This window comes from Oncorhynchus nerka, linkage group LG11 (genome assembly GCF_034236695.1).
Source record: "Oncorhynchus nerka isolate Pitt River linkage group LG11, Oner_Uvic_2.0, whole genome shotgun sequence".
Taxonomy (NCBI): Eukaryota; Metazoa; Chordata; class Actinopteri; order Salmoniformes; family Salmonidae; genus Oncorhynchus; species Oncorhynchus nerka.
The window spans coordinates 52,758,576-52,902,754 of record NC_088406.1 but is presented as its reverse complement, the minus strand read 5'-3'; the positions used below and the strand labels follow the sequence as shown (position 1 = coordinate 52,902,754).

Genomic DNA, 144,179 nt, shown 5'->3' with positions numbered 1-144,179 from the left:
CAGATCTGTGCCTCGACACAATCCTATCTCGGCGCCCGAAGGACAATTCCTTCGACCTCATGGCTTGGTTTTTGCTCTAACATGCACTGTCAACTGTGGGACCTTATATAGACAGGCGTGTGCCTTTCCAAATCATGTCCAATCAATTGAATTAACCACAGGTGGACTCCAATCAGGTTGTAGAAAAGGGTTTGAATACTTATGTAAATATGTTTTTTTCTTTTAAATTCATTTTCAAAAAAAATCTAAAAACTTGGAGTATTGTGTGTAGATTGCTGAAGATTTTTTATTAATTTAATCAATTTTAGAATAAGGCTGTAACATACCAAAATGTGAAAAGTTTTAAATCTGCCAGACTCTAAATATTTCATTAGGAAGTGAAGGTCACCATTTCTCTCAGGATGGTGTTGCATAATGCTTTGCTCCTGCAAGTACTGGAGTCTGGGACTGTGACAAAAACAGACTTTTCCACAGAAGGAGTAGGCAGACAACATTTGATGTTCTAAATGAACCACAGAACCAAGCTCATATGAAGGATGGACCCCGTGACACATTCATCATTGCCTACAGACATGAATCAGAATCTACTGTAGGCCATAAGTCTCTGAGAATTCCAAAGTGACTTTTAGGGGCAATGGCTGCTGTCTAACAGGGGTTGAATTTCACCGATAATATACTGCACTCCATGTTCCATGACTGCAAATAACTAGGTTATTATGATAGGTATTTTCTGAGAAAGCAGATTTTTGTTGTTGTTGTTGTCCCTGTTCTATCCAATGGGATCCGGATCCCATTAGGAATTGAAATGTGCAAGGGGAACAAAAAAATACTGATGAAAACAGCTGAGTGGAACGCAGCCACTGGGAAGATCTCAATTGCATACTCCTCACGTCCTCTCTCGTCTCCTTCTCAAAACCGATTAGATGAGAAAGGGAGGTCCCTCCCCTCTGACCTTTTCCTCTAATGGGGTTTGGCGACGACAGAGGACATGAGGAGTATGCAATTGAGACTCCCACTGTAATGGATTCCTTTGCTGACATAGCAGGAGCTAGCCCTGTCATCAAACGTTAAAAACACAGCGATGCCAAAAGGATCCATGTCTAAACAGCCTGATCCCACAGAGACCCTTCTATAGAGTACATACACTCTATCTCTTTCCCTGGGAGTGAAAAGGTACTGATGCACCTTTCAAGTAACGGGGACATACATAGATCTTACCTGACAGCATAGAAGCAGCACTCTCCTGTTTGGACTCTCAGTTTCTCACGCTTAGAGCACACACAACTTTGATCCTTTCCGTTTTATTTCTCTTGTATTCTATTCCTCAATGACTCATGGATGGTGTTTTGTTAGACTTCAGACAAAAAATATATTTTTGAGGTCATTCACTTGACCCCAAAATGCAGGGAGGGAGTTGTGATACACATTTGCATAATACGTCTGGTTCAGGCACGGGCTCTCCTTGCCCAAGGCCTGGCAGTTGGTATCTTCACACAATTTTCCTTATAACTCCACAGATCTCTAGAATACATGCTGGCAGGCAGCTAATGCAGTGCACAGTGCTTGTGTAACATGTCGCCTTATGGTTAAGATCAAAGCATGGCCTGACAAACCACCACTTTCTCCTTGACTCAGTACTGTTCCTATGTCACTGTTGCGTTGAGTATTGTGTCCCATGTCTCTTCACACATTGGCAGCTCAATGTCGGGAGTCACTGATGTCAGTGTGAGTGATGTCACCGGTGGTGACAGCAGAGGGGAGCTTTCAGTATGACCTCCCATTAGGGTGAAGTTGGCAAGTTGCTTCCTAGCTGTCATCTTCAAGAGCCAGAAAATGAAAAGCAGAAAGCCACTGCAGGATCTAAGGTGACCCTACTCTACTGTAGCTCTGAGGGCTATCTCAGACCCTATAGCTCTCTCCAGCCTGAAAGTCCCCAGCCCTGGCTCAGGCTGGCTTACTACACAGCTGCCTACAGAGCTGGGGGCAAACTCAGTCGGGGGGCGGGAGAGGACCATGAATAATGTGAATCGACACCACTGAGAAAATATCTGAAGTACCCTGCTGTCACCACTCACCATGGGTCAGGAGGGGAAAAAACACCTCTGAATTTCAATCATTAATTTACTCATGGCGTTTACTCAACATTAATCAAATATTTCAAATCACCCAAGTAAATAAGAGCGGAGTCAGTGGTTGTACATTGGCAACAAATTAGTTTTGCTTAACAGAAACTCTGTATATTAGAGCGTATGTGCAGCGAGCCAGGTTCAGTACATACAGTAGATTCTGTTCTCTTTTGAACCTCTCAGTGATGTGGTCTTTAATGTGAAATCTTTAAAGGGGAATTTCACATTGGCTCTGCCACAGCATATAGTCATTACTATATTAACAACATTACGTTTTATTCATTAACATCACAATTATCCAAACCACAAACTAGAACTAGCACATTTTCATTTCACTGGTAGAATCGGGAAGTTTTGACTCCTTGTGTATTCGTCTGCTCATAGTGAACCACAAAGTCCGGCATATATAGCCAATGCTGATACTGCCTGCTTGGTAGAGGGGGCGTGCCAAAAACTTGAATAATGATGTTGTTCACTTGTTCACTAAACTCAGAATTTCTCTAGGCAAGATTTTTTGAAAACGTACGTTTTTACTGTTTGTCATCTTGCCCGTGTGGTGTTCTGTGCCTGGCTGCGCTAATTACAAACAAGTGCGAAAATGAGTTATCTTTCACCCTTCTATCTACCAGAGATTCACCCTGATTCTGCCAATGGCTTGCGGCTATCAAGAATGACGTGGTGACCAAAGATTACCAGATGGATTTTCAAGCAGACCTGATGGGGAATCCATTTCAACAACAGCTGAGAAGTGATGGGATACCATCGATTTGTCTTTCTTCAATACAAAATGGAACATTCACAATTAGTGGTAACCTAATGTTAGCTAGCTTACTAGCCTAGCTGGGTAATTTAGCTAGCTAGCTGGCTAATGTTATTGTCCTGTATTGAACTTTGAATACCATAAGCTAAATCATATAGCTATCTTTTGGTATAGACACTGTCAATAGATTTAGCCTATGCCATGGTAGTCACTGCTAGCTAACTACCTACCTTCAGCAGACTAAACATGTTTGTTTGTTCTATCTTTGGCTGACGTTAGCTAACTAATGTTACCAAATAAGAGTATCTACATTTGGTAGCCATTTATTCCACCCTTGTCTGTAAAACTCAGTTACTAAAAATAGAATTGTCGATATAGCTAACTCACCCTCTGTTTGTGTGTTGGTAGCAATGATGAATGTATTTAAATCCTCTATGGTTCTCAGCCAGTCTCAGCTGGCTAGCAATCTTGTTGCCAATTTAGTGATGCTAGTCAGCTAATAGCAAGCTGACAATATTGAAATGTCTGTTAGGTGCTTAGCTAGTCAGTCTAATAGCAATCAATACAATTAGTGTGGTTAAATGGTGTATTTTGTAGGTGGTACAGAATCTGATTCCACCAACATGCACTTCCCATCCCGAGCTCTGCACAAGGTAAAGGGAAGTTGACCAAAATATTTACAAGTTGATGGCTGAGATGGCTCAATTTACAGTAAGCATGGTATAAACATGAATTGGGTAGTGTTTGTATGGTTTGTGTTATGGGGTTACAGACCATGTAATCAATTTTGTCTACCACTCTTCACTTAAATTTTTGTAAAACTCTGTTGAAAAATACCCCAAAAGCATGGGCATTTTGGGTGCACAGGCATTAGAGAGTGGACACACCTTGCCATTATGGAGCACACCAAGATTATGGGACAGAAACGACCAAGGGAGACTGAAAGGTATACATTCAAGACTACAACAGTAATGACACAACCACCTCATTCTTCTCTGCAGATTCTCAAAACACAATACATGTCTACAATTTTTTTTATTGCTATTGACAAGAATGATCTGTCAAAGTCAATGGGCCGGGGAGGTTTACAGACTATCACGACTCAGGATATGACCCAGATGCAGACACAGGTTTGGTTCTCAGAATATTTGTTTTAACAAAGGAGCAGGCAAAAGGGCAGGTCGAGGGCAGGCAGAGGTTCAAACAGGGACAGAACGGCAGGCAGGCTCAGGGCAGGCAGAAAGCTGGGAACCGTGAAGACTAGAAAACACGCTGGTAAGAAGGGACAAAACAAGATGAACTGGCAACAAACAGACAGATAACACAGGTATGGGGAAAATAGGAGACACCTAATGGGAGGTGGAGACAAGCACAAGACAGGTTAAACAGATCAGGGTGTGACAGTACATCCCCTCAGGGGCGCCACCTGGATTCCTACCCGGGCCCATACCTGGTTTATCGGGATGGTGGTGGCGGAACTCAGCAATGAAGGCTGGGTCCAGGATGTTCCTAGCAGGGACCCAGGATCTCAACTCCTGGCCATATCCCTCTCAGTCAACCAGGTACTGGAATCCCCTGCCCCAAGGAAGCAGGAGACAAAGGGCTGTGAGACAGAGGTGTAATCTTAGACACATGGAAACTGGGATGTATACAGAGGGTACGGGGCAACAGAAGATGTACAGCATTGGGGCCAAGGATTTTAGAGATGGGGAAAGGCCCGATAAAGCAGGGGGAAAGTTTACGGGACTCCACCCTGAGGGGGAGATCACGGATGGAGAGCCATACCCTCTGCCCGAGATGATATCCGCCTGTCCGATACCTGGAGGTGGTCTTAACTTCTTGGATATAGGGGGCGCTCTTTTAATTTATGGATAAAAAACGTTCCCGTTTTAAACAAGATATTTTGTCACGAAAAGATGCTCGAATATGCATATAATTGACAGCTTTGGAAAGAAAACACTCTGACGTTTCCAAAACTGCAAAGATATTGTCTGTGAGTGCCACAAAACTAATGCTACAGGCGAAACCAAGATAAAATTTCATACAGGAAGTGCCCCAGATTTTGAATGCGCTGTGTTCCAATGTCTCCTTATATGGCTGTGTATGGGTCACGAATGAGCTTAGACTTTCTGTCGTTTCCCCAAGGTGTCGACAGCATTGTGACGTATTTGTAGGCAAATCATTGGAAGATTGACCTTAAGAGACTACATCTACCAGGTGGCCGCTTGGTGTCCTCCGTTGCAATTATTGCGTAATCTCCAGCTGCGTGTATTTTTCATTTGCTTCGAGGAGAAACACAGCTGCCACGAATGATTTATCATCGAATAGATATGTGAAAAACACCTTGAGGATTGATTCTAAACAACGTTTGCCATGTTTCTGTCGATATTATGGAGTTAATTTGGTAAAAAGTTCGGCGTTGTAGAGACTGCATTTTCTGATTTTTTTCTTAGGCAAACGTGATGAACAAAACGGAGCGATTACTCCTACACAAATAATCTTTTTGGAAAAAATGAACATTTGCTATCTACCTGAGAGTCTCCTGATTGAAAACATCCGAAGTTCTTCAAAGGTAAATGATTTTATTTGAATGCTTTTCTTGTTTTTGTGAAAATGTTGCCTGCTGAATGCTAGGCTTAATGCTATGCTAGCTATCAATACTCTTACACAAATGCTTGTGTATCTATGGTTGAAAAGCATATTTTGAAAATCTGAGATGACAGTGTTGTTAACAAAAGGCTAAGCTTGTGAGTGAATATATTTCTTTCATTTCATTTGTGATTTTCATGAATAGTTAACGTTGCGTTATGGTAATGAGCTTGAGGCTATAATTGCGCTCTCGGATACGGGATTGCTCGACGCTAGAGGTTAAGAAGAGTGGACCGGGCTCTCTACCAGGTACGGCAAAGCGGCAGATGAACATCTGGGCAGAGGATATGCTAACTTCTCCCTCTTGAACAGGGAGAGAGGAACACTCGAAGGGAGAGAGACCAGCGGCCAAGCAGGGTAGGGGGTTGCAGGCGTACTCCACCCACACAAGTTGCAGGCATACTCCACCCACACAAGTTGCTGGCTCCAGTTGGTGGGTTTGGCAGAGACGAGGCAACGAAGAGTTGCCTCCAGGTACTGATTGGCTTGCTTAAACTGATCACCTAATCAGGGTGCAGAATGTCTTCCAGAACCTGGATGAGAACTGAGGACCACGATTGGAGACCATGTCGACCGGAAGTCCATGGATCCGGAAGACATGCTGCCCCATAAGCTGGGCCATCTCCTCGGCTGAGAGCAACTTGGGAAGGGGAATGAAATGTGCAGCTTGATGGTGGTGTTGCCATTTGATGGGGGGAGACCAGTGACACAGTCCAGGGATACATGGGACCAGGAGCAGTAAGGAACAGTGAGTTGTTGAAGGAGGCCAGCTGGAGCTTGCCCGCTGAGTCTTGTTCTGTGCACACAGTGCAGGCGACGATGAATGTGGAGATGTCAGGAACCATGGTGGACCACCAAAAACGTTGCCGGATGAAAGCCAGGATCCGACGGGAGCCGGGGTGACATGTAAGTTTAGCGGAATGAGCCCATTCCAGGACGAATCAGGGACTAATATCCGGTTAGCCAGGGGCCCCCCGGAGAACACGTTGCCTTGTGGACCAGGCTCTTGATACCCCAGACAAGTGTAGCTGCAAGACAAGAGGTAGGGAGGATGGTCTCTGGGTCAGAGGGTGTAGCCATTGAACTATACAGGCAAGAGAGGCTTAACATTCTTGGACTCAGGGCAGTAGGAACCGAGTGAATAATATCAGAGCCCAATGAGCCTGCCTTGAGGCGTTTGGCGGTGTGAAGATATTCTAGATTCTTATGGTCGGTCCACACTAAGAATGGGTGTTACACCCCTTCAGGCCAGTGCCTCCACTCGTCCAGGGCCATCTTGACCTCGAGAAGTTCCCGATTACCATCACAGTTCCTCTCAGCGGGATTAAGGCGATGGGAAAGGAAAGTGCAGGGATGCAACTTTTGCTCCTGGGCAGAACGTTGGGACAGAATGGCCCCCACTCCAAAATCCGAGGTGTCAACATCCAACATGAACTGTTGGGACGGGTCCAGACGGATTAAGATGGGGGCAGTGGTGAAACGATGCTTAAGATTCAAAAACGCCCGGTCAGCAGCTGGGGACTACGTGAACGGAACCTTGGGAGAGGTGAGTGCAGAGAGGGGCATAGCCAGGGTGCTGTAGCCCCAAATGAAGCAGGAGTAGAAATGTGAAAATCACAGGAAACATTGCAGCTACACTCTGGATGTGGATTGTCAGGAACCATCTGAACGTTCCCTGCAGCGAGGACGTATCCCAAAAAGGAGATAGTGGAGCGATGGAATTCACATTTCTCCGCTTTGACAAACAGCCTGGTTCTCCAGGAGGCGCTGGAGGACTTGTTGGACGTGGAGTACATGCTCTTGAGCCGAACGGGAAAGGCAAGGATGTCGTCGAGGTAGACAAACAAACCGGTTTAACATGTCAAGGAGCGCATCATTGACCAGGGCCTGGAACACCACGGGAGCGTTGGTCAGTCTGACCGGCATACCCATGTACTCGTAGTGTCCGCTAGCCATGTTGAAGGCTGTCTTCCACTTGTCTCCTTCCCATATCCAAACTAGGTGGTAGGTGTTCCGAAGGTCCAACTTTGAAAATATGATTGCCCCTGGAGAGGCTCAAATGCAGAGGACAGGAGTGGTTGAAGGTAATGATTTTTTACCGTGATGTCATTGAGGCCTCGATAGTCGATACACGGGCACAGGGTTTGTCCCTTTTCCCACAAAGAAGAACCCTGCGCCTCGGCAGAGGAGGCAGAAGGATGAATGCTCCCTGCAGCCAGAGAGTCCTCAATGTACTCCTCCATGGCCTTGGTCTCTGGACCAGACAGAGAATAAAGCCGCCTCTGAGGCGGTGTGGTGCCCGGGAGGAGATCAATGGTGCAATCGTAAGGACGACACGGCAGAAGGGATGCGGCGGGAGACCTCCCGGAGGTCCTGGTACTCCGCAGGGACAGAGGAGAGATCCGAGGCTTTTCCCAAGCTCGCAGGAGGACGTCCCAGGACAGGCTGTGCTGCCTAAAGGCAATGTGCATGGCAGAATGAGGATAGAACCAGTGGCCCAGTTGATCAGGGGGTTGTGCCTCTGGAGCCATTAAAATCCCAAAACCACAGGAACTGTAAGGACTGTGTAAGGACTGTGATTGCCAGACACTTGCAGGTTAATGGGAACCGTACTGTGAGTGACCCTGCCAATGCTCTGGCGTCCATGGGAATAGAAAGGGGTTGTGTGGAGATACCCAGCTCGGATACCAGGGTAGCGTCCATGAAGCTCTCGTCAGCCCCAGAGTCAATGAGCACCTGGAGAGATTTAGACCGATCACACCACAGCAGGATAGCATGGAGAGGAGTATGAGTAATCGGAGTTTGGAGACCCCCAGTATAGACCACCAGCGTACCTACTGATGAGCCTGGTATTTTACTGGACAAGTGGATATATAATGTCCTGTAGTATCACAATACAGGCAACATTGGAGCTCAGCCTGCATAAACTTTTATTAGTAGACAATATAGCCCTGCCCAGCTGCATGGGCACTGGGGGAGTCCCCGATGATTCCCAAGGGAGCTCGGGTGACTTCGGATTCTCTTGGGAATGCAGGCGTCGGGGACTTCCGGGTTTTTTGGAAACGAGGGAGAAACCGAGAACAGACCTCCTCTCCTTCCTGCATTCCTGTAGGCGGTCATCAATGCTTATGGTAAAGGCTATGAGGCTGTCAAGGTCCATGGGTAACTCCTGAGCTGTGAGCTCATCTTTCATTTCCTCAGATAATCTATGAAGGAAGGTGTCGACCAGGCACTCTCGGCGGCCAACGTTTGAAAGTCTATCGCGTGGTCTGCCACACTACGGAAGTAGCTTCAGAGCCGCCTCTCTCCCGGACACGGGAGAATCGAACACCTTCCTCACCTCCTCTATGAAATACTCCAGATGAAGGCAAACAGCGGATTGTTGCTCTCTCACCGCCGTAGCCCCGGCGAGCGCCCTTCCAGACATCAGTGTTATGAGATATGCTATCTTCTAACGATCTGAAGGAAACAAAGAGGGCTACATCTCAAAGATGATGGAGCACTGGGAGAGAAACGCCCAGCAGGTCCTAGGAACCCCAACATAGCTCTCCGGAGGTGGCAAGTGGGGTTCTTGGGAAGCCGGGGTAGGCTGGGGAAAAGCACCGTTGGTAGCGGGGTTACTGAGCGTCCGGGAGGTTTCCGTAGTGGATTGCTGTCCTATAGATAGTCTGCAGAATTTCTCCAGTAATGAGTTGAAACCCTGGTCATACCATTCAATTAATCAATCAATCAATCAATCAAATATATTTATAAAGCCCTTCTTACATCAGCTGATGTCACAAAGTGCTGTACAGAAACCCAGCCTAAAACCCTAAACAGCAAACAATGCAGATATGCAAATGCAGATGTAGAATCATGGTGGCTAGGAAAAACTCCCTAGAAAGGCCAGAACCTAGGAAGAAACCTAGAGAGGAACCAGGCTATGAGGGGTGGCCAGTCCTCTTCTGGCTATGCAGGGTGGGGATTATAACAGAACATGGCCATAGATGACCAGCAGGGTCAAATAATAATAATCACAGTGGTTGTCGAGAGTGCAACAGGTCTGCACCTCAGGAGTAAATGTCAGTTGGCTGTCTCTACAGAGTTCAAAACAGCAGGTCTGGGACAGGTAGCATGTCCGGTGAACAGGTCCGGGTTCCTTAGCAGCAGGCAGAACAGTTGAAACTGGAGCAGCAGCATTGCCCGGTGGACTGGGGACAGCAAGGAGTCATCAGGCCAGGTAGTCCTAGTCCTAGGGCTCAGGTCCTCCAAGAAAGAAAGAAAGAAAGAAAGAAAGAAAGAAAGAAAGAAAGAAAGACAGAGAATTAGAGAGAGCATACTTAAATTCACACCGGACACTGGATAAGACAGGAGAAATACTCCAGATATAACAGACTGACCTTAGCCCCCCGACACATAAACTACTGCAGCATAAATACTGGAGGCTGAAACAGGAGGGGTTGGGAGACACTGTGGCCCCGTCCGATGATACCCCCGGACAGGGCCAAACAGGTAGGATATAAACTAGAGGTCGACCGATTAATCGGAATGGCCGATTAATTAGGGCCGATTTCAAGTTTTCATAACAATCGGAAATCTGTATTTTTGGGCGCTGATTTTGTAATTCTTTTTTTATTTTTACACCTTTATTTAATCTTTATTTAACTTGGCAAGTCAGTTAGGAACACATTCTTATTTTCAATGACGGCCTAGAAACGGTGGGTTAACTGCCTCGTTCAGGGGCAGAAAGACAGATTTTCACCTTGTCAGCTCGGGGGATCCAATCTTGCAACATTACAGTTAACTAGTACAATGCAATAACGACCTGCCTCTCTCTCGTTGCACTCCACAAGGAGACTGCCTGTTAAAACCTCTTAGTGTCCCCTGAGACGTCTGCGTCCCACCCAGCCATCTGGAAATGCAAATGCACTACGCTAAATGCTAATAGCACTCGTTAAAACTCAAACGTTCATTAAAACACACATGCAGGGTACTGAATTAAAGCTTCACTCGTTGTGAATCTAGCCAACAAGTCAGATTTCTAAAATGCTTTTCGGCAAAAGCATGAGAAGCTATTATCTGATAGCATGCAACACCCCGAAATACCTGAAGGGGACGTAAACAAAATAATTAGCATAGCCGGCGCTACACAAAACGCAGAAATAAAATATAAAACATTCGTTACCTTTGACGAGCTTCTTTGTTGGCACTCCTATATGTCCCATAAACATCACTATTGGGTCTTTTTTTTCGATTAAATCGGTCCATATATGCTCAAAATATCCATCTATGAAAAGTGTGTGATCCAGAAAAAAACACTGTTTTAAAACGCAACGTCATTTTTTTTAATTAAAAAAGTTGCCTATAAACATTCACAAAACACTTCAAAATGCTTTTGTAATCCAACTTTAGGTATTAGTAAACGTTAATAATCTATCAAATTGATCACGGGGCGATGTGTATTCAATAGCTCCACGTCTTCAAATCATGGTCGGAATTCTCTCTTCCAAAACATCCTGTCGGAGACCGGATGGAATGGGGTCTCTCTTCTTCGTTTGACCAAGAAACAACCCCCAGGCAATTGACAAGACTGGCGACATCGTGTGGAAGCTGTAGGACTTGTAATCTCGGAGCCATGTATTTTGCTGTGCCATAGACAATACATGCAAGTGGCGCATTGATATTTTTTCCACTTTTTGGTGATCAGTTTTCCTTGGGCTTTTCGACTAAACACACGTTCTGTTATAGTCACAGCCGTGATTTAACCAGTTTTAGAAACGTCAGAGTGTTTTCTATCCACACATACTAATCATATGCATATACTATATTCCTGGCATGAGTAGCAGGACGCTGAAATGTTGCGCGATTTTTAACAGAATGTTCGAAAAAGTAAGCCCTAAGCTTAAGTGGTTTTAACCAGTAAGCCAAGGTAAGTTGCTAGCTAGCATTAAACTTTTCTTATAAAAAACAATCAATCATAATCACTAGTTAACTACGCATGGTTGATGATGTTACTAGATATTATCTAGCGTGTCCTGCGTTGCATATAATCTGACTGAGCATACAAGCATACAAGTATCTAAGTATCTGACTGAGCGGTGGTAGGCAGACGCGTAAACATGAATTCAAACAGAACTCTCGTGCGTTTTGCCAGCAGCTCTTCCTTGTGCGTCAAGCATTGCGCTGTTTATGACTTCAAGCCTATCAACTCCCAAGCCTATCAACTCCCGAGATAAGGCTGGTGTAACCGAAGTGAAATGGCTGGCTAGTTACCACGCGCTAATAGCGTTTCAAACTTCACTCGCTCTGAGCCTTGGGGTGGTTGTTTCCCTTGCTCTGCATGGGTAACGCTGCTTCGATGTGGTGGCTGTTGTTGTTGTGTTGCTGGTTCGAGCCCAGGGAGTAGCGAGGAGAGGGACGGAAGCTATACTGTTACACTGGCAATACTAAAGTGACTATAAGAACATACAATAGTCAATGGTTAATTAAATACAAATGGTATCGAGGGAAATAATCCCATAATTCCCATAATAACTACAACCTAAAACTTCTTACCTGGGAATATTGAAGACCCATGTTAAAAGGAACCACCGGCTTTCATATGTTCTCATGTTCTGAGCAAGGAACTGAAACATTAGCTTTCTTACATAGCACATATTGCACTTTTTCTTTCTTCTCTGACACTTTGTTTTTGCATTATTTAAACCAAATTGGGGGGGGGGGGGGGGGGGGGGTGCAACTCAACATTGTGAAGGTGTCCTTAAAGTTTTGTACTCTCGGTATGTGTTCTCCCTGTCAAATAGAATTTCTTGACAGGTGTGTATTATACTGTAATCCTACTTTATTTAGAGGTGCTGAGGGACAGAACTGACAGAAGTCATTATTACTTAGCTGATATGATGGACTGTCACTTAGCTGATTCCTCACAGTCATCACAATTCATTACTGTCTCTTTCAACACGCTGCTACTACAGGACAGTTTGTTTCAAGGACAGAGTCTCTGATATAGGGTTTTGCAGATTGACCGACCAACCTATACACTAAGATGTGGGCAGGATAGATGTCAAGAATGTGGCGTGTAGAGAAAAATGAAATCACGTTATATTCAAATCTAATTTTATTAGTTGCATACACATTTTTAGCAGATGTTATTGTGGGTGTAGCGAAATGCTTGTGCTTGGTAAAGTCTCTGGGATAAGTGGAATTGCCTTGGGGGGTACGAACAAAGGGGCAGATCCATGAAGGTCGTATTTCTGGTCGAAATGCTGGTGAGTTACCGTTGCTCTAATATCGCAAAGTTATTTCCAGCTGTATATAATAGGCAAAGGAGCTAATAATGTGAAAAATAACACAACAATAAAAAACAAAAACACTGCAAAGTTGCTCAAGAGCCATGAACAGGGTGACCATAAACAGGTTTTCTATCCTCTATTCTAAGAGTCAGCCTGGATTCAAAATAACAAAAAGAACAGCTCTCAGATTCACGTAACAGCTATCCTATCCCATCTATTTTTCCCTTTTTTCCCCACAAACATTTGTATAGACTCTGAGAGGCAGGCAAATGGTGCATCTAGAAGGCGCTACCTCCAACTTGAATCTTTTTTTGTTCTGGTTCATAAGGCTACAACTCAGACCGCATGGAATATGCTATCAGAGACAAACCGACCATGCCACACAGGGTAAAGAAATCAACACCTTGTTGTTGCACCACACTGCACTCACTGCACTAACGTCCTGTCCAGAGAGTGTACTTGTACATCAAGATTCCTCACGCTACAGAAACAAGAGATAGGCTGCTGGCCTATGGACCTTTTTAGCATTGGCAAGGCTATTTCCTTACTATACTGCACTTGCCACTTGCTCTCCATCTCTTCAGCATCAGTCTTAGGATGACCATCCCACAAACACCTGAAAACAAGGGGTGCATTTGTTTTACCTCATCTGGTGCACCACAGTTTGCACTTTAGGACCATGAAATATTGAGGGTTAAGTAGGGCTAATGTATAATACATTGAGGTGAGGGAAGGTGATTCAGGAAGTTACACGCAGGTGAAATATGATGAACTGTACGCATACCTCACATATTCAAACCATATGGCCATATGCATTCAAGTCAGAACAGGCTTGCACAGCATGGATATCAACCCAAAGCAGAATGTAAAGAAGAGCTCTCTGTTGTGAAAGTATTTATGCTGTATGAATACAAAGCAGACAAATGCTAAGAGACTCTTGAGTAATTTACACCCAAGGCAGGACCTTTGATATCCATGTGAGCAAAAGATAAGCAGCATTCTCTACGACACAACTTCAATTCACGGTTAACCCCAAATGATTCTCTACTACACAATTGCTATCACGGGCATTTGGGAATATTGAGTGAAAAACCGGCTCCTATGTATTTACATATTCCATTATGTTGATTTTGCTGAAATTCGTACTTAATTCTTATCCTTATTTGAATTTGGTTGTGTACCTTTGAGTCATAACAAGATGGCGTTGAGAAGTATCCATTCGGTATTCAGCTCAAATGAGACATGTCCTTCTGGTGCTTCATTATAGCTTTGAACATGTTAGTTTATCCTTGGGCTTTCTGTGCAGAAGCAAAAGGACACAGTATAATTTGTATTTGTATTTGCATTCATGTGACTGGAAAGAGTAATGGGTTTAGTGCCTGCCAAGTGGAGATAAAAAAAACAAAACAAATGCTCTATGACTCCTACACTCAATACGAAATTAATTCCAAACAAGAAAACACTTTGTCTTTCATCAAGCCAGTATTCAGGAACAATTTGTAAGGAAATGTGTTTTTTCCTCCAATCATTTCAGAACGGAAAAGGTCTATAGAATCACATGATCTGTCTCCATGGACTGGACACACACACACATAGGCATGCATGCACAGACAGACAGAGACACACACACACACACACACACACACAAACACACAAGGAGATAGACATAATCAGCTGGGTTCTGATAAGCTTTCATTTGTTTGGGGGAATAAAACGCTTTGACTGTTTAATTCAATGATCAAATAACAGACATTTGGGTGTTTGCATCCGAAGCCAAGATATTTGAAGATGAATTGGATTATGGCCTCTGTTGAAGTGCAATAATTTGAGTTTAGTCTATCCCATCTATCATTTAGGCAGGCTATCGAAATACACAATATCAAACCAAGAAGAATCTCCAACAAAAAAACTACTTCACTGTTGGGTTGGCTGCTTTGCTCCATAGTGGACTTTGAAGTAATCTTCGAATTCAAGGGCATAGGCAGGTTGTGTTGATAGTGGTGGATGCAACTTCCATGCACCAAAATGTTATCTTAGCTTGTCCTGTATCTTGCCCTAAGCCAAGGCATATAAGGTCAGCTTTTGCCACTGGTATTGCTTCTGCATTCTGAAAGCAATAGTGGCCAGTAGTTCAATGTGTTCATTAGCAGGCTTTCCATATGATCACTTAAAACGAAGGAAAATGGTCTTATATGTCTTTGTCAGATAAGCTTGAGGTGAAGAACAAATCTGAGATACAGTGGCTTGCGAAAGTATTCACCCCCTTGGCATTATTGCCTTACAACCTGTAATTAAAATAGATTTTTGGGAGGTTTGTGTCATTTTATTTACACAACATGCCTGCACTTTGAAGATGCAAAATATTTTTTATTTTGTGAAACAAACAAAAATTAAGACCAAAAAAACAGAACTTGAGCGTGCAGAACTATTCACCCCCCCCCCCCCCCCCCAAAAGTCAATACTTTGTAGAGCCACCTTTTGCAGCAATTACAGCTGCAAGTCTCTTGGGGTATGTCTCTATAAGCTTGGCACATCTAGCCACTGGGATTTTTACCAATTCTTCAGGGAAAACTGCTCCAGCACCTTCAAGTTGGATGGTTTCCGCTGGTGTACAGCAATCTTTAAGTCATACCACAGATTCTCATTCAATTTAGGTCTGGGCTAGGCCATTCCAAGACATTTAAATGTTTCCCCTTAACCCCTTAAACCACTCGAGTGTTGCTTTGCAGTATGCTTAGTGTCATTGTCCAGCTGGAAGGTGAACCTCTGTCCCAGTCTCATATCTCTGGAAGACTGAAACAGGTTTCCTTCAAGAATTTCCCTGTATTTAGCGCCATCCATCATTCCTTCAATTCTGACCAGTTTCCCAGTCCCTGCCAATGAAAAACATTCACACAGCATGATTCTGCCACTACCATGCTTCACTGTGGGGATGGTGTTCTCGGGGTGATGGGAGGTGTTGGGTTTGTGCCAGACATCGCGTTTTCCTTGATGGGATGTTTAACATTTCTGATATATTTTTTTAACCCAACCCTGATCTGTACTTCTCCACAACTTTGTCCCTGACCTGTTTTTTTCAACATGATGAGAATAATGTTAATAATAATTACATTAAGATAATGACCACAATTTTAGTCTTCCACTTTACCTCAAGCAGGTCCTTGTTTATGTTAAGTACATTGTTAAGTGATTGCTTAAACAGTGTTAAAACAAAATTGTTCAAACCTTAAGGGACTAATTAGTTTGGGAAATACATAAAGCTAAACTACAGCCTCTACTAGTCTAGCGCTGCACGGCCAGTCCTTCTACATGTTTGCATTATTCAAATCTTTTCACAGCTGTACAGTACCTTGCAAAAGTATTCATCCCCCTTAACGTGTTTCCTATTTTGTTGCATTTCAACCTGTAATTTAAATGGATTTTTATTTGGATTTCATGTAATGGACATACTGTACACAAAATAGTCCAAATGAAGTGAAATATAAAAAATTACTTGTTTCAAAAAATTCAAAAAGATTGAAAACGAGAAAGTGGTGATTGCATATGTATTCACCCCCTTTGCTATGAAGCCCCTAAATAAGATCTGGTGCAACCAATTACCGTTAGAAGACACATAATTAGTTAAATAAAGTCCACCTGTGTGCAATCTAAGTGTCACATGATCTGTAATATGATCTCAGTATATACACCTGTTCTGAAAGGCCCCAGAGTCTGCAACACCACTAAGCAAGAGGCACCACCAAAGCAAGTGGCACCATGAAGACCAAGGAACTCTCCAAACAGGAAAATACAGATGATCCTTGGGTTTAGATTAATAGAATGTTGATATTCAGTGGTGTGAACTGGGGATAGGCCTACGGGCAGTGTGTCTTTAATGTTGAAGCATTACTTGTTATTTATCGTCATGGGCCCTAAGTCAATTCTGGATTTATGATTTTTTAAAGTTATATTCAAGAGGAAACAGTTAAGAAACTTTTTGAAATGTGGTTACCTGAAGGTAAAATCACATCATTGATTGTGTCTGATAGCGTCTAGCCTCATTTTGGGCAACTGTCCCCACGACTGCTTTATGCAAAAGTGTAAGAGTGAATGAATGAAAGCCTCTAAACTTTGTATTAGGTCTCATAGCCTATACATTAATGCATGTCTCATTAATATTTAATGTATATGCACAACATTATGTATCTTACTATTATTGAATTACTGTATATGTCTGGAAAGAATGATTTGGGCAATTTCATTCATTGCATATTTTAAGTAATTGGTTCATGACAAATTAACATTTTATCTATATACATTCTCTCAAAAACAAATAGTCAGAAGGCCTACAGGAAAGCACCAGCAGATTGAGCACAGTTACAGTTAGTGTAATTCAAGAATGTGGTATCCAGGTGGGGCTAAACATATCCCAGTGATTTAGCAAGTCGCTAACAGCCAGGTGTTCATTTCACTAACAATGGAGCTACGACGTCACTCAGAGCCGACGCCAGCTCGGTTCTCTAATCACGCATGATAAAGCAGCCCCAGCCATTGATTCACTGTGGATTCTGACTTGTTAATGCTCTTTTTATTTAAGGCATCCCTTTGTGCGCATAATCAAAGATGTCTTGTGTTTGAAGTGCAGGTGAATCAAATGGTGGAGAGGGAGAGGGAGAGGGGGCTAGTGCAAAGTAAATATGGGTGGACAGCCTTTTGGTTAATTCATATCTCCAAATTGATTGAGATGATTGAACGTCGGCATAGTATGGTGGCCCTAAGAGGCAAAGCAGATTTTTAAACGACAGGAAGATATCCATCCCTCTTTTGATTATATCTTGTTGGAATGAATCAGTCAAAATATCAGAATGGAGTAAATGTTTAAACTTTCAACTTTCATTTCATGCTCAATCTTGTTCTTTGAAAGAGGAATCGTTTTATCTCCTGTCTTTGCTAAAACTGCTTCATTATTTTCCAATGCAGCTGTTTTTATCTCAATATTAATTCATTTCTGGGTAACAATTAAGTACCTTACTATAAAAAAAAAGCTTCTTAGCAAAGAGCAATTCTCAAGCAATTATTTTGCTAGGGCTGAGTGGTCTGAGAGGGGAGGGAAACCTGAAAACTAGCTGTTATCGGGGAAAGGGGAAAGGGGGGGAGGGTACAACTGAATGCCTTCAACTGAAATGTGTCTCCCGAATTTAACCCAACCCCTCTGAATCAGAGAGGTGCGGGGGGCTGTCTTAATCGACATCCACGGCTTCGGCACCCGGGGAACTGTGGGTTAATATTGGTCTATTAAATAACTGGTGATGTCACAAGACAGGCCAATACTCCATCAAACCAAATCAGTATTTTCAAACAGCTCTTACACTAAAAGGATATTATCATAATTTTCATAATTTCACAGTATTTTTCCAATCTCAGTGTGGAAATATATACAAAACACCTTTTTGACTGCACTGGTCCTTTACAAGTAAAAAATGGATTTCGGCACTTAGTCTTCATTTGGGTTTTTGCTCATTTTTACGAATTGTCCCTCACGTTTGCTTATACAGTACTTGTAGAGTATATTACATTGTGGCTTTGACTCATAATAAATTCATAATGAATCCTGGATATTCAAAAGGTGTCCCAGACCTAATTTATATACTTCATACCTGTCATAACCATGGACGCCCTCGCACTCAGAACTGCTTAAGACGCCCTTGTGACTTATTAGTCAGTCCGTGGCAATGACAAGTTTGATCAAATTACGGCAATGTCAAGTTTGATCAAATTAACTTAAGACCTCACATGACTCACCTCTGAACATGCAATCATTTGCATTCTTTCAAATCAGATTAACTTTGTGTGGATTTGAGAAGAGCTTCTGCGGGTGCTCTGTTGACTACTGAGGCATAATTTAGTGTTGCGCTGCAGACAGTACTTACTTGAACATGCTGCCATTTTGCCTGTGGGTTTCTTTTCTCACGCTGACACTATGAAGATGTCCAGGTCAGGGGAGATGTGACGAGGAAGAACATCAACGTGTCTGTTGTTTATTTTATGGAGTACTGGCAGTCTGGGAGAGTCAAGGAGATTCATGAAAACATTTTCAATTTGAAAGCATTCCTAGTTGAAAGCCCACATGGTTTCTTACTTACTGAAGCAAGATGTAAAAGAGAGACTTAAAACCTAATGTCACCATGACATGACAGGCTGCAAATTCTCAAAAGGCTAAAATGTCCATTTGCTTTCATATTTTACAAAAGTTTTCTCCCGACATCAGGTAATAGTTCATTCACTTTTAGCATTCTGCTGCGCAATGGGTAAAATGTGAATCAATTACTGCTGATCTCTTGCACTCTTGCACTAATTCTAGTTCTCACTAGGCTTCAAACGTCACTCGCTCTGGGACTTGGAGTAGTTGTTTCCCTTGCTCTGCATGGGTAAAGCTGCTTCGAGGGTGGCTGTTGTTGTTGTGTTCCTGGTTCGAGCCCAGGGAGGAGCAAGGAGAGGGATGGAAGCTATACTGTTACACTGGCAATACTAAAGTGCCTATAAGAACATCCAATAATCAAGGGTACCAGTGAAAGGTTTGGACACGCCCACTCATTCAAGGGTTTTTCTTAATTTTTGTACTATTTTCTACATTGTAGAATAATGGTGAAGACATTAAACTATGAAATAACACATATGAAATGATGTAGTAACCAACAATATCTTAAACAAATCAACACATATTTTATATTTGAGATTCTTCAAATTAGCCACCCTTTGCCTTGATGACAGCTTTGCACACTCTGGGCATTCTCTCAACCAGCTTCATGAGGTAGTCACCCTGGAATGCATTTCAATTAAAAGGTGTGCCTTGTTAAAAGTTCATTTGTGGAATTTATTTCCTTCTTAATGCGTTTGAGCCAATCAGTCAATCCAGAAAATGTCAAGAACTTTGAAAGTTTCTTCAAGTACAGTCGCAAAAACCATCAAGCGCTATGATGAAACTGGTTCTCATGAGGACTGCCACAGGAAAGAATGACCCAGAGATACCTCTGCTGCAGAGGATAAGTTAATTAGAGTTAACTGCACTTCAGCAATTGCAGCCCAAATAAATGCGAGTTCAAGTAACAAACACATCTCAACATCAACTGTTCAGAGGAGACTGTGGCAGTTAGCCTAGTGGTTAGCGTGTTGGACTAGAAACCGAAAGGTTGCCAGATTGAATCACCATGTCTCTGTGAGTTGCAGAGTAGTTTATTTTTATTTTTTTTAACCTTTATTTAACCAGGCAAGTCAGTTAAGAACACATTCTTATTTTCAATGACGGCCTGGGAACAGTGGGTTAACTGCCTGTTCAGGGGCAGAACGCCAGATTTGTACCTTGTCAGCTCGGGGGTTTGAACTCGCAACCTTCCGGTTACTAGTCCAACACTCTAACCACTAGACTACGCTGCCATAGTTGAATGGATGATCTCTGCATGTGTGGTTCCCACTGTGAAGCATGGAGGAGGAGGTGTGATGGTGTGGGGTAGAGGTCGACCGATTATGATTTTTTTTATCTCCGCCATTTTTGTGTTTGTAATAGTGACAATTACAACAATACTGAATGAACACTTATTTTAACTTAATACAATACATCAATAAAATCAATTTAGCCTCAAATAAATAATGAAACATGTTCAATTTGGTTTAGATAATGCAAAAACAAAGTGTTGGAGAAGAAAGTAAAAGTGCAATATATGCCATGTAAGAAAGCTAATGTTTCAGTTCCTTGCTCAGAACATGAGAACATACAAAAGCTGGTGGTTCCTTTTAAAATGAGTCTTCAATATTCCCAGGTAAGAAGTTTTAGGTTGTAATTATTATAGGAATTATAGGACTATTTCTCTCTATACCATTTGTATTTCATTAACCTTTGACTATTGGATGTTCTTATAGGCACTTTAGTATTGCCAGTGTAACAGTATAGCTTCCGTCCCTCTCCTTGATCCTCCCTGGGCTCGAACCAGGAACACAACAACAACAGCCACCCTCGAAGCAGCTTTACCCATGCAGAGCAAGGGAAACAACTACTCCAAGTCCCAGAGCGAGTGATGTTTGAAACGCTATTAGCGCGCACCCCGCTAACTAGCTAGCCATTTCACATCGGTTACACAAGCCTAATCTCGGGAGTTGATAGGCTTGAAGTCATAAACAGCTGCTGTCAAACGCACGAAAGTGCTGTTTGAATGAATGCTTACGAGCCTGCTGCTGCCTACCACCACTCAGTCAGACTGCTCTATCAAATCATAGACTTAGTTATAACATGATAACACACAGAAATGCGAGCCTTAGGTCATTAATATGGCCGAATCTGGAAACTATCATCTCGAAAACAAGACGTTTATTCTTTCAGTGAAATACGGAACCGTTCCGTATTTTATCTAACGGGTGGCATCCATAAATCTAAATAGTCCTGTTACATTGCACAACCTTCAATGTTATGTCATAATTAGGTAAAATTCGGGCAAATTAGGCGGCTTTGTTGCATATACACTGACTCTGCGTGCAATGAACGCAAGAGAAGTGACACAATTTCACCTGGTTAATATTGCCTGCTAACCTGGATTTCTTTTAGCTAAATATGCAGGTTTGAAAATATATACTTCTGTGTATTGATTTTAAGAAAGGCATTGATGTTTATGGTTAGGTACACTTTGGAGCAACGATACGCACCGCATCGATTATACGCAACGCAGGACATGCTAGATAAACGAGTAATATCATCAACCATGTGTAGTTAACTAGTGATTATGATTGATTGATTGATTGTTTTTTATAAGATAAGGTTAATGCTAGCTAGCAACTTACCTTGGCTTATTGCATTCACTTAACAGGCAGTCTCCTCGTGGAGTCGTGGAGTGCAATGTAATAGGGTGGTTAGAGCGTTGGACTAGTTAATAACTGTAAGGTTGCAAGATTGAATCCCCCGAGCTGACAAGGTAAAAATCTGACGTTCTGCCCCTGAATGAGGCAGTTAACCCACCGTTCCTAGGCTGTCATTGAAAATAAGAATGTGTTCTTAACTGACTTATCTAGTTAAATAAAGATTAAATTAAGGAGTAAAAAAATAAAATACAAAAAAATCATCTAAATCGGTGTCCAAAAATACCGATTTCCGATTGTTATGAAAACTTGAAACTGGCACTAATTAATCGGCCATTCCGATTAATCGATCGACCTCTACTGTGGAGGTGCTTTGCTAATGACCCTGTCAATGATTTATTTAGAATTCAAAGCACACTTAACCATCTGGTCTGCACTTAGTGGGCCTATCATTTGTTTTTCAAGAGGACAATGACCTAAACACATCTCCAGGCTGTGTAAGGGCTATTTGACCAAGAAAGAGAGTGATGGAGTGCTGCATCAGATGACCTGGCCTCGACAATCAACCGACCTCAAAACTGAGATGGTTTGGGATGAGTTGGACCGCAGAGTGAAGGAAAAGCAGCCAACAAGTGCTCAGCATATGTGGAAACTCCTTTGAGACTGTTGGAAAAGACTGTTGGAAAAGTGTTCCTCATGCAGCTGGTTGAGAGTGCAAACCTGCCATCATGGCAAAGGGTGGCTACTTTGAAGAATCTCAAATCTCAAATCTATTTTGATTTGTTTAACACTTTTTTTTGGTTACTACATGATTCCATATGTGTTATTTCATAGTTTTGATGTCTTCACTATTATTCTACAATGTAGAAAATAGTCTAAATAAATAAATAAAAACCCTTAGAGTCCAGGCTCTGTCGCAGCTGGCCGCGACCGGAAGACCCATTGTAAAGGCGCACAATTGGCCCAGCGTCATCCGGGTTAGGGAAGGGTTTGGCCGGCAGGGATTTCCTTGTCCCATCGCGCACTAGCGACTCCTGTGGCGGGCCGGGCGCAGTGTACGCTGACACGGTGGCCAGGTGCATGGTGTTTCCTTTGACACATTGGTGCGGCTGGCTTCCGGGTTAAGTGGCCATTGTGTCAAGGAAGCAGTGCGGCTTGGTTTGGTTGTGTTTCGGAAGACGCACGGCTCTCGACCTTTGCCTCTCCCGAGTCCGTACGGGAGTTGCAGCGATGAGACAAGAATGTAACTACCAATTGGATACCACGAAATTGGGGTGAAAACGGGGTAAAAATGTTTATATATATAAAGAAAATGAAGAAAAACCCTTCAATGAGTTGGTGTGGACACCAAACTTTTGACCGGTACTGTATATTTCCAAAAGGTCGATTTTTATCAAACCTTTAAGCAGAGTATCATTGTTTAGCCATTATCACACTTTGGCTTAGATAGAGGTACAGTGTGTGGGTTGTATATGGACACACACACACACACACACACACACACACGCACACACACGCACACACACGCACACACACGCACACACACGCACACACTGGGTGGGGTGTGTACTCCAATCAATAACATCAAATTAGCAAACACGATAAAGAGATAATACGGTCGAGTAAGGTTTAAACCAGTTATCTTCTCTCACCCTGCCACCCATACAAAATCACAGCACCTGCATTAAACAGGTACACTGCCCTCTTATGGCCCTGGAACCATATTGCACTGTCGCATCCAATAACTAACATCAACTCAGACAGAACTAATGCACTCAAATATTATACACCTGAATGGAGGGACAAAATATATTATTCTGTCTTCCGGGTTTTGGTCGATGATCCATCAATACTTTTTTTTCTCCAAAAGGGGTCTTTCAGAGCCATGGAGGTGCTTTTGAATATAGATCAATAATTGCATTTTGGGGGAGAGGGAAAGAGTGATTGTCCCTACAGTCTCTGATCTGGGTCAGATGTTAGCAGTTGTGTGAAGTTTGGCTCATTTAAGGGACTTAACAACTAAATAAATAAATAGTTGTATTCAAGTAGGCCACTACAACAGTGATAAGACGAACTACAACAACAGCTCTACTTATCCTGTTTGATTTTCCATAAATTGCATTTTATAAGGCCCCCCAACTACATATCAGGTTGAATAACTTGGTGTTTTATTACATATGTATTTGTATTACACTAGAGGGAGACAAAGAGCCTTTGCAGATGTTATAATTGACATGACCTCATCTTGTTTTCTTAAATGTTGTCATGTCCCATTCTGTAACCAAATTCAGAGTAAAGTGATAGTAAATTGAGAGTAAAAGTGATAGGAAGTATGATTGGCAGAGCACATGGTGACGTATTTGTTAAGTTCTTTTGTTGTTGTTATCAAATAAAATGTGGTATTTTGTATCTATTAGGATCCCCATACGCTGCTGCAACAACATCAGCTACTCTTCCTGGGGTCCACATGAAACATGACATAATACAAATGGTTTTGGTCACTTACACATATTTGGCTAACATTATTGTGGTTGTAGCGGAATGCTTATGATTCTAGCTCCAACAGTACGGTAATACCTAACAATATAAAACAATACACGCAAATCCCAAAACATTCAAATAAAGGAATTAAGAAATGTAAAAATATTAGAACGAGCAATGTCAGAGGCCGGAATATAAATATATATATATGTGTATGATGGTGTGTATAGACATTATGGACAGTATATGAATAGAAAAGGTGTGTACACCAGTACTTATATAGGATGAGGAATACAGTATATACATATAAAGTGGGTAAAACAGTATGAAACATTATTAAAGTGACCAGTGTTCAATGACTTTGTACAGTACATAGGGCAGCGGTCTCTAAAGTTCAGGGCAGGGTATTAGGCCGATTAGTGGTGACTATTTGACAATCTGATGGCCTGGAGATAGAAGCTGTTCAGTGTCTCGGTCCCTTTGATATACCTGTACTTTCTCCACCTTCAACCCCCCCCCAAAGAAAATTGGGGCAGGCGCAGTGGTCTAATGCAGTGGTCTAAGGCACTGCATCGCAGTGCTAGCTGTGCCACTAGAGATTCTGGTTTGAGTCCAGGCTCTGTTGCCGTGCGCTAGCAGAGAGAACAGTCTATGCCTAGGGTGGCTGGAGTCTTTGACAATTTTTAGGGCCTTCCTCTGACACCGCCTGGTACAGAGAACTTTTTGAGGATCTAACAGCCCATGACAAACCTTTTCCGCCTCAAAAAAAGGCATTGCCGTGCCCTCTTCACGACTGTGTTGGTGTGTTTGGACCATGATAGGTCCTTAGTGATATGGACACCGAGGAACTTGAAGCTCTCGATCCGCTCGACTACAGGCCCGTCGATGTGAATGGGGCATGCTCGGCCATCCGTTTCCTGTAGTTCACAATCAGCTCCTTTTTTCACCTTTATTTGACCAAGTAGGCCAGTTGAGAACACGTTCTCATTTACAACTGCGACCTGGCCAAGATAAAGGAAAGCAGTGCGACAAAAAAACAACAGAGTTACACATGGGATAAACAAACATACAGTCAATAACACAGTAGAAACATCTGTATACAGTGTGTGCAAATTAAGTAAGGAGGTAAGGCAATAAATAGGCCAATAGTGGCAAAGTAATTACAATTTAGTAATTAACACTGGAGTGATAGATGTGCAGATGAGGATGTGCCAGTAGAAATACTGGTGTGCAAAAGAGCAGAAAAAAATAAAAATATGGGGATGAGGCAGGTAGTTATTTGGATGGGCTATTTACAGTTGGGCTGTGTACAGCTGCAGCGATCGGTAAGCTGCTCTGACAGCTGATGTCTTGATCACATTGAGGGAGAGGTTGTTGTCCTGGCACCACACTTCCAGGTCTTTCATCTCCTTCCTATAGGCTGTCTCACCATTGTCGGTAATCAGGCCTACCACCGTCATGTTGTCAGCAAACTTAATAAAGGTGTTGGAGTTGTGCAAGATAGTGGGTGAACAGGAAGTACAGGAGGGGACTAAGCATGCACCCCTGGCACTATGGTGTTGAACACTGAGCTGTAGTCATTAAACAGCATTCTCACGTAAGTGTTCCTTTTGTCCAGGTGGGAAAGAGCGATATGCAAATTATAGTGGGTCTTGGGTGCCGGGTAATTTGGAGATGTTATGATCCTTCAACTAGCCTCTCAAAACACTTTATGATGACAGAAGTGAGTGCCACGGGGCAATAGTCATTTTGTTCAGATATCTTCACTTTCTTGGGCAATAGGAACAATGGTGGACATCTTGAAGCAAGTGGGGACAACATACTGGGATAGGGAGAGATTGAATATGTTGTTGTTGTGTAAAATGTTAATGAATTGCTGTGAGGGATTGGCGATATTCCAGCTCCAATAGAACATCAAGCATTGTTGAATTAATTTCTGTGATAAATTAACTTATTTCAGAGCAGTAACAGCCTGGTTTAATTATAAAGTACTGAATGTGGGTCACAATAGTGGGTTGTACCCTTTGGGAGATAGGACAATGTACCGTACTCCGTAGATACGCTGGTAATACAGAAGAGCAGGAAAAATGCATTACTGACTGAATCAGTAGCAGCACACAGATAATGAAATGTTTAACTTTCATGTCAATGTTGTAGGCCTATGCTTTAGGGTGCATTACTAGCTAGGGTTGTGGTAACCCTTATGCCCTGTACTGTGTAGTCATTATCTTCACATCTCGCTAGTGCATGACCCGCACAAATGTTGCATCATGGCATGGTTACGTCGAAGCCAACCAATCTGCTCCCTGCTCGGGGCTTGCATGGGTTGCTATAACGACAGATGCTATATCTGTCACCCGGCAGCCACAGAACAAGAACATGGAGGCGGTGAGATTGCTCTCCGAGGACAGCCCCCCATCCGAAGGGGATTTACACCAGCTGTGCACTGTGGAGGTGGATGGATGGATGGTACAGATGGATGGATGGATGGTACAGGTGGATGGATGGATGGTACAGATGGATGGATGGTACAGATGGATGGCTAAACCTACCTAGACTTGGCCTAATTCATTCACACTCTACCTCCTCAGTCTCAATCAGCTTGGTGCAACCACCCCCAGACTGCCACCACCCCCAGGCCCCAGTCGAGACATGTCATCAAAACCTCGTGGGTGGACTAGTCACAATGCATTTATTGCAAATGGGATGATGCTCAATTTCCCTGTGGTATTCACTATTCAGGCAATAACAAAATAGTTATCTGTTTTATATTTAAAAAACGCTGCAAATGCCTTCCTCTGTTATTCGTCAGATAATCAGTGAGGAGGCTGACAAACAGCTTTGCACAAATCTTATCGAGTGTTGATTTCTTTTGAGCATTTCAATGAAACGCAATCTGCTTGTCTCGTCCCTGCGTTAACTGTGTAATTATATTGATTTTCAAGATCAACGTAGAGAGACTTTACAAATGAGATAAGTATAGAGAAGGGTTAGGGTACATTTGGAATGCAATTGTCCTTTAATAGCTCAAAACAGAGATACAGTGTATAAGATATACAGCGACATATATAGTACGATAGTACACAATACAGTGTATACACTAATAGTAACTATAGAAGTAGGCACACATTTGAGTCTCAACATCAGTGCTACTGTAGATGAAAAAAACAACCTCAACAACCAGCATATGGTTTAGCGTGATCAAGTTTTTGGCTATTGGGGGCGTACAGTAGTTGCATTCTGCAGCATCATTGTTTTGAACGTCTTAAGATGCCATTGAGTAAACTTTATACCTTACAAAAAGCTGAGTAAATAAAATGCCATATTGATGGTGTGAGTAAAAGATGGAGGGAAACTCTGGGACCAAAGTCATACTGTGCATTAAATATTTTCTTTCACCAAACAACTTAAGTGAAGTAAACTTGAAAAGCTATGCACTCCAATTTCTGTAAAAAGATAACAACGAGGCACCGGTCGTATAAGAGAAAAACCTTGACCCATAATCCCGTCATATTCTATCAGTAGAGTAAAAATGATGTAAAAAGAATGTACCAGAAGTTTTTATGGGCTCCCAATTATGTGCAGTGCAGCATAATTATTAGCAATTGAACAGCATTTCACGCATTTAAAAGTGTGAGTAATTTACTTTGAAGTAATTCCTTGGTCCTCCGCAACAGTAGGTTCTATTTTCTTTCTGTGGGTGACATTCAAATAGCATAAACAACGTATTACTCATCAAATCACTGCTGTCTGGCACAGAGTGGTGCAGAGTGAAATAAGAAAGGAGAGTGTACTTGAGCATTTGAGCTAGCTCACACCGCAAGACCAAGACAAAGTTGCTGAGAGGTGTTGTGACATCTTCACTGAATGTTGCCTTCGAGGACGTCAGTCTGTATCGTCAGGTGACCATGAACTGCTTGGTGCACAGTTGGTCAGTACCTGAAACAAAGGACAGACCAAGTTGCTTGATTGTGTTGAAAAAATGCACACATTTCCAGCTATACCGATTGGGTGCAACAACAAAACCTATTCTAAAACGACATGCGACAGACTTCCTTCCATTTAAAAAACAGAGAGTAGCACTCTAAAGACACGTACTGTGCCTCACACAGCCCCATAGCAATACTAAGAAAAAGTGTCTTTGTCCACTTTTCTGAGAACTCAGCAGGTGGTGTGTGTTCTTCATGTTCCTCAAGGCCTCATTTCTTTCGCTGTTGCGATCGGGCCACTCTCTCTTTGAAAACGACACTTAAATCAAGTGCCACAGAATCCCATGCGGCGTGTAGATTTCGTCTATAAAACTATTGCTTTCACCTCATTCATTTCACTCATATATTCACATGTTTAATATTAGTACTAGTACTATGAGTGAGAAAGAGCTGATGGCAAATTAAGACAAAGCAGAGAGAGATGAGTGGTTGATGAAGGGAACGTTATTACTATGAGGTGAGTGAGTCATGTCTTGCGGAAGAAAATGGCCGACGCAGGTGCAGCAGCAAGAGACTCGGGTTAGTTACATACAACGAGTTGAAGGGGAGAGTGATTTTCTGATCCGAGATCAGATTGAGAGGCACATTCAAAATACCGTACTGGTGTTGAGACAATCACTTTTATTCTGTAACTGGAACACCCAGGTTGTCTTTATTTTCGGAGGGAATGGCTAGGTAGTTTGTCCTGGAGATGGGTGGAAAGAGAGGCAAATCTGAGACCCTGTGGTGCATCCATGGAGCACCATACTGTGTACATTTCATTGGGCCTTTCTTATTGAACTCTGTCAACGCATGACAATTGAGACAATTGGGATACATTAGCGTTGGGAATGTTCCAGTTTATTCATGACAATGTGCCAACAGCAATATCGAACGTAAGCCTGGATACTGACTTAGAAACTATGACGGCGATTTCCTTCAACTTTAGGATTCCCACAACCCATGAGTTTAGCCTACTTCTGAGCCATTATTCCATACGAGAAATGTATCCAAGTAAGAGGACCATGTCAAATGAAAGTGGGTAAACAGTAGGAAATCGTGTCTCCTAGCCAACAGTCCATGATTGATGTGATTTAGGTTCACTAATGTATACTACAGATCCTTTTAAAATGGCTGCATTATCCTGTACTGATGAACATGTTATGGCCGGCTGCCATCAGCGTGCCTCTAATGTAGTTTAGCTGCTCAAACAGCTCAATACCAATGTCTGCGTCCCAAATGGCACCCTATCCCCTTCCCTATACAGTGCACTATTTTTTGGGACCAGAGCCCTATCAGCCCTAAGTCCTGTTGGCACTAGAACGGATGGAGGTCACACCTCACAACACACCACTGGTGGTTAAACTTAATGTGATATTCCTGGGCATTGGGGTCATTAGGCGTTGCCTCTAGACTGAGTGCAAAGTGCAGAGTGTTGTCTATTTGTGAAACAACTGTCACGACCCATGTAATATAGCAGCGTACAGTATACTCTTCATCTGTTCAGAAGTACATTATTTTAACCCATTTCTCAATCGATTCCTTCGGGCATTCTCTCAATTTCCCAAGTTCTGTGTACATCTATCTTGCACTATTGGTGCTTTTAGTGTAAGGTACAGGAGATAGTGTAATTGGATTCAAACATGCACTGTATATTAGCCAATATCGTATTGTAAGGTCGAAATGTGATGGCCACAATCCACTGTATCGACTTCCATCTACCGCCCAGCACCGTCACCAATCATTGGGAGCTGACACCACAGGAATATATTTAAGCCTTGGCCACAGAACAAGTCAATTTCAGATCCGGCTGCAAATCCTCAGAGCACTAAATTGTCTGTTTGAAAAGGGCAGAACAGGAGTCAGCAGAGCGCTCCAAACTATCCAGGGACCTCAGCAGAAAGACGACTTACAGTATTGAAACAGCTGACCGACTACTATTGACCGACTACTGACCGCAGGAGCCCTCAGACCGTTACACCTCCATTACACTGTTTCGCAGACCGCACAACCTATACATTGGATACTGCATGGCCTTAAGAGTAAATGTAAACTATTCACTAACCCCAATTTATTCAAGGGCTCATGAAATCAGCGGGGGTAATGTTACGCCACATTGTCAGTAATGCTTACAGTGGGTAAGGCCCAAACTCCACATATAGTACTTAGCATCGTATCCAAACTGTATGTGCTGATGCCAACTCTAGTCGTCTATCATTGCCCTGCACCAAACATCTAGATACATGGTTCAAAGCAACGATAGAAGACTAAAGTTGGCCTTAGTATATACAGTATGGACACGAGGCTACAATATACGAGGCTACGAGACACAAGGCTACAAGATACGAGGCTACGAGTTACAACGCTACGAGTTACAAGACCCGATTACAAGATACGAGGCTATGAGATCTAATGCTAAGAGATACAACGCTACAAGGTACAAGACAAGCCTATGCGATAAAAAGCTAGAAAGACACATAGCCAAGAGCTACTCACGCGGTGTCCTGGGCCTGCTCGTCGGACTTGGAGATCTTCCTGTAGCAGTAAACCATCTCCACCAGGAGCCAGCAGGTGAGGAAGACCAGCAGGACGTACATCATGATCTCTGAGTACAGGGCAGTGGTGTCGTCACTGGCTGCCAGACAGACACACACAACCCATAGAGATGGATATAGGGCACACCTGCTACAAAGTCCGTATTAGCATTGGCAGCGCCATCAAAGGCTTTCACCATTTTAAAGTGGTCAGCTGGGTGGGACTAACTATGGGTTAAGGAAGGATAACAGAATTCCATCCAAATCAGCAGAAGGGATCAGCCAAATACTCCTGAGCAAAGATTCAAGCACCACAGGTGGCAGTTAAATCATCAACTTTAGCTTTATGCCCGTTGAGACTATACACACTCTAACACAGTAGGTGGAAGTATACACCTTTTAAGTTTGATTACAAACCACCAATAAACTCATAGAAGTAGAAGAAGGAGACACTGACTACTTTGAAATTGATATAGCCCTCAATGGTTCTGCCCATGCTGTCACAGAAGTGATGATTCGCAAAGATAGGTATGCTCTCTTTCCATCTCTATGACACAACCCAGACCGCATCTGATTGGATAGAACACTGCAAGACAACACAAATAGACAATGTATTTCAACTGCATTGGTTTGATAGGGACCTACTGTCAATCTTGCACAGACTGTTCTACAAGTATGTAATTGGTGAGTTAAGGCATAGAGTAGTAGAGATAACTATTTGTTAATAATGTAACTTCGTAGGCCAATTTGTTTGAATGGACCAGTGAACACACCCAGCATATCAGCCATGATAAATAACTGCCTTGTCGCCACTAGCAATGAAATGAACATTCTAATTGAAATGACTCCAGTATGTAGCAATCTATTTCTGATTCATCCATTCACTCATAATCAAAACTACAAAACAGTCCTATATGTGGGCATTACAGCTTGCTCTGTTAGCCAGGTGAAGTCAATCTCATCCCGTATAGGAGGCAGTTAAGCTTTGTCTGTACATGTGTGAGTTTTTTTTGGTGCATATTGAGAATTCAAATCTCATTAGATAATGGTCCAATGATAAAATCCAATCCGATCCAATTATTGCTAGTATAATCAAATGTGTAAAGTATACAGTATAGTGTTTCACGTAACTTTATTGGGAATAACCAACACGTCCTCTCATGATGCTTTAGTGTTTTCCTGCATGCATAGTACATTCTCTACCACTCTTGTCCGGGCAATTTATTGCCAGCTGACGAGATAGTTAGTGTAGCTCGATGCAAAACCCGTTAGACATTGTATGTAGCACATATTGATTGGTCAAGTTCCCCCACAGTTAAAAACACTGTCTTGCAACACTGCCAACCCACTACAAACCCAACGATCACCTCTTCCCCTTGTTTTCTTACATACACACGGTCTTGAATTAACTATGCATGCAATTGGCCCATTGTCATCCCAGTACTACCACCAGCATTAAACTGGAGCGTTTAGGCTTCACATTTGTAACATCAAAGTGTAAACCATCAAACCTTCTTGCTACAATACATAGAGGAATAAATCATCCAAAACATGAATGATAATCGCAGTTCTCAATGTTCTTTTTCTGTCTTTGTCAGTGTTAGATGTTGTTGCTGAAGAAAAAAAAATGACTGTGCCAACAAGGAAGTCCACTATACTACAAGATATTATTTCAATATTATCAAATTAATAGAGCAGATTAGATTTATAAGTTTTTTTTAAAACAGTTTATAAGCAGAAAGATGTTCCTTATATTTAAATAAGTCATTCTTCCTCTCTACATGTGAGAGTTGGATCTGTTGAGAACCACTGTGTCAATGAATTGGTGCCCAACTCCAAGAAGCTTGAGGCACAGCACTTCCTGTGTGAAACTTCCACATCACTGCAGAAAGATCTAATTATCTTAATCCCTTCTTGTATTGGAATGAAAAATTGCTCGCTGATCCACAGCTTTTTTCTCAAACGGACACCACTATGGTATGAGATGCAAAAGAAAAGTTGTATGTTTGATGTAATGTACACAAGGGCAAACTAAAATATAGTTGGTAATGACGCAACTAAGTCTGTCTGTATGAACCCCAGCACAGCAGTTCACAATAAGTAGGCAGAGAGAGGTATTGTAAAGTGAATGTAGGAATAATTATATACAACTATATCTATTAAATAGTATATTTGAGTAAGGTGAACATCCAGGAAGCATCCGGTAAATAGAAACCAAATGATGTACACTACCCCTTATAATAGATAGTAAAGTAGTTGTTTATAAACAAATCTCGCTTACTATAAGAGGGCGTCAATTGAGCTTTGATAATAATAAAAACAGAACAAAAACACACAATTTCTCAATACAATAAAATGATGAATGTTGTTTTATGCAAATTGCAAATACAATTAACATACCTAATAGCGCCTAAAAAAAATAATACATTTTACTTTTAAGTTTTGTCAAAACACATGGCAACAACCAAGGAGAAGCACATGTAAATACGCAAAGCACACATCGCCAACCACAGATAGTTAAGCCTCCAGCAAGAAGCTTGAAAGTACAGGAAGTACAATTACAAAATAGGAAGAAACAGGAAGCACTCTTACCTTCCTCTCGGACCACCAGGTTGATTACCAAAGTTTTGGTAACCGAGTGCGAGTAGGAGTCAAACTCAAACTGTCGGAACACCACACAATTGTAGGTGCCTGTGTCGTTCATTGTGACGTTGAGGATACTGATGGAGAGTTCCTGCAGGTCTTTACTTCCATTCCACACCAGGCGACCCCGCCAAGGTCCCTCCAGCTCCCTGGGGTGCCCATCAAATAGGTAGATCTGAGGGCAACATAGCAGGCATGCAGGCACACACACACACACACACACACACACACACACACACACACACACACAGTAATCGTTGATAGCTAACTTTGCCTCATAGTTCAAAGTACTTGTAGACCATTATGGGCAATCATTCCCGGTCAGGTCACATGGTCAGGAAAAATGGCTGGTCCTATCATCAGGTGAAATAATTGTAATGAAATTGAAGAAGTTGGTGTTTGTGCGAATGGATGTTAGATGGAGGAGACCTACAGGGATGGGTTCGTCGTCAGGTGAGATGTAGTACCAGTCCACGCGTGTCTCTGCACTGACCTCCTCTCTCTTCATACAGGAGATGCAGGTCAGTTTCATTGGGTTCCCAACGACTGCCTCTGTTTCCGAGGGCACATCCACACATACTGGCCTGCTCACCTGCACTGGAGATCGTAACACACAGAGCGGCATCACACGAGCACCACACGGTAGCATGTACAGTACACATCACCCAGAGATACATAATCGTGTGTGTGTGTGTGTTTTTGTGTGAGAGAGGCAGGTTAGTGTTTTGTGTCATGAATATTGTTCTGGGGGCATCTCTGCAGAGTGGTCACTAGTTGGCACAGCCACAAAGTCATACAATCCGATTTTTAAACCCAACCCTAACCTTGGATGAGGTCCCTGTAGTGCCAGTCAGACTGGCATAAAGCAGTACCATAAATACCGCTGTTCTCAAATCTCAACTCACTCACCACATAATACACCCTCACACCCTGGACCAAAATAAATGTCACACTAGACTGACAACTGTGGACACGTGCAGTGAGCGTAACATCATCCACCCCACTACACAAGGGCTGAATCCCAAACAGCACCATATTTCATATATAGTGCACTACTTTTGACCAGGGCCCAGGTCAAAAGTAGTGCACTATATAGGGAATAGGGTGCCATTTGGGACACAAGCAAACCCAGTCAAACCCAGCCAGGCTGCTATATTGATTGAGGGATGAAAATATGTGGTTTTCTGCATGGAGTCTTTGTGTGACTGACTGATGAAACATAGGGTTAGTATTATGTAACCCAGAGCCCCAGGCTTTCTGTCAACATCGATCACATCTCCAGCTCATTTTGAAGGGTCATACATGCAGGCACATGGAAACCGGGACAGTCGCAGTAGTGAAAGTGACACAGAAACGTACTGGGAAAGAGGTCCAAGTAGAAACCTACTCTAAATGATACAAAATGTGTCTGTAGCCTAATGTTATGTATGAATTCATTTATTTCTTATTTCTGAAGGGCAACACACACAGACCTCATCTGAGGCTTTAACTCACTGAGAAGTGAGAAGAGGATCTACTGTATGATCTCTATTTATGTCCCTCTATTAGTTTGTTCATGTTTTTAAATGTTGGAATAATACACTACTGTATATATACAAAAGTGGAACCCTTAGTGGATTTGGCTATTCAGCCATACTCGTTGCTGACAGGTGTATAAAATCGAGCACACCGCCATGCAATCTCCATAGACAAACATTGGCACTAGAATGGCCTTATTTACATAGAATGCCACCTTTCCAACAAGTCAGTTCGTCAAATTTCTGCCCTGCTAGAGTTGCCCCGGTCAACTGTAAGTGCCGTTAATGTGAAATGGAAACATCTAGGAGCAACAACGGCTCAGCCGCAAAGTGGTAGCCAACACAAGCTCACAGAACGGGACCGTAGAGTGCTGAAGCACATAAAACTTGTCTTTCCTCGGTTGCAACACTCATTACCGAGTTTCAAACTGCCTCTGAAAGCAACGTCAGCACACAAACTGCTAAAGCTTTTCTGGGTTTAGCAGATGCCAGGAGAACGCTACCTGCCCCAATGCATAGTGCCAACTGTAAAGTTTGGTGGAGGAGGAATAATGGTCTGGGGCTTTTTTTCATGGTTTGGCATCTTAGTTCCACTGAAGGAAAATCTTAAACCTACAGCATACATTGACATTCTAGATGATTCTGTGATTCCAACTTTATGGTAACAGTTTGGGGATGGCCCTTTCCTGTTTTAGCATGACAATGCTCCCATCCACAAAGAGAAGTCCATACATAAATGTTTTGTTGAGATCAGTGTGGAAAAACTTGACTGGCCTACACAGAGCCTTGACCTCAACCTCCTCAAACACCTATGGAATGAATTGGAACGCCGACTGCGAGCCAGGCCTAATCGCCCAACATCAGTGCCCAACCTCACTAATGCTCTTGTGGCTGAATGGAAGCAAGTCCCTGCAGAAATGTTCCCACGTAGTGGAAAGTCTTCCCAGAAGAGTGGAGGCTGTTATTGCAGCAAAGGGGGGACCAACTCCATATTAATGCGAATAATTGTGGAATGAGATGTTCGACAAGCAAGTGTCCACATACATTTTAACATTTAAGTCATTTAGCAGACGCTCTTATCCAGAGCGACTTACAAATTGGTGCGTTCACCTTAAGACATCCAGTGGAACAGCCACTTTACAATAGTGCATCTAAATCTTTCAAGGGGGGTGAGAAGGATTACTTTATCCTATCCTAGGTATTCCTGAAAGAGGTGGGGTTTCAGGTGTCTCCGGAAGGTGGTGATTGACTCCGCTGTCCTGGCGTCGTGAGGGAGTTTGTTCCACCATTGGGGGGCCAGAGCAGCGAACAGTTTTGACTGGGCTGCGCGGGAACTGTACTTCCTCAGTGGTAGGGAGGCGAGCAGGCCAGAGGTGGATGAACGCAGTGCCCTTGTTTGGGTGTAGGGCCTGATCAGAGCCTGGAGGTACTGAGGTGCCGTTCCCCTCACAGCTCCGTAGGCAAGCACCATGGTCTTGTAGACATACATACTTTGGTCATGTAATGTATTTAGAATATTTTATATAAAAATGGTGCTACATTTTATTTGATTCGACTTCAGAGAGCGATTACCAAAATCATGTCCTGTCTGTAGGCTTCTACATGTGACGATAATATGTTTATTCATTTTACTATAGGCTTCGTATGTCACTTGACCCGGTCAAATCATGCCACACTAAAGTCACGTAAATGATGACAGAACATAAATGCTTAGCTAAGTGTTTGGTCGTGATGTGCCAATTTATGTTAATAACCGTCGCATCGCAAGTATAAGATAAGTGTGATTTTCAACCATTAGAAACAAATACATAATGTAAGTGCAAACACTTACCTACTAAAACCAAAAGTAATAGAGAATACAATATAACCCTGATTCGAGTTCTCATATTCGGTGTTCTCTGGGATAGCTGTCCTGGGCACTCTCTCCCTGTTCACATTCAAAGAAAGAAAACACACTTTAAACTTCGAATAATCTCATATTTCATCTACAGTATTTCTATGGCGTGGTGGCAGATTGCCCTAGTTTGATTAGGCTATTTGAGGAGCGTAATTTCAGGACAATGGACAGCGCACTGCTACCCAGGAGATCAGTCGTCGATAATTATAACATATTCTTTGTAGAGACTTCACAAAGTGTGAGAAAAATATCGCTTTATATGCTGGTCTATCAATTATACGTAAAGTTGTAATGTCGAACAGTTACACAAAAGGCAACGGTTGGTTATTTGCCAGTGTCTGAAGACAACATTAATTAAATAGTATAATTGACTGGCATGTTGCCTAAGATTCATAATTTATCTTTTTGTAAACTACTCCCACATTATTCCAGTAGTAGTAACTTTGTGGTGAGAAAATAAAATAACTCACACACTCAGTCATTCACTCGATATTCCTCGCAGTTCCGGCATGAATAAAACCTCAGAAGAGACCTGTAGATTCCACACTCCGGTTAGGCCACTTTCTATTGTGGGATCTGGGTGAGCGTCTAGAAATCCTCAATCATATGACAATGGATTGTAAAAAGTTTAATATGAAAAGCGAATAATAAATTGGTTTGATGAAAAAAAAAGCCTACTCCTTTGTCAGAATCTTCATAAAAGGAGGAGCAATCCGAAAATGACGTTTCTTCTTCCGCTGCCCACTGCCTTTGTTTTTCACAATAAGCGACCACTTAGCGCTCCGATAATATTGTCCTTGATGCGCATGCGTAAAAGTCACTCCCCATTTACAGTAGGCTCTTCTTGTTCACAAGCACATAGACAACAACAAGTAGAATCGGAAAAAAATACAAAAGGACTAGTGCTCCAATTCCTTCTTCTTTTTTTTCTTTTTTTTTTTTACCGCAAATGAGTCCTTTTGGAAGTTTTTCATGGTAAGCAATTCTCGTGATTTTATTTCATGGTTGTTGAGCACCCCTCCTTTCCTTTGCTTGCTGAAGTGGAAAGGCCTGCCTGAACTCCTACCATCCTACCATGCTTTCCTATTTTTAACCATTTGACCTTTCACTCTAAATAAATAACACATTTCAAAATGGCTATTTACGTGAAATATTAGTACCCTTAAACTGTGCACTCCAATCAATTATACTTGCGGGCTATTACAATTATATTCAAATGTATATACAGTAACAGTCAAAAGTGTGGACACCTACGTATTGAAGGTTTATTTTTTATTTTTAGTATGTTCTACATTGTAGAATAAAACTATGAAATAACACATATGAAATCATTTAGTAACCAAAAACGTGTTAAAAAAATATATATATATATATTCTTCAAAGTAGCCACCCTTTGCCTTGATGACTGCTTTGCACATTCTTGGCATTCTCTCAACCAGCTTCCAAAATTCTTGAAGGAGTTTCCACATATGCTGAGCACTTGTTGCCTGCTTTTTATTCACTATGTGGTTCAACTCATCGCAAACCATCTCAATTGGGTTGAGGTTGGGTGATTGTGGAGGCCAAGTCATCGAATGCAGCACTCCATCATTCTCCTTGGTCAAATACCCCTGACACAGCCTGGATGTATGTTTTGGGTGATTGTCCTGCTGATTAACAGATGATAGTCCCACTATGCACAAACCAGATGGGATGGTGTATAGCTGCAGAATGCTGTGGTAGCCATGATGGTTAAGTATGCCTTCAATTCTAAAGAAATCACTGACAGTGTCACCAGCAAAGCACCCCCACACCATCACACCTCCTCCTCCATGCTTTACGGTGGGAACCACACATGCGGAGATCATCCATTCATTCACCTACTCTGTGTCTCACAAAGACACGGCAGTTGAAACCAAACATCTCAAATTTTGACTCATAAGACAAAGGGACAGATTTCCCCCATTCTAATGTCCATTGTTTCTTGGCCCAAGCAAGTCTCTTCTTTTTAATTTTATTAGTGTCGTTTAGTAGTGGTTCCTTTGCAGCAATTCGACCATGAAGGCCTGATTCACACAGTCTCTTCTGAACAGTTCATGTGGAAATGTGTCTGTTACTTGAACTCTATGAAGCATGTATTTGGGCTGCAATCTGAGGCTTGTAACTCTAATGAACCTATCCTCTGCAGCAGAGGTAACTCCTTTCCTGTGGTGGTCCTCATGAGAGCCAGTTTCATCATAGCGCTTGATGATTTTTGTGACTGCACGTGAAGAAACTTTCAAAGTTATTTCCACATTGACTGAACTTAATGTCTTAAAGTAATGATGGACATTCGTTTCTCTTTGCTTATTTGAGCTGTTCTTGCCATAATATGGACTTGGTCTTTTACCAAATAGGGCTATCTTCTGTATACAACCCCTACCTTGTCACAACACAATTGATTGGCTCAAACATATTAAGAAGGAAAGAAATTCCACAAAGCACACCTGTTAATTGAAAGGCATTCCAGGTGACTACCTCATGAAACTGGTTGAGAGAATACCACGAGTACACAAAGCTGTCATCAAGGCAAAGGGTGGCTACTTTGAAAAATCTCAAATCTCAAATATATTTTGATTTCTTTAACACTTTTTTGGTTATTACATGATTCCATATGTGTTATTTCTACAATGTAGTAAACAGTAAAAACAAAGAAAAACTCTGGAATGAGTAGCTGTGTCCAAACTTTTTGACTGGTACTGTAATGTTTTTATATTTTAAAGTATTCCAACAAGTAATCCAATACCTTGTTAGCATAAGTAATGGAATTTGAATGAATACAATGCTAATATCACTGCTATTTAGTTCACACAGAACTGGGCTACAAAAAAGACAAGCCGTCTAACAAAGACGGAAGACTGTTTTTCATGTAATACAAAGACATTTTCAGTGCAGATTGTTCCTCAATCTTCTTACATTTCTTTAAAGTTTGTTTTAGTTATATTTATTGGCACAAAGGAAGACAAGTGAAAAGCAAAACAGTGCAGATAAAAACAAGGTAAAAAAAGTGTGCAGATTAGTTTTTAAACCCAAGAGAGTTTATATGAAAACTACATTAAAAGAAAAATGATATACAGTATGTGTGTGTGTGTGTGTGTATGGATGTATGTACGTGTGTGTGTGTACAATACAGTTTGTTCAATCAATTATACAAAGTATACTAATAACAATTGAACATGATAGATTCAGCGTGCAAAAAAACGTGTTTGTTTGTGTGTGTGTGTGTGTGGTGTGTGTGTGTGTGTGCATGAAATTGTGAGAGTTAGGCTACATGGAGGAGACTACTGTGCATCTCACAAAAAAGTGATTAATTTCCCATGAAAAAAAAGGTTCACTATAGGTCTTACTTCCAACACTGATTTGAGATGGGAGAGCTGTAGAAGTCTTTTTCTTGCTCAACAGATGATTGATGATTGTTGACTTTATATTGTTTGAAGATTCTTGTAATGCTAGTAAAGTATATTTTTGGGGATAACCGAAGTAGATGGGTAAATGTGTTTTTATACTATACTGAAAAAAAATAAAAAGTGGCTGGTCTTAGACAATCCCGCAGGTGAAGAAGCCGGATGTGGAGGTCCTGGGCTTGCATGGTTAGACCTGGTCTGTGGTTGTGAGACCGGTTGGACGTACTGCCAAATTATCTAAAAAAGCTTTGGAGGCGGCTTATGGTAGAAACATTTACATTCAATTATCTGGCAACAGCTCTGGTGGACATTCCTGCAGTCAGCATGCCAATTGCACGCTCCCTCAAAACTTGAGACATCTGTGGCATTGTGTTGTGTATCAAAACTGCACATTTTAGAGTGGCCTTTTATTGTCCCCAGGACAAGGTGTACCTGTGTAATGATCATCCTGTTTCTTGATCATCCTGAGACAGCTTCTTGACATGCCACACCTGTCAGATGTATGGATTATCTTAGCAAAGGAGATATGCTCACTAACAGGGATGTTTTGCTTTTTGTGCATACGAACATTCCTGTGAGGTTTTCTTTCAGCTCATTAAACATGGGGCCAACACTTTACATGTGGCTTTTATATTTTTGTTCAGTATATTGGTAATTGTCAGAATTCAAGGGGGGAGTGATTTTTGAGAGAAAAAATGTACTGAGGATTTTTAGAGACCAGCTGTTAACCATGGTTTCCGTAGCCATTTTCTGCTCTCTTTAAGAGGTCTTAACAAGAGAAAGCAGTGGTTGAAATACAGAATTGAAAGATGTGAGAAAAGTCTGGTAAGCAGACTTCACGTCGGCATGGTTATAAATATTTGTGCTCGGTATTACTGTTGTTAAATATTCTACATTTATTGCTACTTTCAATTCCCACCTGTACTTTTCCAGCTGACAAAGAAAAGTGGAATATATTCATAAATGCCAGTATAAAGTGTACCTGTTTTTGACCCATTATTCAATGAATCAGTAAAAAATATGATCAATAAGGATGATTGATGAACTGGTCACTTTTGTGGGCTTGTCGATGTGGGGATATACAGTAGATAGCTCGAGTATAAAGTATTCAAAAAGTCAGATGTCAGTAAGTGGTTCTTACTTGTAAATAAATTCATGTTGTAATCACCCAATAGAAAATACATTTTAGCTGAATTATTCATCAAATCTACAGTTGATGCAATGACATCATCAAAACTACCAAATGTCAGTATCGTGTGGCTTATAAACACATCCAATTCTAACTTTTTTTTACCACCACAAAAAATGAACATGATGGGAATGTCTATAAAGAGCGATTCAATGTCAATGATATGAGATGCAAGTGCATTACAAAGAATGTAAGACATTTGTGGACAAAAATGGACAGGGCCATTGACAACAGACACCCAATGTACCACCACAACCACCCACATGTTATATAAGGCTGTTTAGCATCTGCAAGGAGAGCGCTTACTCATAGCCACTCATTTAATACAGATCAGTGAAGCCCATATTTGTTTCTTCAACCCCTCAGGGTTGGGTATTGTGTGTAGATTGATGAGTATCCATTTTAGAGGAAGGCTGTCATGTAGCAAAATGTGGAAAAAGTAATGGAGTCTGAATACTTTCCGAATGCACTGCATACTCTGACCTCGTTGTGTACAGTATGTGTTGAGGGTACTGTGTGGGGCATTAAACTAGGGCACGTGCAGGGCATTGAAAAACACGTCATTCTGAGCACAACAAGAAAAGCCATAAGCCCACAGAGCTTCTAATGCAACCTTCAAATCCCCACGACTCCCTCTAATATTTGGTGCTTATAGCAGTTTGACGCAAATGATCTTTCATCAACATAACACATCACCTGCATCTGACACAAAGCCATAATGTGTTCCGATGCCATTTAATTCCATTGTGTTTCACGGCTTTCTCTCTGATATTACCTCTGAGAGCAGTCATTATCCACCCCATCAACCACTCACCAGTGTGAAAGAAGCCCTGGCTGCGTCACAAATGTCACCCTATAGAGGCACCTTTTTTCTGACGCAGACCTAAAGTACTGATCAAGGATTGGCGCGATATCAAACATACCCATTATGAGTCACATTGAGTATGAATTATGTGAGCTTTCCAAGTACATGTATTCAGGAAAGACCAAGCTGTTTAATGAACTGTGAGGCATTGCCATGTGGAATATGATCAGATTTCTATAATGATGACTGATTACTGTAATGGATGGTAACGGTGTGTGTTCCATACATTGCAGAAATACAGTACATTCTAAACCAGCATCTGAAGTAAAAGATATTGTGACATTGATACGCCTTCCAAAATATTCTTACTTGTATTTGTCTGTGGTACTTCAACCTCAAACTCTCGAGAATGTTCTTCAATGTTCCTAATCTGGAAATAATCCAACGTTTTATCCAGTGAAGGCGTCGTAAAGCTCCATTCAGCTTCATAACGCAGATGCAGTGTACATGTAGTGCTCCGATTTGGAGATTCAGTGTAATCTAACAAGGGAGATCACTGTGTTTAGTCTAGTGGCCAATGTACAGTATCTGTATGGAGGAATAAGAAAGGCTTACCTCAAAGTACACTGTAGGTTGAAGGATTTAGGCTTCCTACCATGGATTGCAAATTTAAATTAGGAGTATGTTGTCATTTCATATATATGAATGTTGTATGTGACACATTTTTCAATGTTTCACAGTGGGGCGGCAGGGTAGCCTAGTGGTTAGAGCATTGGACTAGTAACCGAAAGGTTGCAAGTTCAAATCCCTGAGCTGGCAAGGTACAAAATCTGTCGTTCTGCCCCTGAACAGGCAGTTAACCCACTGTTCCTAGGCCGTCATTGAAAATAAGAATTTGTTCTTAACTGACTTGCCTAGTAAAGGTAAAATAAAGGTAAAATAAAATAAAAAATATATCGGAGCACATGGCAGATTAACCCAAATCATTATATCCATGCCATCAAGCAAGTAGTCAGCAATCATAATGTGAGTGACTAATTCCACGGCATATTATTTCTAATGAAAACACATGAAATAACAATGAAAATGGCAGTGGAACAGAAGCAGTGTGATGTTGCCAGCAAGCTGGGTGAGTCTCAGACAGACTGAATATGGCAGGCCTGGTGGCTGCCGCCGCCACATCCCACAGATAAGGGAACCATGGTAACAGTGATGCAGAAGTACCGGATGATGGGAACAACACAGGAGGATCTCAGCTCCGAGAAAGAGAAACCAAACGGGTTTGTTTATCATGCTCATCTCCAAGAACAAAACAAATAGATGTGTTCCTACCCACTGCGCACAAAACTGGTTGAATCAATGTTGAGTCCACGTCATTTCAATGAAATTACATTAAACTAACGTGGAATAGACAGTGAACTGACGTCTGTGCCCAGTGGGTACTGTGTAGGGTGAAAGTCAAGTAATCCATTTCCTAATAAAGGTACATACAGCGCTAATCTTTTAGGGTGGTGGTAATGCACTCCAAGCAAATCACTGGTGGCCTATTTACAGTAAAGTAGACTGATTAGATATAGACACCCAACCGGTAAATGGATGCACCGGTAAGCTGACACTTAGGCTCAGCAGAAAGATGAGATTGTGAACCTGAATTGGGATGACCGAAAATGGAAAACTAGCGAGTGGTGTTCGGTAAGGAGAAAATGTTTTTTGAAACAGAGTGAGACAGGAACAGTACTGTACTGTAGGAAATTGTCCAATAAGAAACACAGTCAAAAAAAAAAAAAATCTGTTACAAATGTATAAAAATACAAAATGTTTTGCCTCAAATGTTAAATTAACAACAAAAAAAAGATTTAGTCAAACATAAAAAAAAAAAATTAAAACACTTTGTTCAAACGTTTAAAAAAATGTAACTATTGGCCTGTGTTTACTACTGCATGGCGTCCGGGACAACAGATTCCCAGGGATTTGGAGGGATTTCAAGATTACAACATGACTACAGCATGTGGACACTGATGGGAAATGTTGGAACTTAACTGTGAAATCTGTCCAGAAACTATAGAAACGTTTTAATTAATGAAACTCAGTGCTGAATTAATGAAAAGTAGACAATATATTTATCCCCAGTAATGTAGTGCAGATGTTCAATACAAAACATGCTTATGGGGGTTACACAATCCTATTTGAGGCTAGATTTTGAGGGGTCGGATCTATGTTATGGAGCATTTCTTTTTGGTGGCATTACTGATATACACTCATCAATTTCAATATTGATGTACCACAATTAGAACGGCAACAAATCTAACCTTTTTAATTGTATGTAACACAGCATTATCCCCCGCCCCCCAAATAAATCAAATAGCAACACTCACATTGAGTCTGTATCCATGGGATCCTGGAAACAATCTTCCATATCAAACGCGTTTCCTCCAAAAATGTGTGCTGCTCCAAACAAAACACTACTTGGTAACAAGTATTTTGTGTTTGCATCATGCACTATGTATTGCAGCTATCCGTTTGTTATCGACAGACAGTGATGGGACAGGAACAGTTGTGGGCTCCACTAGCAGCTGGCAAAAGGTGACATTATGTCAACCTGAGGACAAAAACATACACGGGGCTTTCCTTTCTATAAATAACATTGTAGTCGTTGTTTATTAAGCAACTGGAGCAGAAATACTATTGAAACATTGCAAGTCCTTACACGAGAAAGACGTATGCTGGTTTACACGATTAGAGGAAAAGGTGCTACCTACAACCATAAAGCCTTCTTCGGTTTACCCCTCCACAAAGAACCCTTTGGCAACCCTTTTTCTAAGAGCACAGTGCCATTGCCAGCTGAGAGAGGTATGACAAGTAGTCAGATAGTGGGTGGTGTGAGATATGATATTCAGTGAGACATTGTTTCTAATCTCCGCGATAGGGGCTGTCAGGCAATGGAACTTTCTATGGGGAATCACCACACTTTAAACCTGGGACTTGGCACCAAGTCGTGGGAACTGATACTGACAGCCTTTGACGATTGGTCCAGCTGACCTCCTCAATCTGCTCACAGTCTAAACCCAACCCCCTGTAGGAATACTCCCTTTCTATTAGCAGAGTGCCCTGTGGATGAACTATCATGCAGCACTTATATTGTCTAGATTACTCAGCTCGGAACGGGTCCAGGGGTTGGAGAGATGATGATACATTTACCGCTGCTTGGAGAGAGAGGGAAATTACCACAAATGGAAGAAAGAATATTGTGTCATAAAATATTCATAAATACTCCCGAAAGGTTCTGGGTCACTTCGTACAAAGATGTTGGGTTGAAACAAAGAGAAGCAGGCACCAGAACCGACTGGTCATCCAATGAAACGGTGATGTTTTGATTTGACAATGGTGGCTGAAGCCTGAAAGACATGGAGCGTGATGACCTGGAAAGTGTTTCTACCTGGTGACATTGTGATAAAAGCGATGCACAAGCATAATTCATATCTTTAATAAATATCACTCCAACGAAAATGATCCGTTTGATTAAATCACATGTGATGAACCTATTATGTCTATTATTCACACCATACACTAAACTGTACACGTAATCTACAAAATCATGAGACAAATCACACCAAAACCACACACTTCAGTAGTATCCCATTTTCACATGCTTCTAACTTCTACTGGCTTATTCCCATACATCTAGTTCTCCGAAGCCTGTTTTACCCAAGCTTGTCATCTGACTGCTTGGTCCCTGGATTTCTACTTCCTGATTGTACGTGCTCTGGTTATTTTCTAGTTTATGGTTCTTTGGTACCCTGCTGTCTAGGTCCTCCTGGTCTGGAGAATGATCGTGTTCCTCCTGACCGTCTGATCTATAGTTGTCTGGCTCTGGGTGTGGGTGATCTCGGGTCTGCTCCTCGTCCTCTGGACTGTGGCCGTCTAGCTGGCGCCGGCTCATCCCATTTAATATGATTTGCAGCTCGTCGAGCCTCTGGGATACATACCGTCTCTTCAGCTCTAACATCATTGTTCCATTACGACTCAGGGCCTTCTCGGTTGTTGCGCCCTGAGAGAGAGAGAGAGAGAGAGAGAGAGAGAGAGAGAGAGAGAGAGAGAGAGAGAGAGAGAGAGAGAGAGAGTCACCACAGCATTAGAATTTCAAATGTTCAATGATTGCAATGATGCAAACCAGAAACATTTGAAGGTTTGGTCAAAGCTCTGCTGTCTCTGCTTCAGCCACGTCTTCACCTGGGTTCTCTTCTGGAGTTGAACGCTGAGCTGCAGGAAAACCTCATTCAGATGGTCCATCTCCTTCTCCAAACAGTGAGCCTTCAACAGAGAGAAGGGTCAAACAACCATCAACTCAATAATCCTCCTGCGGGGATTGTGAAGTAAGTTAAGCAATATGTACAGTACAATGGCTCAATGTGGAAATTCACTGCAGGAAAAGATGGTGGAACGGTCAGCAAAACTTACTTGGACGGGTGTTCTTATATATTGTTGTGGAGGTCCTGAAAAATAGATTGAGGACAATATACAATACGTGCCTAAATATATTTTTGTAATACATATTTCAATATAGTTAAATACAGAACAACACATTCTTACTGTTTTCATTGTACATGCATATGATATAGACCTAAATATTATCAAAACAGGTTACCCTTTTCAGTGTCCTCTGCTTGAAACTGTTTAAGATCCCGCATGATTTGCTCCACGTTGAAATACTTATATCGTTGGAGTCTAAAATAAAATGGTAAAGGGTTGTAAACATTTTGTAAATGTTTTTATGAAAAGTCATTGTCAAAAGTGCAACACAAACCTGTCTGACAAGAGGTGCTCTGTGAACTGGCTATCAGTGGGGACACGGACATTGAGAAAGTCCTCTACCAACTTCCCAGGAGACTGGTCTGAGGTCAGTGAGGTGTCCCTCTTTGCCTGTAAAAGTAAGGCACAAGTCTGCTTGCTGCACTCAACAGTGCAGTGTATTTACCTGTGAATCAATGGGTTCCAGAAACTTCCAAGGCTTCTTACCTTGTTTGCATCATATCTGAAAGAGGCATTGAACAACTGAAGGCTCAAAGCAGAGATGGCATGATGGAGGACTTGCATGAAGCTTTCAGGCTTGGAACCTAATGCAGGACATTAAACGGACATGATAAACCTACTGTGGGAGAACATCAACATCAAAATAGTACAACAAAAATCCAAAGTAAAAATTCATACCGCTTAAAATGTGACCATACTTCACAACATTATTATCTATTTACCTGAAGCAATATAGGCCATAGACTGTAGGAGAGTGGCAATAAACTGTCCCACACTCTCAAGCTTTGCCTCACAGAGATACAGAATCTGGTTGGTTGTGTCAAAATAAAAGTCCCCACTGCAGTGTGACACCAGGCCCTCGTAAGCTGAGACAGGAACCGTTTTGGACAGAAGCAGCAAGACAGGGGGGAAGATTTGGGTGTTGCAAAGCAGTTTCACAACATGACAGCCGAACAGGAAGATGGCAAAGTGCTGTGGGGAGAGGTTGTCCAGGGCAACGGGAATCAGGTGCACTGCTGGGTCCTCTGTGCTTTTGTCAGTCCTGGCTGGAATACAAACTGTAACGTCAGAGGACATCATTAGTGTACTGTACTAGTCAGCTAAGCAGATATACAGTACCAGTTGACACTGCGGTTGAAACCATAAATCACAATTTTGACAATTTTGACTCATCAGACCAAAGGATAGATTTCCACCTCTCTAATATCAATTGCTCGTGTTTTTTGGCCCAAGCAAGTCTCTTCTTATTATTGTTGTCCTTTAGTAGTGGCTTCTTTGTAGCAATTCAACGACGAAAGCATGATTTACACAGTCTCTTCTGAACAGTTCATGTTGAGATGTGTCTGTTACTTGTACTCTGTGAAGCATTTATTTGGGCTGCAATTTCTGATGCTGGTAACTCTAATGAACTTATCCTTATCCTGCAGCAGAGGTAACTCTGGGTCTTCCTTTCCTGTGGCGGACCTCATGAGAGTCAGTTTCATCATAGCGCTTGATGGCTTTTGCAACTGCACTTGAAGAAACTTTCAAAGTTCTTTAAGTTTTCCAGATTGACTGACCTTCATGTCTCTTTGCTTATTTGAGCTGTTCATGCCATTATATGGACTTGGTCTTTTACCAAATAAGGCTATGTTCTGTATACCAACCCTACCTTGTCACAACACAACTGATTGGACCAAATTGGACCAAAGACATTCACAAATGAACTTTTAACAAGGCATACCTGTTAATTGAAATGCATTCCAGGTGACTACCTCATGAAGCTGGTTGAGAGAGTGTGCAAAGCTGTCATCAAGGCAAAAGGTGGCTACTATGAAGAATCTTGATTTGTTTAACACTTTTTTGGTTACTACATGATTCCATACATGTTACTTCATTGTTTTGATGTTTTCACTGATATTCTACAATATAGAAAATAGAAAAAAAATAAAGAAAAACTCTTGAATGAGTAGGTGTGTCCAAACCTTTGACTTGTACTGTATACTGTGAATAAAAGCAACATGCGGCATTTATTGATCGACAGTACAATTGACCATAGCCCATGATGGGCACTCTAGTCAATATTGCCTTGGACTCTAATCCGTCTCGAGTCCCAGTTGTTATCTCCAACATTTCAATCAACAGTTACAGAGGATTATCTCTTCTCTCGGGAGAAGAGAAACATGGAGCATTAGAGAGGTTCAAGCTGTCCCTAACCTCTGTCTACACCAGATAGGTTCTGGAGGGACTCCTGTATCTCCTGCAGGGTCCTGGACAGAGGAGTCATGGCCACTAGTTTGGACAGGTCCTGCTCACTCAGACAGGGGGCTGTGCTCTGTAGGTGTACTAGTACAGAAGAGCAGAAGATACGTTGGAAGTTAATACACAACACTGCAAAGTCCTGTATGTGTGGGAGTAGTCGCACGTTCCACTTCATCACTGCAAGTTGACCGAGTTTAAAAAAATACTGTGTTGAAAAGCATTAAAGTCATTCAGGTTGAATAAACAAAACCACTGTTCCTAGATGTGACCCGACTACGGTGCCCGTGTCTCCTCACTTCATAACTTAACACTATCTACTGAATTTACAGTAGACTGAGGTAACATATTCTCGCAATATGCCTGGCTCTTCTAATCATTCATGTAAGAAGTTGTGTGGAAATATACTCACAGCTGGTGAATAAGACGACAGGTGTACATGAGGGGAACGATTTGAACCGTGTCTATATCCTACCTAGATCATGAGGTGGTGGTCCTGTCTCATGGCCTGATGCAGGTTTGGTCATGTTGGCTGAGGAAAACTAAAAACCGAAATAATACGATGAGTTATTAGTCGAAGAGTTAGAAATAATCTAGGTCTAGTATTCACAATATCCATATCCCATATTCCTTTAGATTGTCAAAGACAACCTTTGGATGTAAATACAGGTATGCTGGTGAATGGTGGTGGTCCTCTGTAGCTCAGTTGGTAAAGCATGGCGCCTGCATTGACAGGATACGTGGTTTGATTCCCCGAACCACCCATACGCTAAAAACGCATCCACGCTTTGGATAAAAGTGTCTGCTAAATGGCATTTATCATTATTACATTACAATGGGGTGCTTGTCTGATACTAAGCCTTAGAAGCTACACTCAGTGGCCAGTTTATTAGGTACCCCCAATTAGTACTGGGTTGGACCCCCTTTGCCTCCAGAACACCCTGAATTCTTTGGGCATGTAAACATTGCTCAACTGGTGTCAAGGGACCTTACGTGTGCCAGGAAAACATTCCCCGCAACATTACACCACCGCCGTTGACACCAGGCAGGATGGGGCCATGGACTCATGCTACTTACGCCAAATCCTGACTCTGCCGTCAGCATGATGCAACAGGAACCGGGATTTGTCAGACCAGGCAATGTTTTTCCACTCCTCAATTGTCCAGTGTTGGTGATCGTGTGCCCACTGATAGCTGATAGGAGTGGAACCCGGTGTGGTCTTCTGCTGCAATAACCCATCCGTGACAAGGACCCACAAGTTATGCGTTCCGAAATGCCGTTCTTCACACCACTGTTGTACCGTTATTTGCCTGTTTGTTGCCCGCCTAATAGCTTGCACGATTCCTGCCATTCTCCTTCGACCTCTCATCAACAAACTGTTTTAGCCCACAGGACTGACGCTGACTGAATGTTTTTTGTTTGTCGCACCATTCTCTGTAAAACCTAGACACTCATGGGTGAAAAACCCAGGAGGCCGGCCGTTTCTGAGATACTGGGACCGGCGCACCTGGCACCGACGATCATACCACACACAAAGTTGCTTAGGTCACTCGCTTTGACCATTCTAACGTTCAATCGAACAGTAACTGAATGTCTGAATGCCTGCCTACCTACTTTATATAGAAAGCCATGGCCACATGAACTGGATGGTGTACCTAATAAACTGGCGACCAAGTGTATATATATATATATATATATATATATAACCTTTGGATGTGATAGCCATTTACCTGTGTGTAGCCTGTGTGCAGTTCACACTCCCTGGTGTCTGTGTGGCAGTGTGCTGCGGTCATGTCATGCTGCTGCCAGCTCTCTCCACTAAGTCTGTACAGGACTGCCTCCAAAGCTCTGACTACAGCTCCCATCAGCACCACTGATGGATCTGATGAAAGGTTGGGATTCAGATAAACGCAGAAAAAAGACCTGTGCGCTGCAGTTGCCTTGAGCCGACATCCACAAAGTTTACAGTAGAAAGTGATTTCTGCAAACGTCAAGGGAAATTTGCCTTTAAAGGCCTATCGCTGTGAGCTGGTCTCACATCTGTGTTGGATCAAATGCTGGTCATAGTATAGCAAAGCAATACATTATCTCTGAGACGTTATCTCTGTAGCCAGATGATTTTACAGTAGAGCAGTTAATAAATGTGTTATTGGCCACTGATTGACACCATTAAGCCTTACCTTTTGTTGATTGGATATGTCCATCCCCGTCTGCATCCGTGTTGGTGTATGATTCATTCTGCAAGGCATCGCGTTCCAATAGCTCTTTCAACAGACTCAACTTTTTGGGTTCCATGTTCTCCAGAACATCCTAGTACAACATACAACCACTAGTCACGCCGTTCAAAGGACCGATAGGTCTAATGTATGTTTATGTTCCGTCATTTCACAGATTCTCGGGGGACTATTTCTAGACCTGGGTTGAAATACTACTTGAAATGATTTCAAACACTTCATCTGTGTTTAATTGACCATGGCTGTTGCAATGGAACCAATAGAGAAGTCCCAAAAGTGCTAATCTTGCCCAACCTGGCCCTTCAGGCAGGCTAGAGTATTTGAAAGATTTCAAATAGTGGTTGAACGCAGGTCTGCTACGTTCCCCTGTCCTATTGTGCCATATTTTTCCTACCCTCAGGGCATCTGTTTGTTGACAGATATTCCGGTAGAACTCCTGGGTGTCCTTGCGGTGCCTGGCCAGCTGGGACGCCAAATGCAGGTTCTGATCCTCCAGCTTGTCGTAGAGAGTTTTCACGTTGAATTGCTCCAGATCAAACTTCCCAGTCATGTATCCTTTGGGTAGCATTTGTGGAGAATCATAGTAACTTGAAATTCCAACGTGAGACTACTGAACATTTCATTGATCTAGAGGGAAATAGCCTCGCTAGTACATTATCGTGGTTTAGCACTGTTGTCATCCTTGAGTTGGATTTTGGGTATAAAATGGATAATCGATCCAAAATGGAAATGGCAGAGCAAAATACTCCTGAAACCATTAGGAAAAGGGGGTTACCTAGTCAGTTGTACAACTCAAAAGTGTCTTCCGCATTTAACCCAACATGACTATGAACCTATCATCATCAATGCAGTGAGTAATCTGAGTTAGTCACCTCCTCCACGGCAGACTGCAGGCTCCTCAGCCTCAGCCTCAGCCCCCTCTCCGACTCCCCTGCAGCCCAGCACCCCCTGGCCATTCAGGCTGAGACACAAACAAAAGAGAGAAGTCAATCATTGTAGATGTTTTTTCAGAAGGAGTTTTTCAGAGCAGAGTTTCACTTGCACAGCAAGGTGTCCCCGGTCGGATGGATGGAGTTGACCTGATTTGTAAAAACAACAGTCCTGTTGCATGACGCACCCAAAGACTTCTCACCCATGCTCACCATCAGAATTGAATGGGTCATGCCACAGGACTGCTGATTTGTAAGGGACATGCTGCAGTGCAAATCAAATACACCTCTGAAAATACAATTCAGAGAACCTATTATCTGCCATGATTGAATTCTGACCAGAGAGCTGTTAGTAGAGCCATTCCCTACTATCTACCAACTCTCAATCATAACTGTGGTAAGATCAGATATCAGATAAATGGCTGGCCCACTCCCTGAAAGCTATTAGCCAAGCTAATAAAAGCTAATAGAATAAACCAGAATTGATTGTTTGGTTGCGTCTGGCTGACCTTTCTCCACTGTAGACGTATTCCACTGGAGGGATGGGCTCTCCCAGGCTCCGCCACTTAGGCCTCCGTTTGCCCTGGCACACCAGCTTGGCCCGACTGGACTTTAGAACCAGAGCTGTGGTGGTGAGCACCAGGATCAGCACAAGCAGGAGACTCAGGACACCTACAGTGAGGAGATTCATGAGTCATTCAATCCACGTCAATTCAGCAAGCCATGACACCCACTATATCAGGTTGTTCTAAAGGTTTCTGTAGTTTAAAAAAATACAATATAAACATTCCTGCAACACTTTTTTGTTGAAATATGTGTTTTTCCATAGATGTCACTCCAGCCTTTTGGGTTTTAAGCACTAGTGATATTTTGAGAATTGTGTTTTCATCAAGCAGGGTGATTAAAAGAGACGTGTAAAGAGACGTGTCTACAACCTCTGAATAATCCAAACAGTTGCTTTGTGAGAAGATCTTTAACATGTAGGAAATGCACCATAAATAGGGAAAAGAGTGCCATTTGAAATGCACACAGAGTGTACCTCACCTACGATGGCGCCCCAGTCAGGCAGCAGGTTGAGCCGGTGTTGTTTGATGACCCCGTGCTTGACCAGTTGGGCGGGGGTCATGGGCTGGAAAACGGCTGCAGTGGGGTCACACTCTGTCCCTCTCTCACTGACCACCACCACTAGACTCCACTCTGGAATGGCGTTGTCCAGGAACACATACTTCCCCGTCTCCGAGAACACGTGTGCAAATCTAATGGGAAAAGAGGAGACAAATCTGAAAAGCACGCCATTGAAGAAACCATTTTGGTTCCAGGTAGAACCCTCTGTGGAAAAGGTTCTACATTGAACCCAAAATTGTTCTACATGGAACCAAAGGGGTTCTACCTGGAACCAAAATGGGTTCTTCAAATGGCTCTCCTATGAGGACAGCCGAAGAACATTTCAAGGTTCTAGATTGCACTTTTTTTTCTAAGATTGTATATAGTGCACTACTTTTGCCCAGAGCCCATTCACATACTTCCCTGTCTCAGAGAACATGTGGGCATACATATGGTAAAAGAAGAGTCATTAAGAAAATCTGATTCCCTATGTATTCCCTATACAGTGCACTACTTTGGGCTATATAGGGAATAGGGTGCCATTTCGGGCACAGCCACAATCAGAGAACAAATGCTTTACATTGCTAATGTGAATCTAATATGACCTAACTGAAGACTAAAGGCCATAAGGTACCTTCATACCTGGTAGAGTTGAACTGAGTCTGCTTCATGAGTCGCTCTAGCCGCCGGAAGGCCCCAAAGTCCCAGCTAGGGTTGCTATTGAAGAGATGGTCTTTCTGATACACTGGGAAGTGGCTGAGGTGACGGTCTGGTTTGAAAATGAATTGTAATAAAATAGGAATGTCGCAAAACAGAATAGTTAAATGGATAGTTAATTTTATGAAGTTTACCTCAAGATGATACAATCCGTTTCCACTAGCATTCTTACATGCTACAAAAATGCTAGCCAGGACTTCGCTAAACACCCAGCAAACAAACTCAAAAACAGATTAGACTACTAAAGAAATAAGCAAGAACTTCAAACAAGTGAACTACCCCTTTAAGTTAGAGCCCAAGGGAATGTTTGAAATACAGGTTGAAAGAATGACATACCATTGTAGTTGATGGTGAGCTGGAAGATGAGCATGTCATTGGAGGAGAGGCATGCTATGGGGTTGGGGATACGAGGGAGGACATCGGAGTGTAGAAGTTCTGCCTTGGATTCTAGATCCCTCCTCTTCCTTGATCGCATGTCAATAAATTCGATTGGCTCTGCTGCAGGCAAATAATGAACTATTGAAAATATACAGCTTTCCTTTAAGAAATGGCTTAGATACATATAACAGAAAGTGCCTTTATTCAATCAAACCCAATTACCTGTCAGGGTCATTTCAATAACATTTCGGTCCATCAGAATCCAACCAAATACACCTTCAGAATCAAATTGAACAAAGTGGATGTTTCCAATGTTCTTCACGTGGACATCTGGTCCCAAAACATCCATCATTTTCTACAGGAAAGAAAGAATACATGTCATTAAGGATCTAATGATAATTGGAGTAAATGGATAATAATAAATGATTGTATTTGTCTGCTATATTACCGTGTAAATAATACATATAAATCCATACCAGCATTGTGGTCAATTCCATGTCAATGTAGTATTTAAACTGAAATTCAATTTCCCATTCCAATTTTCCCCAAATGCTCTCCTATGAGGAAACATTAGGAATTGGAATTTCCGTCTACTTCCTGAAGTGACTGAATTGAAAAGGAATTGACCCCAACTCTGATCCATACCATGTTTCTTCACCACAAGGCTATCCCATGGATACAACAGCTTTAAGAGTCAAGTCGTCAAACACAGGGTTGGGTAGGTTAATTTCTAAATGTAATCCGTCACTAGTTACCTGTCCCAAATTGTAATCAGTAATGTAACTTTTTGGGATTACCCAAACTCAGTAACGTAATCTGATTACATTCAGTTACTTTAAGATGATTTACCCCTTAAGAGGTATTAGAAGATTACAAAAATGTATGTTACCAATTGAACAACATCTATTGCAGGATAAATCAATGTTAAAGTTTAGATTGCTGGCCATGTACAGTGGGGCAAAAAAGTATTTAGTCAGCCACCAATTGTGCAAGTTCTCCCACTTAAAAAGATGAGAGAGGCCTGTAATATTCAACATAGGTACACTTCAACTATGACAAAATTAGGAAAAGAAATCCAGAAAAATCACATTGTAGGATTTTTATGAATTTATTTGTAAATGTTGGTGGAAAATAAGTATTTGGTCAATAACAAAAGTTTATCTCAATACTTTGTTATATACCCTTGTTGGCAATGACAGAGGTCAAATGTTTTCTGTCTTCACAAGGTTTTCACACACTGTTGCTGGTATTTTGGCCCATTCCTCCATGCAGATCTCCTCTAGAGCAGTGATGTTTTGGGGCTGTTGCTGGGCAACACAGACTTTCAACTCCCTCCAAAGATTTTCTATGGGATTGAGATCTGGAGACTGGCTAGGCCACTCCAGGACCTTGAAATGCTTCTTACGAAACGCCACTCCTTCGTTGCCCGGGCGGTGTGTTTGGGATCATTGTCATGCTGAAAGACCCAGCCACGTTTCATCTTCAATGCCCTTGCTGATGGAAGGAGGTTTTCACTCAAAATCTCACGATACATGGCCAGATTCATTCTTTCCTTTACACGGATCAGTCGTCCTGGTCCCTTTGCAGAAAAACAGCCCCAAAGCATGATGTTTCCACCCCCATGCTTCACAGTAGGTATGGTGTTCTTTGGATGCAACTCAGCATTCTTTGTCCTCCAAACACGACGAGTTGAGTTTTTATCAAAAAGTTATATTTTGGTTTCATCTGACCATATGACATTCTCCCAATCTTCTTCTGGATCATCCAAATGCTCTCTAGCAAACTTCAGACGGGCCTGGACATGTACTGGCTTAAGCAGGGGGACATGTCTGGTACTGCAGGATTTGAGTCCCTGGCGGCGTAGTGTGTTACTGATGGTAGGCTTTGTTACTTTGGTCCCAGCTCTCTGCAGGTCATTCACTAGGTCCCCCCGTGTGGTTCTGGGATTTTAGCTCACCGTTCTTGTGATCATTTTGACCCCACGGGGTGAGATCTTGCGTGGAGCCCCAGATTGAGGGAGATTATCAGTGGTCTTGTATGTCTTCCATTTCCTAATAATTGCTCCCACAGTTGATTTCTTCAAACCAAGCTGCTTACCTATTGCAGATTCAGTCTTCCCAGCCTGGTGCAGGTCTACAATTTTGTTTCTGGTGTCCTTTGACAGCTCTTTGGTCTTGGCCATAGTGGAGTTTGGAGTGTGACTGTTTGAGCCTGTGGACAGGTGTCTTTTTATACTGATAACAAGTTCAAACAGGTGCCATTAATACAGGTAACATTTACATTTACATTTAAGTCATTTAGCAGACGCTCTTATCCAGAGCGACTTACGAGTGGAGGACAGAGGAGCCTCTAAAAGAAGAAGTTACAGGTCTGTGAGAGCCAGAAATATTGCTTGTTTGTAGGTGACCAAATACTAATTTTCCACCATAATTTGCAAATAAATTCATTAAAATTCCTACAATGTGATTTTCAGGAATTTTTTTTCTCATTTTGTCAGTCATAGTTGAAGTGTACCTATGATGAAAATTACAGGCCTGTCTCATCTTCTTGGGAGAACTTGCACAATTGGTGGCTGACTAAATACTTTTTTGCCCCACTGTATGGATGTTACATTTTACTTTATGGGTTGGTTACGTAGGCTTCTTCTAACCCATCGCTTTCTACTACATATAATAATACGATTAAATTACATCTTTACATAAAAAAAATGTATTCTATCAGAATTACAGTCATTCCAATACATGTTATACCCCTTGATCTTCAAGAATAGTACTTGGAAATGTAGAAGTATAGATTAGCCAAATTGTTTTACCTGAGTGTAACCCCAAAACGAAGGACTTATTCGCCAGCCCTACTCTGTTGTTTATGATGTTGTTGTCATGGAGGACTGATTGGGCTCATTGATTAGAGTTGAAAAATAATTGCTTTGAGCTTTGAGCACTACTGAAAAGTGCTATTTACATGTGAAAAAGTAATGCCATATGCTGCATTTGCTATAGGCCTACTGTTTACCTTTTTGTTGGTGACACTTTGATCTCTTGATCATATGCAACTGTTGAAATGGCAAATCCACAGATGAAATAATAACAAAAAACAGTTGCCCCAACTCTGTTCTGGTAAAAAGCTGAGAGATGGGCCTGGAGAAATGTAACCACTCTCAGATTAATAGACAGAGTTATGGATGCAAGGATATCCATGATATCAAAACTATTGTTTTAACCACATTATGAGGCTATACAATGTTTGTTTACATTTACAATGTTGACAAACATTGGAGTAAAACACGGTTGGTTATATGTTGGGTTCTCATGGACTGTGATAGTTAAACTAAGTTCATGAGGCATTTATAAGTTATATTCTTCAAGAATCAATGGATATATATACAGTACCAGTCAAAAGTTTGGACACACCTACTCATTCAAGGGTTTTTCTTTATTTTTTACTATATTCTAAATTGTACTGTAGAATAATAGTGAAGACATTAAAACTATGAAATAACACATACGGAACCATGTAGTAACCATAAAAGTGTTAAACAAATCAAAATATACTTTAGATTTTAGATTCTTCAAAGTAGCCACACTTTGCCTTGATGACAGCTTTGCAAACTCTTGGCATTCTCTCTACCAGCTTCATGAGGTAGTCACCTGGAATGCATTTCAATTAACAGGTATGCCTTGTTAAAAGTTAATTTGTGGAATTTCTTTCCTCCTTAGTGCGTTTGAGACAATCAATTGTGTTGTGACAAGGTAGGGGTGGTATAAAGAAGATAGCCCTATTTGGTAAAAGACCATGCACATATTATGGCAAGAACAGCTCAAATAAGCAAAGAGAAACAAAAGTCCATCATTACTTTAAGAAATAAAGGTCAGTCAATCTGAAAAATGTCAAAAACTTTGAAGTGCAGTCGCAAAAACCACCAAGCGCTATGATGAAACTAACTCTCATGAGGACCGCCACAGGAAAGGAAGAACCAGAGTTACCTCTGCTGCAGAGGATAAGTCTATTAGAGTTACCAGCCTCAGAAATTGCAGCCCAAATAAATGCTTCACAAAGTTAAAGTAACAGACACATCTCAACATTAACTGTTCAGAGGACACTGTGTGAATCAGGTCTTCATGGTTGAATTGCTGCAAAGAAACCACTACTAAAGGACAACAATAAGAAGAAGAGACTTCCTTGGGCCAAGAAACACGAGCAATGGACATCAGACCGGTGGAATCTGTCCTTTGGTCTGATGAGTACAAATTTGAGATTATTGGTTCTAACCGCCGTGTCTTTGTGAGACGCAGAGCAGGTGAAGGAATGATCTCTGCATGTGTGGTTCCCACCAAGAAGCATGGAGGAGGTGTGATGGTGTGGGGGTGCTTTGCTGGTGACACTGTCAGGGGTTTTTGTTCAATTCAAGGCACACTTAACCAGCATGGCTACCACAGCATTCTGCAGCGATACGCCATCCCATATGGTTTACGCTTAGTGGGACTATCATTTGTTTTTCACCAGGAAAATGACCCAACACACCTTCAGGCTGTGTAAGGGCTATTTGACCAAGAAAGAGAGTGATGGAGTGCTGCATCAGATGACCTGGTCTCCACAATCACCCGACCTCAACCCAATTGAGATGGTTTGGGATGAGTTGGACCGCAGAGTGAAGGAAAGCAGCCAACAAGTGCTTGGCATAGACTGTTGGAAAAGACTGTTGGAAAGACTGTTGGAAAAGCATTCCTCATGAAGCTGGTTGAGAGAATGTCAAGAGTGTGCAAAGCTGTCTTCAAGGCAAAGGGTGGCTACTTTGAAACATTTGTATAACCCTTTTTTGGTTACTACATGATTCCATATGTGTTATTTCATAGTTTTGTTTCTACAATGTAGAAAATAGTAAAAATCAAGAAAAACCCTTGAATGAGTAGGTGTGTTCAAACTTTCGATGGCAGGGTAGCCTAGTGGTTAGAGCGTTGGAGCGTTGGACGGAAGGTTGTAAGTTCAAATCCCCGAGCTGACAAGATACAAATCTGTTGTTCTTCCCCTGAACAGGCAGTTAACCCACTGTTCCTAGGCCGTCATTGAAAATAAGAATTTGTTCTTAGCTGACTTGCCTAGTTAAATAAAGGTAAAAAAATATATATATTTATACGTGTATATACACTGCTCAAAAAAATAAAGGGAACACTTAAACAACACAAGGTAACTCCAAGTCAATCACACTTCTGTGAAATCAAACTGTCCACTTAGGATGCAACACTGATTGACAATAAATTTCACATGCTGTTGTGCAAATGGAATAGACAACAGGTGGAAATTAGAGGCATTTAGCAAGACATTCGCATTAAAGGAGTGGTTCTGCAGGTGGGGACATCAGACCACTTCTCAGTTCCTATGCTTCCTGGCTGATGTTTTGGTCACTTTTGAATGCTGGCGGTGCTTTCACTCTAGTGGTAGCATGAGACGGAGTCTACAACCCACACAAGTGGCTCAGGTAGTGCAGCTCATCCAGGATGGCACATCAATGCGAGATGTGGCAAGAAGGTTTGCTGTGTCTGTCAGCGTAGTGTCCAGAGCATGGAGGCGCTACCAGGAGACAGGCCAGTACATCAGGAAACGTGGAGGAGGCCGTAGGAGGGCAACAACCCAGCAGCAGGACCGCTACCTCCGCCTTTGTGCAAGGAGGAGCACTGCCAGAGCCCTGCAAAATGACCTCCAGCAGGCCACAAATGTGCATGTGTCTGCTCAAACGGTCAGAAACAGACTCCATGAGGGTGGTATGAGGGTCCGACGTCCACAGGTGGGGGTTGTGCTTACAGCCCAACACCGTGCAGGACGTTTGACATTTGCCAGAGAACACCAAGATTGGCAAATTCGCCACTGGCGCCCTGTGCTCTTCACAGATGAAAGCAGGTTCACACTGAGTACATGTGACAGACGTGACAGTCTGGAGACGCCATGGAGAACGTTCTGCTACCTGCAACATCCTCCATTATGACCGGTTTGGGTGTGGGTCAGCCATGGTGTGGGGTGGCATTTCTTTGGGGGGCCGCACAGCCCTCCATGTGCTCGCCAGAGGTAGCCTGACTGCCATTAGGTATCGAGATGAGATCCTCAGACCCCTTGTGAGACCATATGCTGGTGTGGTTGGCCCTGGGTTCCTCCTACTGCAAGACAATGCTCGACCTCATGTGGCTGGAGTGTGTCAGCAGTTCCTGCAAGAGGAAGGCATTGATGCTATGGACTGGCCCACCCGTTCCCCAGACCTGAATCCAATTGAGCACATCTGGGACATCATGTCTCGCTCCATCCTCCAACTCCACGTTGCACCACAGACTGTCCAGGAGTTAGCGGATGCTTTAGTCCAGGTCTGCGAGGAGATCCCTCAGGAGACCATCCGCCACCTCATCAGGAGCATGCCCAGGCGTTGTAGGGAGGTCATACAGGCACGTGGAGGCCACACACACTACTGAGCCTCATTTTGACTTGTTTTAAGGACATTACATCAAAGTTGGATCAGCCTGTAGTGTGGTTTTCTACTTTGATTTTGAGTGTGACTCCAAATCCAGACCTCCATGGGTTGATAAATTTGATTTCCATTGATCATTTTTGTGTGATTATGTTGTCAGCACATTCAACTATGTAAAGAAAAAAGTATTTAATAAGAATATTTCATTCATTCAGATCTAGGATGTGTTATTTTAGTGTTCCCTTTATTTTTGTGAGCAGTGTATATATAATTCAGTCCAACAATGGATGTAACTACAGATTGCCCCTTTAAGTCTATCAAAAGCGTGCGAGTTTGAGCATGTATCCATTAGGCCTATGGATTTATATTTTTATCGGCATGAATTAGACTGAGCAATTAAAGCCCCACTTTTATTCCATAGGCCGGGATCCGCACTACACAGCTATTGTGAGAGCCCATTTTTCAGTGGCTGTCGATTGGTTTCAAAAACAACGATTGATAGGCAGCTTAAACTTCTTGAACTCAACCAATATTGGGTTCAAATACACATTTAGACTTGTGAACAGCCATCCACAACAACCACAGCCCGTAAGGAGCAAACAGCTAATTGAGAGAGCAGCATTGTGATTCACATCAATGCGCTATGTAGATATCAATAGTAAGTGATATCCGTATCGCCGTAGACTACACCACTGCTGTCATCCTTACCACCAAGCGTTTATTCAAGTTGGATAATCTTTGGATGCCGACAGCAGTCGCACCATTGGAAGACATAGCTTGGACTGTAGCCTACAAAAGCCTATTCCTGCTCCTTTCCTGTGATCCATCAAGCACATTTGGTGTGTCATCATTGTGGTCTCTGACAAACTTAAACTCGGGCCTTTTTTTCAGTGCTGATTTGAATGTCATTGAGAAAACAGAGAAGTGTCAAAAGGAATCCTCGAAGTAATCATGTCGTTTTTCTAAAGTATCTGTAATCTGATTACAATTTGTTTGTTGATGTAAAGGATTACAGTTACTGTTTTTTTTTTGTCATCCCTTACATGTAACAGATTACATGTAATCCGTTACTCCCCAACCCTGATCACACTGCAGCTATCTCTGTGTCCATACTGTATGTGCTGAAGCTAACTCTAGTTTTCAAACATTGCCATGTGTCATACATGTCATGCCATCACAACGACAACAGAGTTGGCTATAGCACATACAATATGGTTTTGAGGCTACTGAAGCAATCTTGGGCACAGTCATGTGATGGAGGTCAGGTCCCCAGAGTGTGTGACCTCTCAGAAAGATCCAAATGGATAGGGCCATAAGGCTGTACAGTAAGCATGCGGTGGTGGCTGGTGGTGGTGGTGCTCACTCTGCTCCACACTCGGCTTTCATCTGGCTCTTTGATCCCCAGCAGCAGCTGTCCATCTGGGGAGAGCCTGGCAGAGATGTGGGGCAGTCTGGACAGACACGAGGTGTTGCACAGCTCCTCTGCTGATACGTAGCGCTCACAGTGGCAGCTGATGAGGAGAGAGAGACTTTAAGCTGCTGAGTTGGAAGTAGGAGGGATTTACAGTATATAGTCTACTATACATAATGGAATAGATTAATATAAAATAGATCTGCTTATAGACAAATATGACTGAACAGACATTTTTGTCTAAAGCGACTTACAGTAAGTACCGTTCTAAAGTTTGGGGTCACTTAGTAATGTCCTAGTTTTTGAAAGAAAAACACATTTTTGGTCCATTAAAATAACATCAAATTGATCAGAAATACAGTGTAGACATTGCTAATGATGTAAATGACTACTGTAGCTGGCAACGGCTGATTTTTAATGGAATATCTACATAGGCGTACAGAGGCCCATTACCAGCAACCATCACTCCTGTGTTCCAATGGCACGTTGTGTTAGCTAATCCAAGTTAATCATTTTAAAAGGCTAATTAGTCATTAGAAAACCCTTTTGCAATTATGTTAGCATAGCCGAAAACTGTTGTCCTGATTAAAGAAGCAATAAAACTGGTCTTCTTTAGACTAGTTGAGTATCTGGAGCATCAGCATTTGTGGGTTTGATTACAGGCTCAAAATGGCCAGAAACAAAGAACTTTCTTCTGAAACTCGTCAGTCTATTCTTGTTCTGAGAAATGAAGGCTATTCCATGCGAGAAATTGCCAAGAAACAGAAGATCTCGTACAACGCTGTGTACTACTCCCATCACAGAACAGCGCAAGCTGGCTCTAACCAGAATAGAAAGGGGAGAAGGAGGCCCCGGTGCACAACTGAGCAACTGAGCAAGAGGACAAGTACATTAGAGTGTCTAGTTTGAGAAACAGATGCCTCACAAGTCCTCAACTGGCAGCTTCATTAAATAGTACCTGCAAAACACATGTCTCAAAGTCAACAGTGAAGAGGCGACTCCGGGATGCTGGCGTTTTAGGCAGAGTTCCTCTGTCCAGTGTCTGTGTTCTTTTGCCCATCTTAATCTTTCATTTTTATTGGCCAGTCTGGGATATAGCTTTTTCTTTGCAACTCTGCCTAGAAGGCCAGCATCCCAGAAGTCGCCTCTTCACTGTTGACGTTGAGACTGGTGTTTTGCAGTTGCCTCTGTATGCCTATGTACAGTCGTGGCCAAAAGTTTTGAGAATGACACAGATATCAATTTCCAGAATGTTATGAGGAGTGATCAGATGAATTTCAATTAATTGCAAAGTCCTTCTTTGCCATGCAAATTAACTGAATCCCCCAAAAAACATTTCCACTGCATTTCAGCCCTGCCACAAAAAGACCAGATGACATCATGTCTGTGATTCTCTCGTTAACACGAGTGTGAGTGTTGACGAGGACAAGGCTGGAGATCACTCTGTCATGCTGATTGAGTTCAAATAACAGACTGGAAGCTTCAAAAGGAGGGTGGTGCTAGGAATCATTGTTTTTCCTCTGTCAACCATGGTTACCTGCTTCGCGCAAAAAGGTCTTCACAGGCAAGGATATTGCTGCCAGTAAGATTGCACCTAAATCAACCATTTATCGGATAATCAAGAACTTCAAGGAGAGTGGTTCAATTGTTGTGAAGAAGGCTTCAGGGCGCCCAAGAAAGTCCAGCAAGTGCCAGGACCGTCTCCTAAAGTTGATTCAGCTGCAGGATCGGGGCACCACCAGTACAGAGCTTGCTTAGGAATGGCAGCAGGCAGGTGTGAGTGCATCTGCACACACAGTGAGGTGAAGACTTTTGGAGGATGACCTGGTGTCAAGAAGGGCAGCAAAGAAGCCACTTCTCTTATCCGTAAAAAAGCTTGTCCGGAGCAGACAAGGTGGGCGCTACCATCAGTCGTGTGTCATGCCAACAGTAAAGCATCCTGAGACCATTCATGTGTGGGGTTGCTTCTCAGTTAAGGGAGTGGGATCACTCACAATTTTGCCTAAGAACACAGCCATGAATAAAGAATGGTACCAACACATCCTTTGAGAGCAACTTCTCCCAACCATCCAGGAACAGTTTGGTGATGAACAATGCCTTTTCCAGCATGATGGAGCACCTTGCCATAAGGCAAAACTGTTAACTAAGTGGCTCGGGGAACAAAACATTGATATTTTGGTTCCATGGCCAGGAAACTCCCCAGACCATAATCCCTTTGGGAACTTGTGGTCAATTCCAACTATTGATTATGCAAGAATGGGCTGACATCAGCCAGGATGTGGCCCAGAAGTTAATTGATAGCATGCCAGGGTCGGATTGAAGAGGTCTTGAAAAAGAAGGGTCAACACTGCAAATATTGATACTTTGTATCAACTTCATGTAATTGTCAATAAAAGCCTTTAACACTTATGAAATGCTTGTAATTATACTTCAGTATTCAAGTATCTAAAGACACTGAAGCAGCAAACTTTGTGGAAATTAATATTTGTGTCATTCTCAAAACTTTTGGCCACAACTGTCGATATTCCATTAAAATATCAGCCGTTTCCAGCTTCAATAGTCATTTACAACATTAACAATGTCTACACTGTATTTCTGATCAATTTGATGTTATTTTAATGGACAAAAAATGTGATTTTCTTTCAAAAACAAGGACATTTCTAAGTGACCCCAAACTTCTGAAAAGTAGTGTACATAGTATTTGTGATCCTTGCGGGGACTGAACCAACCACCTTGTGTTGCGAGCGCCACACTCGTACCAACTGAGCCACACAGGAGGGTTGATAAAAGGACACTGGACAACTGTAACATTAAACAATATTACAGTTAATTCAATAGACCAGAGATAGTTTTGAATAAGCAAACAGTAAAATACAAATATTGGACATGGTACAAATTGGACATGTGGTCTTCTGCAGCTCAGTTGGTAGAGCTTGGTGCTTGTAATGCCAGAATGGTAGGTTCAATTCCCAGGACCACCCATGTATGCCTGCATGACTGTAAGTTACTTTGGATAAATGTGTCTACTCAACGGCACATATTACATTGACTGTTGTGTTGACAGAGTACTCACATGCCCATCTCCACATCCAGACTCCCTCCCTGAGGTCCACAGGTGACGTTACAGGAGTGGTGAGAGGGTGAGACACACTCTCTGGATGCAGCCAGGCGCACCTGTCCTGCACTGCAGCGCTTGTTCACCTACAGAACAGAGAGGGTTCCTACTCTTATTGCCTCCATTAGTGCAGCAGGATAAAAACATGGACTCATAAAGGAACAGTTTTAAAACATGACAAGTGTCATGTGTGGTTACATCTGTATCCGAGCAGCCAAACAGAGATGCATCCGACTACGCTGATTGCTGAATCTAACCTCAGGCTGGCAGTCCAGTTCACTGTCAGAGCTGGAGATCTTGAAATCCAGATTGTTGTAGAAAATAAAGCCGGTTCGACACAGACAGGAGCCGTCTGAGTGCTGGAAAGCACGGTTCTTCCCAAGGCAGGTGCAGGAAGAGGCCCCTGTGGTATATTTAAGTCAAGATGTGATACTTAGGCTGCATTTATACAGGCAGCCAAAGTCTGTTATTTTGCCCAATTATTGGTAATTGTTTGGTGAAAAGGCCAGTTAGTGGTTAGAAAGATCAAAATTGGTCTGTCTGGGTAAATGCAGCCTTATTGAAGCACACTTTCAAACTGATATGAGGCAACATCAAATGTAAGTCATATATTATATTTATGGCCCTGTGTTTTGGACAATCATGTCACATGACCTTTACATAAATCTTTATTTAAAGCTTCATCAAACTTTCTTTTCATGTCAGATGGTCCAGCAATATCTTCAGACAATTGCTTACATTTTTTGTTGTTGTAATTTTGTATTCCTGGAAAAGGCTCAAAAAAAGGTTACGACATATCTCCTTAGCTGAAAATGTTGATTTGGTGTGGGAGCAAACAGCACTTTTTAAAAGAGACGGGATTCACCTTTAACGCAGGGGTTCCAGGATTAATTCCAGCAACATTGCAAACTGTTTTAGAGACTGATGACCTGGGTCTAGTTGTGTTCCAGTCCTCCCTTTCATAATTAGTAACAGAGGACATGAGAGCATAATTACACTATACAGTACATACAAAAGTATGTGGTCACGCCTTCAAATGAGTGGATTCAGCTATTTCAGCCACACCAGTTGATGACAGGTATATAAAATCAAATACACAGCCATGCAATCTCCATGGACAAACACTGATAGTAGAATGGCCTTATAGGATGCCACCTTTCCAACAAGTCAGTTCATCACATTTCTGCCCTGCTACAGCTGCCATGGTCAACTGTAAGTGCTGTTGTTGTGAAGTGGAAACGTCTAGGAGCAACCACGGCTCAGCCTCGAAGTCTTAGGCCACACAAGTTCACAGAACGGGAACGCCGAGTGCTGAAGCGCGTAGCCTGCAAAGGCCGTCTTTCTTCGGTTGCAACACTCACTACAGAGTTACAAACTTCCTCTGGAAGCAACGTCAGCACAAGAACTGTTTGTCGGCAGCCAAATGAAATGGGTTTCTATGGCCGAGCAAGCCGCACACAAGCCTAAGATCACCATGCGCCATGCCAAGCGTCAGCTAGAGTGGTGTAAAGCTCACCGCCATTGGACTCTGGAGCAGTGGAAAGGCGTTCTCTGGAGTGATGAATCACACTACACCATCTGGCAGTCCGACAGACAAATCTAGGTTTGGTAGATGCCTGGAGAATGCTACCTGCCCGAATGCATAGTGCCAACCAAACTAAAGTTTGGTGGAGGAGGATTAATGGTCTGGGGGCTGTTTTCATGTTTTGGGCTAGGTCCCTTAAGTGAAGGAAAATCTTAACGCTACAGCATACAATGACATTCTAGACGATTCTAGAAGATTCTGTGCTTCCAACTTTGTGGCAACAGTTTGGGGAAGGCCCTTTCCTGTTTCAGCATGACAATGCCCCTATGAACAAAGCGAGGTCAATACAGAAATGGTTTGTCGAGATTGGTGTGAAAGAAGTTGACTGGCAAGCACAGAGCCCTGACCTCAACTCCATTGAACACATTTGGAATGAATTGGAACACCAACTCCGAGCCTGGCCTAATCGCCTAACATCAGTGCCCGACCTCACTAATGCTCTTGTGGCTGCACGAGTCCCTGCAATGAACTCAATGGATGAAGAGGGGCGCACTCCTCATATACAGTGCATTCCGAAAGTATTCAGACCCCTTGACTTTTTCCACATTTTGTTACATTACAGCCTTATTCCAAAATGGATTAAATAGCTTTTTTCCAACATCAATCTACACACAATACCACATAACAACAAAATGAAAACAGATTTTTCACCTTATTTACATAAGTATTCAGACCCTTTGCCTTAAGACTCAAAATTGACCTCAGGTGCATCCTTTTTTCCACTCATCCTTCAGAAGTTTCTACAACTTGACTGGAGTCCACCTGTTGTCAATTCAATTGATTGGACGATGATGATGATAAGGAAAGGAAGGCCCCTGTCTATATAAGGACGCACAGTTGAAAGTGCATGTCAGAGCAAAGACCAAGCCATGAGGTCGAGGGTTAATTGTCTGTAGAGCTCCGAGACAGTGCAAAAAAGGTATTAGGTGAACAATAGGTAAGTAAAAAAATAAAACAACAGCAAAAAGACAAGCTATATACAGTAGTGAGGCTATAAAAGTAGCAAGGCTACATACAGACACCGGTAATTCAGGCTGATTGAGGTAGTAAGTACATGTAGATATTGTTAAAGTGACTATGCATATATGCTGAACAGAGAGTAGCAGTAGCGTAAAAGAGGGGTTGGCGGGTGGTGGGACACAATGCAGATAGCCCGGTTAGCCAATATGCGGGAGCACTGGTTGGTCGGCCCAATTGAGGTAGTATGTACATGAATGTGTAGTTAAAGTGACTATGCATATATGATAAACAGAGAGTAGCAGCAGCGTGAAAGGGGTTGGGGGGGGGCACACAATGCAAATAGTCCGGGTAGCCATTTGACTACCTGTTCAGGAGTCTTATGGCTTGGGGGTAAAAACTGTTGAGAAGCCTTTTCGTCCTAGACTTGGCACTCCTGTACCGCTTGCCATGCGGCAGTAGAGAGAACAGTCTATGACTGGGGTGGCTGGGGTCTTTGACAATTTTTAGGGCCTTCCTCTGACACCGCCAAGTGTAGAGGTCCTGGATGGCAGGCAACTTAGCCCCAGTGATGTACTGGGCCGTACGCACTACCCTCTGTAGTGCCTTGCGGTCAGAGGCTGAGCAATTGCCATACCAGGCAGTGATGCAACCAGTCATGCTCTCGATGTTGCAGCTGTAGAACCTTTTGAGGATCTCAGGACCCATGCCAAATCTTTTTAGTTTCCTGAGGGGGAATAGGCTTTGTCGTGCCCTCTTCACGACTGTCTTGGTGTGTAAATGGAAGGAGTTTGGAACCACCAAGACTCTTCTTAGAGCTGGCTACCTGGTCAAACTGAGCAATTGGGGTAGAAGGGCCTGAGTCAGGGGAGGTGACCAAGAACCCGATGGTCACTCTGACAGACCTCCAGAGTTCCTCTGTGGAGATGAGAGACCCATCCAAAAGGTCAACCATCTATGCAGCACTCCACCAATCAGGCCTTTGTGATAGAGTGGTGAGACGGAAGCTACTCCTCAGTAAAGGACACATGACAGCCCACTTGGAGTTTGCCTAAAGGCACCTAAAGGACTCTCAGACCATGAGAAACAAGATTCTCGGATCTGATGATACTGAGATTGAACTCTTTGGCCTGAATGCCAAGCGCCAAGTCTGGAGGAAACCTGGCACCATCCCTACGGTGAAGTATGGTGGTGGCAGCATCATGTTGTGGGGATGCTTTTCAGCGGAAGGGACTGAGAAACTAGTCAGGACTGAGGGAAAGGTGAACGGAGCAAAGATCATTGATGAAAACCTGCTCCAGAGCGCTCAGGACCTCAGACTGGGGCGAAGGTTCACCTTCCAACAAGACAACAACCCTAAGCAAACGTCCAAGCCAATGCAGGAGTGGCTTCGGGACAAGTCTCTGAATGTCCTTTAGTGGCTCAGCTAGAACCCGGACTAGAACCCAATCAAACATCTCTGGAGAGAACCTGAAAATAGCTGTGCGGCAACATTCCCCATCCAACCTGATAGAGCTTGAGAGGATCTGCAGAGAAGAATGGGAGGAAGTCCCTAAATACAGGTGGGCCAAGCTTGTAGTGTCATACCCAAGAAAATGTAATGCTGTAATCGCTGCCAAAGGTGCTTCACCAAAGTACTGAGTAAAGGGTCTGAATACTTATGTAAATGTGATATTTCCAATTTCCTTTTCTTTTTTATATAAATTTGAAAAACATTTTTTTGGTTACTACATGATTCAAGATGTGTTATTTAATATTATTTTACATTGTAGAAAATAGTAAAAAAAAAAAAAAATTAAAAACTTGAATGAGTAGGTGTGTCCAAACTTTTGACTGGCACTGTATATATAGTAAGAAACCATTTATTATGTTTTCAAACTACACAAATCCTCAGTTTCAGGCAAACGTTATATGCTTTTGCCCAAGGGTATGGGGAGGTGTGTCCCTTTGCGATTCACAATATAATATTTTATAGCCCACATTCATATATATGGAAGTACATATATATATATATATGGAACTTTAGTTGTTTACATCATTCTGTATGTAAAAATATGCTCACACTTCAGAATAGGGAAAACATTTTGAGGTACTTTGCCCTTATTAGTCCCACATTGAGACAGCTTACTAAGAATCGGTTTCCTGTTTAACTCACTCTTTATTAAGTATAAATATACCTTTATTACAGCTAAAAATTAGGTTATTACGGATTGGCCAGTATTACATGACTTATAATGTTTAAGTAACAAATCACTTAATTAAGGCATGATATATTGCTAATAAGACCTAATAAGGCCTTATAAGCTACTTATATACATACCTATAAACTACAAATTAGTGGTTCACATGCGTACCTTAAAATAAAGTGGTACCATTATTATTATTATTATTATAATAATGAGAACCTGTTCTCAACTAGCTTACCTGGTTAAATAATAAAGGTTAAACACAAAAATTATTATTATAAAACATCAAGGTAATGTGACAAGATAGTCCAAAACACATGGCCCTCATTATGTTACCTGAAAATGCGCTCGTACACACAAACACAAACACACAAAGGGTCAGGAGTTGTTCCTGGTCGTTGTCATGTGATCAGGAAAAACACCCGGGCCTTATGGTGTAGTACACCTGTTTGATCGGACCTTGGGGTGCAGTAGAGGAACTTCCGCAGGGGAAACAGGCTCTCTGGGCAGCCAGATGGTTGAAGGTATCAGTTGGACATGGGTAGCAGTCCTCCACATGTTCAGCGTTGGAGAGATTACCAAAAGAACCAGGGGGGCAAGGGACAGGACTGGATGAGCCCAGCGGACACACGTAGCCCAGGGGACAGGGGTTGCTGTGGTAGTGCTCTGTCCCTGATGGACAGAAAAGAAATCAGCTTTACGGTTTAAGGAAACATTTGAAATCAAGAAAGATGAAAAGTGTGTTGGATGGAATGATGGATAAATGGATGAAGAAAGAAGAATAGATAGATGACTAAATGTTGGAAAAAGGAAGGCTTGAAGAATGGATAGGTGTGTGGATGGGAAGGAAGACGACGGTATGATGGATGGAGGATGGTTCGTTGGATTCATTTAAGTAGGCAAGAAGGTATTAGTCTCGTACGAACCACCCTCGTCTCACAAGCAAGCTTACATTTTGTTTCCCTACATGGTAGCTGGGGATGGTTCGTACGAGGCTAAGAAGGTATAGGTAGATAGATAAAACTTTGAAAGATGTGTGGATCAGTGGAAACTGGAAGGATGAACGAATGGATAAAAGACGGTTGGAAAGACAGATTGTGGAAAGGATAGCTAAATCTTGCTGAAGCAATCACACCAAACCAAAAGTAGCACAAACAGGTCACCTGGAGGGCAGTGGTACCCGGGTGGGCAGGTGAGGCACTGAGGTTGGGGGGACAGCCGAGGTCGGTAGGTCCCTGCCTCACACAGCCCACAGCTGCTGTCCTGGGAGGCTCTGGGGCCACTGGTGTTGAGGGGCACGGAGCCCCCCTCACAGGACAGCATGGCAGAGCTGTTGGCAGGACAGTAGTAGGGAAACGCGCAACTGTGGAAGGACCAATGATCAGATTTTCAATGTTATCTTCAAAGTAAATCATGGCATAAATGTTAAGGACCATAATGAATGTGCCTAGGAACTGGAGTAAGCATTACATCAGGTTTTGAGTTAGGCCTACTCACACTTGGTTTGGTGTGTTGTAGGTGTGAGATCCCTCTGGACAGAGGTAGCCTTCAGGACAGATGTCAGGCTCTGCAGTCTGGGGCCCACAGTAAGAGCCAGCCTTGCACAGCCTCTCTGAGACCGCACCTAACCAACATACATGCATGCACACACACGCGCACACACAACTACTAGATCAGGAAAAACTCTGAGCCCTCATACTTACTAGGGCCTGGGGTTTCCCTTTGTACGGTTGTTTGGTCAGCAAAAAAAAATACTTAACTAGTGCCTGGAGTTTTCCCAAGTCAAGTCGCACATGGTCAGGAAAAACTCCTGGCCCTAAGACATAAATCATCACCTACCAGGGGGACACTGGAACGAGGCTCTACAGGAGATTCCAGCAATGTTGGGCTGCCCTGTGGACATGGGGTCTGGGCAGTAGGTGCCCCCCGCACACGGCTCACACTGACTGGCAGCTGCCGCCCCTGGAAGGGGCCTCATGGTACCCACAGGGCATAGTATAGGTAGACCAGTGCCACTGCACCAGTAGCCCGGGGGACAGGGGTAGCCAGAGTAATCTGTAAAACCTGAAAAAAGAACCCAGGGAGAGCAAACACTGTAAAAGTCCACTGGTGATTTGAGCCTAATGATTACACTACAGCTTTATTCAAATGTAAATCAATGGGGTTGGAAGATAATTGTAGTTCTAATGGTATGCGGTTTGTCAAGGAAAGTAAATTAACTTTAGTTATCTGTAAATCCACAGGGTACTCATTTGTGTCGCCCCAGGAAAATGTGTTTTAAATTCCCCTTATTATGGCTCATTAACCACCACTGCTCTCCTATTTCAAGACTTAAAGGAATGTTGTCTTTCCCGGGGGAACTTTAGAATCAATGAAAAAAAGAGTGTATTATTGTGTCTAACAGAAACTTGCCTTCTGCTTTACTCCAACCCCTCCAAAAGACACATACACATGCAGAAGTCGGAGAGGTTGGAGCAGAGCAGACACGCTATGGAGCCCGTTGAGCAGTTTAGGGTTTCAGTGGCTTGCTCAAGGGCAAAACGGTAGGAGATGGCTTTAGAATCAATGGTAGGACCAGATTTGATCACCTGTCAGACATTTTCCCTGACACATTTTTTCCCCTGACCGAAATGTTTTCCTTGTCAGACATTGTTTCCCTGTCCGACCAGCAACCCTCGGTTGCTAGCCCGCTTTTCTAACCTCTAGGCTTCCTGTCGCCCCAATGCTACAGTAATGGTATTGTAAGATATTGCAGTCTAAGTTGTTTCAGTCTGACCTGTAGAGTTACAGTAGAATCCAGGGGGACAGGGGTGGCAGTCCCCCTTGCTGGCTGCCCCGGGTGTGGATCTGTAGGTAAATAACGGACATTCCCTGGGTTCAGTCCCTCCCTCGTAGTCACTACCAACCACCCCATCACAGTAGTGACCAGCAGGACAGAGGTGCAGGACAGGGTCACCTGTAGAAGAGTTCAATGGAATTCTAAAAATGTCTGGTTCGTGGATAAAACACTAAGGGTGCCTCGCAGACATGGCTTCAAATGCTATTTGAAATCATTTTAAATTATTTAACCGTGCTAGATTGAGCTGCCTGTTGCAATGGAACCAATATAAATGTCCCATAAGTAGTTGAAAGATCTCAAATATTATTTTAACCTAGGTCTGGTGTCTCATAGTACAACATGTCTTTGAACTCCAATGTTTTGATTAAAATGGGAAGAAAGAATAAGCATCATAAGGCATCATTATTATTATTAGGCGTTATAATGACCTTTTTTGCACCAGTGCTGTGGTGGACAAGACAGACAATCATGGATATTGGCTGCTCCAGGTAAAACTCTGATAGTGTTATCAGGGCAGACTTCAGGCTTCTCTGAACCTTCTGGGCAGTAGAATCCTGAGACAACAAAGACTCCCAATCATTACACATGAAAATCGATACTCAGACCTGTATGACCAAGTACTGTAACAACAAAACATCAAACACAGGAACTCCAAAATCGTAAGCCAAAATCTCTCATATCCAATAGACGGCCAATAAATGACCCCCTTGTAATCTTGGACCTTGAAATAAAACATTGTATGTTGTCCTGTTTTTGAACAACTCATAAGTGACCCACCTGCTGGACAGGGGCCGGCACACTGCATCCCCCATTCACACTGGCTCCAGTTGGAGTGAGGCCCCTGTGGCGTGAACTCAGAGCTGCCAGACATACACAGATACCCTGCTGCACAATGGCCCTTGATCTTACCAGCCCTACAGTTAGAATAGTTACAGTACATTATTAATGACCAGGGCCCGTATCCACAAAACATCTCAGAGTAGGAATTCTGATCTAGGATCTGTCCATATAATCGTATTAATTTTGATCTAAAATGCAAAACTGATCCTAGATCAGCACTCCTACTCTGAGACGCTTTGTGGATACAGGCACAGAGGATCTTATCACAACCTTACCTATGACTTTAAAATAAGTGCATTTATTTAAAAAAAAAAGTTTTAACTAGGCAGTCAGTGAAGAACCAATTCTTATTTACAAAATTTGCTTTGCGTCTGCCATCAAACATGCAGTTCATTACTTGTACATTAAGGTCTCCTTTCCCAGACACAGTCAAATAACTTAAAATTCATCTCTATGTGAAAATATACATATTTCCAAGAGCAACCGCGCTGTCCATGCGTTCAGCACATAAGCATTCATGGCAACATTGCTCAGGCTACTAAGCAAAGACTAGTAACATAATACAACTTAAAATATGCTATTCAGTTATTTTTAAATACATTTTCTTATTTCCATAATGTTTCTTGAGACCTTCCAAAACAAAATGATAATGGATTTCTTTGTGATTGATTTAACTCTTGAACTGTGGTATTTTTTTGTTGTTGTTTATTTTTTACATATAGCCTACATAACCTAGTGAAAATGCTATGTTTTTTTATAATAGTAAAATACCTTTATAAACACCACAAAATGAGTATTCTACTGATAGCCAGTGGGGCAGAAGTGCAATATAACGGCATTGCAATGGCCACATTCACACAGTACACAAAATAAGCAATTTCAAAGATGTTAATAATTGGCCCTCTGTTAGAATTATTATGAATAAATGAATAAACAATATCCCCATTTCAAATAGAACTGTAACTAAGTGAACATATACTCTGTTTTATTATATCGGATTAACAATATGAGTTCATAAAATGGGATTGTGTGACACAGACAAGGAGTAATTAAAGTTAATGAACACCATTCCAACTAGGAAGAAAGAAGTGGACTGTGTAAACAGATATGGTCGTTAACCTATGGTTGAACCGACGAAACTGAGCTCTGGGGTTTTTAGATAAGACAGTGAGTGCATTCCTAGGTTTTCTGTTAATTAGAACTGTCAGCTAAGTGGTGATCGATAATGTTGAGGGGTCAAAAGTTACCTGGGAGTGTGTTAGTAAGTTAGAATGAACTTTTCACCTCACTTTGTCCCTGTCGAGAGGAGGGGTTTCTGTTAAGCAATGAAATGACGTCATGTTTTGTATATAAACTGTTGCTCGTGGTGAAGTGTCAGCGCACTCCGAGAATAAATTCTGTTACCTATTATTGAAAAGACTGGTCTCTGTCTATTTTATGCAAACAAGAATCTTACAAATTCTCATAAAATAGATTAAGGGTTTTCAATTAATGAAAACACATTGGCATAATTAAATTACAGTAAAACCCTCTCTTGAACCCAGTGGTGGGCCGTCAGGGCCAGCAAGGCCTTCTCTGCTGGCCTAAACATCATCAGAATATAATTTTTTTTTAAATATATTTTCCCATAAATATGTATTAAATTATTCCCCAGAGTAAGAGTTATACTCTTCATTTCATAGCTTTCCTCTTGGTTGCACTGCTTCCAGCCCCAGGTTGAGATTTGGAGGGCTGGTCTTTATGTTAGATCTTTTATCCAATCATATTCAGCCATCATGTGTTGCCAGGGGTCTAAAATCTGCCCTCAGGCCTTCAGAATCAACAGTGCGGGCACTTGTAGCTTAAAGGGAATGGAAATGAAAATTTAGTGTCAACCAATCAGCTTTAGAGTTGGCTATTGTACGCCTGCTGGCTGGCTCCAGTGTTACACAGGAGCCTGCTAGAAGGCGTAGTGCGTGCACGTCTTTTGATTGGATTACCAATATTGAGAGGCAGGTCCTATATGGGCAGGTATATGCATACCTCAGAACTAGGAAACTGAATTTGATAAACTAATTAATTTGCGTACTACTAAGCTGTTTTTTAACCCACAATGGCGGAAGGAGGAGAAGATATCGATTTGGTCGAGGATATAATTATAACGCCATTCTCAAGACAAACTTTTCAAGAAAAGTTAGACATTGTCAGGAGAGGTCGCCCGACGCCGACGCTACAAAGCCTGTCACAGGCGGGAAAGGGGTTTCAAAGTTCCAACTACGAGCGCTGTCAATGGCTCACAGGCTCTGAGAAGCACTGCAAACTGTACTGCTGGGAATGCCTATTATTTGCAAGTGATAGATTTGGTGTTTGGAGCCACACTGGCTTTGCAAACTTGAGTTGTCTAACCAAGGCAGCAATGAGACACGGCTGGGCACTTTTGGGGACACCCGAGTGGATCTACAGCTCAACGAACAAGCGCGCAGGGCAACGGGAGCTGCACAATGAAAAGGTGTTGTACTCTTCCCCTGCAATTCTATGAATAAAAATGTCCATTTCAAGGTGACGCAACGCCTGGTTTTATACTGCGTTTCTTTCTAAATGTATAGTGTCTAGAGCCATGGCATCATAATGATGGTAATAAGAGGTGGATTCATTCGGGTGGGACTGTGTAGGACCTCACTGAAGGCCCAGCCCCCAGGCCCACGGCACGCCACTGCTTGAACCATAATCACCGAACTGCACATGCTTGAGGTCCTTTCTTATTTGGTACGTAGCTGAGAGTTTAGTGAGTAACTGTAGAGTGTTAATGAGAAGAAAGTGTTCTGTTATCGTACCTGCAGAACCTCCCTGGGAGGCAGGGCAGACACTCCCGCTCTTCCTGTAACCCCCCCTGGTCGGAAGGGGTGAACGTACCGTTGGGGCACGGCTGGGGAACCATGGTGGCTGGTAAAGACAAAGGTCAAAACAGTATGATAAGGTTGCATTTTTTGCAGTTGATGTTGAGGTTCTGTGTAGGCCTACACACCTAGACCAATTCCTAGTAACGCTTGTTGCATGGTAATCACGTTTTCGTATTTGGATTCTCGTAGATATGGGCCAGGTGAGTCTATATTAACTTAATATTGGTGTGTATAACTAATGCTTCGAGTCTCTCCTGATCCTGTGACCTGACCAGGAAAAACTGAACCATTGTAATAATGAACCCTTGACAAAGTCAATTAAGAGTCCTTGGGTTCATATCTAGGTCCCAGAGTGTTTCCTGGTACGGTCATATAGTCAGGAAAAACACCTGGCCCAACATTTAACCAATGTATGTGTACCTGCAGGGCAGAAGGAGTGAGGGGGGCAAGGCCAGGGCTCTCCAACAATGGCCTCCTCACAGTAGAAGCCTGGGCGGCATGGGATGCAGGAGTCAGAGCCTGGGTTGGGCTGGTACTCTCCTGTAGGACAGGGCAGGGCCAGGGGAGAGCCCTCTGGACAGTAGTGACCCTGGGTAGGGAGACATTTCAGTAGTCTCAGAGCTAGTCTCTTGGCCCTAACCCTTTAGTGTTTGCAGATCTGAAGTGTCTGGAAAGGTATGGTCTCACGTAGTCATACCTTCAAATCATGTTATTGTCATGCTGCTCCTCTTGCGAATTATTGAAATTGAAAGTCACCACAAAAAACGGCATACATCAACATATACTGAGTGTATAAAACATTAGGGACACCGGCTCTTTCCATGACATAGACTGACCAGGTGAATCCAGGTGAAAGCTATGATTCCTTATTGATGCCACTTGTTAAATCCAGTGAAATTTGCGTAGATGAAGGGGAGGAGACAGGTTAAAGAAGGATTTTTAAGCCTTGTGATAATTGAGACATTAATTGTGGATGTGTGCCATTCAGAGGGTGAATGGGCAAGACGCAAGATTTAAGTTCCTTTGAATGGGGTATGGTAGTAGGTGCTGGGTGTTGTACATGGATGGGTGTTGTACATGGATGAGCTGAGTTTGTCGAAGTCATTTGGTGCAGAGGATGTGGTTGAGTGGTAGCACAATCGACCCCAGAGACTGGGGTTTGATCCCTGCGTACATCACTCTTACTGTCTCCTCCTCATCTATCTACCCCTGTTTCTAGAACTGTTACCATTATTATTCATTACTACAGGACCTCAGAGATACGAACACGTCGGGAATGGTGGTCATTCAGAACACTGCAATGTCAAAAATCACATCAAACCACAAAAGAAAATATTTAATACATGTCCCGGTTTGATATTGACCATTCCTTTGACCAGTCAGTCCGCACATTGTGAGGTTCAAATCTTTGAGGTTCTACTGTAGTCCAGATGGACAGGAGTGAGGCAAGCAGGACAAGGCTCACCTTAGGGCAGAGGAAAGCATAGGGCGTGGTGGAGGAGAAGTCAAACGGGCAGTAGAAGCCAGCAGCACACAGACCACTGGGGGAGGCCAGGCCCTCAATGGAACAGTAGTGTCCATGGGGACAAGGGGAGCAGCTGTCTAAGGATAACCCACCTGTTGGATAACAGTAACAAAGGACATTCAGACTCTTACATTCGTTTAGCATTATTCAGATCACATCTTTGAATCAAGGCAATGTGCCGCCATGAGCCAGTAAGTATTCAGATCACTATTGACTCCTGATAAATGCATGCCATTTAGCAGTAAAGCGCAACATGCCGATATCAGCAACAACAAAAAAAGGTGTATCTGGTTTTAAAGGGCACTTTGTAGTTTACACTGAACCAATATGCAGTTATCAGGAGTCGACTGTACAAAATACACAAAAAAAACAGCACTAAGTAAGGCCAGGATTCAAATCAACGCAAATGAACAACCTGCTCACTGTCATAGACCTTTAAAGGCAATTCCCAGATGTTCTCTGAGATTGGGTCGCCGTGGATGTCAGCTCAAGCATATATCACCTTTAAAAGTCCATCGCAGTAGACAGGTCGTTAATCTGTGTTGGCTTGAATCCCAGCAAGAATCCTTATCACGCTGATGTATAAGTACCGGTGTGGTTTCGGATGCTGCCTGCAGGACATGGCAGTGGGGAGAGGGTCCCAGAAAGGCAATAGTGGCCCACAGGACAGGGCCCGTTCCTGGGAAAGATGGCTGAGCTCTGGGGAGCTGGACTATGTGCTCCACGCTGGCAGAAGTAGCCCTGCTGGCACTGGCCTGGTAACAACAACCAAACACAGAATCACACCAGCCTGTTTGCTTCTATACTCTATCCAGTCTGCTTCTCCTGCTTGGTTCCTTGCATAACATCTAGTCAATGGTCATCAGTGCAAGAAATTCATATTTAATATAAAACAAGGCAACAGTAAACAGTAAACACCCCCCCCCCCCCCCCCCGGCTGGAGTGATGTAAAGCTGGTCGCCATTAAAGAACTTGACTGGCCTGCACAGAGCTCTAACCTCAACCCCATCGAACACCTTTGGGATGAATTGGAATGCAGACTGCGAGCCAGACCTAATCACCCAACATCAGTGCCTGAATTCACTAATGCTCTTGTTGCTGAATGGAAGCAAGTCCCCGAAGCAATGTCACAACATCTAGTGGAAAACCTTCCCAGAAGAGTGGAGGCTGTTATAGCAGCAAAGGGGGACCAACTCCATATTAAAGCTTGTGATATTGGATGTTCGACGAGCAGGTGTCCACATACTTTTGGTCATGTAGTGACCCCAATTATTCAACAAACAAAAAAACATTACCAACATTATTAATTGTCAACTGTATCTGTATGGAATTACAATGCCAAAGGTTCACCAGCTCTGCGCAGTATATATACGCTTACAAAAAAGGGTTCCAAAACGGTTCTTCAGCTGTCCCCATAGAGAACCCTTTTTGTTCCATGTAGAACACTATGTGGAAAGGGTTCTACCTGGAACCAAAAATAGTTATTCAAAGGGTTCTCCCATGGAGAAAGCCGAAGAACCCTTTTAGGTTCTAGATAGCATATTTTCTTTCTAAGAGTATAGTACTGTTACTACAGATCTATTCTTTGCTTTTCTATTCTCTGACTAGACCTTGTGGTAGTGAGGAGCCAGGCAAGCTGCAGTAGAGCCCAGAGGGGCAGGGCCTGCATGCAGAGGGCGAGGGGGCTCCTGTCTGTTCACTGAGGGTCCCAACAGGACAGGGCAGGGGTAACACACACCGGGCAGGACAGAAGTGACCTGGGTGGGAAAAGGAGAGAAGCGGAAAACGGCTGCTGTGAATAAGTGCATTCACTTACAGCATACTAGTGAATCACTGGCAATGAAGCGTGTTGTATATGATGTGAATTCTATTCAAATGTATTGAAATGCATTACTTCACATTAAGATGCAATTTCTACATTTAATTTGAGAAGTAATAGTGATATTACATTCTATAACATTATGATTGTATTTGTTATAATCACCAGCAGGGCAGAGAGAGGGCTCTTGGGTGGCAGAGGAGGGACACATGGTGCCATTAGGGCAGGTGAGGCAGTGGGCGGCACCAGGGGCAGGACTGTAGGTGCCAGGCTCACAGGGTACCGCTGAAGCTGTGCCAACAGGACAGCGATGCCCTGTGGGGCACAGGTAACCATGGAGACCATCAGAGGGGTGGGTACTGGAGCTACCCCCTAGACACACATACCTAGGTAAGGAGAGAAAGAGTCAACCACAAACTGTAGAGTGTAGATATATACAATAGATGGCCAAGAAATGCTTATCTCAATCTGTATCTCTTGATTGGCTGATTTGAGTCTGTTTTGTTCCTTTCTCTAACAGCAATGAGCACAAGAGGAACATAAATTCAGTGAGCATAACAACTGCATTTTCTGAGTCATTTCCTTTCCTCTGTTTCCAGGTCAGTTGAGATAGAGAGATAAACTGCCAGATGAACTACATAAATTGTATCAGTTTTAGTTGCATTATGCTCAGGCATTAGCTGAGGGCTCCTCATTAGGAGACGAGCAGCATGTTTTTCTGTTACCCAGCACTACACGGGGCGGCATCCGCGGTCAGCGCAGGCCTGTCACAGAAGTGCCCAGGGGGGCAAGGCTGGCACTCCTCTACGCCCCTCAGTCCCAGGGAGCTGGAGAGAGAGCCCGGTGGGCACGGAAGAGGGTAGCCAGTGCCAGCTGGACAGTAGTGGCCACGGGGGCACAGATTATTACTGGTAGAATTCTGCTGGAAAACAACACAACGAAGAAACATGAATTCCTTGTATGCCGTTTGATTTTGATCAACTCCCCATCACAGTGTGGTAAAATGTCCCTTGTAGGGTACTTGGGTATGGCACGCACAGAAAGAGTCAACATATCAAAACGTGACCACTGTTGTTTGTGCCTCCTCATTCAATATTACTACAACGGTACCTCGTATTCAGTAGCATTGGGTGTGATGGCACCTGGGGGACAGTGGTATCCTGCCTGGCAAGGCCCCGTTGTCTGGGAGAGCCCAGGGAGGGCACAGAACATCCCTGTGGACATACGAGAGTATGTCTCAAATGACACCCTATTCCCCCATACAGCGCACTACTTTGGCTCTGGTCAAAAAGGAGTGCACTGGATAGGGGAAAGGATGATGTCATTTGAAACGCGAAAGATATGTTTTACCCGGAATGTTGAAACCCTAGTCGGTGGTAATGTATAGATCTGTGTAAGGTTCACCTGCAGGGCATGGTAGACAGTGGTCCAGGCTGGAGGCTCCAGGCTTGCTCTGCACTGTGCCAGGGGGACAGGGGAACTTCACACCCACGGCCAACCCAGGAGGGCAGTAGTGACCAAGAGGACAGACCACTGGATAGACCACCCCTTCTCCTGCTCCACACATGACATGAGAAACATTACACAGAATCCTACTAACGTATGAAGTGGAAAGGGTTGGTGAATTCTACCACAGAGTTGGCGTCAATTTGAACCAAAATTCTATGTCCAACGCAAGATATAGGAATTCAACTGGAATAACATGACCTCAAACCTGGTGGAAATACCACAATTGATAGGAATTAGGGAATATATTTGTTGTCAAAATCATTTCACTAACATGAAATATATCATCAGATATAATTAAATGTTAAACTAATGGCTGATCTTAAGGTTTTAAAATGACACTGATAATCCTGTTTGAAGTTGAAACCCAACCATCTCACCCACCCTGACAGTAGTAGCCATCAGGACATGTTGTACAGTTGTTCTGGTGGCTGTTGCCTGTCACTGAGCTGTGTGTCCCTGCAGGACAGGCCAGGGGGGTCCTAGTTCCTCCTGGACAGAAGTAGCCTGCTGGACAGAGGGCCTCCTCAGGACTACTGGAGCCCCAGTCACAGAAGAACCCAGGGGCACAAGCACCTACAAGGGTTTCCCACCATTAACACGAGGTCGAACATTGTTTAAGCAATACAGACATGACTCGTTTTTTATTTGGTAAAATGATAATTGCGCAATGATAACCTATGAGTTACTAGTTTGATTCGTTGGTATTCATTCAAACAAACTGACTTAATATTAAATCGTAGAAAAATTAGAACCTCTGCTCGCCAACTAACACTACCGTTCAAAAGTTTGGGGTCGCATTTTCTGTCCATTAAAATAACATAAAATTGATCAGAAATACAGTGTAGACGTCGTTTTTTAAATTTAATTAGTATTTTTTTACCCCTATTTCTCCCCAATTTCGTGGTATCCAATTGTTTTTAGTAGCTACTATCTTGTCTCATCGCTACAACTCCCGTACGGGCTCGGGAGAGACGAAGGTTGAAAGTCATGCGTCCTCCGATACACAACCCAACCAAGCCGCACTGCTTCTTAACACAGCGCACATCCAACCTGGAAGCCAGCTGCACCAATGTGTCGGAGGAAACACCGTGCACCTGGTAAGCCGGTCGCGGCCGGTTATGACAGAGCCTGGGCGCGATCCCAGTGTCTCTAATGGCACAGCTGGCGCTGCAGTACAGCGCCCTTAACCACTGCGCCACCCGGGAGGCTGTGTAGACATTGTTAACGTTGTAAATGACTATTGTTGCTGGAAACGGCAGATGTTTTATGAAATATCTACATAGGCGTACAGAGGCCCATTATCAGCAACCATCACTCATGTGTTCCAATGGCACGTTGTGTTAGCTAATCCAAGTTTATAAAAGGCTAATTGATTCTTAGAAAACCCTTTTTTTTATGTTTGCACAGCTGAAAACTGTTGTCCTGATTAAAGAAGCAATAAAACTGGCCTTCTTTAGACTAGTTGAGTATCTGGAGCATCAGCATTTGTGGGTTCGATTACAGACTCAAAATGAAAAGAAACAAACAACTTTCTTCTGAAACTTGTCAGTCTATTCTTGTTCTGAGAAATGAAGGCTATTCCATGCGAGAAATGCCAAGAAACTGAAGATCTCGTACAACGCTATGTACTACTCCCTTCACAGAACAGCGCAAATTGGCTCTACCCAGAATAGAAAGAGAAGTGGGAGGCCCTGGTGCACAACTGAGCAAGAGGACAAGTATATTAGAGTGTCTAGTTTGAGAAACAGATGCCTCACAAGTCCTCAACTGGCAGCTTCATTAAACAGTACCCGCAAAACACCAGTCTCAACGTCAACAGGGAAGAGGCGACTCTGGGATGCTGGCCTTCTAGGCAGAGTTGCAAAGAAAAATATCCTGTCCAGTGTCTGTGTTCTTTTGCCCATCTTAATCGTTTGAGATATGGCTTTTTTTTGCAACTGCCTAGAAGGCCAGCATTCCAGAGTCGCCTCTTCACTGTTGACGTTGAGACTGGTGTTTTGCGGGTACTATTTAAAGAACATGCCAGTTGAGGCCTACGTAGATATTCCATTAAAATATCTGCCGTTTCCAGCTACAATAGTCATTTACAACATTAACAATGTCTACACTGTATTTATGATCAATTTGATGTTTTTTTAATGGACAAAAAAAATGCTTTTCTTTCAAAAACAAGTACATTTGTATGTGACCCCAAAATGTTGAACGGTAGTGTACATATAAAAAATGTACACATAGCAGGTAACCATTTGTTCTTATCATAATAACAACAACAAACATCTTAAGACAAATGCCCTATGGGTTCTACTCAGACTTGAGATAAGTTGACTTACCATGGACTTAGGTCCAATTTTTGTTGACTTACTGTCAGTCCATGTTTTATTGACTGAAGTCCATGTTAAGTCTATTTACCTCAAGTCTGAGTATGGGCCCTCAGAGTATAGAGACAATTCCTCTGTACTGTACCTGCTCTGAATCCTAGTTGGCAGTATGATCCGAGGGGGCAGGTTGACCCTGTCCTGTTGTCGGTGGGGTTGGGCACTGTGGCCCTGGTAACACAGAGGAACCCAGGAGCACAGGGTCCAGTGGGCTCAACCAGACCCTCTGATCCACAGAACTGGCCCGCCGGACAAACCAAGCACTCCCCTGTAACCGCAGTGGAACAAACGTATGCATTAGCTCTGACACAACAAAATTCAATTTTATTTGAAGAAAAATAAAATAAAAATCAAAACATCATTAATACAAAGGGTTATGGCTTTACCATTTCAAATAAGGCAGATAATACATGTACGGCCAGGAGTTTTGTCCTTGTTGCTGCATTACCTGACCAAGAAAACCTCTGGGCCCTTCGGGCGCTTGTTAGAGATAAAGCTAGGGCTAAGAGTCTTTCCTGGTCAGCTGTTGGCTGTGATGAAAAACTCCTGGCCATACATATACCTTGTTTGGTCTGGAAAAACTCCTGTCCCTAACTATAGTATATTATTTCTCACCAAGGGATGTGAGACCCAGAGTAGGGCTGTAGGTGCCTTTGGGGCAGGGGTAGGGTTGGCTGAAGGAGCTCTCTCTGGGGCAGACATAGCCAGCTGGGCAGGGCAGAGGGGTGATGGGGCCACTGGTGCTGCCAGTTGTGTTGGTGGTCGGGCAGTGAGAGCCAGGGGGACAGGGCTTACACTCCCTCTGGCCCTCCAAGTCCTGGAACCAACCTACAATGTCACAAACAACATCAAATACTGTATGCAGTTTGTTTTTTGAGAGATGAGAACAGATGAGATACAATGAATGGACGTTTCACAGAGAAATCTTTACATCCGAATGTCATTATTTGCTCATCAAAAAGGACAAGTTCAGTATTTTACAACTGAATGTTAGATGGCTCCTTATCCTGAAAGTAGTCTATGAGCCAGGAGACACAGATTTCTTAAACAGCCAAGACAAACTAATCGTAGTAGTAGAGTGATGGGGCATCCGTACAATTTTTAAAATGTCATCAGCTCAAGTCTCTCTGAAGATCATTAAGTTACCATCAGGACATGGCTTGCAGTCATCGCTCTTCTTCCCTCCGGTGTTATTGTGATGGGTGCCAGCAGGGCAGGATGCAGGCACACTGGTCCCACTCTCACAGTAGTGGCCTGGGTTACAAACACCTCCAAATACACCTGACATCGGGGCAGCACTCTGGGACCCTTCCAAGCAGTAGAAACCTACAAATATATGGTAACACTTCAATTGAAAACTTCATAGCACATGCAGACCACCATAGTCCCTGTGCCCAAGAGCACTAAGGAAACTTGCCTAAATGACTACAGGCCCGTCGCACTCACGTCCGTAGCCATGAAGTGCTTTGAAGGCTGATAATGGCTCACATTAACACCATTATCCCAGAAACCCTAGACTCACCCTAATTTGCATACCGCTCAAACAGATCCACAGATGATGCCATCTCTATTGCACTCCACACTGCCCTTTCCCACCTGGACAAAAGCAACACCTACGTGAAAATGCTATTCATTGACTACAGCTCAGCGTTCAACACCATAGCGCCCTCAAAGCTCATCACTAAGCTAAGGATCCTGGGACTAAACACCTCCCTCTGCAACTGGATCCTGGACTTCCTGACAGGCCGCCTCCAGGTGGTGAGGGTAGGAAGCAACACATATGCCACGCTGATCCTCAACACTGGAGCCCTTCAGGGGTGCGTGCTCAGTCCCATCCTGTACTCTTTGTTCACCCACTACTGCATGGTCAGGCACGACTCCAACACAATCATTAAGTTTGCACACGACACAGTGTAGGCCTGATCACCGACCTGTATACAGCCTCGCTACTGTTATTTTCACTGTCATTTTACTGTTTTGTTTTTATTTCTTTACATCTATTGTTTACCTAATACCTATTTTTTACTTAAAAATTGCACTGTTGGTTAGGGCTTGTAAGTAAGCATTTCACTGTAAGGTCTACTACACCTGTTGTATTTGGCATATGTGACAAATAAACTTTGATTTGATTTCACATGCATAATGCATTCATACATACATATTGCATTCATAAGCACTACATAAGCAGTTGAAAGTGTTATGAGGTCCGGCCTTATGTAGGTGCCTTTCACACTGAACATGTCATATCAAACTTATCAAACATATCAAATCTGTCACAGGCGCCGAATACAACAAATGTAGACCTTACCGTGAAATGCTTACTTACTTACAAGCCCTTAACCAACAGTGCAGTTCAAGAATAGTTAAGAAAATATTTACCAAATAAACTAAAGTAAAAAAATTATAAAAAGTAACCCAATAAAATAACATAATAAAATAACGGTTGCAATATCGAGCACAGTCAGCAACACTATGAAGTCCTTCAAGTGGAATAATAGATTGAAAATGGAAAAATAATAGTGTAGCGACTATAACCCATCACATAGCTGTCTCAACAATGGGTTCGGATGTCTTGGTGTCATGGTGAAGGTGTTGGCTTGACAGTTGCTGGACCCAGGTTCGTGTCCCGGCCAGTACAACCCTTCAAAACGCTACTTTGGTGTCAGAAGTGGTAATGGTGCACATGAGGCCATCAGAGAGGCATGTACCCGTGAGGGACTTGGAAAAGAGAAGCGTGAGAACACGCTCTTCTGAAGGAAGGGGATAATGTAGCGACCTTAACCCAACACCTAGTGAACTCGTCAATAGGTTTGGACGTCTTAGCGTAACGGTAACATGGTATGAGTCCCAGGCGGGGCTCCCCCCCCCCCCCCAATTCAATACAATACTAATACTTAAATGCTAAATAAGTGTTGATCTCTCACCTGGCAGACAGGCTCCAGTGACTGCTTTAAGGCCTGGCTCTGCACAGTAGAACCCTGGAACACATCTACGACACTGGGAGGGCTCCGTTAGCCCACTTTGCTGACTGCAAGAAAATATACGCCCTGAACATTAACAAGGCTACAGATCTGTCAAGTTTTACCATCATGGCAGGTGGGTACACATTGTTACGGAATACTTAGAACTGTTATACACTATATGTATATTATAAAACATGTTTTAGTGACAATAATATTGGAAAGGATATGAAAATATGAAATCTATCAAAATGTCCCACACACGCTGTACTGCATGGCCAGCTGTGCCACCAGAGACTCTGGGTTCGCACCCAGGCTCTGTCGCAACCGGCCGCGAACGGGGAGGTCCGTGGGGCGACGCACAATTGGCCCAGCGTCGTCCGGGTAAGGGAGGGCTTGGCCGGTAGGGATATCCTTGGCTCATCGCGCACCAGTGACTCCTGTGGCGGGGCCGGGCGCAGTACACGCTAACCAAGGTTGCCAGGTGCACGGTGTTTCCAACGACACATTGGTGCGGCTGGCTTCCGGGTTGGATGCGCGCTGTGTTAAGAAGCAGTGCGGCTTGGTTGGGTTGTGTATTGGAGGACGCATGACTTTCAACCTTCGTCTCTCCCGAGCCCGTACGGGAGTTGTAGCGATGAGACATGATAGTAGCTACTAAACAATTGGATACCACGAAATTGGTGAGAAAAAGGGGTAAAATTCAACAACAAAAAATAAAATAAAATAAAATGTCCCACACAAAATGTAAATATGAAACATACTCTGACAATATCTTAACAGCTGCCTTTATTTTGTATAGATATCACAGGCAGTGGGTACCTGAATGTGCCTTTAGGGCAGGGCGATGGTACGGAGCTTCCAACAGGACAGTGGAATCCAGGAGGACATGGAGCACCTGTGATGTTGTCTGAGGGGTAGGGTTGAGAGGCGGCCCCAAAACACACAAACCCTGCACTGCATGGACCACTGGGGTAAATTCTCCCTTCCAAAAAAAATATTCAGAAAAACAATGTAAAATAACATGATTATGAACTCAAATGAACTGTTAGTGTTATATATACGGTATCTAGCATCATCCCTGCATGTGCTCTAGCCTAACTCCTATGATATTGTATGGCATGACAACGGACGATAGAAGAGTTGGCTAGAGCACATACAGTTTGGGTACCAAATGATAGCCTGCTATACCCTGCACTAATGGAACCCTATTCCCTATGGGCCCTGGTCAAAAGTAGTGCACTACATTGGGAATAGGGTGCCATTTGGGATGCAACCAGGGACTTATGGGATGAGGCTAATATATACCTGTTCCTTTACAGTACATCCCCGGTTCACACAAAGAGCATTCTGATTCGTCAGCCAATCCTGATAAGTTTCCATAGGTCCCGGATGGACAAGGATGCTGATTGGCTGTTCCACGTGGACAATAGAATCCTCTTCCGCATGGAACCAAGTGTGTCCTTCCTGGATTCAGGGTGGATGAAATCAATCAATGAATCAAATTAATTTTATAAAGCTCTTTTTTCAAAGTGCAAGTTGAACATTTATTCAACGTTTATTCACCACGTACAGAGTACATGTTCATCTTAGAAAGTAGATTGTCAGGTCTAGTTTTCCATTTACTTTGAAACTTTGAACCCCCCCCCCCCTCCAGAAGACCCCTGAGGCTGTTCTGCCCTCAGAACAACCTCAACATGTCAGAACATGGACTCTAAACAGTGTCGAAAGCATTCCACAGGGATTCTGGCTCATGTTGACTCCAATGCCTCCCACAGTTATGTCAAGTTGGTTGGATGTCCTTTGGGTGGTGGACCATTCTTGATACACACCGGAACTGTTAAGTGTAAACCCAGCAGCAGTTCTTGAACCAGTGCACCTGGCACCTGCTAATCTAAAGACGAAAGAAACACACACCTATTTAAGCGAGGTGCTGGCTAGCGGAGTGGAACACTGTAGGAGCTCAGAGCTCAGATGCAAAAATGTAATGTTCAACGTTTCGACAGACAAGCTGTCTTCATCAGGGTATAATCGCCTGGCACCTACTACCACACTCCAATAAAAAGGCACTTAAATATTTTGCCTTGCCTATTCACTGTTTAATAAAGTGGCACACATACAGTGGCTTGCGAAAGTATTCACCCCTTGGCATTGTTCTTATTTTGTTGCCTTACAACCTGGAATTAAAATAGATTTTGGGGGGGATTGTATCATTTGATTTACACAACATGCCTACCACTTTGAAGATGCAAAATAAAACATCTAAATGTTTCCCTTAAACCACTCGAGTGTTGCTTTAGCAGTATGCGTAGGGTCATTGTCCTGCTGGAAGGTGAACCTCCGTCCCAGTCTCAAATCTCTGGAAGACTGAAACAGGTATCCCTCAAGAATTTCCCTGTATTTAGTGCCATCCATCCTTCCTTCAATTCTGATCAGTTTCCCTGCCGATGAAAAACATCCCCACAGCATGATGCTGCCACCACCATGTTTCAATGTGGGGATGGTGTTCTCGTGGTGATGAGGTGTTGGGTTTGCGCCAGCCATAGGGTTTTCCTTGATAGCCAAAAATCCCCATTTTAGTCTCATCTGACCAGAGAACCTTCTTCCATATGTTTTGGGAGTCTCCCACATGCCTTTTGGCAAACACCAAACATGTTTGCTTATTTTTTTATTTAAAACAATTGTTTTTGTCTGGTCACTCTTCTGTAAAGCCCAGCTCTGTGGAGTGTACATCTTAAAGTGGTCCTATGGACAGATACTCCAATCTCCGCTGTGGAGCTTCGCAGCTCCTTCAGGGTTATCTTTGGTCTCTTTGTTGCCGCTCTGATTAATGCCCTTCTTGCCTGGTCCGTGTGTTTTGGTGGGCAGCCCTTTCTTGGCAGGTTTGTTGTGGTGCCATATTCTTTCCATTTTTAATAATGGATTTAATGGTGCTCCGTTGGATGTCCAAAGTTTCTGATTTTTTTTTTATCACCCAACCCTGATGTGTACTTCTCCACAACTTTGTCTCTGACCTGTTTGGAGAGATCCTTGGTCTTCATGGTGCTGCTTGCTTGGTGGTGCTCCTTGCTTGGGGGGTCGCAGACTCTGGGGCCTTTCAGAAACATTTACATTACATTTAAGTCATTTAGCAGACGCTCTTATCCAGAGCCAGAACACGTATATATATACACTGAGATCATGTTACAGATCACGTGACACTTAGATTGCACACAGGTGGACTTTATTTAACTAATTATGTGACTTCTGAAGGTAATTGGTTGCACCAGATCTTATTTAGGGGCTTCATAGCAAAGGGGGTGAATACATATGCACGCACCACTTTTCCGTTAACTTTTTCTTTTTTTAAACAAGTCATTTTTTTCATTTCACTTCAACAATTTGGACTATTTTGTGTATGTCCATTGCATGAAATCCAAATAAAAATCCATTTAAATTACAGGTTGTAATGTAAAGAAAAATAGGAAAAATGGAAAGGGGGGTGAATACTTTTGCATGGCACTGTACACAATCTATCTATCAATTGTCTCAAGGCTAAAAAAATATTTTTTTACCTGTCTCCTCCTCTTCATCTACACTGATTGAAGTTGATCTAGAGTTGATTTAGCAAGTGACATCAATACGGGATCATAGCTTTCACCTGGATTCCCCTGATCAGTCCATGAAAGAGCAGGTGTGCATAAATGTTTGTACACTCAGTGTATATTACCAATATAAAAAAATGATACATGACTTATTTTACATTTAGTTCATTTATCACTCTCTTATGCCGAGAGACTTACAGTTAGTGCATTCACTTTACGGTAGCTAGAGACAACCACATATCACAGTCATATTTAAGTCAACATTTTTCCTCAATAAAGCAACTATCAGCAAAGTCAACGCTAGTGAGAACAGACAAGTGCAATAAAAAAGGTTCTCAGATGTTTCAGGAAAATTGGCAGAGACTGTCCTGACATGGTCTTGAAATATATGTGAGTTTCAACTAGGCGCCAGATTGCAGGCTGATGTGGGAGAACATGGGAAAGTGAGACACGAGGCAGGCTGAGCCATTCTGGAAGAGTTTCAGGGGTTTGATGGCACAAGCAGTGAGCCAGCAGAGAGTTGCAGCAGTCCAAACGGGAGATGACAAGTGCATGGAATAAAACCGGAGGAAAATGTTTCTCAATCGTCGATAAAATGACTAAAACCAAATCGAAACTGTGTAGAAATGATGATGGACCTACATTTACAGTCTTGATGGATTATATTAAAATGTACCATGTTTCAAGTTAAACTGTAGTTTGTTTGTATCCTGTGTAGTGAACGATTACTGTTTAGTATTCAAGAAGTTTAGGTCATGAAATTGTATGTATGCTAATTTAGAAACCATGACCTAATCAGAGAAGAAGAAATTGCCAGTATCAGACAGCAGGGACAGGCCCAGAACGGAAGATGGATGAGGTGGTATTCTGGCTAAACAAAGAGGATAATGGACATTCCACAGGGGAGCCAGAGGGAAATTCAATGAGATCATAAAATGTATAGCTGGGGAGCGGACGCCTACAGTGGTGACCAAATGTTTTGAGAATGACACAAATATTAATTTTCACAAAGTCTGCTGCCTCAGTTTGTATGATGGCAATTTGCATATACTCCAGAATGTTATGAAGAGTGATCAGATGAATTGCAATTAATTGCAAAGTCCCTCTTTGTCATGCAAATGAACTGAAACCCCAAAAACATTTCCACTGCATTTCAGCCCTGCCACAAAAGGACCAGATGACATCATGTCAGTGATTCTCTCGTTAACACAGGTGTGTGTGTTGACGAGGACAGGGCTGGAGATCACTCTGTCATGCTGATTGAGTTCGAATAACAGACTGGAAGCTTCGAAAGGAGGGTGGTGCTTAGAATCATTGTTCTTCCTCTGTCAACCATGGTTAACACGTGCCGTCATCATTGCTTTGCACAAAAAGGGCTTCACAGGCAAGGATATTGCTGCCAGTAAGATTTCACCTAAATCAACCATTTATTGGATCATCAAGAACTTCAAGGAGAGCGATTCAATTGTTGTGAAGAAGGCTTCAGGGCGCCCAAAAATGTCCAGCAAGCGCCAGGACCATCTCCTAAAGTTAATTCAGCTGCGGGATCGGGGGACCACCAGTACAGAGCTTGCTCAGGAATAGCAGCAGGCAAGTGTGAGTGCACTTGCACGCACAGTGAGGCAAAGACTTTTGGAGGATGGCCTGGTGTCAAGAAGGGCAGCAAAGAAGCCACTTCTCTCCAGGAAAAACATCAGGGACAGACTGATATTCTGCAAAAGGTAAAGGGATTGGACTGCTGAGGACTGGGGTAAAGTCATTTTCTCTGATGAATCCCCATTCCGATTGTTTGGGGTGTCCGGAAAAAAGCTTGTCCGGAGAAGTCAAGTTGAGTGCTACCTTACCATCAGTCCTGTGTCATGCCAACAGTAAAGCATCCTGAGACCATTCATGTGTGGGGTTGCTTCTCAGCCAAGGGAGTGGGCTCACTCACAATTCTGCCTAAGAACACAGCCACGAATAAAGAATGGTACCAACACATCCTCTGAGAGCAACTTCTCCCAACCATCCAGGAACAGTTTGGTGACGAACAATGCCTTTTCCAGCATGATGGAGCACCTTGCCATAAGGCAAAAGTGAAAACTAACTGGATCAGGGAACAAAACATTGATATTTTGGTTCCATGGCCAGGAAACTCCCCAGGCCTTAATCCCATTGAGAACTTGTGTCAATCCTCAAGAGGCTGGTGGACAGACAATAACCCACAGATTCTGACAAACTCCAAGCATTGATTATGCAAGAATAGGCTGCCATCAGTCAGGATGTGGCCCAGAAGTTAATTGACAGCATGCCAGGGCGGATTGCAGAGGTCTTGAAAAAGAAGGGTCAACACTGCAAATATTGACTCTTTGCATCAACTGCATGTAATTGTCAATAAAAGCCTTTGATACTTATGTAATGCTTGTAATTATACTTCAGTATTATATTTGTGTCATTCTCAAAACTTTTGGCCACGTCTGTACAAGGGAAGAGTATAAAATGTGTTGTGAACTTTTAAATGCATGTACTCAGCTGACTGTACCCTTGGTATAACTTGAAATTACACTTGAAACTTCTCTTAAGCTTTTGGTCTCAATTCCTTATTGCAAAGAGGTTGTAATAGCCTTTTTCTTTTTAACAGTCTCTTCACTCTGTTCAGCTTGCTAACTTTCATTTTAAAAAAGCTAGACAGTCAGAGACCATAAAAAATTATAATAGCGATGGATAGAGGACTATTTTTTTAGCAAATTTTGACGGCAAGGAAATAGCCATGACTCACTTGAAGCCTGACTCGTTAGGGTCTAGAAGCTCATTATGAGAGATAATGAGGGCACAGACAGCATGCTCAAGTGTTTTGTAAAGAAAAAAAGAAGGGATACCGGTCTGTAGTTTTTGACGTTAGAGGGTTCGATTGTTGGTTTACCACTCTGCATACAACTTCCTGTCACTCAGCACATAAAAATAACTGATGAAGCTTGAAAATGGATGTATTGTCTGTAACACACTGATCTGTTTCACCTGTCTTTGTGCTTGTCTCCAACCCCCTCCAGGTGTCGCCCATATTCCTCAATATCCCCAGTATCCCACCTGTGTTTTCGTCTACCTCGATGACATCCTCTTTTTCTCCCACTCAGCCCAAGAACACGTGCTCCACGTCCGACAGGTCCTCCAGCGCGTCCTGGAGAACCAGCTTTTTGTGAAAGCGGAGAAATGTGAATTCCATCGCTCCACTATCTCCTTCCTTGGTTATATCATCGCTGCTGGGAATGTACAGATGGATCCCGGGAAAGTGAGAGCCGTGGTGGATTGGCCCCACACCTACGCCCAGAATGCAGCTGCAATGTTTCTTGGGATTTGCCAACTTCTATCGCCGCTTTATCCAGGGTTACAGCACTCTGGCTTCCCCCCTGTCTGCACTCACCTCTCCCAAGGTTCCGTTCACATGGTCCCCAGCTGCTGATCCGGCGTTCCGGGACCTCAAGCACCGCTTCACCACTGCTCCCCTATTGGTTCATCCTGACCCGTCCCGTCAGTTTGTGGTGGAGGCCAATGCTTCGGATGTCAGATTGGGGGATGTCCTGTCCCAACGTTCTGCCCTGGACCTCAAGTTACATCCCTGCCCCTTCTTCTCCCATTGCTTCAATGCCATGGAGAAGAACTGGGGAATCGTGAGCTTCTCGCAGTGAAGATGGCATTGGAGGAGTGGAGACACTGGTTGGAGGGGGCGGAACATCCCTTCATTGTGTGGACGGACCACAAGAACCTGGAATGTCTCCGCTCCGCCACCCTGATTTTCACCCAGTTTAACTTCTCCCTCTCCTTCCGACCAGAATCCAGGAACATCAAGCCAGAAGAGCTGTCACACTGCTATAGCCCCGCGGCTACACCCTCGGACCCCGAGACCATCCCTCCCACCTCGTGTCTGGCAACGGCACTCAGCAAGTCCATGAGGCGCGGCGTTCCCATTTGAACCCCAGGGATGGGCCCAGATAACTGGATGTTTGTGCCTGACTCTGTCCGCTTGTCTGTCCTGGAGTGGGCCCACTCCTCCAGGCTTGCCTCTCACCCGGGCTCCTGTCGGACCCTGGCCTTTGTGCGACAACGCTTTTGGTAGCCTACCATGGTCCCGGACGTCTCCGGGTTCGTTGCCACCTGCGCGGTCTTCTTCAACCACTGCCTGTCCCTCACCGTCCCTGGTCTCACATATCCCTGGACATCCTGACAGTAGTGGACCGGTTTTCCAAAGCCACCCATTCCTCTCCCCAAGTTACCCTCTGCTAAAGAGACGGCCCAGCTCATGGTGCAGCACGTCTTCCGGATCCATGGACTCCCAGTGGACATGGTCTCAGACTGGGGCCCTCAGCTCTCGTCCCGGTTCTGCAAGGCATTCTGCACGCTCAGTGGGTCGTCGGCCAGCCTGTCCTCCGGGTTCCACCCGCAGTCCAACAGCCAGTCGGAGCGAGCCAATCAAGACCTGGAGATGACTCTTCGTTGCCTTCTCTCTGCCAACCCTACCACCTGGAGCCAGCGACTCATGTGGGTTGAATATGCCCGCAACACCCTCCCTTGCTCTGCCACTGGGCTCTCGCCTTTTGAGTGTTCCCTGGGATATCAGCCCCCGCTCTTCCCAGAGCAAGAGGAAGAGGTCGGCCTACCCTCGGCCCAGATGCTTGTCCGCCGCTGTCGCCGTACCTGGAAGAGAGCCCGGTCGGGTCTTCTCAAGACCACCTCTAGGTATCAGCGACAAGCGGACTGCCACCGGACCTCGACTCCCCTGGATCGTCTCGGGCAGAGGGTATGGCTGTCCACTTGTGACCTGCCTCTTCCGGGTGAGGTCCCGCAAACTTACCCCCCGCTTTGATCTCCAAGATCATTAGCCCCTCTGCTGTTCGTCCTTCTGTTGCCCCGTACCTTCTGCATTCATCCCAGTTTTCATGTTTTCTCACAGCCCTTTGTCTCTTGTTTCCAGACCCCGAGCCTGCCTGCCATTCTGTACCTGCCTGACTCTGACCCATTTACTAATCTCTGCATGTTCTGACTTCGAGCCTGCCTGCTGTTCTGTACCTTATTGACTCTGTCCTGGATTACGGACCTCTGTCTGCCTTTGACCTGTCTTTGGCCTGCCCCCTGTTTGGGTCAATAAACATCTGTGACTCTAGCTGTCTGCATCTGGGTCTTATCCTAAGTTCTGATATTGTCATCTCTTTGTTTATTGTGAGGAGTCTCTTCTGATTAACTCTAAAGCAAGATAACAAGGTCTACACCAATCATCTTCAACCCTATTCCTGGAGAGCTACCGTCCTGTAGGTTTTAGCTCTAACCCTAATCTAGCGCACCTGAATCTAATAATTAGCTGATTGATTTGCTAAATCAGGTTGGTTCCAACTGGGGTTGGAGCGAAAAACCTACAGGAGGGTAGCTCTCCAGGAACAGGGTTGGAGAGCCCTGGTCTACACACATTAATATATGGCTTGTGCTAGCGGTCCCCCAGCCCCTGCTCCAGCCCATTCTAGACCTGGATGTGTTTCTGTTAGTGTTTGGAAGAAGATTGTGGTCCTGGTGATTGGTTTGAGGCAGGGATGGGCAACTTTGATGGGAGTGGGTGCCACAGAAAAATCGGAAGTCATCATGTTTTAGCCGTATGGGTTTAACAGTAAATTGCTCATTAATTTCATTTGATCATTAATCATAAATGTTTACTTGTCACTTATTGTGTGTGTGTGTGATTATCTATGATGTGATGGGTCTGTCTTGTTATTTTATCAAGGCATCAATAAAAAAACGTATTGAATTTTTTTTTTATAAGATATATTTGCTTACCTTCTTCAAGACAGTAGAAGCCAGAAGGACACACCTCACATCGGTGCTGACCCTCACTAGGCTGGTAGCTGCCTGGGGCACAGGCTCTCTCTCTCACGCTACCCTGAAAGACCAGCAACATATAATATAATACATAGTATGATATTATATTAGCAATGAATTGGACATGCATTCTAGGTGGTATGCTAGTACAGTATGGATACAGTAAATTAGCCATACTGTATACTGCACAAGCCCCGAGGACATTTGCACTAACCTCCTTGCAGAAATGACCAACTCCACACACATGTTGCGACGGTCTATCAGTGCTCTGTCCCCCAGGACAGTAGTAGCCAGCAGCACACTGACCGCTGGGCTCGGCCAAGCCTATCTGATCGCAGTAATGACCAGGGGGGCAAGGCTGGCAATCGTTCACTGTGGACCCGCCTGATCGACCTAACAACACACAGTGGCACAGATCTGTGAGTCAGCATCAGTAAATCACATCAGACTGACATAACATTTTCTGAACGTTACGTAACATTTTCTGAACGTTACAGAACATTGATTATTTTAATTGCCCCATTCCAAAACACAGATTAAATTGTGACCAACCTCTCTGTCATAGTAGCCATGGGGAGAATGGTTTTAAATGAACTACGTTTTCATATTCCACAGCACCAGTAAATAGCTAGCATGATGACAGCCCTAGGTCGGGGTCACGTTCAGTAGGCACGAAAGGAAAGAAAATGGTTCCGAAATGGGGAAGTTCTATCTGAATTTGTACAATAAGAAACGCTCGATAGCAGGGTATGTGAGGACATCAACATCGACAGCAACAACAGGGTGATGTGACTCTTCAACAATACTTCCTGATAGCGTTTGCAACTTTCTTTTTTTAAACGGTGGCCTATCCTCTAATCTTTCACAGTATCCTGACCTATAGGATCCTTGCAGGATATTAAAACATCTCAAAATATCCTGCAATGATCGTCATAGTCAACCAGGGATTCATTAACAGTGAAGCAACAGTGTTGTTGTAGCCTAGTCCCAGATCTGCTGTATCAAACTCCTAAGGTCGTTGTTGGCTATACAGCACAAACAGATCTCGGACCAGGCTAGTGTTTTTGTTTCTTACCCGTCAGGGTTCCAGGAGGGCAAGGTAGAGGGAGAGGTGTGCCCTGGGGGCAGTAGTGTCCAGGGGGGCAGAGTGAGGCGTGAGGGGTCGTGGAACCCCTGGAGCAGAAATAGCCTGGGGTACAGAGTCCACTGGGGGCTTCCAGGCCAGTCTGACCACAGTAGAAGCCAGTGTCACAGGGCTGAGGGTAAGCCGATCCTACAGGACAGTAGAAACCTATAGGAAAGTCATACACATATTGTGGTTGATGCTATACATTGGTAGTGGATGAGGTGAGTTTAAACCCATACAATGTAAAGCCCTTTGAAAACCTGGAAGAAGAATAGATGAATCCAGTCCATTATTAGTATGCTCTACAAGAAAACACGCTTTAATACAACACGGTTAAAGAAATAAAAAGCCTGACTATCTACTAAATACGTTGCAGCGTTTTTGAAGTCCATTGGCATAAATAGAAGCAACCGTTTGAGTACAAGAGTTCAGATAGCGGGCAATGCATACCTTTGGGACATACATCGCCTTTGAAGTTAGCACATTTATAAAGTGGGCTCCTGAGATGAGGTGTAGAGTCGGCCAAGGCCTGACCTGACCACGGCCTAGCTACGACATCCATCCAGCTCCCATCTCCATCTAAAAATGGACATGACGCAATAAACATATGTCCAGGCTATAACCTCCAACTGTAACTCATTTGCATTCACCTCCAAGCTCTACAGTCCATCATCAATCTTGCATGCATGCCGGCCAGCTATTCGACAGTCTGTTAGAAGAGACTATAGAGTCCATGACCTGTCGGAAGTGGATAGTCGACCAGCAAAAGAAAAACTTTAATTTAGGCATAGCGGTCAAAATGAATGAATGGTTAAGGTTAGGTTTGTGAATGAGGGTTAGGTTAAATAGTTCAATAAACCGTATGATCTTTCCAGATGTTTTTGTGAGGGAAACAGCTCAGAAGATCCTCACTCATCTCACAAAAAAAGAGTCTCTAGCTTAAACACACAGACTTTTGTTGATAAAAAGTATCACAGTAAGGTACTTAATTGTTACCCAGAAACGATTTGATATTGACATAAAAACGCCTGCACTGGGCCTTTAACATTGGGTTAGAGCACCGGCCGTCTGCCACCATTTATTTTCTGATGGTCAAATATACACTGCCTTACCTGTATCTATACTGTTAGGTGAGCAGGAAGTGTTGTGTAACCAGGAACAAAGATCTTGGTTAGTAGGATGGACCTTTATCATGCCACAAAGGCAGCTGAGCTGGGAGGAGTTAGCCTGGGGAATAGCACTGTCTGCACCGCCACTACAGTAGAAACCAGGGGAGCAAGGACCTACAGTATAGAGGAGTGTGGCATTGACGTGAACATGAAACAAGGTACAAACGTTATGTAAAACATGAAATTACAAATGTGCAAAATGAGCCTAATTGTATGATATGTAGCCACAGATTTCTTTTCCTGGTCACATGACCAAATGCCGGAGGCCCTGGTTTGACGAAAACCATTTACCGTTTAAGAACGAAACGGAAGCAAACAGAGCAGATAGAACAGGAAGGGACATAGATCAATTTGTCCAATAGAGACTTTTGTTTGCTCATTCAGTTTGGAGTAAACGGTTTCTGTTGTAAAACGTTTTGCAACATACGAAACGTTTTGCAACAGAATCTGCGTCATGATTACACCCCCTGGTGACCTGACCAGGAAAAACTCCAGGCACTAGTTTGATTTAGTCATTAGTTGATAAGAGAGAGGCAATGTTGAGAGTTTTTCCTCACCTGTGAATTGTGAGGAGCCTGGGTTGAGGCAGTATCTTCCTGGGGGACAAGGGTAGCAGCGGGAGGGGGATGGAGCACCCCTCTCTGGAAGGTAGCTACCCACAGAACAGGGCCTGGGCGACCCACTACCTTCTGGGCAGTAGTGTCCTAGAGGGCAGACATCCCCAAAGGTCTGGGAGACTGGATCAGGAACAGTAGCTCCGCGGGAACAGAAGTGGCCTTTCAGACATACAGGAGGAAAGACAATGAACAGCTCGTCAATAAAAACAGACACCAAGATTGCCATCACCTAAGGCAGTGGTATTCAAAGTCAGGGTCACAAGGGTCACAAGCAATTCTGCCGGAAAAAAATGGGAGTCCCCCAAGCACATGGGCAATGCCTGAAACAATATCTTATTCAAATGTTAGTCATACGTTATTACTGTATAGTGTGTCTAACCTGGGCAGTCTGAAAATGTATGATATTAAAAGGTTATTAAAACATTATCCTGTGTTGACCTGGAGAGCAGGGTCCTGAGGGAGAGGTGAGAGCACTGCTGTTGCAGTAGAGCCCAGGAGGGCATGGAGAACACTCCCTCTGAGATGCTCTCCCCTCAGCCTGACTCACACTGCCAACTGGGCACGGTGTTGGGACAGAGGTTCCCTCCACACAATAAAAACCTGGAACAGAAAAGTAAAGAGTGAGGCTGTCTGGAAAAGAATGTTCTTTATTATCAATAAGTATTTATTTTATTTTACCAAAGACATAAACTATACTAAATGGTGGACAAATTTCGTGTAGTGTGGAGTCCTAGCCTGGTCCAGATGAGTGACCCTAAGACAGCACAAACAGATCTGAGACCAAGCTATCTGAACGGGCTAGCTGGGCTAGCTAAAAAGGGTGGATTTCCTGGTCAGGATTTAGGCCGAATAGCATTGAAAATATGCTAGAAAAGTGTCCTTGAATTATACAGGCATTCATGGTAGTCACCTGGTGGGCAGGTCTTGCATGTAGACTGACCAGTCAAAGACTGATAGGTGCCAGGGGCACAGATGACAGGCTTGGCACTTCCATACGGGCACGAATGACCAGACGGGCACTGACATTCTAAACGCAGTGCAACAAAACAGGAAACAGAAGCAAACGTTATAAATATTCAATTAGGTGTCATGGCAACGCTATTGGATTATTTAGCCCCTGCTGGGAGACCCTGTGGACTGCAGGGAGAAGTGGGTGTAATGACTGTGGCAGCATGGAGGAGTTGCATCCTACTATTTATGGGGGCTATTTATGAACCTTGCTGATGAGGAAATGAATCCATTGAAATCGAGAGTGTTTATGCACATTCAACTTGACACAGAAAATAGACAAATGAAAAAGAAAGTCACACGCATCTGTTCTTGAGCGTGCAACTTTCTTTTTCATTTGTCTAGTTTATTTTCCGTTAATCAGCACCTCACCAAAGGAGGGAAAAAAAACAACTTTTGGCTAGCACAGCGCCATTCTGTATGTGTAGCAGCCAACTTTTCTTTTGTTAATTGTCATGCCATTCAAACAATGAGTGGACATTATCCCCATTTATCTACAGTAATTCACCCATCCCTGGCTTTCTCCTTCTCTCCCTGGCTGATGAGTACTTTGAGAAGAATGAGACCGCACATAATAACCAGCAGTATGGAGCAGACAATCAAGTTTGTTTTATAAAGCCCTTTTTACATGAGCAGATGACACAAAGTGCTTTACAATTACCCTGCTCAGACCCCAAAGAGCAGGCAAAGCAAAAGCACAGTGGCCAGTATAAACCAAAACAAAGGAAGGAACCTAAGGAGGAACCAGGCCATTCTCTTCCCGTCTGTACCCGGTTTACCTGGTTGATGCCCTGATACAGCGCCTACTGGACAGAACCAACCCTCGGGACAGTGGAGGTATGTGGTGGTCTGCCCCCACACAGGGCAGTAGAATCCAGATGGACAAGCCTCACAGTCTGCCTCTGATTGACCACCATATCCACCCAGAAAGGTGCCTGGAATAGAGGAAATAGAAGGGGGGGGGGGGGGTCATCTCGGTTAACTTGGAAGTAAAATATTGCGTAATCTGTCCACGAGAGTTTAGGGGGGGAAATGCTCTAGTATATCTAATAATTGCATCTAGTTTGATTATCGTTCCACAGAAAGACCATCCTTTTACCAACGAGGGACATTATGTAGCCTGCCAAGAGTATGTCTTGTATCTGACACCTTGGAGCACTAAATGAACAGTTTATTCAATCTAGCGACAGTCGTAGACACTTCACATAAATCATGCTGCCAAACAAAGGGAAGATCTATTTTTGGTCTAGCATGGTCTAATCTTGTTAAAGGACCACATCACGTGTTATCGAAGGTGGCACAAACCACGCACACACACACACATACACACACACACACTAAATAGAAATAGCATAACATTGCCACATCGATCACGAGTGACAGTGCCAGATTACATTTTCTAATGAGCTGCCTTAATGACAGCTTTATTGTTACACCTATTAGGTTCTATTGCCCTTGGAACTTGTCTGATGATAATATAGTGTACCTGGGGGGCAGGGTATTGGCTGAGCTGTCCCAATCGGACAGTAGTGGCCTCCTGGACACAGGTCTCCATTGATCTGTTCCAAGACCTCTCCATCACGAGGAGGATATACAGAAGTTGCATTTCCTGTAACAGGGATAACATATGTTATGTCATTATCATTAGTGGGGCCTGGAGTTTTACCTGACCCCATGACCTGTCAAAGAAATAGCCAGGGTGCAAGATCTAGTCTATTACTTTAGACCAGAGTCTTTCCTGGTTAGGTCCCACATAGTCAGGAAAAACTCCTGTCTCTACTCATTTTGAATGAATCTGCCATTTTCAAACCTTTCCTCGGGGACCCACAGACATTTCACAATTTTGTTGGAGCCCTGAACTAGAACACCTGATTCAAGTACTTGTTGCAATTATTACTTGTTTCATTATTACTTGTTGCATTATGATTTGGCATGGGGGTTCTGGATCCTATTGGGCAGTAGAACCCAGCGCTGCAGGGACCAGATGGGGAGGCAAGGCCAAAGTCTGCACAGTACTGCCCAGGCACACATGGCTGGCACGCAGCCACAGATACTGCCCCTGCACAGCAAACACACCAGAAAACATGGAGTTCATTTCCATAGAATTATTATACAATACATTTATTAATGGTCATCATTTTCATATAATTCATATAATTCAGGGCTTCCATACAGTCATATGTAATCAATATGAATGTGTTCATTTTATATGAAAGATAATGACAAACCTATAATTTATAAGGGCCATACACAGCAACCACGATTACATAAATGTGACACATACAGTAGAGGATATATATATATTTTTAAAGATCTTCATATTGAAATGTCCCCAGTTTAAATGTCACCTTCTAAGGAGCTGAAAGTGCCAGGCGGGCATAGAAGCATGTGACTGGTACCCAGTGGGCAGTAGGACCCAGCGATGCATTTTCCACCTGTAGGATCTCCAGCTGGCTGAGAAGTAACAGAGCCTCGGATACAAAGGTACCTAGAGGAGGGAAGGAGGGAGAGAGGTAGAGGGAAAGAGAGAGAGCAAATAGAAAGAGAGAAAGAACGAGATAGAAAAAACAAGAAAGAAAGGTGGAGAGAGTGAATATAGAGGAAGAAACGGGAACACAATTATAGAGACAGTGCAACATAAATCTCAAGGACCATACATGCTGAACCAAAGATACGATTCAATATGGTGTTTTTTTTATAACGCTGCCACCCACCCAGGAGAGCATTGCCCAGTAGGCACTGCCAACCCTGCAGAGCTGCAGTACTTCCCTGGAGGGCAGGGCACACACCCACTCTTATTAGACGTGCTGGTCTGCCCACTAAACGTGCCAGCTGGGCATGGGTACTCCACACCAGACCGTGTGCCTAGAGAACAAAAAGAATCACACACAGATGCCATATAGTCTGGTGTCATTCTCAGCAATGTCTTCGACCACTATGGTATGCGTGGCACTTATTGCAATACAGACAAATATGCACTACCTGGGGGGCAGTAGTGTCCCTTCAGACAAGGGGTTGGCATGTGTGTTCCCACCCCCTGTTCTGTGTTAGGATGTACTGAGCCTGCACAGTAAAACCCTGCTGGACAGGTAAAACACTCTGCCTGTGAAAGGGATGATATAGAATATATTAATTAACACGCAGCATTCTGTGTATGTAGAGTCTTTTTCCTGGTTAGATTACATGGTCAAGAAAAACTCCTGGCCCTACAAACTGTTCAGCTTTACTAGACCGGTGGTCAAGATGATACTGCTATGAATGTCCTCCACCCTACCTGCCCAGATTGATCCTGGTAAGTCCCTGGCACACAGGGAACCTGGATGGCACTGCCAAGTGGGCACATATGCCCAGCTGAGCAGGTGATAGAGCCAGGGAGGCTGGAGTTGTGTCTGTAAGGGCAGTAGGAGCCAGCCTGGCAGAGATTAGAAGGGATGGAGAGCCCTCTGCTGGCACAAATGAACCCTGCATTTGAGAGAGAAGTCTTCACTGTTGCGCAATATAAAAGGAGCCCAACCAAAGTCATTTTTATGCCAGTCAAATATAAATCGCTATTCAAATTAAATGTATATAACTTGTCCTTCCTGAAGAAACTGCATGTGCAGTATATCAGTCAAATATCCATCAGAAAATGTTTCTTCATGAGATAAAGAATAGTGGTTTGTACTTAAACTAAAATGTGATTGATCAGCACCAACCTGCAGGGCAGGGCAGGCAGTCAGAGAGTTGTGTGTTCCTGGTGGTGTTGCTATAATATCCTAGAGGACAGGGACGTGGCGCTGTAGCCAAGCCCTCTGGACAGTAATGACCTTGGGGACACCGCTCACCGGTCACACCGTCTTCTGGTTCCGGGGATACTGCTCCAGAGTGGCAAAGATAGCCAGCGATGCATTGGCCCGATACGGCACTCAGGCCCGGAAAGGCACAAAAAAAACCTGAGAAAAGGAGGTAGGACCAATCAGACCAGGGCCTGTTTTCATCTGATCTTGGATCAGGTTCTCCCATTCCATGTAAGCTTATTCATTATAATCTAGGCAAACTGATCCTAGACCAGCACTCAATCAGACCAGGATCACTAGATAGATCACCTTTTAAAATAGCTATAAAATGGGGCAATGGGTGAATGTGGCATCCGCTTGCACCTCAAACATGTTAAATGTTAAGAAATGTTTCAATAAAAGGCCTGTGTAGTTCTATCAGTTACTATATGTATACCTGTACAGATGAAGTACCGTTGGGTTAACTTATACAGTCCAGCAAAAATAACCTACGTTTCAAAATGGAGGTCACTGCACTGCCAGGGGCCTATTTAAGAAAGTATTTCATTATAATGGTTGTTGTACAATGTTGTTAGATGATGGATAATGAACTTGAGGCTTGGCTTCATCCTGGTTGATAGGGTGATATTAATGATGTGCATTACCGCAGCACAGGCATCTTGAAAAGTAACTTTTTGACATCTAGAACTGTTTGATCTATTAAAAGAATTAGAAATAAGATGAAATAGACAATAACAACCAGATAGATATGTGTACAACCTGGGGGGCATGGCAGGCAGTCCTGTGGACTGCCCATCCTAGTGTGTGGGTTGCTGGTCCCAGCAGGGCATGGGTACTGGTACTGATAGGAGGTGCCATTTGGGCAGTAATGACCCACAGGGCACTCGTTGGTTTCATGGAGTGAGCTGTTGCCAGGACAGTAATAACTGGAGAAAAGGAAATAAATACTGTATGTAAGAAGCTGGGATCTGATTGATCATAATACACACCAAAGGGAAAACTCGCACAAACGCACGCAACACACACACACACACACACACACACACACACACACACACACACTCTCTCTCTCTCCGGGAATAAAAAATGTGGGCAATACAATTTGTCAGATTTCATTATGTACCCCATAAAAGCAGATCTTAGAAAGAGGAACAGGCTCGGAGCTGTAGATGTTACATATCACATAATAGATCTCTAACCTTTATTTAACTAGGCAAGTCATTCAAATTCTTACTTACAATGACGGCTACTTGTAAATCCCCCCCAGCCAAACCCTCCCCTAACTTGGACGACACTGGGCCAATTGAGCGCCGCCCTATGGGACTCCGTATCACAGTCGCTTGGGATACAGCCCGGGATCGAAACTGGGTCTGTCGTGACACCTCTAGCACTGCCTTAGACCTCTGCGCCACTCGGGAGTCAAAGATATAACAACATGATTCAATAATATTATCTTCACAGCTTTAATCCCATGGAGCCTATGGGCATGTGTGTGCACACTGAGTGTATGCCTTTGTTAGAGCAGTATTAGAGAGAAGTTGCTCTGAGGGAGCAGTGTGTGTGTGTGTGTGTGTGTGTGTGTGTGTGTGTGTGTGTGTGTGTGTGTGTGTGTGTGTGTGTGTGTGTGTGTGTAACCGTACCCCTGGGGACAGGGGCTGCAGCTGGATCGACCCTCCTCTAAACTGACGGCTCCCTGGGGACACTCTCGCGGAGCTGACGAACCCTTAGAGCAAAAATAACCTGCGTGTGAGAAATAGGAAACAATGAGTGGAGAGAGAAAAACCGAGAGAGAGGTAGAGAAAGACACACAGAGATAGAGAGAGACAGAGACAATAGGGGCGACAGAGGCAGCACTTTGGGGAGAAAGAAGATTGAGGAAAACGGAGAGAGAGAGAGAGAAAGAGAGAAAAGAGATAGAGACAGTATTCTGGGGAGTCCTTTATATTTGCGAACCCAGGGGAGGAGGTGTGGATTGGTGAGTTACCTCGTGGACACGGCCCTCCTCGGCTGTCTCTGATAGGGCTGTTGGGGAAAACTGCTCCACGGCGACAATAAAAACCTTCCCAGCATTCCCCTGTCGGCGCTGTTAGCCCAGACGCGTCACAGTAATAACCTGGGGAGCAGGGCCGGCAGCCGTTCTATGGGAGAAGGTAGAGCATAGCAACAACAGCTCAGGCTGCAGTCACTGTGCTGTGGTCTTGGGAGGAAATGTCAGGAATATTGAGCGTATTGAGCCTTGAGAAACTAATATACCTGGGAGACTAGTTTGGTCAGGTTGCTGAATGTGCCAATGGGGCAAGGTTGAGGATCGATGGTGCCTCTAGGGCAGTAGTGACCTGCAGGGCATGGTCCTCCACCTGAAGCAAAGACAGTACAGTGTCTCAAACAGATCCAATGTGCATGTGAGTTGTAATAGAAGGAGCCACAGTCCCACTTTAAACAAGCTGTAACTTTAAAATCTTTATGTACCCTTCATAGACCATTTATAAGGTCTTAGATGCTTTAGAAACCATTCATAAGCTAATGTCATTATACTGGATGACAAAAGGGTTATGCCACATTTGGCATATCACCAGATGTGAAGACCTTTGCTCATAAAATATGTACGAAGCATATATATATATATATAGTTCTCATGAAGACATTATGAACATTCTATGAATTTTTTATAAGTTGTAGTTAATTTAAAGTGTGACCAGAACCGTTATTAGATAGAGATTGTCCAACATGAATGGTGCATGTGCATCACCTGCAGAGTGAGTGGAAGGCTGTGGAGAGGTGTTTCCGTAGGAGCAGTAATACCCCTCCAGGCACTGTCCTGTGACTGAGGTGCCATTCCTAAGTGGACAGTAATGGCCACCGTCACACTGCCTGCACTGGCTGATGGATGTCAAGCCCAGCTCAGGGCTGTATGTGCCCTCCGGACAAGCTCTCAAGTCATATCCCGTTCCCTCGGGACAGTAAAAACCTAGAGGGCAAAGAAAAAAAGAAGATTGGACTTGTCTTGGTGCAAGAGTACGAACCAAATGTGCCACTCAATCAAAAGTTCCACTTTTTCGAAATGTGGGGTGCTGTGGTTATACAGTATAGATAGTTGCCGATTTTCATATCCTTATCAATGTAGTCTCGTAATGAGCAGTGGTGGAAAAAGTACCCAATTGTCATCCTTGAGTAAAAGTAAAGATGCTTTAAATGACTTAAGTGAAAGATATCAAGTAAAATACAACTAGAGTTAAAGTCTAAAAGTATATGGTGTTAAATATACTTAAGTATCAAAAGTAAACGTTAAAGTATAAATCATTTCAAATTCCTTATAACAAAAGCTGCAATATGTAACTTTTTGGCAAAGCTGACCAAATTCACATAGAAATGTGTGTTATAGATATGTCATTCCCATCAAAAGCAAGTCTAAGAAGAGGTAGGGCTGTTCTATGTCTGCTAATTCTATGCTTCCCGTTCTTAAGTTAAAGTTTTGCTTCTGGAAAATATATTTCACAGTGGTTTAGATGGCACAATGATTCTCTACATTATACTTGCTTGTTTTGTAACATAAACTAAAATTAGGCGAACTATTTTAGCAACCAGGAAATGGCAGAGCAATTTCTGCACAGTGAATCTTCAAGCAAACCAGATTACACACTGTTCTTGTTTTTGCAAATTACAGATAGCCAGAGGCACACTCCAACACTCAGCCTCTGATCTCCGCAAGATCAGAGGCTGTAGGGATGACCAGGGATGTTCTCTTGATAAGTGTGTGAAATGGACAGTTTTCATGTCCTGCTAAGCAGTTCAAAATGAGTACTTTTGGGTGTCAGGGAAAGTGTATGGAGTAAAAAAGTGAATGAAAGTACAGATACCCTAAAAAGGTTACTTAAGTAATGAAGGACACCGTATTGTTGTTTGAGAGACCTAGAATAGCTGGTGTCGAGGGTTTTTTATCAATGATATCTTATATTCGTTTTTCAACTTATGTTTGAAAATATAATAGGATAAAGATCAAATATAATAGGATAAAGTAATCCTTCTCACCCCCCCCCCCCTTAAAAGATTTAGATGCACTATTGTAAAGTGGCTGTTCCACTGGATGTCATAAGGTGAACGCACCAATTTGTAAGTCGCTCTGGATAAGAGCGTCTGCTAAATGACTTAAATGTAAATGTAAATGATAATAATTGCTTTACTGACCTGCAGGACACAGCTGCAGTGTGCCTGTCACACAGTACCAGCCAGGGGTACAGGGCTCACATTGAGTTGCATGTGTTACAATCATATACGTTCCTGGATCACAGGACAATGGCTGAGTGGTTCCTACGGGACAATAGTGACCCTCTAGACAGGGTCCGCCTGTAGGGCCATCAGCGGGAGTGGGTGTCACTGCTCTCTCAAGACAATAATATCTGCACAGAAAAGGAAGAACACATGTTAACTGAACTACTGAATAAAACAAACAAATACTGTATCTTTTGTCAGATTATCTACCCTTTTTCCCTGAGTGTGTCCGTGTTTACTCCCCATGGAACGACGGCGTAAGAAATACGACTCCCCTTCGTACATCAATCAAACGCTTGGTGTAGTTATATAGTATAAAGTAGAACTATGTTTTAGGTGAACTCTCCTTTTGAATCCACGAAGGGGAGTAAGAAAACTCCCGCTTCAGGGGAAAGGGGTAGGGAGTTGGAACTCATCCTGTGTATGAGTGAGACAGTGCTTGGTGTATACCCTCCAGTGCAAGACCCAGTGGGTGCGGTGAGGCTGATAGAGTCACAGTAGAGTCCTCCAGGGCAGGGTCGGCACTCTTCCTGGTTCGCCAGGCCAGTACTGTTAGACCAGGTACCCAAAGGACAGGGCACCGGGGCAGGGGTACCTGCAGAGCAGATCCAGAGAAATCTCAATGCCTACAATGTCGTAGCAATTGGTGTGTTGTAAAATCCCATCATAAACTGTATATACAAATCTATTGATGGATCCAGCAGTATACACTACGCAGCGAGATTACTGGTCCGAAACCTCCAGTCAGTTTATAACAGTACTGTAATGATCAAACTGGTCAGATGCAGTATTAATACTGAGTGATATTATACTTCATCTCTAGGCTACTCAAAGTAAAATAACAAGTATTTGAGAGCTACGCAGTAGGAGTAGGAACAGAGAGCTACCTGAGGGGCAGTATTGTCCAGCAGGACACGGAAAGCCTGAGAGGCCGTCCACAGGACTGGGGAGTACGCCCCCTCCCTGCACCAGAAGCCAGCGTTGCAGTAACCTACATACAAATCATCAATGTTTGCTTCTTCCTGCTGTTCGGTACCTGTCACACTGCATTGCATTAACAAGCATAGGAGCCAAGCTCTGGTTATGTCACGATGAGTTAACTCAACTTCCAATATATATATACTGTATATATAGCTCCCATAAAATAATATGTACTGTATATATAGCTCCCATAAAATTATATATATATATATATATATATATATATATATACACACACTGTGTATATAGCTCCCATAAAATAATATATATACTGTATTTATAGCTCCCATAAAATAATATATATACTGTATTTATAGCTCCCATAAAATAATATATATACTGTATTTATAGCTCCCATAAAATAATATATATACGTATATGTTTTATTATATTTTTAGCATACAATATAGCTCAGTATTTTTATTAGTTATTTTATATAGTCTTTTTTGCTAATCATTATCGAGGGTGACAATAATTATGGACCTGACTGTATAGTTGACGTGAAACTGGGTGAGGAAAAAGAGAAGTGTCACAAAAACAGGTGATACATCAATAACCTATATCCCAATTATCTCTCCTCCCTCCCGAAATGTGCACATGTCCACTTCCCTTTACTGATTATACCAGGAAATGGCTGGTATAAGAAATGTAGTGAAACCTCCCACTAGCCCATGGCTCCACCAATCCAATGCTTTTAGATTTGTGGGAAGTAGTGAACGAGTGCACGCTTTAGGAGAAAGCAGATCTATCTCACCTGCAGGTTCAGCGAGTCCCATGGCAGGACAGAACCGTCCTGGAGGACAGAGCATGCAGCCTGTCAAGCGGTCTATTCGCTCTCTGGGGTTGAATGAGCCTGGAGGGCAGGGGTTCTGGGTGGCCAAGGCGGTGCCTGGGGGGCAGTAATGTCCTTTAGGGCAGGGCCGAAGCACCGAGGCATTCGCCAGGCCCAACCTTAGGTCACAGTAATAACCTAGAAGGAAAAATACAGTGTGTTGTTTATGTATATTAGTACACAACTTTGATCAATAATTAGCTTGCCAATATCTGTCCTGCGTCATTTCTGACCATGTGACCTGACTGTGGGTCCTTGTAATTGGCTACAACTAGGGTCCAGAGTTGTATAGGTTATAACTAGGGTCCAGAGTTTTTCCTGGTCAGGTCACATAGTAAGGAAAAACTCTGGGCCCTAAGTATGTGGAATGATCCAGAACACAGAACAGTGTACTGTTAACAGAGAGAGAGAGAGAGAGCTCATACAATTACAGTACCTACCCGCTTCACAGATATGGCAGGTGGCCTGTTTCTCTCTGTCCTGTAAGGTTCCAGAGGGGCAGGGCTCAGGAACTGCACTTCCCTGGGGACAGTAATGGGCTGCAGGGCAAGCCAGAGCTGTGGCCACCCTCTGACCTGGAGGGCACCAGTAACCTGGAACACCGCGATAGAGACAGAGCTACAATACCGACAGTCTCTCGTTCCTCTGGTTACAGTGATCGCCTTTGCATTGTGACACTACCTCTTGGCTAGAGATACTGTAACCATCTCAATGAACTCACATGGATAAATAAGTAAGCAACAAGGCATGAGAATAAGCTGGTATAAAAGATCAATGAAATATAACGTAACAAGAGGAAGTAGAGTGAAAGCATTTCTAACATTGATGGGAGACCTGAAGGCACGTCTAGCTAGGAGGACAGAGTTAACCCACAAGTACAGCTTATGGCCCAATTCCAAATGTACCCCTAGACCACATGCACTTGTGGCGATCCGAGAGGATTTGATTTGTAAGCAATATGACGAAACTTCCACCTGGCCTATCAGTGAGCAATTGGAGCGATTTACGTTTAAGCCAAAATGAACTCACCCTCGCTACACAGCCCAGTAGCATCCCTCAGGCCTTCAGCAGCGCAGTAAAACCCTGCAGTGCAAGCCTGACACTGAGACACATTGGAGAGGCCTGAGGCTGGGGAGAAAGTACCAGCGGGACACAGCTCTGGTTCCCCAGAACCTTCACCTGAGAGGAAAATACAACTTTACTCCACTGCTAGCAAAGACGTATAATAGCTATCAGCGCGATTCACAGTTGTCATCAAGACGGAGACAGTGGGAGTGGACTGAGGCAATGAAAAAAGAATAATAGATTTGATTTGTAAAAGGACTTTTCCAGGTGTTCGAAGCCCTTTGCAGTGGTAGGGAGAGAGACAAAATCCTTCCATTGCCATCGAGTAGCAGACATTTTGTGCCAGAAAGCTCACCGCACATCAAGCTCACCACACTTCAGTAGTTGGAAAATGTGAAATGTGGGGTTACTACCTTAAAGTGTCCAGTAAGAACACAGATTTGTTTTTGACTAATTAAGAAGCAGGGTGAGTGCTGCTGTATCAAGTACCACAGAAAGTTCCAGGAGGGCAGATGTTGCCAGTCTCTCCGTCAGTGGGTTTGGCCTGAGTGGCTCCCTCTGTGCAGTAGAAGCCAGGGGAGCAGGGTCCCATGGGCAGGGCCAGACCTATTGGACAACATGTTGAGAAATGAGGATATAATTAACTGTATGAGTGTGTATGCAATTGAAAGCTCTGCTTCCTCAGATTAAAATCATCAATATTTACTGAAGAATACTGAGTTATTGTTTCAGCTCCAAATTGACTCCCCAGGGTTTTCAGTCTGCTACAGTACGGTATTTTAAATTCTACGCCAGCGGTGTCAAACTATTTGTTATATTTCCTGCTGTCAAAATTAGCAAAAATGCTTGCTTGTTGACTCTCCAGCATTCGTTTTGATGACTGTTACCAAGCTGTACAGAGTGAAGGGACTATAAATGTAGGTCCATTATCATTTCTACACAGTTTCAATTTGGTTTTAGTCATGTCAATGTCGACCGAGATCTTTTCTCTCAGAATAAAATGTACTCAAACCACCCGCAGGGGGTGTCAAACATATGGCCCGTGGGTGGTGTTCCACGCTAATGAGTAACAAGCTGAAAAAGGAGTCTTGATTTGGGTGACACAATAGGGTGTGACACACAGTACCAGATAGGTTGCAGAAGGCCCCGGGAGGGCAGGGCAGAGGCTCAGGGCTTCCTTGGGGGCAGTAGAAGCCCTCTTGACAGCGGCCCCCGGTGGAGGTGGCAGGACACAGACAGTTGGCGTTAGTGTAGTTGTCCAGGTCAAAGGGCTGGGAGTTCCAGGCAGCAGACACACAGAACCAACCTGGGAGACATGGAGAAAGGGGCAGGAGAGAGAGAGAGAGAGGAGGGGGGGGGGCAGGAGAGAGAGCGAGAGAGATAGAGAGGGGGCAGGAGAGAGAGAGAGAGAGAGAGAGAGAGAGAGAAAGGGGCAGGAGAGAGAGAGAGAAAAAGGCAGGAGAGTGAGAGAAAGAGAGAAAGAGAGAGAGAGCGCGAGAGAATGCTCCTTATGACCATACAACACACAGTATCCTGAATCGCTCATATGAAGGGCATAAGGCCAGCAGGTTTAGCCCTAGTTATATTTACAAACACAGCTGTGAGTTATTCCTGGTCAGATCACATGGTATGGGAGAACTCATGGCCCTAGAGAGAGTTTTTCAGATAATAGAGGCCTATCAACTGACCGGCTTTGCATTTCCCTGAGACAGCGGTCAGTCTCTCCTTCTCACAGTAGTGTCCAGGGGGACAGGGCAGACAGCTGTCCAGGCTCTGGGTCATGGGTTCGGGGTTGTAGTAGCCACGGGGACAGGGGAACTGGGTGGCATGCCGCGTGCCTGGAAAACACACAACATACTGTAACACACAACACCACTGATAATGACCATCCTGTGTGGAATAGACAGATTTTGCAGTTATTTCATGAAATCCCCCAAATAAGCACCACAACCTTGTCCTGACATAATGCACACTACCGTTCAAAAGTTTGGGGCCACTTAGAAATGTCCTTGTTTTCCATGAAAACATACATGAAATGAGTTGCAAAAATGAATAGGAAATATAGTCAAGACGTTGAAAAGGTTATAAATAATGATTTTTAATTGAAATAATAATTATGCCCTTCAGACTTCGCTTTCGTCAAAGAATCCTCCATTTGCAGCCATTACAGCCTTGCAGACCTTTGGCATTCTAGTTTTCAATTTGTTGAGGTAATCTGAAGAGATTTCACCCCATGCTTCCTGAAGCACCTCCCACAAGTTGGATTGGCTTGATGGGCACTTCTTACGTACCATACGGTCAAGCTGCTCCCACAACAGCTCAATAGGGTTGAGATGTTACTGTGCTGGCCACTCCATTATAGACAGAATACCAGCTGACTGCTTCTTCCCCAAATAGATCTTGCATAGTTTGGAGCTGTGCTTTGGGTCATTGTACTGTTGTAGGAGGAAATTAGCTCCAATTAAGCGCCGGTCACAGGCATTGCAAAATGGAGTGATAGCCTTCCTTCTTCAAGATCCCTTTTACCCTGTACAAATCTCCCACTTTACCACCACCAAAGCACCCCCAGACCATTACATTGCCACCACCATCCTTGACAGATGGCATCAAGTACTCCTGCAGCATCTTTTAATTGTTTCTGCGTCTCACGAATGTTCTTCTTTGTGATCCGAACACCTCAAACTTAGATTTGTCTGTCCATAACACTTTTTTCCAATCTTCCTCTGTCCAGCGTCTGTGTTCTTTTGCCCATCTTAAATCTTTTATTTTGATTGCTCCGTCTGAGATATGGCCTAGAAGGCCAGCATCCCGGAGTCGCCTCTTCACTGTTGACGTTAAGACTGGTGTTTTGCGGGATCTTCAGTTTCTTGGCAATTTCTCGCATGGAATATCCTTCATTTCTAAGAACAAGAATAGACTGACGAGTTTCAGAAGTTCTTTGTTTCTGCCCAATTTTATCAGCCACACCCATTGCTGACAGGTGTATAAAATCAAGCACACAGCCATGCAATCTCCATAGACAATCATTGGCAGTAGAATGGCCTTAAGAGCTTAGTGACTTTCAACATGGCATCGTCATTGGACTCTGGAGCAGTGAAACACGTTCTCTGGAGTGATGAATCACGCTTCACCATCTATCAGTCCAACGGGCGAATCTGGGTTTGGCGGATGCCAGGAGAATGCTACCTGCCCCAATGCATAGTACCAACTGTAAAGTTTGGTGGAGGAGGAATAATGGTCTGGGGTTGTTTTTAATGGTTCGGACTAGGCCCCTTCGTTCCAGTGAAGGGAAATCTTAACGCTACTACATACAATGACATTCTAAACGATTCTGTGCTTCCAACTTGTGGCAACAGTTTGGGGAAGGCCCTTTCCTGTTTCAGCATGACAATGCTCCCATGTACAAAGTGAGGCCCACACAGAAATGGTTTGTCGAGATTGGTGTGGAAGAATACCTCAACCCCATCGAACACCTTTGGGATGAATTGGAACGCCGACTGCCAGCCAGGCCTAATCGCCCAAAATCAATCCCGACCTCACTAATGCTCTTGTGGCTGAATGGTAGCAAATCCCCGTAGCAATGTTCCAACATCTAGTGGAAAGCCTTCCCTGAAGAGTGGAGGCCGTTATAGTAGTAAAGGGGGGACCAATTCCATATTAATGCCCATGATTTTGGAATGAGATGTTCGACGATCGGGTGTCCACATACTTTTGGTCATGTAGTATAGCTTGTCTGTCCCTCATACAAAAAGAAAGTACTGTACTGTTACTGGGTCGGTAATCACTTCAAACAACATGGACTCACCCACTGGTCAGATTGCTTACGACCCAAACCTTTTCAACCAACCATGTGCTGGAAAACCTTAATAAGACAGGAGGATGGTTTCCTACCATCAGGACAGTAGAAGCCAGGGGGACAGGGGAACTGGGTGTAGTTACTGGTCCTCTCAGGGCAGTAGTAACCAGCATGGCAGCGGGGGCACTGTGTCTGGCCTGTCAGGCTGGCATACGTGCCAGCTGGGCAGGGCACTGGGATGGCACTGCCAGGGGAGCAGTAATGGGCTGGGGGGCAGAGCCCTCCCCATCTTCCTCCTCCCTCTCTTCCTCCTCTTCCCTCAAACCCTGCACAGGCGATATCGATTAGAAACGGGGATTAGAGCTTCTAATACTGATCAAATGAATGTGTAATTGCGATATATTCATTGGCTATCATCTAAAACCCTAACTGGTCTGACTAGGTCGTTGACTGTAGTCTCGCTTTGCCAAACTCTTGGGTCTAGCTACAGAGTCTGCGGGAAGAGACTAGAGTGAATTCTTAACACTATGATAATGAACGTGATAATGAGGGTAAGTCAGCCTTGTCTGAACCAGAATGGCCCACGGGGCAGGAGTCTATCTCTTGATTCTGTAGCGTGAGGCAGCTTGATGCCTACGTACAACCCTGGACAGGACGCTAATGTATCGCATGGCCTGTGATAATGAATGTGCTCTGATTATAACGTACCCGTGGCCAAGCGGTCCCCCCCTGGGCAGTAGAATCCCTCCTGGCAGGCTCCAGATGGACGGGTTAGCCCCTCAGAGCCACAGAACTGTCCAGGAGGACACGGGCTGCAGCCTGAGACCTCTGTCACATGGAGACTAAACACAGACACATGGACTATTTACCGAGGAATTCTAAATCTTCTCTACTGAGCAACGCTTATCAACTGTAGACAGCTGGAGTTACTGTGTAAGCTCCAAATGGACTCCATGTTACAGGGCTGGGGTCAAGTCCATTTAGTTTCAGTCAATTACACACACACACACACACACACACGCACGCACGCACGCACGCACGCACGCGCGCGAGCGAGCTGGATTAAACCCTAGGCACATACATCTACTATCTACATCTATCATTAATATTCATTATACAAATGGTTTACGTAGCGTTCAAGCCCAACTAGGCATGTTGGAAATTAGCATAAAACACTTAACATTACGGTACAACACATCTGGCAATTGCTCATTTACTCAATATGCCAATATGTCCCTATCCAAATATCATAAATAAACAGTTCACTTTACCTGTTAGAATAGGTGCCCAGAGGGCAGGGTAGAGGTAGACTGGTGCCCTCTGGACAGTAACGACCCTTTGGACAGGCTCCACCCACTCCTGTACTGATGTTCCCATCTGGGTTCCTGAAGTTTAGACCTGGGGACAAGTTATTTTATGAGTACTGAGTGAAACGTAATACACCGTTAAATGTATTATTGAAACGTATTAAAACAATACACAGTATGTGGCCCTTAAAGAGGTACCTTGCACTGTAGCAGTGCTAGTGGTAGGGTACGTTACCTGCTAAACAGAAGTAACCAGCCTGACAGGGCCCAGTTGGTTCAGCCAACCCCCAGTCCTCACAGTACATTCCTGTAGTGGAGAGAAACAAACAAAAAGGGAGAAGTGGCATATGACACGAGATTGGCCTTATGGTTGTGGAAGAAGTTTTGAAGTGTTTTAGAGGCTAGTGTGGTGACTGTATTGTGTGACTGCTAGTGTAGTGACTGTAGTGACTGTATTATAAATAGTTTGTGGGATAGTAGCCGTTAGTGGGATAGTGACAGCTGAAGGAGTAACTGCAGTAGAAATAGTGACAGTAGCTGAGGAAGGGTTTTCATTGAATTCAATAGACAATGCTCTCACCTGCTGGGCAAAGCAGGCACTGCTCCACTTGGCTCTGTCCTGGTTGTTGGCTGTATGTGCCTGGTGGACAGGGCACTACGTCTTCCACCGTGCCCCCCAGACAGTAGTAACCCTTGGGGCAGAGCTGAACACCTTTCCCCCCTTGGCAGTATCTCCCAGGAGGGCACTCAATACATTCTGTAGCACCTTCAAAAGGGAAAGAAATCCTAAAATACGCAGGTCTTCTGTATTGATGTCACAAGGGGGGAGGTTTGGTAGGGTGACAGATATTGTTCAGATTAAACCAGAAAAAAGGGGTCAAGAGCATGTATACAGTATGGAAGGGATGCCATGAAATGTGAAAAATACTATACCTGTAGTGTTTGAGTAGGAACCATCAGGGCAGTGTAAGGGGGACGTTGAGCCCTTAGGACAGTAAAATCCAATAGGACACGTGTCCCCTGTCACTCCATCTATCGGCTTTGGGGATTTTGCTGCACCTGAACAGTAAAACCCTGTAAATCACAGAGTGTTATAGTTCATGGAACACTGAGAGCTAAACACATTCTGTATTCTATAAACATACTAAATACAGTGCAGTTAAGACATTGGTTAAATGGACATTTCATCTATACAGTGCCTTGCGAAAGTATTCGGCCCCCTTGAACTTTGCGACCTTTTGTCACATTTCAGGCTTCAAACATAAAGATATAAAACTGTATTTTTTTGTGAAGAATCAACAACAAGTGGGACACAATCATGAAGTGGAACGACATTTATTGGATATTTCAAACTTTTTTAACAAATCAAAAACTAAAAAATTGGGCGTGCAAAATTATTCAGCCCCTTTACTTTCAGTGCAGCAAACTCTCTCCAGAAGTTCAGTGAGGATCTCTGAATGATCCAATGTTGACCTAAATGACTAATGATGATAAATACAATCCACCTGTGTGTAATCAATTCTCCGTATAAATGCACCTGCACTGTGATAGTCTCAGAGGTCCGTTAAAAGCGCAGAGAGCATCATGAAGAACAAGGAACACACCAGGCAGGTACGAGATACCGTTGTGAAGAAGTTTAAAGCCGGATTTGGATACAAAAAGATTTCCCAAGCTTTAAACATCCCAAGGAGCACTGTGCAAGCGATAATATTGAAATGGAAGGAGTATCAGACCACTGCAAATCTACCAAGACCTGGCCGTCCCTCTAAACTTTCAGCTCATACAAGGAGAAGACTGATCAGAGATGCAGCCAAGAGGCCCATGATCACTCTGGATGCACTGCAGAGATCTACAGCTGAGGTCGGAGACTCTGTCCATAGGACAACAATCAGTCGTATATTGCACAAATCTGGCCTTTATGGAAGAGTGGCAAGAAGAAAGCCATTTCTTAAAGATATCCATAAAAAGTGTCATTTAAAGTTTGCCACAAGCCACCTGGGAGACACACCAAACATGTGGAAGAAGGTGCTCTGGTCAGATGAAACCAAAATGGAACTTTTTGGCAACAATGCAAAACGTTATGTTTGGCGTAAAAGCAACACAGCTCATCACCCTGAACACACCATCCCCACTGTCAAACATGGTGGTAGCAGCATCATGGTTTGGGCCTGCTTTTCTTCAGCAGGGACAGGGAAGATGGTTAAAATTGATGGGAAGATGGATGGAGCCAAATACAGGACCATTCTGGAAGAAAACCTGATGGAGTCTGCAAAAGACCTGAGACTGGGACGGAGATTTGTCTTCCAACAAGACAATGATCCAAAACATAAAGCAAAATCTACAATGGAATGGTTCAAAAATAAACATATCCAGGTGTTAGAATGGCCAAGTCAAAGTCCAGACCTGAATCCAATCGAGAATCTGTGGAAAGAACTGAAAACTGCTGTTCACAAATGCTCTCCATCCAACCTCACTGAGCTCAAGCTGTTTTTGCAAGGAGGAATGGGAAAAAATTTCAGTCTCTCGATGTGCAAAACTGATAGAGACATACCCCAAGCGACTTACAGCTGTAATCGCAGCAAAAGGTGGCGCTACAAAGTATTAACTTCAGGTGGTTGAATAATTTTGCACGCCCAATTTTTCCATTTTTGATTTGTTAAAAAAGTTTGAAATATCCAATAAATGTTGTTCCACTTCATGATTGTGTTCCACTTGTTGTTGATTCTTCACAAAAAAATACAGTTTTATATCTTTATGTTTGAAGCCTGAAATGTGGCAAAAGGTCGCAAAGTTCAAGGGGGCCGAATACTTTCGCAAGGCACTGTAAATAAACATCTGTCCGATATTTCAGACCTCTAAAGTACTCTGATGACGCGATAAAATCATGTCCCACGGCATTGCTCGAAATGTCCATCATAAAAATATATACCTGCAGCACAAATCCCAGAGGGCTGAGTGAGGGCTGTGATGTTACAGTAGAGACCTGGAGGACAGGGCCAGCAGGAGGACAGGTCCCGGGACCCCACTGCATTACTCCAGGTCCCAGCAGGACATGGGTGTTCATGGTGAAACCTGGTGCCTAGTGGGCAGACATAGCCCGCTGGACACACATCACCAGAGTCTACACCCACCTGGAGAGATCAGATAATACACATTCACGTTTACATTTACATAACATGTTTACCTAACACAGTCTGTTCAAAGAACAACCGTTCATTATGTCAGACTACGATTTAAAATTATGTGTGTGTGTGTGTGTGTGTGTGTGTGTGTGTGTGTGTGTGTGTGTGTGTGTGTGTGTGTGTGTGTGTGTGTGTGTGTGTGTGTGTGTGTGTGTGTGTGTGTGTGTGTGTGTGTGTGTGTGTGTGTGTGTGTGTGTGTGTGTGTGTGTGTGTGTGTGTGTGTGTGTGTGTGTGTGTGTGTGTGTGTGTGTGTGTGTGTGTGTGTGTGTGTGTGTGTGTGTGTGTGTGTGTGTGTGTGTGTGTGTGTGTGTGTGTGTGTGTGTGTGTGTGTGTGTGTGTGTGTGTGTGTGTGTGTGTGTGTGTGTGTGTGTGTGTGTGTGTGTGTGTGTGTGTGTGTGTGTGTGTGTGTGTGTGTGTGTGTGTGTGTGTGTGTGTGTGTGTGTGTGTGTGTGTGTGTGTGTGTGTGTGTGTGTGTGTGTGTGTGTGTGTGTGTGTGTGTGTGTGTGTGTGTGTGTGTGTGTGTGTGTGTGTGTGTGTGTGTGTGTGTGTGTGTGTGTGTGTGTGTGTGTGTGTGTGTGTGTGTGTGTGTGTGTGTGTGTGTGTGTGTGTGTGTGTGTGTGTGTGTGTGTGTGTGTGTGTGTGTGTGTGTGTGTGTGTGTGTGTGTGTGTGTGTGTGTGTGTGTGTGTGTGTGTGTGTGTGTGTGTGTGTGTGTGTGTGTGTGTGTGTGTGTGTGTGTGTGTGTGTGTGTGTGTGTGTGTGTGTGTGTGTGTGTGTGTGTGTGTGTGTGTGTGTGTGTGTGTGTGTGTGTGTGTGTGTGTGTGTGTGTGTGTGTGTGTGTGTGTGTGTGTGTGTGTGTGTGTGTGTGTGTGTGTGTGTGTGTGTGTGTGTGTGTGTGTGTGTGTGTGTGTGTGTGTGTGTGTGTGTGTGTGTGTGTGTGTGTGTGTGTGTGTGTGTGTGTGTGTGTGTGTGTGTGTGTGTGTGTGTGTGTGTGTGTGTGTGTGTGTGTGTGTGTGTGTGTGTGTGTGTGTGTGTGTGTGTGTGTGTGTGTGCTCGCACACGCTTTTTCAGTTCTGCCCACAAATGTTCTATGGGATTGAGGTCAGGGCTTTGTAAATGCCACTCCAATACCTTGACTTTGTCATCCTTAAGCCATTTTGCCACAACTTTAGAAGTATGCTTGGGGTCATTGTCCATTTGGAAGACCCATTTGCGACCAAGCTTTAACTTCCTGACTGATGTCTTGAGTTGTTGCTTCAATATATCCACGCAATTTTCCTACCTCATGATGCAATCTATTTTGTGAAGTGCACCAGTCCCTCCTGCAGCAAAGCACCCCCACAACATGATGCTGCCACCCCTGTGCTTCACGGTTGGGATGGTGATCTTCGGCTTGCAAGCCTCCCCCTTTATCCTCCAAACATAACGATGGTCATTATGGCTATTTTTGATTAATCAGACCAAAGGACATTTCTCCAAAAAGTACGATCTTTGTCCCCATGTGCAGTTGCAACCCGTAGTCTGGCTTTTTTATGGCGGTTTTGGAGCAGTGGCTTCTTCCTTGCTGAGGGGCCTTTCAGGTTATGTCGATATAGGACTTGTTTTACTGTGGATATAGATACTTTTGTACCTGTTTCCTCCAGCATCTTCACAAGGTCCTTTGCTGTTGTTCTGGGATTGATTTGCACTTTTCGCACCAAAGTACGTTCATCTCTAGGAGACAGAACGCGTCTCCTTCCTGAGTGGTATGATGGCTGTGTGGTCCCATGGTGTTTATACCTGCGTGCTATTGTTTGTACAGATAAGCATGGTACCTTCAGGCGTTTGGAAATTGCTCCCAAGGATCAACTAGACTTGTGGAGGGCTACAATTGTTTTTCTGAGGTCTTGGCTGATTTCTTTTAATTTTCCATGTTAAGCAAAGAGGCACGGAGTTTGTAGGTAGGCCTTGAAATACATCCACAGGTACACCTCCAATTGACTCAAATGATGTCAATCAGAAGCTTCTAAAGCCCATCTATCTACCTACCTCATCCCCATACTGTTTTTATTTATTTATCTTGCTCCTTTGCACCCCAGTATCTCTACTCGCACATTCATCTTCTGCACATCTACCATTCCAGTGTTTAATTGCTGTATTGTAATTACTTCCCCACTATGGCCTATTTATTGCCTTAACTCCCTTTTGCACTCACTGTATATAGACTTTTTGTTTTCTTTTGTTCTACTGTATTATTGACTATGTTTTGTTAATTCCATGTGTAACTCTGTGTTGTTGTATGTGTCGAATTGTTATGCTTTATCTTGGCCAGGTCGCAGTTGCAACTAGCCTACCTGGTTAAATAAATAAAAAAGCTGTTTAAAAGCACAGTCAACTTAGTGTATGTAAACTTCTGACCCACTGGAATTGTGATACAGTGAAATAATCTGTCTGTAAACAATTGTTGGAAAAATGACTGTCATGAACAAAGTAGAGGTCCTAACCGACTTGCCAAAACTATAGTTTGTTATCAAGAAATCTGTGGAGTGGTAGAAAAAAAAAAACTTTGAATGACTCCAACCTCAGTGTATGTTAACTTCTGACATCAACTGTAGATCTGCATGGCCTAAAACGATAAGCTAGTCACATCATGCCTTCTCATTGTAGTCGCTGTACTCTTAATATACAGGAGAACTATCGCTTTATGGTGAGGATAGCCGAGTTGCAAGCTTGGCTTCAGATGAAATCGTTAGGCAATGGCAGTTTTAGTGTAGGAAAGGATGAAACAGCATCTGTGCTACCAGTAAGTACAGATAATAGTATACACCCCCCTTGCACAGTCCCCGTATCCAGACAATTTTCTCATGGCTTCTGGATAGATATGCTTTTTCCATGCTCAGCTGGTGTCACTCACTGGTGTCACTATATCACTCGCTGATATAAAATTTCAACCGGTTTACCCTACTAAGCAACGAGTTGGAGTCAGAGCCCGAGCCTTCTCAGGTCTCTCCCCCACCCTCCACCAGCCTCCCACCATTAGCTCTGACAGATTGAAAACCCTAGTCATTGGCGACTCATTTACTCACAATATTAGACTTTTAAAAAATCATGCAGTGATCATACATTGTTTAACAGGGGGCAGGGCTACCGACGTTAAGGCTAATTTGAAGATGGTGCTGGTTAAGGCTAAAACCGGTGAGTGTAGATGGTATAGGGATATTGTTATCCACGTCGGCACCAACGATGTTAGGATGAAACTGTCAGAGGTCACCAAGCGCAACATAACTTAAGCGTGTAACCAAGCTAGAAAGACGTGTTGGCGTCTAGTAATTGTTTTTGGCCCCCTCACAGTTAGGGGGAGTGATGAGCTCTACAGCAGAGTCTCACAACTCAATCACCGGTTGAAAACTGTTTTCTGTACCTCCCCAAAAAATGGAATTTGTAGATACAGTAACTGGTCCTCTTTCTGGAACTCACCCTCCTAGCTGGAGGGGTGCCCTCATCTTATCTATCAACATAGACAGGGTTCGACCTCCTCCAGCTCCACAATTAGATAGGGTGTAGGCCGGGCAGCAGGCTGTTAGTCAGCCTGCCAGCTTAGTGGAGTCTGCCAATAGCACAGTCAGTGTAGTCAGCTCAGCTTTCCCCATTGAACTTCTTCGATGAAAAGATCATGATCATTAGAAAGCAAATTTACAGACTCCTTTTTGAATCTGCCTATTTCGCCAAAACTCAGTCTGAACAGAACTACCAGGACCTAGGATCAATGAAGACACTCAAGTATTTTAGTCCTGTATCTCTCGACACATTCACGAAAATAGTCATGGCCTCGAAACCTTCCAGCTCCCTACTGGACCCTATTCCAACTAAACTACTGAAAGAGCTACTTCCTGTACTTGGCCCTCCTATGTTAAACATAATAAACGGCTCCCTATCCTCTGGGTGTGTACTAAACTCACCAAAAATGGCAGTAATAAAGACTCTCCTGAAAAAGCCAAACATTGAACATTTTAAAAACTATCAGCCTATTTCGAATCTCCCACTCCTCTCAAAAAATGTAGAAAATCTGTTGCACAGCAACACACTGTCTTCCTGAAGACAAATTATGCATACGAAACTCTCCAATTTGGTTTTAGACTGCACCTGTGAAGATGGTAAATTACCTTTTAATGGCGTCAGACCAAGGCTCTGCATCTGTCCTCATGCTCCAAGACCTTAGTGCCGCTTTTGACACCATCGATAACCACATTCTTTTGGAGAGATTGGAAACCCCAATTGTTCTACACGGATAAGTTCCTGCCTGGTTTAGGTGTTATCTGTCAGAAAAATATAAGTTTCTCACTGTAGATGGTTTGTCCTCTGACAAATCAATTGTACGTTTAAGTGTTCCTCAAGGTTCCGTTTTAGGACCCCTATTGTTTTCACCATATTTTCTACCTCTTGGTGATGTCATTCAGAAACACAATGTCAACTTTCACTGCTATGCATTTCAATGAAACATGGTGAAGCCCCAAAATTGACTACCCTGGAAGCCTGTATTTCAGAAACAAGGAAGTGGATGGCGGCATGTGTTATACTTTTAAACTCAGATAAAAAGAGATGCTTATTGTAGGTCCCAAGAAACAAATAGATCTGTTGTTTTATCTGAGAATTAATATTGATGGTTGTACAGTGTCACGAATCCCGCCGAAGATGATGCCTATTCCTGTTCGGGCGGCGCACGGCGGTCGTCGTCACCGGCCTACTAGCTGCCACCGATCCCCTTTTCTGTTTCATTTAGTTGTGTCTGATTAGTTGCACCTGTTTTGTGTTTAGGTTGTGATTGTGGGCTATTTAAACCCAGTAAGCCCGCAGGCTTTTGTGCGGGCTTGTTTCTCTGTTCGTTTTGTGGATGTGATATTTTCTGTATTTCTCCGGACTGTTTGTGTCCTGTTGTTGGGCCGGTCATTGTATGCGCCTGGTGTTTTGGCGTGACCTACTTTTCTCCGGAATAAATAGAGTAGTCCTTTACCCTCTGCTCTCTGCGCCTGACTCCGCCCCCACTACTCCTAGAAGTCGTAACATACAGTCGTTTAAAATAAAACTGTGAAGGTCCTCAGCCTTACTCTGGACCCTGATCTCTCTTTTGCTAAACATATCAAGAATATTTCAGGGGAAGCTTTTTCCATCTTCATAACATTGCAAAAATCTGAAACTTTTGGTCCAAACATTAAGCAGAAAATCTCATTCATGCTTTGTTACTTCTAGATTAAACTACTGCAATGCTCTACACTCTGGCTACCCGGATAAAGCACTAAATATACTTCAGTTAGTGCTAAATATGTCTGCTACATTCTTGACTAGAACCAAATTCGATCATATTACTCCAGTGCTAGCCTCTCTACACTGGCTTCCTGTTAAGTCTAGGGCTGATTTCAAGGTTTTACAGCTAACCTACAAAGCATTACATGGCTCCTACCCATCTTTCCAATTTGGTCCTACCATACATACCTACACGTACGATACGGTCACAAGACGCAGGCCTCCTTGTTGTCCCTAGGAATTATAAGCAAACAGCTGGAGGCAGGGCTTTCTCTTATAGAGCTCAATTTTTATGGAATGGTCTGCCTATCAATGTGAGAGACGCAGACCCGGTCTCGACTTGTGAGTCTTGAATGAAGACTCATCTCTTCAGTAGGTCCTATGATTGAGTGGAGTCTGGCCTGGGGATGCGAAGGTGAACGGAAAGGCACTGGAGTGACTAACCGCCCTCGCTGTCTCTGCATGGCCAGCTCCCCTCACTCCACTGGGATTATCTGCCTCTGACCCTATTACGGGGTCTGAGTCACTGGCTTACTAGTGCTCTTCCATGCCGTTCCTAGGAGGGGTGCGTCACGCCATGCCGTTCCTAAAGGGGTGCCCCCCCCCCCTTATCTCCCTCTCTCTGTACCACATTTGCTGTCTCAACCCCTGAATGCTTGGCTATGAAAAGCCAACTGAACTGTTGACGACATTCAAACGACATCCAACTGGGTGACGTGTATTAGATATGTATACTAGTTACCGGGGTGGCGGTGGTGGCCCCTGAGGTACAGTAGAAACCAGGATCACAGAGACCCTGAGGGGCAGAGAGACCAGTCCTCCTGCAGAACCAGCCTGCATCACAGGGGCTGCAGTGCTGCACCTCCTCTCTTCCTGGTTGATCTGCATAGGAGCCCTACACACACACACACACACCACACATACACGATTGTATACACACACACACGCAAATACACACACACCAAAATAAAATCTATTCAAACGGATTAACATTTTATTTTTGTATTTTATTAAAACTTTATTTAACTAGGCAAGTCAGTTAAGAACAAATTCTTATTTACAATGATGGCCTATCAAATATTGAATACAGATCGCCCCGTCATCAATTTGATCGATTATTAACGTTTAAAAATCTGACATGTTGGCTGGATTCACAACGAGTGTAGCTTTAATTGAGTACCCTGCATGTGTGATTTAATGAAAGTTTGAGTTTTATCTCGTACTATTTGAATTTGGCGCTCTGCATTTCCCCAGGCTATTGGCCACAAGAGACGCTAGCTTCAAAAAGTAGAAAAAATGCAACCTAACCTCTAAGAGGTTAAGAACAAATTCTTATTTACACTGATGACCTATCAAAAGGCCTCCTGTGGGGACGGGGGCAAATATTAATATATATATACAAATATAGGACAAAACACACATCACGACAAGAGAGACAACAAAACACTACATAAAGAGATACCTTAAGACAACAACATAGCAAGGCAGCAACACATGACAACACAGAATGGTTGCAACACAACATGATAACAACATGGTAGCAACACAACATGGTAGCAGAACCAGAGGTCAAGTCCCAGGCTACTCACTGGAGGACAGGGGTGAGCCCCAGCAGATCCAGGGGGACAGTAGTGTCCTGTGGGACAGAGTCCAGGCTGGGACATGCCTGTCTGGTCACACAGCCTGCCTCTGTGGCACTCCAAACATGATGAATAGCCTCTGCCCTGAAGGAGAAATAAAATGGAAATACTGTACATACGAAATAGTACATTTCCTTCTTTGTCAGTAGACTGCGTGGCATCCTAAAGAGCATGCATTCCCTACATCGTGCAATAGATGGTTTTATATGTACTGTACCGGTTGGAAGGTGCCAAGGGGACAGGGCTCAGGTCTCACTGCCCCCTCCAGGGTATAGTGACCCTCCTCAACCTCATTCTGAGCAGGTGATGCAGAGCCACCCGTACAGTAGTAACCAGCAGAGCACAGGCCAGTTGGAGAGGTGTTATTTGAACCTAAACAATAGGACCTAACACGAAGAAACACATTAATGATGATATAGACAGTGGGTGCTTTTCTACACATTTCATATGACAACATTAAAAAGTATAGCTGAATCAGATCTCGATAATAGATGGGGCTAGGAGTTTTTCTGGCCATGTGACCTGACTGGGAAAAACTCCAGGCCCTAACTATGAGTTCTTACCCAGGTGGGCAGTCAACACACTGCTGGGAGTTGCGGAGGCCTGTGCTGTTGCTAAAGGTGCCTGCGGGGCAGGGGGAGGCGTAGGGAGAGCCTGGGGGGCAGTAACTTCCTGCTGGACACAAGCCTCCAGTTGGCCCATCAGTTGGGGTCTGCGGAAGACAGAAAACACAGCAAGACACAGAAGATCATTTAACGTACATCTTCTAAATGCATAATTTCTGGTAAAGGATATTTTCAGAATCTTCAGATTCCAGATTTCTTCATCTTTAGATCCTTGTCTTTACAGTAGGACGAGTTACGTGTAAGGCCAGTGAAGCCACGTTAACGATAGAAAACATTTTCGTACGGCTGACATGGCTCTCTCCCTGCAGTAGAAGCCCTCTCCACAGTCTCCTGAGGGCTCAGTCATTCCTACTCCACTGCAGTACCGACCCCCGCCACAGGGAGCGCACTCTGACACATCACTGAGGGCAGGACGGGAACTGTACGTGCCCTTTACACAAGGCTCTGGAACAGTGCTTCCCTCAGAACAATAGAAACCCTATAATAATATAAAATATCAAAATATATATTTTACATTTTGTCATATAAAATGTAAAAATAGAACATATTGTACAATTGCATTTAAAAAAAAAGTAGGCAAGTCAGTTAAAGAACAAATTATTATTCACACTGACGGCTTACAATGAAGTATATGTGTCACTGTCAATGTTGCCAGTTCTGTCAATCTAAAAAGTGTTTGGATTAAATTATGAACGAATATAGTGAGTCATAGTCCTACCTGTGGGCAGACCGTGGGTGTGGATGTTCCTTGACTGGCACAGTAGTACCTGGCTGGACATGGTAAACACATGTCCCCATGGTGACCGTGAGAGTTGTTCCTGTAGAAGCCAGACTGGCAGGGGGACGTGTATGGATACCCAGTACCCAGAGGGCAGTAATGGCCGTTAGGGCAGCTCCCTGTCTGAAACACAACCATGTTGAATGAAAGGGTGGCAAAAAAAGACCAGGAAAAAAGAAGTGAATAATTACTTACACTTTTTCCTTTTGGTGCCTTGGGTCACATACAGTACAAGTCTCAACAAGAGATGGGCATTGTGAGGAGGGAGGGCCAATAAGGGAAGAATTGTATATGGACATAACAACAACTCACTGGCTCAATTATAGGCTGCTCCTGTGGCTGCTGGGTGTAGCAGAATTTTCCCACGGGACACCCTGTGCACTCTGTGAGGTCACGCAGCCCAGGCTCCCTGCTGAAGGTTCCGTTCGGACACGGAATGGGATTTGGGTCCTTCAATAACACAGAGGGCAAATGTCAAAATCTGTACAAACCGTTGAATGACCATGACCCTGCATTCTACCTGTAAAAACACTTTAATTGACTCAGCCACCTCAGCCACGCTCAAGGTACTAAACGATATCATAACCGCCATCGATGAAAGACAGTACTGTGCAGCCGTCTTCATCGACCTGGCCAAGGCATTCGACTCTGTCAATCACCATATTCTTATCGGAAGAACAGTAGCCTCGGTTTTTCTAATGACTGTCTTGCCTGGTTCACCAACTACTTTGCAGACAGAGTTCAGTGTGTCAAATCGGAGGGCATGTTGTCCGGTCCTCTGGCAGTCTCTATGGGGGTGCCACAGGGTTCAATTCTCGGGATGACTCTTTTCTCTGTATATCAATGATGTTGCTCTTGCTGCTGGCGATTCCCTGATCCACCTCTAAGCAGATGACACCATTCTGTATACTTCCGGCCCTTCCTTGGACACTGTGCTATCTAACCTCCAAACGAGCTTCAATGCCATACAACACTCCTTCCGTGGCCTCCAACTGCTCTTAAACGCTAGTAAAACCAAATGCATGCTTTTCAACCGTTCGCTGCCTGCACCCGCACGCCCGACTAGCATCACCACCCTGGATGGTTCCGACCTAGAATATGTGGACATCTATAAATACCTAGGTGTCTGGCTAGACTGTAAACTCTCCTTCCATACTCATATCAAACATCCGCAATCTAAAATCAAATCTAGAGTCGGCTTTCTATTCCGCAACAAAGCCTCCTTCACTCACGCCGCCAAACTTACCCTAGTAAAACTGACTATCCTACCGATCCTCGACTTAGGCGATGTCATCTACAAAATAGCTTCCAATACTCTACTCAGCAAACTGGATGCAGTTTATCACAGTGCCATCCGTTTTGTTACTAAAGCACCTTATACCACCCACCACTGCGACCTGTATGCTCTAGTCGGCTGGCCCTCGCTACATATTCGTCGCCAGACCCACTGGCTCCAGGTCATCTACAAGTCCATGCTAGGTAAAGCTCTGCCTTATCTCAGTTCACTGGTCACGATGGCAACACCCACCCGTAGCACGCGCTCCAGCAGGTGTATCTCACTGATCATCCCTAAAGCCAACACCTCATTTGGCCGCCTTTCGATCCAGTTCTCTGCTGCCTGTGACTGGAACGAATTGCAAAAATCGCTGAAGTTGGAGACTTTTATCTCCCTCACCAACTTCAAACATCTGCTATCTGAGCAGCTAACCGATCGCTGCAGCTGTACATAGTCTATCGGTAATTAGCCCACCCAATTTTACCTACCTCATTCCCATACTGTTTATATTTATTTACTTTTCTGCTCTTTTGAAAACCAGTATCTCTACCTGTACATGACCATCTGATCATTTGTGTTTTGTCTTGTCCCGTCCTGTATAGTGTAAATATAGTTTTTCCTCGTTTTTTTTTCTGTATATATTTCGTACATATTTTAATCTCACTTTCCAACTACAGGCTGAATATACTCTCCTGCAACCCGCATCACCCAATGTGGTACGGATCTGCTTTTTCTATACTTTAGAATCGGAACCCTCATCAGAAGCTAGCCGCTAACTAGCTACTAGCTAGCCACTGCTAGCGGTCTTCAACGCTAACTAGGACACCAGCGCGACATCTACCCAAAGCATATCAGACTGCTTTTTCTCTACCACATCTCCGGATTCCTATCGCAAGCTCTGAACCTTTATACCGGATCATCGTAAATAGCTAGCTGCAATCCGAGTGGCTACTCCTGGCTAACGTCTCTGTCCCAGAGCAAGCACCAGTTAGCCTGGAGCTAGCCTCGAGCTAAGCCCATCTCCCGACTAGCCGAAGAGGTCCAAAAATACCTAATTTGCCAATTGGCCTGGACCCTCTACTGACCCTCTACTGCCGACACGGAGCCCCGCCGATCCATCACGACTGGTCCGCCCGACATAATCGTCCGAGGGGTTTCAACAGGCTTTTCCGCTGCGACATCGCCAAAGATCCATCTGCTGGCCAAGGCCCGCGAGCTTTCTGAATCGCTGTATCTCCAGCTCACCGCATGAAGAGGAATAAACAGACTCACCCCATCGCGACGTCCCCAAAGGTTAACCCTCTAGCCCTCGCTATCTCCCTGCTTGCTAATTCGGCCTGCTAACGGCTAGCTTGTCAAGCTCCGGTCCGCTAACTGCTACCTTGTCTAGCTCGGGCCTACGAACTGTTAGCTTGTTAGCACAGGCCTGCTAACCGTCTGAACCACCGCGTCCCAATCACTCTCTGACCCCATTTACTTTCTATCTCTTTTTGATTTTTAATTTGTTTATACCTTCCGGAAACCTGCCTCACCCAATGTGATACGGAATCGCTATTACTTTTACTCTTATTTTTATTTTTATGACACACTCAAGAACCTCCAGACGCTAACCAGCTAAAAGCTAGTTAGTCATTGTTAGTTTAAAAAAAAAAAACCTGGATAACACTTGCCAGCCCAGCCCCCCTGCCCATCCACCGCTGCCCCCCTGGACACTGATCTCTTGGCTACATAGCTGACGCACGCTGGACTGTCCATTAATCACGGTACTCCTTTCTGCTTGTTTGTCTTACCTGTCGGCCCCGTTGCCTAGTCAACGCCATTTTACCTGCTGTTTGTTGTGCTAGCGGATTAGCCTCGCCTACTGTTTTTAGCTAGCTTTCCAAATTCAACACCTGTGATTACTGTATGCCTCGCTGTATGTCTCTCTCAGATGTCAATATGCCTTGTATACTGTTGTTCAGGTTAGTTATAATTGTTTTAGTTCACAATGGAGCCCCTAGACCCACTCTGCATACCCCTGTTACCTCCTTTGTCCCACCTCCCACACATGCGGTGACCTCACCCATTACAACCAGCATGTCCAGAGATACAACCTGTCTCATCTTCACCCAGTGCCTGGGCTTACCTCCGCTGTACCCGCACCCCACCATACCCCTGTCTGCGCATTATGCCCTGAATATATTCTACCATGCCCAGAAACCTGCTCCTCTTATCCTCTGCCCCCAACGCTCTAGGCGACCAGTTTTGATAGCCTTTAGCCGCACCCTCATACTACTCCTTCTCTGTTCCGCGGGTGATGTGGAGGTAAACCCAGGCCCTGCATGTCCCCAGGTACCCTCATTTGTTGACTTCTGTGATCGAAAAAGCCTTGGTTTTATGCATGTCAACATCAGAAGCCTCCTCCCTAAGTTTGTTTTACTCACTGCTTTAGCACACTCTGCTAACCCTGATGTCCTTGCCGTGTCTGAATCCTGGCTCAGGAAGGCCACCAAAAATTCAGAGATTTCCATACCCAACTATAACATCTTCCGTCAAGATAGAACTACCAAAGGGGCGGAGTTGCAGTCTACTGCAGAGATAGCCTGCAAAGTAATGTCATACTTTCCAGGTCCATACCCAAACAGTTCGAACTACTAATTTTGAAAATTACCCTCTCCAGAAATAAGTCTCTCACTGTTGCCGCCTGCTACCGGCCACCCTCAGCTCCCAGCTGTGCCCTGGACACCATTTGTGAATTGATCGCCCCCATCTAGCTTCAGAGTTTGTTCTGTTAGGTGACCTAAACTGGGATATGCTTAACACCCCGGCAGTCCTACAATGTAAGCTAGATGCCCTCAATCTCACTCAAATCATCAAGGAACCCACCAGGTACAACCCTAACTCTGTAAAGAAGGGCACCCTCATAGGCGTCATCCTGACCAACTGGCCCTCCAAATACACCTCCGCTGTCTTCAACCAGGATCTCAGCGATCACTGCCTCATTGCCTGTATCCGCCACGGAGCCGCAGTCAAACGACCACCCTCATCACTGTCAAACGCTCCCTAAAACACTTCTGCGAGCAGGCCTTTCTAATCGACCTGGCCGGGTATCCTGGAAGGACATTGACCTCATCCCGTCAGTTGAGGATGCCTGGTCATTCTTTAAAAGTAACTTCCTCACCATTTTAGATAAGCATGCTCCGTTCAAAAATGCAGAACCAAGAACAGATACAGCCCTTGGTTCACTCCAGACCTGACTGCCCTCGACCAGCACAAAAACATCCTGTGGCGGACTGCAATAGCATCGAATAGCCCCGTGATATGCAACTGTTCAGGGAAGTCAGGAACCAATACACGCAGTCAGTCAGGAAAGCTAAGGCCAGCTTCTTCAGGCAGAAGTTTGCATCCTGTAGCTCCAACTCCAAAAAGTTCTGGGACACTGTGAAGTCCATGGAGAACAAGAGCACCTCCTCCCAGCTGCCCACTGCACTGAGGCTAGGTAACACGGTCTCCACCGATAAATCCACGATTATCGAAAGCTTCAATAAGCACTTCTCAACGGCTGGCCATGCCTTCCGCCTGGCTACTCCAACCTCGGCCAACAGCTCCGCCCCCCGCAGCTCCTCGCCCAAGCCTCTCCAGGTTCTCCTTTACCCAAATCCAGATAGCAGATGTTCTGAAAGAGCTGCAAAACCTAGACCCGTACAAATCAGCTGGGCTTGACAATCTGGACCCTCTATTTCTGAAACGATCTGCCGCCATTGTCGCAACCCCTATTACCAGCCTGTTCAACCTCTCTTTCATATCGTCTGAGATCCCCAAGGATTGGAAAGCTGCCGCAGTCATCCCCCTCTTCAAAGGGGGAGACACCCTGGACCCAAACTGCTATAGACCTATATCCATCCTGCCCTGCCTATCTAAGGTCTACGAAAGCCAAGTCAACAAACAGGTCACTGACCATCTCGAATCCCACCGTACCTTCTCCGCTGTGCAATCTGGTTTCCGAGCCGGTCACGGGTGCACCTCAGCCACGCTCAAGGTACTAAACGATATCATAACCGCCATCGATAAAAGACAGTACTGTGCAGCCGTCTTCATCGACCTCGCCAAGGCTTTCGACTCTGTCAATCACCATATTCTTATCGGCAGACTCAATAGCCTCGTTTTCTCGGATGACTGCCTTGCCTGGTTCACCAATTACTTTGCAGACAGAGTTCAGTGTGTCAAATTGGAGGGCATGCTGTCCGGTCCTCTGGCAGTCTCTATGGGGGTGCCACAGGGTTCAATTCTCGGGCCGACTCTTTTCTCTGTATATATCAATGATGTTGCTCTTGCTGCGGGCGATTCCCTGATCCACCTCTACGCAGACGACACCATTCTATATACTTTCGGCCCGTCATTGGACACTGTGCTATCTAACCTCCAAACGAGCTTCAATGCCATACAGCACTCCTTCCGTGGCCTCCAACTGCTCTTAAACGCGAGTAAAACCAAATGCATGCTTTTCAACCGATCGCTGCCTGCACCCGCATGCCCGACTAGCATCACCACCCTGGATGGTTCCGACCTTGAATATGTGGACATCTATAAGTACCTAGGTGTCTGGCTAGACTGCAAACTCTCCTTCCAGACTCACATCAAACATCTCCAATCGAAAATCAAATCAAGAGTCGGCTTTCTATTCCGCAACAAAGCCTCCTTCACTCACGCCGCCAAGCTTACCCTAGTAAAACTGACTATCCTACCGATCCTCGATTTCGGCGATGTCATCTACAAAATGGCTTCCAACACTCTACTCAGCAAACTGGATGCAGTCTATCATAGTGCCATCCGTTTAGTCACCAAAGCACCTTATACCACCCACCACTGCGACTTGTATGCTCTAGTCGGCTGGCCCTCGCTACATATTCGTCGCCAGACCCACTGGCTCCAGGTCATCTACAAGTCCATGCTAGGTAAAGTTCATTGGTCACGATGGCAACACCCATCCGTAGCACACGCTCCAGCAGGTGTATCTCACTGATCATCCCTAAAGCCAACACCTCATTTGGCCGCCTTTCGTTCCAGTACTCTGCTGCCTGTGACTGGAACGAACTGCAAAAATCGCTGAAGTTGGAGACCAACTTCAAACATCAGCTATCCGAGCAGCTAACCGATCGCTGCAGCTGTACATAGTCTATTGGTAAATAGCCCACCCATTTTCACCTACCTCATTCCCATACTGTTTTTATACTGTTTTTTTTTATTTTTTTATTTACTTTTCTGCTCTTTTGCACACCAATATCTCTACCTGTACATGACCATCTGATCATTTATCACCCCAGTGTTAATCTGCAAAATTGTATTATTCGCCTACCTCCTCATGCCTTTTGCACACATTGTATATAGACTGCCCATTTTTTTTTTCTACTGTGTTATTGACTTGTTAATTGTTTACTCCATGTGTAACTCTGTGTTGTCTGTTCACACTGCTATGCTTTATCTTGGCCAGGTCGCAGTTGCAAATGAGAACTTGTTCTCAACTAGCCTACCTGGTTAAATAAAGGTGAAAAAAAATAATAAATTTTTTTTTAAAAAATTATCACTCCAGTGTTAATCTGCTAAATTGTAATTATTCGCCTACCTCCTCATGCCTTTTGCACACAATGTATATAGATTCTTTTTTTTCTACTGTGTTATTGACTTGTTAATTGTTTACTCCATGTGTAACTCTGGGTTGTCTGTTCACACTGCTATGCTTTATCTTGGCCAGGTCACAGTTGTAAATGAGAACTTGTTCTCAACTAGCCAACTACCTGGTTAAATATAGGTAAAAAAAATTGTATTGATGTGTTATGTTCCCTGTGTTTGCTGTTTTTAATTATGTTACATGTTTTTATTCTGTTGTAACCAAATTACCCATTAATGTGACAATAAAGATCTTCTAAACCTGAATCTGACAGAGACCGACTCACGATGCCTCCCCCCGGGCAGTAGTAGCCTCGGGGGCAAAGGATGGCAGATCTCTGGGGCTCTCTGGCCAGGCCCTGGGAACACAGGAAGCCTGGAGGGCAGACCATGACACTCAGCATGGCCTCCTCGCTGGTCGTCTCGTTACTGCAGTAGTGGCCCTGCAGACAGGGGAAGCACTCCACTGAGCCCTCGTCCTGAATAAAAGAAAAGAAAGAAAAGAGAGCGAGAAAAGAAAAGGGGAAATGTATACGCTAAGCATATTCAGGGTTGAGTCTGGGTGGCAGCAGGTACAGTACTCTAGGGTTATACACATTTGTAACCTTGGATCATAGAATTCACACAGTAACCTTAATGAGTTAATGAAAGTGAAAGATCAGATATCGCTTGCCCTTAAGAATGAACCAAAACGTAAAAATATATTGTTTTACTGATACTTTTTTAAAAGATACTAGGTGCCCAAGCGATTAGAAAAGGAACATGTCGACCTTTGTATTGAAATAGGGCAATCAGAGTGGTTTATTTCTGTTTGTCTTGCAGTCAGTCCACCACTCAAAGTGGACGTCATGTTGTGAACTGGGCCTTACAGAGTAACTGCCAGCTCCACACACTCTGGGGCTGACGGTGGCTGGGAGGGGACAAAAATAGCCTGCTGGGCACACAGAGCAATCCTCCAGGCTCTGCCCTCCTTTCAGACTGCGAAATGTAGAGCTAGAAGAAACCGGAAACAGCAGTAAATGACTTGTAGCATCATCCCCATTATCTTCCTTCTTGTCCTTCAAATCATTAATCTTCACCATCATGTATTCATCATCATCATCATCATCATCATCTCTTACGGTGGGCAGGGTGTAGGCTTGGAGGTGCCCTCCGGACAGTACGACCCTCCAGGACAGAAGCGGCAGTCCTCTCTTTGACCGTTGCCCATCTTGGTGCTGTAGGTGCCAGGGGGGCAGGGAAACTGTGTGCCATATGTTGTTCCTGGGGACAAGAGTACAGATGCAAGACATGGCTTCCAACACTAGCTGCTCTAACCCATGGGGGGGGGGGGGGGGATCACACTCGGATAAACAAATTATCGTGGCCCTGGTGGCACAAAATAATCAAAAGTTCTGACTGCACAGAGATGCTTGGGAAAATTGTCACGAAGGGGGACCAGCGTGTGTGTGTTTCAGGGGAAAGGGGTGTATCTGAGCTCCATCAGCTAAGACTTGACATTGGTTAATCAAATCTCCCCATTCTTGCTAAATTCTGCATGCCTTCTCAAACAGCTACAACTGTGTATGCATTCATAACTCTCTTGAGTTGGGCTTGGGGATGCAACAACTGTTGAACATCCGAGCATGTGGGGGAAGGGTGGGGAGTGTGTATGTGTGTGTGTGTGTGTGTGTGTGTGTGTGTGTGTGTGTGTGTGTGTGTGTGTGTGATCACACATCTGTTGCTATGGGGTAATGATGTTCGGGACAATCTAGGATGAATCACAATAATTGTTTGCCAAAATAATAATTGCTTGCCAAAAATGTAATTTTTGTAATGGCAATCCTGGTTATAGGTAACAATCGCTGGTTATAGGTTACAGTCCTGTTTATAGGTAACAATCCTGTTATAGGTAACAATCCTGTTTATAGGTAACAATCCTGGTTATAGGTAACAATCCTTCATATGAAGTGCCTACATTATTCACATATTATTTGTTAATTGTGAAAATAAATAAAGATATGCAAGATATTTTAATATATAGATCTTTTTTAAATAAATGTATACAACACAATTGAGGTGATGGCATTGCAAATGCTTTTGGCAGTTAATCTGCTTCAGTTCTGTGGGTGGCATTGTGTGCTCTTCTTCAAGGATGGGTCCCAATCTCTCAAAGGCCCTAGGATCCAGGTGGACAGGGGTGGCATGCCAGTCACTTGGACGACAACCCAACTTGGGATGGGGGGAGGTTTTAGCGGGTGGAATAGTGGAGAACAATTGAAGGCTTACTTAGTAAGTGCAAATATCATGGTACAGCTATATGAACACTCATTCATTATGGTTCTTTTTAATGGTAAGTTTACAAAACATACAGTATATTTTGATAAATATAATTGAATCTTGTATGTCATTATGGTAAATAGTGAAATAAGTATAGCCATTTACAGTGGCTTGCGAAAGTATTCACCCCCTTGGCATTGTTCCTATTTTCTTGCCTTACAACTTGGAATTAAAATAGATTTTGGGGGGGGTTGTCTCATTTGATTTACACAACATGCCTACCACCTTGAAGACACAAAATATTTTTTTATGTGAAACAAACAAGAAATAAGACAAAAAAACAGAACACTTCACCCCCCAAAGTCAATGTAGAGCCACCTTTGGCAGCAATTACAGCTGCAAGTCTCTTGGGGTATGTCTCTATAAGCTTGGCACATCTAGCCACTAGAATTTTTGCCCGTTCTTCAAGACAAAACTGCTCCAGCTCCTTCAAGATGGATGGGATCTGCTGGTGTACAGCAATCTTTAAGTCATTTAAGGCACCACTTTTTCATTTTTACATTCTTTAGAATTTTTTGAAACAAGACATTTTTTCATTTCACTTCAACAATTTGGACTATTTTGTGTATGTCCATTACATGAAATCCAAATAAAATGCAACAAAATAGGAAAAACGCTAAGGGGGATGAATACTCTTGCAAGGCATTGTATAATTGCAATGGCTTACCAGATAATAAGAAAAGACTATCGATATTTACCTGGCTAAAAGAGAAGGAATATAATACCTATTGTTTACAGGAAACTCATTTGACAATTTAAGATGAAATTGAGTGGGAAAAGGAACTTAAAAGGGGTAATGATATTAATTAACAGATCCACAAGGTAGCTGGATTCATTTAAAAATGTTATTGGACCATAAACAGATTTGGATCATTAATCTATACAGTCCAAATAATGATGAACCACGCTTCTTTGAAAATATATATCATAATTAATCAAGACTACAAGCAATACAAGACTATATTATTATGGTGGGAGATTATAATACGGTTTTAAATAAATCAATGACCCGTAAAGGAAATCACACTACAAACTATCACCCTCATGCACCCTCATGGAACTAGTGGATATATGGAGAGTAAAAAATCCTGACCCAGTGAGATATAAATGGAGGAGGCTCAATCAAGCTAGTCCTCTTCACTACTTTCTCATGTAATTCTCGCTGGCACCAAAAGCTTAAAAAGTGTTGATAGGGAACAGAATGCGGTCGGACCATCAAATAATTTACATATACACTACCGGTCAAATGTTTTAGAACACCTAGTCATTCAAGGATTTTTCTTTATTTGAACTATTTCCTACATTGTAGTGAAGACATCAAACTATGAAATAATACATATGGAATCATGTAGTAACCAAAAAAGAGTTAAATAAATTAATATATATTTTATATTTAAAATTCTTCAAATAGCCACCATTTGCCTTGATGACAGCTTTGCACACTCTTGGCATTCTCTCAACCAGCGTCATGAGGTAATCACCTGGAATGAATTTCAATTAACAGGTGTGCCTTCTTAAAAGTTAATTTGTGAAATATATGTCCTTCTTAATGGGTTTGAGCCAATCAGTTGTGTTATGACAAGGTAAGGGTGGTATACAGAATATAGCCCTATTTGGTAAAATACCAGTTCCACTACTAAATAAACAAAGAGAAACGACAGTCCATCATTACTTTAAGACATGTAGGTCAGTCAATACAGAACATTTCAAGAACTGAAAGTTTCTTCAAGTGCAGTTGCAAAAACAATCAAGTGCTATGATGAAACTGGCTCTCATGAGGACCGCCATAGGAATGGAAAACCCAGAGTTACCTCTGCTGCAGAGGATAAGGTCATTAGAGTTACCAGCCTCAGAAATTAAAGCCCAAATAAATGTTTCACAGAGTTCAAGTAACAGACACATCTCAACATCAACTGTTCAGAGAAGACTGTGTGAATCAGGCCTTTATGGTCGAATTGCGGCAAAGAAACCACTACTAAATGACACCAATAAAAAGAAGAGACTTGCTTGGGCCAAGAAACACGAGCAATGGACATTAGACAGGTGGAAATCTGTGTTTTGGTCTGATGAGTCCAGATTTGAGATTTTTGGTTCCAACCATTGTGTCTTTGTGAGACGTAGAGTAGGTGAACGGATTATCTCTGCATGCGTGGTTCCCACAGTGAAGCATGGAGGAGGAGGTGTGATGGTGCTTTGCTGGTGACATTGTCTGTGATCTATTTACAATTTGAGGCACACTTAACCAGCATGGCTACCACAGCAGTCTCCAGTGATACATCATCACATCTGGTTTGCTCTTAGTGGGACTATCATTTGTTTTTCAACAGAACAATTACCCAACACACCTCCAGGCTGTGTAAGGGCCATTTTACTAAGAAAGAGAGTGATGGAGTGCTGCATCAGATAATCTGGCCTCCACAATCACCTGACCTCAAACCAATTGAGATGGTTTGGGATGAGATAGACCGCAGAGCGAAGGGAAAGAAGCCAACAAGTGCTCAGCATATGTGGCAAGTCCTTCAAGACTGTTGGAAAAGCATTCCAGTTGAAGCTGGTTGAGAGAATGCCAAGAGTGTGCAAAGCTGTCATCAAGGCAAAGGTGGCTACTTTGAAGAATCTCAAATATAAAACATATTTTGATTTGTTTAACACTTTTTTGGTTACTACATTATTCCATGTGTTATTACATAGTTGTGATGTCTTCACTATTATTCTACAATGTAGAGTAGGTAAACTTTTGACTGGTACTGTATATACAGTATATATAAAAGACATGGCTTCCTCATTATTGATATACACTGTATATTTCTATTGAAAATATCTACTCAGAATAGGGGTTTCTATTCTACTAAAGTGTGTTTCAGTCCTTACCTTCAGGGCAGTAATGTCCAGAGCTGCACCTCCCAGTCGGCCCCCACACCCCAGCCAGGCAGTACCAGCCACGTGGACATGGGCGGCACTCACCCTCTGCCTCCAGCCCACTGCGTTCACTCCACGTGCCCACTGGGCACTTGTGCTGGGTAGGGAACATGGTTCCAGGTGGGCAGTAATGCCCGGGAAAGCAGGAGAGAGGAGGCCTCTGTGAACCTCCTGTACCTGTGTAGGACAATACAAAAGTATACAGCTGGTGACACATTTTGTACTATCAAATGTAGCCATGGCTCAATGTACTGTAATTAGCATAACGTACATGAAGCCGGAGCAAAGAAATATGCAAGCTAACAAGCTAGCTAACTAGCAGATAGAGTTGCACCTCGTAGACAGGCATATCGCGCAGGGCAGCGCTGGCACTGAGCAGGGTCAGTTAGGTCAGTGCGGTTGCTAAGGGTCCCAGGTGGACAGGCATTTGTCAGAGCATTGGGTCTAGAAGATCCAGGAGGACAGACAAATCTAAAAGAGACATTAAAGTAAGTTGGGCTAGTATGTTGAGAATTATAATATATTATAGTTATATTACTATTTTAAAGATAAGAAACAGAACCTAAGTAAGAACAGATGTACAGTATTGTCAGAAGTATAGCTGCTGGAAAACATGATATTTTCAGCCTGTAAGAGTCTGTCAGAAAGAGTTACCCTTGCATGCAGTCTACATCCGGAGCCTTCAGGGCTACTTGTGTGCAGGCCTTGCCCGGGTAGCACTCCCTGCAGTCAGTAGCCTCATCCTGCCCTTCCAGGGGGTTAAATGTGCCCGGCTGACAAGGCATGGGGTCACGTGTACCCTCTGGGCAGTAGAAGCCAGCGGGGCATCTTAAACAGTCCTTCACACCTAAAGATGTTAAAAACTTGTTGTTCTAGGGAACTGAGTTTTTCCTGATCATGTTGTCATGAGTAGGGCATCACATCATTTTTTGAGGAATCATAATAAATACCTGTTATCATCTATAATTGTGTTGTAGTTATATACTGAACAAAAATATGAACACAACATGCAACAATTTCAAAGATTTTACTGAGTTACAGTTCAAATGGAAATCAGTCAATTGAAATAAATGAATTCGGCCCTAATCTATGGATTTCACATGACTGTGAATACAGATATGCATCTGTTGGTCACAGATACCTTTAAAAAGGTAGGGGGTGGATCAAAGAATCTGTCAGTTTCTGGTGTGATGACCATTTGACTCATGCAGGGCGACACATCTCCTTCGCATAGAGTTGATCAGGCTGTTGATTGTGGCCTGTGGAATGTTGTCCCACTCCTCTTCAATGGCTGTGCGAATGGCCATGGAAGAACTGGGACATTTTCAGCTTCCAGGAATTGTGTACAGATCCTTGCGACATGGGGCCATGCATTATCATGCTGAAACATGAGATGATGGTGGTGGATGAATGGTATGATAATTGGCCTCAGGATCTCTTCTCTGTATCTCTCTGTGCATTCATAATTGCCATCGATAAAATGCAGTGTCCGTTGTCCGTAGCGTAAGCTTGCCCATACCATAACCCCACCGCCACCATAATGTCACAACATTGACATTAGCAAACCACTCTCCCACACGATGCCATACAAGCTGTCTGCCATCTGACTGGTACCGTTGAAATCGGGATTCATCCATGAAGAGCACACTTCTCCAGCGTACCAGTGACCATCGAAGGTGAGCATTTGCCCACTGAAGTCGGTTAGGATGCCAAACTGCAGTCAGGTCAAGACCCTGGTGAGGATGAAGAGCACGCAGATGAGCTTCCCTGAGACGGTTACTGACAGTTTGCGCAGAAATTGGCTGACGTGGTTACACGTTGTCTGCGGTTGTAAGGCCAGTTGGACGTACTGGCAAATTCTCTAATACGATTTTGGAGGCGGCTTATGGTAAATAAATTAACATTTTATTCTCTGGCAAAAGCTCTGGTGGACATTCCTGCAGTCAGCATGCCAATTGCACGCTCCCTCAAAACTTGAGTCATCTGTGGCATTGTGTTGTGTGACATAACTGCACATTTTAGAGTGGTCAATTATTTCCCCCAGCACAAGGTGCACCTGTGTAATGATCATTCTGTTTAGCTTCTTGATATGCCACACCTGTCAGGTGGATGGATTATATTGGCAAAGGAGAAATGCTCACTAACAGGGATGTAAACTAATTTGTACACAAAATTTGAGAGAAATAAGCTTTTTGTGTGAATGGAACATTTCTGAAACATGGGAACAACACTTTACATGTTGCGTAAATGTTTTTGTTCAGTATAGTTAAAGAGATGAAGCAAGTGATGTCTTACTTAGAGCCCCTTGGTGAGGAGTAAAGGTACCCCTTGGGCATATCACTTCCTCCAGTGTTCCAGCTGGGCAGAACCTCCCACGGGCACAGGGCAAGCCATGGCCTGCAGAGCCTGCCACAAAAAACAAAAGGATGGCAACAACCCTTAAAGAACAGCTGACAACATAGTTTTATGTACTGTTTAAGTAAAACAGTAGTGCACTTCGGTACAGTGCACTACATTTTATAATTTGTTTAAACATCTCAAATATATTTGTAATAGATAGATACAGATATATTTCTGCAATATACAGTACCAGTCAAAAGTTGGGACATACCTACTCATTCCAGGGTTTTTCTTTATTTGTACTATTTTCTACATTGTGGAATAATAGTGAAGACATCAACACTATGAAATAACACATATGGAATCATGTAGTAAACAAAAAAGTGTTAAACAAATATATTTTAGATTCTTCAAAGAAGCCACCCTTTGCCTTCCAGCTTCATGAGGTAGTCACCTGAAATGCATTTCAATTTGTATTTGTATTTGTATTTATTATGGATCCCCATTAGCTGCTACTCCACCACTACCAAATATCTACAGTATTAAATCAAGTGTATGTATAGTGCGTATGTATCATATGTGTGTGTGTGTGTGTGTGTGTGTGTGTGTGTGTGTGTGTGTGTGTGTGTGTGTGTGTGTGTGTGTGTGTGTGTGTGTGTGTGTGTGTGTGTGTGTCTGTGCCAATGTTTGTGTTGCTTCACAGTCCCCGCTGTTCCATTAGGTGTTTTTTTAATCATTTTTAAAATAAAACGTTACTGCTTGCGTCAGTTACTTGATGTGGAATAGTGTTCCATGTAGTCATGGCTCTATGTAGTACTGTGTGCCTCACATAGTCTGTTCTGGACTTGGGGAATGTGAAGAGACTTCTTGTGGCATGTCTTGTGGGGTATGCATGGGTGTCTGAGCTGTGTGCCAGTAGTTTAAACAGACAGCTCAATGTATTCAACATGTCAATACCTCTCATAAATAAAAGTAGTGATGTAGTCAATATCTCCTCCACTTTCAGCCAGGAGATATTGACATGTATACTATTAATATATCTGTGTATATCCAAGGGCCAGCTGTGCTGCCCTGTTCTGAGCCAATTGCAAAAAGTCATTTTTTGTGGCACCTGACCACACGACTGAACAATAGTCAAGGTGCGACAAAACTAAGGCCTGTAGGACCTGCCTTGTTGATAGTGTTGTTAAGAAGGCAGAGCATCGCTTTATTATAGACAGACTTCTCCCCATATTAGCTACTACTGCATCGATATGTTTTGACCATGACAGTTTAGAATCTGGTGTTACTCCAAGCAGTTTAGTCATCTCAATTTGCTCAATTTCCACATGATTAATTACAAGATTTAGTTGGGGTTTAGGGTTTAGTGAGTGTTTTGTTCCAAATACAAAGCTTTAAGTTTTAGAAGTATTTAGGGCTAACTTTATTATTTGCCTCCCACTCTGAAACTAACTGCAGTGCTTTGTTGAGTGTTGCAGTCATTTCAGTCTCCGTAGTAGCTGACGTGTATAGTGTTGAGTCATCCGCATACATAGAAACTCTGGCTTTGCTCAAAGTCAGTGGCATGTCGTTAGTAAAAATTGAAAAAAGCAAGGGGCCTAAACAGCTACCCTGGGGAATTCCTGATTCTAACTGGATTATATTTAAAGCATATTAAAGCACACCCTCTGTGTTCTGTTAGACAAGCAACTCTTTATCCACATTATAGCAGGGGGTGTAAAGCCATAACACATATGTTTTTCAAGCAGCAGACTACGATCAATTATGTCAAAAGCTGCACTGAAGTCTAACAACACAGCCCCCACAATCATTTTATCATCAATTTCTCTCAGCCAATCATCAGTCATTTGTGTTGCCCTGTGCTTGTAGAGTGTCCTTCCCTATAAGCATGCTGAAAATCTGTTGTCAATTTCTTACTGTAAAATAGCATTGTATCTGGTCAAACACCATTTTTTCCAGAACTTTACTAAGGGTTGGTAACAGGCCGATTGGTCGGCTATTTGAATCAGTAAATGGGGCTTTACTATTCTTTACTATTCAATTAACAGGTGTGCCTTGTTAAAAGTTAATTTGTGGAATTTCTTTCCTTGAGCCAATCAGATGTGTTTTGACAAGGTAGGGGTGGTATACAGAAAATA

At 43.5% G+C, this 144,179-nt stretch overlaps 2 protein-coding genes and 1 long non-coding RNA gene across 5 annotated transcripts; all 3 read right to left on the bottom strand.

Moving 5' to 3' along the window:
* Positions 1-27,100: 27,100 nt before the first annotated feature.
* On the bottom strand, positions 27,101-37,430 carry scn3b (sodium channel, voltage-gated, type III, beta). 2 transcript variants are annotated; one of them, XM_065024650.1, is made up of 7 exons: positions 37,140-37,430; positions 36,604-36,699; positions 33,689-33,852; positions 33,205-33,430; positions 30,575-30,713; positions 28,696-28,784; positions 27,101-28,049 (listed from the first exon to the last, which is right to left on the bottom strand). In XM_065024650.1, the coding sequence occupies exons 2-6, from the start codon at positions 36,656-36,658 to the stop codon at positions 28,721-28,723; spliced, it is 648 nt and encodes a 215-aa protein (XP_064880722.1). In that variant the 5' UTR covers positions 36,659-36,699; positions 37,140-37,430; the 3' UTR covers positions 27,101-28,049; positions 28,696-28,720. The 2 variants fall into 2 exon arrangements, with proteins under 2 accessions (XP_064880722.1, XP_064880723.1); XM_065024651.1 differs by having other exon boundaries at positions 37,144-37,430.
* Positions 37,431-45,553: 8,123 nt separating this feature from the next.
* Positions 45,554-103,108, bottom strand: si:ch211-286b4.4 (uncharacterized). 2 transcript variants are annotated; one of them, XM_065024648.1, is made up of 58 exons: positions 102,994-103,108; positions 102,726-102,876; positions 102,360-102,499; positions 101,924-102,070; positions 101,498-101,620; positions 100,791-100,946; positions 99,914-100,030; positions 99,442-99,603; positions 98,944-99,162; positions 98,330-98,500; positions 97,668-97,796; positions 97,167-97,382; positions 96,306-96,484; positions 96,050-96,152; positions 87,975-88,133; positions 87,489-87,651; positions 86,631-86,734; positions 84,853-85,032; positions 84,322-84,534; positions 83,795-83,974; positions 81,713-81,904; positions 81,227-81,376; positions 80,933-81,036; positions 80,548-80,744; positions 79,988-80,208; positions 79,614-79,760; positions 78,594-78,758; positions 77,944-78,095; positions 76,899-77,067; positions 76,413-76,521; positions 73,537-73,673; positions 73,188-73,313; positions 72,697-72,876; positions 71,760-71,984; positions 71,418-71,544; positions 71,084-71,283; positions 70,380-70,592; positions 65,450-65,595; positions 65,151-65,278; positions 62,030-62,177; positions 54,438-54,570; positions 54,174-54,335; positions 53,763-53,889; positions 53,061-53,272; positions 52,526-52,688; positions 51,960-52,048; positions 51,482-51,642; positions 51,034-51,163; positions 50,584-50,735; positions 49,329-49,395; positions 48,812-48,940; positions 47,338-47,673; positions 47,102-47,199; positions 46,890-47,005; positions 46,731-46,810; positions 46,544-46,578; positions 46,316-46,396; positions 45,554-46,133 (listed from the first exon to the last, which is right to left on the bottom strand). In XM_065024648.1, exons 1-58 carry the CDS (start codon positions 103,031-103,033, stop codon positions 45,753-45,755), a joined length of 8,940 nt encoding a protein of 2,979 aa, XP_064880720.1. In that variant the 5' UTR covers positions 103,034-103,108; the 3' UTR covers positions 45,554-45,752. The 2 variants fall into 2 exon arrangements, with proteins under 2 accessions (XP_064880720.1, XP_064880721.1); XM_065024649.1 differs by having other exon boundaries at positions 47,338-47,661.
* A 186-nt stretch (positions 103,109-103,294) lies between these two features.
* LOC135574000 (uncharacterized) lies at positions 103,295-104,707 on the bottom strand. Its single transcript, XR_010465104.1, has 3 exons — positions 104,547-104,707; positions 103,707-103,943; positions 103,295-103,473 (listed from the first exon to the last, which is right to left on the bottom strand). It is a non-coding gene; the product is annotated as an uncharacterized LOC135574000 (long non-coding RNA).
* Between the last annotated feature and the right edge of the window lie 39,472 nt (positions 104,708-144,179).

Coding starts and splice junctions, on each gene's coding strand:
- scn3b (XM_065024650.1), bottom strand. CDS start 36,658: ATGAGAACTCGAATCAGGGTTATATTGTATTCTCTATTACTTTTGGTT. Junction 33,853..36,603: donor ATTACTTTTGGTTTTAGTAG/GTAAGTGTTTGC, acceptor TACGATCTCCAG/TGCAGGTGAGCAGGCCAGTA. Junction 33,431..33,688: donor CTGACGACGAACCCATCCCT/GTAGGTCTCCTC, acceptor TGTTGCCCTCAG/ATCTACCTATTTGATGGGCA.
- si:ch211-286b4.4 (XM_065024648.1), bottom strand. CDS start 103,033: ATGCCAACCCCTTGTCTGAAGGGACACTACTGCCCCCCAG. Junction 81,037..81,226: donor CTGTCTACCATGCCCTGCAG/GTGAACCTTACA, acceptor GTATGTCCACAG/GGATGTTCTGTGCCCTCCCT. Junction 53,273..53,762: donor ACTCAGTTCAACTCTACCAG/GTATGAAGGTAC, acceptor TTTTCCCATTAG/ATTTGCACACGTGTTCTCGG.